At 36.0% G+C, this 144,179-nt stretch overlaps 1 protein-coding gene and 1 non-coding gene across 10 annotated transcripts; both read left to right on the top strand.

Moving 5' to 3' along the window:
* The first annotated feature begins 43,579 nt into the window (after positions 1-43,579).
* Positions 43,580-43,686, top strand: LOC131172318 (small nucleolar RNA R71). The gene has a single exon (XR_009142800.1). It is a non-coding gene; the product is annotated as a small nucleolar RNA R71 (small nucleolar RNA).
* Positions 43,687-48,756: 5,070 nt separating this feature from the next.
* On the top strand, positions 48,757-83,888 carry LOC110642247 (DNA repair protein XRCC3 homolog). 9 transcript variants are annotated; one of them, XR_009142515.1, is made up of 3 exons: positions 48,757-49,772; positions 82,224-83,326; positions 83,413-83,888. XR_009142515.1 is itself a non-coding variant. In XM_058131978.1 (2 exons), the coding sequence occupies exon 1, from the start codon at positions 48,832-48,834 to the stop codon at positions 49,735-49,737; it is 906 nt and encodes a 301-aa protein (XP_057987961.1). In that variant the 5' UTR covers positions 48,757-48,831; the 3' UTR covers positions 49,738-49,772; positions 82,224-83,888. The 9 variants fall into 9 exon arrangements, 6 of the variants coding, with proteins under 6 accessions (XP_057987961.1, XP_021649949.2, XP_021650019.2 ...); XR_009142516.1 differs by having other exon boundaries at positions 83,211-83,326; XR_009142517.1 differs by having other exon boundaries at positions 83,248-83,326.
* The last annotated feature ends 60,291 nt before the right edge of the window (positions 83,889-144,179 follow it).

Consider the following 144,179-nt stretch of genomic DNA (forward strand, 5'->3'; position numbering starts at 1 on the left):
ACTCAAACTTGGGCAAGCAATTTGACTTGGTTCTGGCCATTTCTGGGCTTTGGTGTCTTCATAAGAATTTTAGCTCTATGTCTAAGTTTTTCATGGTAAATATTTCAGGTCATTTGGGCCTGTTTTGAGTGAGTTATGGTCATCTTAGTGACTACTATTCATATGGTCAAAAATCTAGGCCTAGACTTACCAATTCCGGATTAGGTCATTTTTAAGGTCAGTTTCTAGGTAGAATTTTGTCAGTTTCTAGGTAGAATTTTGGCAACATTTCTATATTAAAGTTGGCCTATTTTGTATCTTGTTTCACCTCCCATTGACCTCATACCAATTGGGGTCACCAATTGTCACTTAAGGTTCAATTTACCTACTGCCTTCACAACATAAAATCTGCACACAAAGAACACTTCCAAATGACACTTCTCCTCCTCCCCAAAACTATCAATATACATTCATAACACTTCTATACCATTCATCAAATCTCAAACATGTCCATTTGGACAGAATATACAAGTCTTCAAAATACAATACACAACCTTAGTTTCAAAAGTCAAAATCAACATCTTACACATTAAATTGCTTAGCTAATACATATACTACAATTAGCAATATACAATACACTTTTACTAATCCAATCAATATCATAATTTACCAATTAATTTCATGAAATTATCAACCTTCTAAGCTTATCAAGGCTGCCAGAATTTTTCACTTGTCCAAGGTCTTCCACAATTACTCAAACCCTACCTCAAAAGATCAACATTACACATACTCATGAAATAATCTTTTTAACTCATGCAATACCTTAATTAACATCAAAAAACACTTCTTTTACCCATGAATAAATCAAATTCTAAACTCTTCCATGGCTGCCAAAAATTGTTCACATCAATAACCCATCAAAAACTTCCAATTTCTTTACCATTCAACTCATCTCAACCTTAGTATAAAGTTTAATCAAGCGAGGTAAGGAAAACTAGCACTAACCTTGTTTTGGAGCTTGCTAAAAACTCACTAAATCCCTTTCTTCTTGCTGCCAATGGCTTCCTCAAGTTGAATGCATAAGCTTCAATGAAGACACTAGTGAGAAAGGATGGCTAGAACATGATTGCATGGTGGTCCTTCCATGGTTGGCTATGGAGTTCTTCCATGGTGAGCTTTGGCTGGTTATTTGGGAGGATGAAGATGGACTAAAATTCTGTCCACTTTGCTTTATTTAGGTCCCATAATTCATGGTTAGTGGAGCACTAAGGTTTTTTTTATTGTTTAATTATTCAAAGTTTCATTATTTGCACATTTATCTCATTTCTTTCACTATTTATATAATGTATCACAATTTAATTTTTCATGACATTTTCAAGGTGTAATACCATTTATTTTTAATGGACATTGAGGTCAAAAGGCAACTGAAGGTGTCAAATGACTAAAATGCCCCGCTTCAGGTTATATTCCCGATTTTTCGGTAACACCGATTTTTGTCTATTTTTTGATTTTTCGTTTTTCTTTATACTAATTTATTAATTTTTCTTTGATATTTTTAGTGTCAATTACATTTCATTAAACCTTTAATTATGTCTCAAAATTTAATTCTGAGGGTTCCTCGCAGTCCTGGGGTCAGTAATTGCCTTCTCCATAACTTCCCAGTGCAGTCACCCATCGCTACGGTGCCGGCTCGTTTAACTTAGTTTCATTTTCTCTCTTTAATTTTTCTTTAATTTTTCTGTATTTTCTTTTTATTTATTTCATCATTATATGTCTGTTCACTATCACCGACATATAGTTCCAGACATCCTGACTTGCCCGGACTGACATTAGGTCACCGGAGCAACAGAACGTACAGAACACGTACAGGGAGGATGTTATAGTCTAGCAGCCCGTCGATCTCCTCTCGAAGGCCGATTTGCTCCAATAGCCTGAAGTCCATGTATTTGGAGGAGATAATCCTCCTGTTGTTGAGCCAGGCACACAAGTCTCGGTGAGTGCTATCTCTGAATGGCCAGGTGATAGAAAACTCGAGTTGTGGTGGTTGTAGTTCAGCGTGTGGCTGTGGTTCGGGTTCTTGTGGTTGTGGTTGGGGTGGCTGTGGTGCGGCTTGTAACACCCCTCACCCGACTACAGTGTAGCCGAGCAAGGCGTGCTACATTCGGTGCCGGAGCACCCTAACTTATCTTACTTTATTTCCTGTTAATCAACCTCTGGTTCCTTGATCTAAGTTGATTTTAATTTTCCTGCATTTTAAATTTCCTGTTAATCAACCTCTGGTTCCTTGATCTAAGTTGATTTTAATTTTCTTGCATTTTAAATTTCATGTCAATCAACCTCTGGTTCCTCGATCTAAGTTGATTTTAATTTTCCTGCATTTTAAATTTCCTGTTAATCAACCTCTGGTTCCTCGATCTAAGTTGATTTTAATTTTCCTGCATTTTAAATTTCCTGTTAATCAACCTCTAATTCCTTGATCTAAGTTGATTTTAATTTTCCTGCATTTTAAATTTCCTGTTAATCAACCTCTGGTTCCTTGATCTAAGTTGATTTTAATTTTCCTGCATTTTAAATTTCCTGTTAATCAACCTCTGGTTCCTCGATCTAAGTTGATTTTAATTTTTCTGCATTTTAAATTTCCTGTTACCAACCTCAGGGAGCCGACCCAAGTGGGTTTTAGTTTCCTGACTTTATTTTCGAATTTCAAATCGTCCAAAATATGGGTCTGAATCTTTACATAATCCCTACACGGAAATTTTTTTTTCCAGTAGGAATTATGTAAAGAGGGGCAGCTGTCGACACCATATTTTGGCCGATCCCCGAAATCAATAAACTTTGGAACCGATCCCCAGCACTGAGTCTCCCTTTGCCAACCAATCACATTTCCGATCTCTCCTCAAAAAGAATCGAATCAATACTAAGTCCCCATATCATTTAAAGCCTCGCCGATCTCTCAAACCAATTGTCAAGTCCCCTGACCAGTCAATTACATTTCTGATCTCTCTTGTCAACCGAGATTGAACCAACATTAGGCCTTCATGCCACCAGTCTTATTGCCGATCTCCCTTTTAAAAGTTTGGGAATAATCAAGTTAAGGTTCCAATCCGGTTTAATGATGATTCCGATCTTAAGTGTTCAAATCAAATTTCCAATTTTAATCAAGTCCCGTTTAGCATTTATTCTCAACCGATCTCATGCTTATAGTGTTTTCCGACCTCTTACACTTAGATTAATAATCACTTTTAGTTGTTGTTCTAATATGTTCAGACAATCAAGTGCTTATGCAACTTAGATACTTTCCGATCGCATCCAATCATTGAACAAAAAGGGGAACTTCATTTCATTTCAAATTAAAATTTATACAAGTCATTCGGCTGGAGGATCACCCCCAGCCTGTTCTACATTTTGGTCAACCCCTCTATCACCTTCGACCTCCTCCTCGCTATCCTCCTCGTCCTGGGGAGCCAGATCCACCATCCAGGAGAAGTCCTCCTCGGGATAACGCTTCCTGAGCTCAGCCAAGAGATCCCTATGAGCGTTCACATAAGCACCGGCCTCCCTTGTCACTGCCTCTTCTTCTTTTGCTTTAAGCTCCTTAGTGAGGCGAGCGACTTCAGCAGCTCGGAGCGCCCGAACGTCTTCAAGAATATGAGCCTGCTCGGCCAGCTTATCCTCGTAGAATTTCATTTGCCCCTTTATTTCAGATATGTAGTTTTGGACGGACAAAAGTTGAGATCGGAGGGAAGCAACTTTCTGACCCACCTTCTCGACATCCTGCCTCAAGCGATGAGCCTTCTCCCGGATAATATGTTGGTTCACCAGACTCCCCACACTCAGGCTCATAGTTTATGTCAGGATATCGTCGAGGCTGTTCGGGGTTAGCCTATCCCGATCCTCTCGAAGGCAGATGGAGGACCCCAAGACCTTAGCAAAACCCGGGTTCTCACAAACCGTGTGGTTCTTCTCCAGCGAGTGGATCAGGATTTGGGCGCCGCGGGAAAGGGTCCTGTAACACCCACCCGGTAGCAATTCCGTACATTCTACTGTTCCGGTGACCAGTGTCGGTCCGGACAGCTAGAATGTCCGGAAAAATATTTAACTTAAGTGAGGGACCATAATCAATTCAAATATTAATAAGAAAAATTTAATAAAAATTTTAGAAATAAAATACAACCAAATTAAACGAGCAGGTGCCCTAGCGAGGGGTAACCAGAGGGAAGTTGCGGTTCTCGCAACGAGGAGCCCTAGACCCGGGAGAAAAATTATAAAATAATTTTTGGGACTCCAGAGAAGGGTCATTGAGGTTCCCATGGCATTAGAATGCCAAGAAAATACCTAGAAAAATTTTTCAATCGGTACAGACAATTTTGACCCGTTCAGCCAAACGGAAGGCATTTTGGTCATTTCGCCTTCAGAGGTGATTTTTGGCCAACTTGTCCAGTTGAGTAAATAATTAATATGACATAAAATATGAATAAACATTACTAGAAATTAAATTGAAATTTGATAGAAAAGAAAAGAAAGAAAAAGGAGCTAAATTGGGAATTATGATGTCATGCTTAGGTAATTAAAAGTGTATTGGCCAATCAAATTTAAGCAAGTCCATTAAAATGAAATAAAAATGGGTAAATGAAGCAGAATTCTAGAAACCCAAAACCAGCTCCCTCTCTTCTTCTTCATGCCGTCCACTCACCCTTACCCATTCCACCATTAACAACCTTTCATCCTTCATCTTTCTTAGCTTTCTTCCACTAAAAACCCTAATTACCAACACAAAAATTCATTCTATCATCTTGGTGATTATTGTGGGAGCAAAAAGAAAAGGAAACCAAGACTTTGAGGAAGGGAAAAATCTGCCCTATTCAAGGTTAGTGCAACTATATACATAAAACTCTTTAATTTCATGATTTGTGACTTGAAACTTAGTAAGAATTGTAATTTAAATGAACAAAAACTCATGTGTATGAGTACATAAATTTCGGCTGCCCTAGCTATGGAATGGGAGGGAGTGTTTTTGATGAGCTTGAAGTGAACTAGAATCATGTTGGAAGTTTATAAACACAAGAATAATGAATTAAAAGCTAACTAAGGTAAATTGTATAAAACATGAATTTGAATTAGGGTTTTGTGAGCAAAATGTAAACTTGGTTTAGGAAATTATTAGAGAACATTTTAATGGTCAATTAGTGACCATTTTAGGTAAGTTGACCATAAAATGGACTGAAAAATAGGATTGCAAAGTGAAGTTGCAGGCTGCCCTAGGACAGCAGCAGAGGGACTGAAAATTCAGTCCACTTGCACTGCCATAACATGGGCTGTGTTGGTCCAATTGGTGTTTGGCCAATTGGACATGAAACTAGGCTTATAATGGCACATTTTTGCTGAAGAAACCATGCCCAAAAGACCAAAGCAAGAGGACCAAAATTTGGCCCCAATCCGGATACCCTGCAACTAATTCTGCAGAATGACCAAATGAACAGTAACTGTTCATTTGGCCATAACTCACTGTAGCTATGGTCAATTGACCTGAAATTTTTACAGCAACAAGTTAAGACATAGACAAACAACTTTCATGAAGGAACCTACCCCAAATTATGGCCAGAACCTAACCCAAATGGCAGTGGAAGTCACTGTTTATGTTACTGTAGATATGGTAATTTCTGCAGAATGGTACTCCGGCCAGCTGTGGTTTTTGGACCATATCTGGAGCTACAAAACTCCAAATGGAGTGATTCAAAAAAGGAAATTCAACTAGACAAAATAAGGAACAACTTTTATGTTTACCAATTCCTCAAATTTTCACTGTAACAGTTCCAAATGGAACAGTAAATTTATGGTACAAAATCTGAAAAATCTGCTCCTTTGGTTTAATGCTTAGAAATGATATTAACGCTTAATGCCAACAAGTTTTAAATACAAAATGTGGTATGTTGGGAGTGCCAAAGTCAATGTACATATTTTCTATCCAAAAGTCAACATTTTTGTTGACCAATGAGGTGAATAGTAACACCGAAACATGAAATTCACAAATTGAAGAATTTAAAAGTTTCCAATGCCCTAGTATACCTAACATGATTGGTTTGGATAGTTTGGCATGCCAATAGGGTTCAGTTAGCAGTACTGCACATGGCGATATGCCATTCTGTGATTTCATGGCTTTTAGCCATTCTGACTTTGTATTGAGACTTGGCCTTGTGCCTGATATTATTTACAGCTTGTTAGTCGCTCGCTGCACACCGGGAGATGCATATGTGACTAATGGTGTGACGGCCCGAGGTACTAGGTACCCAGTGCCAGTTTACCCGTTATCCAGTCCAGTCGTCTAGTGTAGGTTACTTGGGGCAACCAAATGAATAAAAGTGAACAAAGTTAAAGAAATAATGAATATACCAACACCAAACAAAGAAAGCATACACATTCTATACACATTTATTTTCTTGCTATTTTCCTTTATTATATTATTGCACCACTAAGCATTATTGCTTAGCGCGTTGCTTTTGCCACGCGTAGGTACTGGAGATCCCGATCGTGAGCCCAGTAGACCACAGACTGGATGAGTCCATCCTGCAGTTCTGCACAGTGTCCTTGTCACCTCAACTTCTGCAGTGCATTGGTAGGACACTAGGTGTCATTTTGATATTTTGTAGCAAATTTTTACTTTCTCATATGTATTTGAACTTATGTAATATATTTTGATGTTCATGTAAATAATGAAAGTTATGACTATGAATGCAAAATTTGAGCATTTCTTTATTGGTTGTATATGAGTATTATGAGAAATGGATGTTTGAGAAATGAAAAGGTTATTGAGAACTGAAATTGAGAAATATTGTTGAGATTTTGGATATTGGAGTTTGAGAAGATTGAATACAAATTTTGGAAGTGTTTTTAACAGGTTCCGAAGAACTGTTTTCTCCATTTTTAGCCGGTACACTGTCGGATTTTCTATAAAATTTTCGGAACCTCAAATAAATTATAATTTCAATAAATGAACTATATTTCACAAACTATATTCAAAACCTTGAAAAAAAAATTAATTAAGGTAAAATAGAGTGTGCCGGTACACCGTGGGGCATAGCTTGCTCGGCTACACTGTAGACGGGTAAGGGGTGTCACATTTAGTGGTATCAGAGCACGGTTTAGGCGTTTCTGGTCCTAGATTGAGTCCATACCATGCATTGCATTTGTAAGAGTTGAGGTGACACTAATGCAGATCTGTTTGTTTTTTTTAATTTGAATAGGATATGGACCCTTCATCTCAGAGAGCAGTCGAGGAGGAAGTGGAGAGTCATGCTCCACCTGCAGCAGCTGAGACTGGGGGTATGAGAGAATCTGCTCCGCCAGCTCAAGCAGAGCCTGCTCAGCCTCCACAGGCCATGTTTCAACAAATGGCCGACTTCTTTAGACAAATGGCTGGGGTAATGCCAGCACCACCACCACCACCACCACCAGCTCCACACCAGAAATCACACCTGGAAAGACTAAGAAAGTTTAGGGCAGTGGATTTCTATGGCAAGAGAGAAGATGACTCATTGCGGTAGAGAATTGTTGAATGAGCAGCAGAGTCCTAAAACAACTCCACTGCACTCCAGAGCAAAACCTGGAAGCTGCCATATCTTTGCTGCAAGACGATGCATATGAGTGGTGGGACACTGTGTCCAGTGAAGTGCAGCCAGAAACTATAACTTGGGACTTCTTTCTCTCCGAATTCAAGAAGAAATATGTGGGTACTGTATACCTGGAAGAGAGAAGAAGAGAGTTTATTAATTTGAGGAAGAGGCAGTTGTCAGTGGCCGAGTATGAGAAGGAATTCGTAAGATTGAGCCGCTATGGAAGGGAGATAGTCCCTAATGAAGCTGAAAGATGTAAGAGATTTGAAGAGGGACTAAATGACAACATCAAGATCCAGCTCACTGCCCTGGGAATCACAGAATTTACCAAGTTAGTGGAAGCTGCAATAAAGGTTTTAAAAGTAAGAATCAGTGAGCAGACCAGAAGGGAGAGACAGCAGAAGAGGGGACCGGGTCAGTCTAGTTCAGCCCCTGCATTTGGGAAGAAGTTCAAGGGTCCACCTGCACAGAGTTCAGCTCAGCCACAAGGTCAGGGTCAATCTCAGGGGCCCAGGCCACAGTATACCCCTAGGAGAGGTCATTCCACACCATCAGTGGGCAGCTCTCCAGGGATGGGGTTCAGGGGACCAGCCCCAGCAACTTCTGCGTGTCCACACTGTCTGAAATGGCACAAGGGGGAGTGTTGGAGAGTAATTGGTGCCTGCTTGAGGTGTGGGTCAACAGAGCATCAGTTAAGGAACTGTCCACGCAGCACTACTACAGCTGCTCCAACACAAGCGCATGCACTGCCTCCGCACTACGCAGAGGTAGAAAACTGTAAACTGAGGTCGTTGGACCATCTCAGAGGCCCGCATCTGAGCCAGCAGAGAGGCCAGATAAGAGACCACCGAAGGGCTTATGCTATTAGAGCTCAGGAGGAGCAAGATGCCCCGGATGTCATCAGGGGTACGTTCTTCCTCTACACTACACCTGTGCATGCATTGGTGGATCCAGGATCCACTCATTCATACATCTGCATCAACTTACCCGTAGAAAGGGGGATACTAGTAGGGGAGAGTGACCAAGGCATTCTGGTCACTAATCCATTGGGTCACAGTGTGGTAGTGAACAAAGTATATAAGGGTTGCCCGTTAAGGATTCAGGGGTATGAATTCTTGGCCGACCTGATTGAGTTACCCTTCCACGAGTTTGACGTGATTTTGGGAATGGACTGGTTGTCACGTCATCAGGTAATAGTTGATTACAAATTGAAGAGAATTTCTCTAAAAACTTCAGAGGGTAATGAGATCACAATTGTGGGGAAAAGGACAAATTTCTTGTCTAATGTCATCTCAGCCACCGTTGCAAGAAGAATAATGAGAAAAGGCTGTGAAGCCTACCTAGCACATGTGGTGGATACTAGGCAGGCTAAGCCAAACTTGAATGATATACCCACAGTAAGAGACTTCCCAGAGGTATTTCCTGAAGAGTTGCCTGGTTTACCACCAGAAAGGGAAGTCGAATTTGCTATTGAGACACTGCCGGGTACAGCACCCATTTCCATTGCTCCTTATAAGATGGCACCCACTGAATTGAGAGAGTTGAAAACTCAGTTGCAAGAGTTGTTAGATAAGGGGTTCATACGCCCCAGTGTGTCACCATGGGGAGCTCCAGTGCTGTTTGTGAAAAAGAAGGATGGGACTTTGAGGCTATGCATTGATTACCGGCAGTTGAATAAAGTGACTGTGAAGAACAAATATCCGTTGCCTAGAATTGATGATTTGTTTGATTAGTTGAAGGGAGCAGGAGTATTTTCTAAGATTGATCTCAGATCAGGGTATCATCAGTTGAGGGTGAAGGATGCAGATGTGCCAAAGACTGCATTCAGGACCCGATATGGGCATTATGAGTTCCTAGTGATGCCCTTTGGCCTAACAAATGCACCAGCAACATTCATGGACCTTATGAACCGTATCTTCCATCCATACTTAGATCGGTTCGTAGTGGTCTTTATTGATGATATTTTAGTGTATTCCAAGACCAGGGAAGAACATGATGAGCATTTGAGGATTGTTCTGCAAACCCGAGAGAAAAGAAGTCGTATGCTAAGTTGTCCAAGTGTGACTTTTGGTGAATGAAATTGCATTTCTTGGACACATAGTGTCACCGATGGGATTAGGTGGATCCCAAGAAAATAGAAGCGATGATGGAATGGAAGCCTCCCAGAATACAACCGAGGTCGAAGCTTCTTGGGGCTAGCTGGGTATTACGTAAGATTTGTGAAGGATTTTCCTAATAGCCGCTCCAATGACCAAGTTGTTACACAAGAATGTCGATTTGACCGGAATGACAAGTGTCGCACCGCTTTGAGAAGTTGAAGGCTATGTTGACAGAGGCACCGGTGTTAACACACAAGTGTCGAGAAAGGACTTCGTGGTCTACAGTGATGCCTCTCATAATGGGTTAGGTGTGTATTGATGCAAGAGGGGAAGGTGGTCGCTATGCTTCCGCAGCTAAGGCCACATGAACAAAATTACCCTACCCATGATTTAGAGCTTGCAGCAATTATCTTCGTGACCAAGATATGGAGGCATTACTTGTATGGTGAAAAGTGCTATATTTACACGACCACAAAAGCTTGAAATACTTGCCAACCCAGAAAGAGCTCAACCTTAGACAGAGGCGATGGATTGAGTTCTTGAAGGACTATGACTGTGTGATTGACTACCATCCTGGGAAGGCAAATGTAGTTGTTGATGCTTTGAGCGTAAAATCCATGACCTTGAGATCATTGAATGCCCGTCATCTTTGATTCGAGATGGAGCTATTTTGGCTGAGTTGCAAGTGAGGCCAAACTCTACAGCAGATTTTAGATGGGCAAAGGCGGATGAGAAGCTAATGGTCGTTATGAGCAAAATCTCGAAGGAAAAGCAATCGACTATGAGGTGAAAGCAGATGGGTGTCTCAGACATAAAGGAAGACTGTGTACGGATGATGGGGAATCAAAGCTAATATTCTAAAAGAGGCACACACCAAGATATATGCTATGCACCTGTGAAGTACAAAGATGTATCATGATCCAAGCTTCAATATTGGTGGCACAGTATGAAGAAGGACATAGTCGACTATGTGACTAAATGCTTGACATGTCAAGAAGTCAAGGCAGAACATCAAGTTCCATCAGTTTGCTACACCCTATACGCATACCGAATGGAAATGGGATCGGTCACCATGGATTTTGTAAGTGGTCTACCCTCACCCGTAAGAAACATGATGCAAGATGGGTGATAGTTGATAGATTGACAAAGTCAAGACACTTTCTACCGCTTAGGACCGACTACTCACTAGAGAGGTTAGCGAATTGTATATCGCTGAGATAGTTAGATTGCATGGAATTCCACTTTCCATCATATCCGATCGAGACCCAAGGTTTACATTGAGATTCGGAAGAAGTTGCATGAATCCTTGGGTACACAACTCCATTTCAAAGATGACTTTCCATCCTCGACGGATGGGCAACTGAAAGAGTAATCCGTAAATAATTGAAACCAATGAAATTGATACAAATATTGAATAGAAATGATAACAATAACGTGAAATACTTGTCAGGTCCTTGAGGATATGCTGAGGAGTTGTGTCATTGAGTTTGAGAGAAGTTGGGATAGATACCTCCCACTGGCAGAATTTGCATACAACAATAGCTACCAAGCTAGTATCCAAATGGCCCCGTATGAAGCTCAGTATGGGAGAAAATGTAGAACTCAGCAGTGTCTTTGGACTGAATTGGGCGAAGACAAATTGGTGGGGCTGCACTGTGAAACAGATCGAGGAAAAGGTAAAACTAATCAAAGCAAATCTCAAGGTTGCCTCGCATGTGCGTAAATCCTATGTCGACCAAGAGAAAAGAAATAGAATATGTGGTTGGCGACAAGGTGTTCCTCAAGGTGTCACCATGGAAGAAAGTATTGAGGTTTGGAAGGAAAGGTAAGTTAAGCCCTAGGTTCATTGGCCCATATGAAGTCATTGAACGTGTGGGTCCAGTGGCCTATAGGCTAGCTTTACCACCAGAGCTGGACAAGATCCACAATGTGTTCCACGTGTCCATGCTCAAAAGATACCGCTCAGATCCTTCATATGTCATCTCCAGAGAAGAAATTGAAATACAGCCGGATTTGACATATGAAGAAGAACCTCTACGGATCCTGGCTCGGGAAGTAAAAGAGTTGAGGAACAAGCAGATTCCACTGGTGAAAGTGCTTTGGAGGCACCACAACACCAAGGAGGCAACTTGGGAAAGTGAAGAGACGATGAGGCAATAGTTCCCTAAACTGTTTGCATCAGGTAAATTTCGAGGACGAAATTTAAATTAGAGGGGAAGAGTTGTAACACCCACCCGGTAGCAATTCCGTACATTCTACTGTTCCGGTGACGATGTCATCTGACAGCTAGAATGTCCGGAAAAATATTTAACTTAAGTGAGGGACCATAATCAATTCAAATATTAATAAGAAAAATTTAATAAAAATTTTAGAAATAAAATACAACCAAATTAAACGAGCAGGTGCCCTAGCGAGGGGTAACCAGAGGGAAGTTGCGGTTCTCGCAACGAGGAGCCCTAGACCCGGGGGAAAAATTATAAAATAATTTTTGGGACTCCAGAGAAGGGTCATTGAGGTTCCCATGGCATTAGAATGCCAAGAAAATACCTAGAAAAATTTTTCAATCCATGCATAATTTTGACCTGCTCACCAAATGGAGGGCATTTTGGTCATTTCGCCTTCAGAGGTGATTTTTGGCCAACTTTTCCAGTTGAGTAAATAATTAATATGACATAAAATATGAATAAACATTACTAGAAATTAAATTGAAATTTGATAGAAAAGAAAAGAAAGAAAAAGGAGCTAAATTGGGAATTATGATGTCATGCTTAGGTAATTAAAAGTGTATTGGCCAATCAAATTTAAGCAAGTCCATTAAAATGAAATAAAAATGGGTAAATGAAGCAGAATTCTAGAAACCCAAAACCAGCTCCCTCTCTTCTTCTTCATGCCGTCCACTCACCCTTACCCATTCCACCATTAATAACCTTTCATCCTTCATCTTTCTTAGCTTTCTTCCACTAAAAACCCTAATTACCAACACAAAAATTCATTCTATCATCTTGGTGATTATTGTGGGAGCAAAAAGAAAAGGAAACCAAGAATTTGAGGAAGGGAAAAATCTTCCCTATTCAAGGTTAGTGCAACTATATACATAAAACTCTTTAATTTCATGATTTGTGACTTGAAACTTAGTAAGAATTGTAATTTAAATGAACAAAAACTCATGTGTATGAGTACATAAATTTCAGCTGCCCTAGCTATGGAATGGAAGGGAGTGTTTTTGATGAGCTTGAAGTGAACTAGAATCATGTTGGAAGTTTATAAACACAAGAATAATGAATTAAAAGCTAACTAAGGTAAATTGTATAAAACATGAATTTGAAATAGGGTTTTGTGAGCAAAATGTAAACTTGGTTTAGGAAATTATTAGAGAACATTTTAATGGTCAATTAGTGACCATTTAGGTAAGTTGACCATAAAATGGACTGAAAAATAGGATTGCAAAGTGAAGTTGCAGGCTGCCCTAGGACAGCAGCAGAGGGACTGAAAATTCAGTCCACTTGTACTGCCATAACATGGGCTGTGTTGGTCCAATTGGTGTTTGGCCAATTGGACATGAAACTAGGCTTATAATGGCACATTTTTGCTGAAGAAACCATGCCCAAAAGACCAAAGCAAGAGGACCAAAACTTGGCCCCAATCCGGATACCCTGCAACTGATTCTGCAGAATGACCAAATGAACAGTAACTGTTCATTTGGCCATAACTCACTGTAGCTATGGTCAATTGACCTGAAATTTTTACAGCAACAAGTTAAGACATAGACAAACAACTTTCATGAAGGAACCTACCCCAAATTATGGCCAGAACCTAACCCAAATGGCAGTGGAAGTCACTGTTCATGTTACTGTAGATATGGTAATTTCTGCAGAATGGTACTCCGGCCAGCTGTGGTTTTTGGACCATATCTGGAGCTACAAAACTCCAAATGGAGTGATTCAAAAAAGGAAATTCAACTAGACAAAATAAGGAACAACTTTTATGTTTACCAATTCCTCAAATTTTCACTGTAACAGTTCCAAATGGAACAGTAAAGTTATGGTACAAAATCTGAAAAATCTGCTCCTTTGGTTTAATGCTTAGAAATGGTATTAACGCTTAATGCCAACAAGTTTTAAATACAAAATGTGGTATGTTGGGAGTGCCAAAGTTAATGTACATATTTTCTATCCAAAAGTCAACATTTTTGTTGACCAATGAGGTGAATAGTAACACCGAAACATGAAATTCACAAATTGAAGAATTTAAAAGTTTCCAATGCCCTAGTATACCTAACATGATTGGTTTGGATAGTATGGCATGCCAATAGGGTTCAGTTAGTAGTACTGCACATGGCGATATGCCATTCTGTGATTTCATGGCTTTTAGCCATTCTGACTTTGTATTGAGACTTGGCCTTGTGCCTGATATTATTTACAGCTTGTTAGCTGTTCTGTTGCACACCGGGAGATGCATATGTGACCGATGGTGTGACGGCCCGAGGTACTAGGTACCCAGTGCCAGTTTACCAGTTATCTAATCCAGTCGTCTAGTGTAGGTTACTTGGGGCAACCAAATGAATAACAGTGAACAAAGTTAAAGAAATAATGAATATACCAACACCAAACAAAGAAAGCATACACATTCTATAAACATTTATTTTCTTGCTATTTTCCTTTATTATATTATTGCACCACTAAGCATTATTGCTTAGCGCGTTGCTTTTACCACGCGTAGGTACTGGAGATCCCGATCGTGAGCCCAGTAGACCACGCATCGGGTGAGTCCATCTCGCAGCTTCCGCATGTCCTTGTCACCTCAACTTCTGCAGTGCATTGGTAGGACACTAGGTGTCATTTTGATATTTTGTAGCAAATTTTTACTTTCTCATATGTATTTGAACTTATGTAATATATTTTGATGTTCATGTAAATAATGAAAGTTATGACTATGAATGCAAAATTTGAGCATTTCTTTATTGGTTGTATATGAGTATTATGAGAAATGGATGTTTGAGAAATGAAAAGGTTATTGAGAACTGAAATTGAGAAATATTGTTGAGATTTTGGATATTGGAGTTTGAGATGATTGAATACAAATTTTGGAAGTGTTTTTAATAGGTTCCGAAGAACTGTTTTCTCCATTTTTAGCCGGTACTCTGCCGGATTTTCTATAAAATTTTCGGAACCTCAAATAAATTATAATTTCAATAAATGAACTATATTTCACAAACTATATTCAAAACCTTGAAAAAAAAAATTAATTAAGGTAAAATAGAGTGTGCCGGTACACCGTGTGGCATAGCTTGCTCGGCTACACTGTAGACGGGTAAGGGGTGTCACAGGTCCTCACAGGTGGTTGGGGAGGACCCCCTTCCGCACTCGAACTAACTGGAGGGGGTGGTGGGGCTCTTCTTGACGAGGAGGAGACCGGACCACTTCTATGTCGGGGATCGGCTGTCCCGAGGGTTGAGACGAGCCTCCTTGCATTTCCCCAGGATCATGCCTGGGCGTCTGAAGCAGCTCGGCCCGCTTCATCTCCCGCACTTTCCAGGAGACCTCTCTTTTCTGCTTCTGGCTCTCCTTGGAACCTCGCCTGTGACACCCCTTACCCGTGTACAGTATATCCGAGTAAGCAATGTCACACGGTGTATCGGCACCCTCTATTTTACCTTAATCAATTTTTGTCATAGTTTTGAATGTAGTTTATGAAATATAATTTATTTAAGCCATTTATCGAAATTATTATTTATTTGAGGTTCCGAAAATTTTAAAGAAAATCCGGCAGAGTACCGGCTAAAAATGGAGAAAACAGTTCTTCGGAACCTGTTAAAAACACTTTCAATATTCATATCTCATCACTCTCAAACTCCAATATCAAAATCTCAACATTTTTCAATTTCATTTCTCAATCATTCATCTCATGTGATAATCAAGTACAATTCACAGATAGATATTCACATTTTTCCATTCACCAACACAATTTTCATTATTTACATGAACATCAAAATACATTACATAAATCTAATTACATATGAGAAAATAAAAGTTAGTTACAAAATACCAAAATGAAACCTAGTGTCCTACCAATGCACTGTAGAAGGTGAGGTGACACGGACACTATGCGTAGTCACAGTAACGCCTCACCCAGTCTGCGGTCTACTGGGCTCTCGATCAGTATCTCCAAAACCTACGCGTGGCAAAAGCAACGCGCTAAGCAATAATGCTTAGTGGTGCAAATAATAAAATAGAAAGAAATAACAGAGATAAATATGCATTGAATGTATTGATGTTTTACTTCTTTTGTACTTGTTATAATCATTTCTATCGTTAACTTTATCCACTTTCATTCTTTTGGTTGCCCAAGTAACCTATACTGGACGACTGGACTGGATAAATGGGTAAACTAGCACTGGGTATCAAGTACCTCGGGCCGTCACACCATCGGTCACATATGTATCTCCCAGGCAAATGTAACAGCTAACAAGTCAGAATAATATTAGGCACGAGGCCAAGTCTCAACACAATATCAAAATGGCTAAAAGCCATAAAATCATAGAATGGAATAATGCCATGTGCAGTACTGCTAACTGAACCCTATTGGCATGCCAAACTATCAAAACCAATCTTGTTAGGTATACTAGGGCATTTAATACTTTAAAATTCTTCAATTTATGAATTTCAAGTTTTGGTGTCACTATTCACTTCATTAGTCAATAAAAATGTTGACTTTTGGATAGAAAATAGGTGTATTGGTTTTAACACTCCCAATGTACCACATTTTGCATTTAAAACTTGTTGGAATTAATCACCAAATCCATTTCTAAGCTTAAATCCAAGAGAGCAGAATTTGCAGTTTTTGAACCCTAACTTTACTGTTCCATTAAGCACTGTTGCAGTAGGAATTTGAGGAAATGGTAAACATGAAAGTTGTTCCTTATTTTGTCTAGTTGAATTTCATTTTTTGAATTACTCTATTTGGAGTTTTGTAGCTCCAGATATGGTCTAAAAACCACAGCTGGCCGGATTTCCAATCTGCAGAATTTACCAAATCTACAGTACAATGAACAATGACTGCCACTGCCTTGTTGAATAGGTTCTAGTCATAATTTGGGGTAGGTTTCTTCATGAAAGTTGTTTGTCTATATCTTATCTTGTTGCTGTAAAAATGTCAGGTCAATTGAGCCATTCTACAGTGAGTTATGGACAAATGAACAGTTACTGTTCATTTGGTCATTCTGCAGAACCTGTTTGCAGGGTATTCGGATTGGGGCCAACTTTTGGTCCTCTTGCTTTGGTCTTTTGGGCATGGTTTCTTCAGCAAAATTGTGCCATTTTATGTGTAGTTTCATGTCCAATTGGCCAAACACCAATTGAACCTACACAGCCAAAGATATTGCAGTCCAAACAGGCTGGACTCACAGCCTCCTTGCTGCTATCACTAGGCAGCCTACCAATTTGGTTTGTAACACTCTAATTCACTTCAAATTATGGTCAACTTACCTCAAATGGTCACTAATTGACCATTAGAATGTGGACTCACCATTTCATAAGCAAATCCAAGTTTCTCTCCTAAAACCCTAACCCTAATTGACCAAGCCTCCAATTCATGCATTCCACTCCTAATTTGTTATACTAATAATATAATTTATAAGAGGGGCAGCAATATGTCACTTTAAACCAAAGATTTCTCCTAACCCTAACTCATGTCTAGGCTGCCAAAACTTCATGGAATATAACCATGCTTCATTAATTCAATTTTTGTCAAATTTTTAACTTAACTTAGCTCAAATTCAAGATTAGAAAGATGTAAAAGCAAAAGTTATGGCACTAACCTCTTGTAGGGCAGAATTTTCCAAGCTTAAACTTCACTTTTTCTCTTTCTTTTTGCTCCCAAAAACTTCACCAAACCGAAATATCAAGGTTTTATGTTGAAACTTAGGGTTTTTGTTGAAAGAAAGCTAGGGAAAATGAAGATTTAGAAAGTTTGTTAATGGAGGAGTGAGGGAGGAGGTGTAAAACGTTTTGAAGAAGTAGAAAAGGGCTGCTGTTTTTTTCTAGAATTCTGCCTCCTTTTCTTTAGTTTAATGTATTTTAGTTGTCTTGCTTTAATTTGATTGGCCATAGCATTTTTAATTACCTAAGCATGACATCATAATTCCCAATTTAGCTCCTTTTTCTTTCTTTTATTTTCTACCAAATTTCAATTTAATTTTTAACAATATTTATTCATATTTTAGATCATAATAATTATTTACTTAACTGGACAAGTCGGCCAAAAATCGTCTCTGAAGGCGAAATGACCAAAATGCCCTCCGTTTGGCTTAACGGGTCAAAATTGTCTGTACCGATTGAAAAATTTTTCTAAATATTTTCTTGGCATTCTAATGCCATAGGAACCTCAATGACCCTTCTCTGGAGTCCCAAAAATTATTTTATAATTTTTCCCCCGGGTTTAGGGCTCCTAGTTGCGAGAACCGCAACTTCCTCCAGGTTACCCATCGCTTGGGCACCTAGCCATTTAACTTGGTTGTATTTTATTTCTAAAATTTTTACTAAATTTTTCTTATTAATATTTGAGTTAATTATGGTTCCTCACTTTTGTTTAAATATTTTTCCAGACGTTCTAGCTGTCCGGACCAACACTGGTCACGAATAAAGAGAATGTACTGAGTTGCTACCGGAGGGTGTTACAACTCTTCCTCTAATTTAAATTTCGTCCTCGAATTTACCCGATGCAAACAGCTGAGGGAATCGTTGCCTCATCGTCTCTTCACTTTCCCAAGTTGCCTCCTCGGTGTTGTGGTGCCTCCAAAGCACTTTCACCAGTGGAATCTACTTATTTCTCAACTCTTTCACTTCCCGAGCCAAGATCCGTAGAGGTTCTTCTTCATATGTCAAATCCGGCTGTATTTCAATTTCTTCCCTGGAGATGACATGTGAAGGATCTGAGCGGTATCTTCTTAACATAGATACGTGAAACACATTATGGATCTTGTCCAGCTCTGGAGGTATAGCTAGCCTGTAGGCCACTGGACCCACACGTTCAATTACTTCATATGGGCCAATGAACCTAGGGCTTAACTTACCTTTCCTTCCAAACCTCAATACCTTCTTCCACGGTGACACCTTGAGGAACACTTTGTCACCAACCGCATATACTATTTCTTTTCTCTTCAGGTTGGCATAAGATTTACATGTCTGCGAGGCAACCTTCGATTGGCTTTGATTAGTTTTACTTTCTCCTCGCTTGTTTCACCGTGTCCGCCCCACCAGTTTGTTCGCCAATTCACCCAAAGACACTGGAGTTCTACATTTCCTCCCATACAAGGCTTCATATGGGGCCATTTGGATACTAGCTTGGTAGCTATTGTTGTATGCAAGTGGGAGGTATCTATCCCAACTTCCTCAAACTCAATGACACAACTCCTCAAAGATATCCTCAAGGACCTGACATATATTTCATGTTATTGTTATCATTTTAGTTCAATAGTTGTATTAATTCAATTGATTCAATTGTTTACCTGGATTACTCTTTCTGATTGCCCATCCGTCTGAGGATGGAAAGCTGTGCTGAAGTGTAGTTATGTACCCAAGGACTCATGCAACTTCTTCCAAAATCTCGATGTAAACCTTGGGTCTCGATCAGATATGATGGAAAGTGGAATTCCATGCAGTCTAACTATCTCACTGATATACAATTCTGCTAACTTCTCCAAAGGAGTAGTCACCCTAATCGCGTAAAGTGTGCTGACTTAGTTAATCTATCAACTATCACCCATACTGCATCATGTTTCTTCCGAGTGAGAGGTAGACCACTTACAAAATCCATGGTGACCCGATCCCATTTCCATTCAGGTATGCGTATAGGCTGTAGCAAACCCGATGGAACTTGATGTTCGCTTGACTTGCCGACATGTCAAGCATTTAGTCACGTAGTCGCCTATGTCTTTCTTCATACTGTGCCACCAATATCAAGCTTCGATCATGATACATCTTTGTACTTCCTGGGTGCATAGCATATACACTGGTGTGTGCCTCTTTTAGAATACTGGCCTTCAATTCCCCATTATCTGGTACACACAGTCTTCCTTTGTAATACAGACACCCATCTGCTTTCATCTCATAGTCAGTTGCTTTTCCCTCTGAGATTTTGCTCATAATAGCCATTAGCTTCTCATCTACCTTCTGCCCATCTAAAATCTGCTGTAATAGGGTTGGCCTCACTTGCAACTCAGCCAAAATAGCTCCATCTCGAATCAAAGTTAGAAGGGCATTCAATGATCTCAAAGCTGTCATGGATTTTCTGCTCAAAGCATCAGCAACTACATTTGCCTTCCCAGGATGATAGTCAATTACACAATCATAATCTTTCAGTAACTCAATCCATCGCCTCTGTCTAAGGTTGAGCTCCTTCTGAGTTGGCAAGTATTTCAGACTCTTGTGGTCTGTGTAAATGTAGCACTTTTCACCATACAAGTAATGCCTCCATATCTTCAGTGCGAAGATAATTGCTGCAAGCTCTAGATCATGGGTAGGGTATTTTTGTTCATGTGGCCTTAGCTGCCTGGAAGCATAAGCGACCACCTTCCCTTCTTGCATCAATACACACCCTAACCCATTATGAGAGGCATCACTGTAGACCACGAAGTCCTTTCCTGACACTGGCTGTGTTAACACTGGTGCCTCTATCAACATAGCTTTTAACTTCTCAAAACTGATCTGACACTTGTCATTCCAGTCAAATCTGACATTCTTGTGTAACAACTTGGTCATTGGAGCAGCTATTAAGGAAAATCCCTTCACAAATCTCCTGTAATACCCAGCTAGCCCCAAGAAGCTTCTGATCTCAGTTGTATTTCTGGGAGGCTTCCATTCCATCACTGGTTCTATTTTCTTGGGATTCACCCTAATCCCATCAGCTGACACTATGTGTCCAAGGAATGCAATCTCATTCAACCAAAAGTCACACTTGGACAACTTAGCATACAGCTTCTTTTCTCTCAGGGTTTGCAGAACAATCCTCAAATGTTCATCATGTTCTTCCCTGGTCTTGGAATACACCAGAATATCATCAATAAAGACCACTACGAACCGATATAGGTATGGATGGAAGATACGGTTCATAAGGTCCATAAATGCCGCTGGTGCATTTGTTAGGCCAAAGGGCATCACCAGAAACTCATAATGCCCATACCGAGTCCTGAATGCAGTCTTGGGCACATCTACATCCTTCACCCTTAACTGATGATACCCTGATCTGAGATCAATCTTAGAAAATACTCCTGCTCCCTTCAACTGATCAAACAGATCATCAATTCTAGGCAACGGATATTTGTTCTTCACAGTCACTTTATTCAACTGCCGGTAATCAATGCATAGCCTCAAAGTCCCATCCTTTTTCTTTACAAACAAAGACCGAGCTCCCATGGTGACACATGGGCGTATGAACCCCTTATCAAGCAACTCTTGCAATCGAAGTTTTCAACTCCTTAATTCCGTGGGTGCCATCCTATAAGGAGCAATGGAAATGGGTGTCAGATCTGCAGTTGTCTCAATAGCAAATTCAACTTCCCTTTCTGGTGGCAAACCAGGCAACTCTTCAGGAAATACCTCTGGGAAGTCTCTTACTGTGGGTATATCACTCAGGTTTGGCTTAGCCTGCCTAGTATTCACCACATGTGCTAGGTAGGCTTCACAGCCTTTCTCATCATTCTTCTTGCAACTGTGGCTGAGATGACATTGAACAATAAATCTGTCCTTTCCCCCACAACTGTGATCTCATTACCTCAGAAGTTTTCAGAGAAATTCTCTTCAATTTGCAATCAACTATTGCCTGATGACGTGACAACTAGTCCATTCCCAAAATCACGTCAAACTCGTGGAAGGGCAACTCAATTAGGTCTGCCAAGAATTCATACCCCTGAATCCTTAACGGGCAACCCTTGTACACTTTGTTCACTACCACACTGTGGCCCAATGGATTAGTGACCAGAATGTCTTGGTCACTCTCCCCTACTAGTATCCCCCTTTCTACGGGTAAGTTGATGCAGATGTATGAATGAGTGGATCCTGGATCCACTAATGCATGCACAGATGTATTGTAGAGGGAGAACGCACCCCTGATGACGTCCGAGGCATCTTGCTCCTCCTGGGCTCTAATGGCATAGGCTCGCGGTTGGTGCATTATCCGCCTCTCTGGCGGCTTAGATGCAGACCTCGTGATGGTCCCTCTTGCCTCAGTTTGCATTTCCTACCCCTTTGTGGTGCGGGAGCAGTGCATGCGCTTGTGTTGGAGCAGCTGTAGTAGTTCTGCGTGGACAGTTCTTCAACTGATGCTCTGTTGACCTACACCTTAAGCAGGGACCAGTCACTCTCCAACACTCCCCCTTATGCCATTTCAAACAATGTGGACATGCAAAAGATGCTGGGGCTGGTCCCCTGAACCCCATCCCTAGAGAGCTACCCACTAATGGTGTGGACTGACCTCTCCTAGGGGTAAACTGTGGCCTGGGCCCCTGAGACTGACCCTGACCTTGTAGCTGGCCTGAACTCTGTGCAGGTGGACCCTTAAACTTCTTCCCAGATGCAGGAGCTGAACTAGACTAACCTGGGCCCCTCTTCTGCTATCTATCCCTTCTGGTCTGCTCACTGATTCTTACTTTTTCAACCTTTATTGCAGCTTCTACTAACTTGGTAAATTATGTGATTCCCAAGGCAGTGAGCTGGATCTTTATGTTATCATTTAGTCCTTCTTCAAATCTCTTACACCTTTCGGCCTCATTGGGGACTATCTCCCTTCCGTAGCGGCTTAATCTAACGAATTTCTTCTCATATTCGGCCACTGACAGCTGTCTCTGCCTCAGGTTAATGAATTCCCTTCTTCTCTCTTCTAGGTATACAGTACCCACATATTTCTTCTTGAATTCTGAGAGGAAGAAGTCCCAAGTTACTATTTCTGGCTGTACTTCACTAGATACCGTGTCCCACCATTCATATGCATCATCTTGTAACAGAGATATGGCAGCTTCTAGGTTTTGTTCTGGGGTGCAGTGGAGTTGTTTTAAGACTCTGCCTGTTCTGTTCAACCAATTTTCGGCTGCAATAGAATCATCTTCTCTCTTGCCAAAGAAGTCCACTGCTCCATACTTTCTCAATTTTTCCAGGTGTGATTTTGGTTGTGGAGGTGGTGGTGCTGCTGCTGCTACTGGCATTACCCCAGCCATTTGTCTGAAAAATTCGGCCATTAGTTGGAACATGGCCTGTGGAGGCTGAACAGGCTCTGCTTGAGCTGGCGGAGCAGGTTCTCCCACACCCCCAGTCTCAGCTGCTGCAGGTGGAGCATGACTCTCCACTTCCTCCTCAACTGCCCTCTGAGATGTAAGGTCCATATCCTATTCAAAATAAGAAAGACAAACAGATCTGCATTAGTGTCACCTCGACTCTTACAAATGCAATGCATGGTATGGACTCAATCTAGGCCCAGAAACGCCTAAACCGTGCTCTGATACCACTAAATGTGACACCCCTTACCCGTGTACAGTATATCCGAGTAAGCAATGTCACACGGTGTATCGGCACCCTCTATTTTACCTTAATCAATTTTTGTCATAGTTTTGAATGTAGTTTATGAAATATAATTTATTTAAGCCATTTATCGAAATTATTATTTATTTGAGGTTCCGAAAATTTTAAAGAAAATCCGGCAGAGTACCGGCTAAAAATGGAGAAAACAGTTCTTCGGAACCTGTTAAAAACACTTCCAATATTCATATCTCATCACTCTCAAACTCCAATATCAAAATCTCAACATTTTTCAATTTCATTTCTCAATCATTCATCTCATGTGATAATCAAGTACAATTCACAGACAGATATTCACATTTTTCCATTCACCAACACAATTTTCATTATTTACATGAACATCAAAATATATTACATAAATCCAATTACATATGAGAAAATAAAAGTTAGTTACAAAATACCAAAATGAAACCTAGTGTCCTACCAATGCACTGTAGAAGGTGAGGTGACACGGACACTATGCATAGCTGCAGAACAGTCTCACCCAGTCTGCGGTCTACTGGGCTCTCGATCAGTATCTCCAAAACCTACGCGTGGCAAAAGCAACGCGCTAAGCAATAATGCTTAGTGGTGCAAATAATAAAATAGAAAGAAATAACAGAGATAAATATGCATTGAATGTATTGATGTTTTACTTCTTTTGTACTTGTTATAATCATTTCTTTTGTTAACTTTATCCACTTTCATTCTTTTGGTTGCCCAAGTAACCTATACTGGATGACTGGACTTGATAAATGGGTAAACTAGCACTGGGTATCAAGTACCTCGGGCCGTCACACCATCGGTCACATATGTATCTCCCGGTGTGCAACAGAACAGCTAACAAGCTGTAAATAATATTAGGCAAGAGGCCAAGTCTCAACACAATATCAAAATGGCTAAAAGCCATAAAATCATAGAATGGAATAATGCCATGTGCAGTACTGCTAACTGAACCCTATTGGCATGCCAAACTATCCAAACCAATCTTGTTAGGTATACTAGGGCATTTAATACTTTAAAATTCTTCAATTTATGAATTTCAAGTTTTGGTGTCACTATTCACTTCATTAGTCAACAAAAATGTTGACTTTTGGATAGAAAATAGGTGTATTGGTTTTAACACTCCCAATGCACCACATTTTGCATTTAAAACTTGTTGGAATTAATCACCAAATCCATTTCTAAGCTTAAATCCAAGAGAGCAGAATTTGCAGTTTTTGAACCCTAACTTTACTGTTCCATTAAGCACTGTTGCAGTAGGAATTTGAGGAAATGGTAAACATGAAAGTTGTTCCTTATTTTGTCTAGTTGAATTTCATTTTTTGAATTACTCCATTTGGAGTTTTGTAGCTCCAGATATGGTCCAAAAACCACAGCTGGCCGGATTTTCAATCTGCAGAATTTACCAAATCTACAGTACAATGAACAGTGACTGCCACTGCCTTGTTGAATAGGTTCTGGTCATAATTTGGGGTAGGTTTCTTCATGAAAGTTGTTTGTCTATATCTTATCTTGTTGCTGTAAAAATGTCAGGTCAATTGAGCCATTCTATAGTGAGTTATGGCCAAATGAACTGTTCATTTGGTCATTCTGCAGAACCTGTTTGCAGGGTATTCGGATTGGGGCCAACTTTTGGTCCTCTTGCTTTGGTCTTTTGGGCATGGTTTCTTCAGCAAAATTGTGTCATTTTATGTCTAGTTTCATGTCCAATTGGCCAAACACCAATTGAACCTACACAGCCAAAGATATTGCAGTCCAAACAGGCTGGACTCACAGCCTCCTTGCTGCTGTCACTAGGCAGCCTACCAATTTGGTTTGTAACACTCTAATTCACTTCAAATTATGGTCAACTTACCTCAAATGGTCACTAATTGACCATTAGAATGTGGACTCACCATTTCATAAGCAAATCCAAGTTTCTCTCCTAAAACCCTAACCCTAATTGACCAAGCCTCCAATTCATGCATTCCACTCCTAATTTGCTATACTAATAATATAATTTATAAGAGGGGCAGCAATATGTCACTTTAAATCAAAGATTTCTCCTAACCCTAACTCATGTCCAGGCTGCAAAAACTTCATGGAATATAACCATGCTTCATTAATTCAATTTTTGTCAAATTTTTAACTTAACTTAGCTCAAATTCAAGATTAGAAAGATGTAAAAGCAAAAGTTATGGCACTAACCTCTTGTAGGGCAGAATTTTCCAAGCTTAAACTTCACTTTTTCTCTTTCTTTTTGCTCCCAAAAACTTCACCAAACTGAAATATCAAGGTTTTATGTTGACACTTAGGGTTTTTGTTGAAAGAAAGCTAGGGAAAATGAAGATTTAGAAAGTTTGTTAATGGAGGAGTGAGGGAGGAGGTGTAAAACGTTTTGAAGAAGAAGAAAAGGGCTGCTGTTTTTTTCTAGAATTCTGCCTCCTTTTCTTTAGTTTAATGTATTTTAGTTGTCTTGCTTTAATTTGATTGGCCATAGCATTTTTAATTACCTAAGCATGACATCATAATTCCCAATTTAGCTCCTTTTTCTTTCTTTTCTTTTCTACCAAATTTCAATTTAATTTTTAACAATATTTATTCATATTTTAGATCATAATAATTATTTACTTAACTGGACAAGTCGGCCAAAAATCGTCTCTGAAGGCGAAATGACCAAAATGCCCTCCGTTTGGCTTAACAGGTCAAAATTATGCATCTGGATTGAAAAATTTTTCTAAATATTTTCTTGGCATTCTAATGCCATAGGAACCTCAATGACCCTTCTCTGGAGTCCCAAAAATTATTTTATAATTTTTCCCCCGGGTTTAGGGCTCCTAGTTGCGAGAACCGCAACTTCCCTCTGGGTTACCCATCGCTTGGGCACCGGCTCATTTAACTTGGTTGTATTTTATTTCTAAAATTTTTACTAAATTTTTCTTATTAATATTTGAGTTAATTATGGTTCCTCACTTTTGTTTAAATATTTTTCCAGACGTTCTAGCTGTCCGGACCGACACTGGTCACCAGAACAGTAGAATGTACGGAGTTGCTACCGGGAGGGTGTTACATCGCCGCTCGCCATACCTGCACAAAGAAAAGGTCAGTGAGATCGCTAATGTCCAAAGATCAGAGATATAGAAAGTACCGAAGCCGAGGTCAGAGAGCTGAAGCCCGCGTTCTTGGCCGGTGTGGCACCGATAGTCCAATGATGCGATTCGGTATCACACGCATCTAAACAAGAGAATTTCTGTCTGGCCGCCTGATCTTTCATTTCTATCACCATTAGGCCCTCTTCCCTATTCAGGGTAACGCGCTTCGGAAGTAAGGGGCCCTGGTGTAGCCAGCTACGTGGGAAACACCCTCAAAGCCGTTCGGAATTTTACTCTTCAGAATAAAGAAGCGATTCTTCCAATTCTTCAGGGAGGAGGGCAGATCGGTAAAGAGCCCGCAATGTGGCTTCACCTGAAAGAACCAGTACTCATCGTCCTTTCGACGAGTTAGCCTATGTAGCTCGGCGAATACCTTCACCGTTGGACTGAGTCCTTTGGCTCGGCAAAGGCCTCTGAAGGCCACTAGGATCCGCCAGGAGTTCGGGTGAACTTGGGCTATGCACACTTGGTGAAATTTTAGAACTTCCTTGAAGAAGTCGTCAAGAGGGAACTGCAGCCCGGCTTTTAGTTCCTCTTCGTATACCATGATCATATCATTCTCTTCAAAGAAGTGATCGGCTCGAAGATCGCCGTGACACTTAATGAGTTCGTATGAATCGGGCTGAATGTTATACTCTTGGCTGAACGACTGCAGGTCGGTTTCCTGAAGGATTGATGGCAGCTCAACAATGGGAAGGTTTTCTCTCCCTGAAGAATGTGTTTGCCTCGAGGATGCTGCTTGACCGCGGGCTGGAATGGAGGTCCTAGGGGGTTCAGATCGCTTGCTTGTTCCTACTACCTCTACCTCATCTGACGACCACGAGACCTGAACGGAAGGGGGGCTTGCCACTCTCTGACCCTCGCCGCCGCTCATTTTCAAAGAAAAGAGGAAATTTAAGCTAAAAGAAAGATCAAAACCCTTACCGGAGTGTGATCGGTGTCGGAAGAACTTGAAAAAACGAGAGAATTTTGGAATCGCTCGCGAAAGGCTGAAAATGACATAAGGAAGCAACTGGCTAACCCGTCCCCTATTTATACCCATCTGAGCATTTAATGCTCACGGTGTCCTAAGCGGCGCATCGGTTAACGGAATTCGCCAGCTTTTTCTGACACATCTCACGAATGTTCCAAAAATTCCATAATAAGGAGAGATCGGCTAGCTAGAGATCGGTGAATTAAGGCGAATGTTTGGAAGTGTGGATCGGTTAAGGGCTGTTTAGTCAGGAACCGGATCAGATAAACACATCAGAGATCAGAAAATAGTCAATGCAATAACAATAAAAATGATAGTTGTCAAAATAAAATTTTATTTCCGAAAAGGTCGGATTACATCATTTGGGCGATCTCTAGAGATCGGATTACATTAAAAGTCAGATTACATTATTCGGGCGATCTCTAGAGATCGATTACATTAAAAGTCGGATTACACCATTTGGGCGATCTCTAAAGATCGGATTACATTAAAGGTCTGATTACATCATAGGGGCGATTTTTAGAGATCGGTGGAACATCCTATCTAATAAAGGCCTATGTCAAAGCTTAGTATCGTGGCTGAATCAAAAGATTTGTCCGGCCATAGACAACGGATAGACGTACAGCTCGGATGGGATGATTATGACTCTCATGAGGATGGAGAGTCATCTCCAGTCATCGACCAGAACCGAGCTGTAGTCGGGACGCCCAATGTGGTGAGGAGCCAAATGAACTTCAAGGGGCAGTCACCGATGTTAAGGGGAATATTAGTAGTCTTCTCGCCTGAAATCAGTTCGCCGACTATATCGATTGAACGATTCGAGATAAACATGATCGAGGTCCTCGATCCAGGTCGGCGAATTAGTCCGGTTCTCTCACTGTCATCAAATGAGGTTATCATAATTCTCCGATCACCAGGATCGTAAATTTTCAGTCGAGGAATAAAGAGGACAATTGGAAAAAGATCAAAAGCAACTATCATGACCGGGATTATTGCCGGAGCAGTTAGAACAGGAAAATGTGAGAAGGAAATAGGGGAAAATGAAATGCAGGAGGATTTCCTGTTGGGGGTATATATAGAGAAGGTCTGAGCATTTATTGCTAGCAGAAAACGAAGCGAACGTCTCAAAAATCGAAGGAATAAATGCTTTGAATGAACCAAACCAGATAAAGGAGAAGACTGGAGTGGGAGAGATCGGAAGAAGGGGGCTCGGCATGAGAGATCGGAAAAGGATCGTATTAGAAAGATCGGAAGGAAGAGGAGGTCGGAAAGTAAGGAGAATAAGACAACTTCTAATAACTGTCATCATAATCAGAGCCGAGGTAGTTAAAGCGTTGCAAACGAGATCTACACCGCACGCCTCATTTGCAGAATCGCCCACATTATTGACAGGTGCCAGAGTATGTCATGACAGTCCTGTACATCTCAATCTCCACTGTTGATCTTACTTGTAAGGACGAGCCTGGAGCCCTTGGATCAAAGAAGAAAACGACAAGACCGGCGCCTTTAATTCCCAGCCCTCGGATCTCCCTGGACAAGAAAATTTGGAACCGTCAGATTAGAAGAGAAAAAGGACAAAATTTCTGAAAAGGATCTCAGCCGTTCATTCTGATTCTCTTTAATTCCCAAGCGTCAGATCATGTCCTTCAAAATCCAAACCTTCCATCTCCCTCAAAATAAATCTTGACCCTTCATGGGGAGCACCCGGTCCCTATAAATACCTGCATGAAAACTGTTCAAAAAGAGGAAAAAAAAGGGGTGATTATAGTGGAGAGGCTCTGAAAATTGATTCAGTTTTTGCTACTCTGGTATTTTTAAGCTAGAAAGACTTTAGAAACCAGTTTTCTAAAGTATTTTCTTTGAAGAAGTGTTGGACACTGGAACTCTTGATTTTCAGTTTGTTCATTGCTCTGCGACACCCTTTCTTAAGTTTCATTTCTGTTTTCATCACCTTTATATCCACTTTTATTTTCTGAGCTCAATCTCATTCATTATCATTCCAGCTCGACTACATGCTAACTAGGCATTCGTCATTTCAAGGCAAGTATTAGTCCCTAGACTATTAGCCTGCAACTCTGCAACATTCGCGACTCCATAGTTGATTCAATAGGTTCAACTTCCTGCAGGTGAGTGTCTGAACCGTTGCCTTATCCAGTGTTCGTCTTTATTTTCTTTTTATTAATGCTCGTAATTTTCGTTAAAGTTTGTCTTATGTCAGAAGGTCCCACGTAGGAGGTTATTCTCACGAGTGTATCTTTTGATACAACAGTCCATGTTATTCATTTATTCTTGATCTTTATTTATCTCCCAACGCGGGTGTTCGGGTTACGGGTAACGTATTGGTAGTCTAATAAAGTGTTGGTTACAGTGTCTTAACATAAGAGTTTTTTTTAAAATAAACGTTCGGATAATAAATCAGAGAGTTATGAAGTTGAACCACTTGGGGGAGGTCGGAGTAAAATTGAGTTTCGGAATAGCAAATGAAATAGAGCAAATGTTGCCTGCCAAAAGGTATTGGTAAGGCGATCACATAGGAGGTCGGTAAAATTCAGTCTGGTATCCCCTATCTAGTCATGAGGTACCAATGAGTTAAAAGAAGCCTTATTCAGGTCCCCGGCATCTTTGAATGCCAGAACCCTTAGTCTTAGACTCTTATGATGTGTAGATGTAATCAGATTTCAAGAGGTCGGAAAAGTCCTTATCTGACTCCCATTCAAGTAAAAGAGATCGGAGGAGAGTTCTTATCCGATTCTCAATCTAAAAAACTTTAATAAATACTTAAAAGAGATCGGAGGAGAGTTCTTATCCGATTTTCAATCTAAAAAACTTTAATAAATACTTAAAAAAGATCGGAGGAGAGTTATTATCCGATTCTCAATCCAAAAAAACTTTAATAAATATTTAAAAGAGATCGGAGGAGAGTTTTTATCCGATTCTCAACCAAAATTTTAATAAATACTTAAAAGAGATCGGAGGAGAGTTCTTATCCGATTCTCAATCCAAAAAACTTTAATAAATATTTAAAAGAGATCGGAGGAGAGTCCTTATCCGATTCTCAATAAAAAATTCTCATAAATATCTAAAAGAGATCGGAGGAGAGTTCTTATCCGATTCTCAAATCGAATTTTAACCAATACGCAAAATAATCCCTTAAACAAAACTGATACGCAACAGTAACTCACTAAGGGTCATCTCATTTATTTATGTATCTGGGTAACCCGAATTAGTGAAAAATTGTCACACCCTACCCCTCTGTAAGGCATAACATGATCCCGTAGTATACCTAATGAATTACCAACTCCGTCTACTGATAACCCATTAAATACACTACAAGGGATTTTAAAAACTTTTCTTACTTCTTTTACAGTGGTGAGCACTATTTACAGGTGTTAAAGACTTTGGTGAACTGAAGTGAAACAACTAACTCATTTGGTTTATTTGGAATTTCTGTAAAAATTTTGGCAGAGTGCCATCTGTATTTTGAACAAAACAGTTCTTCAGAAAACCTGTAAAAAAGCACTTCAATAAATTTCCAAATCTCAACTTCAATACATTTCTCAACACAACAATTTATCAACTCAATTCCATAGAAATTTTTCAAAGTCTGAGATAAGGAAATATAATACAATTTTCACAAGTCAAATAACTCATAATTAATTTACAACTTCAAGGTACAATTTGAATTTACAACTGCTCAAAACCAAAAACAAAATGTACATACAAAGGTCATACATTACAAGACAAAATGCAAAATATTGGTATACTCATTATACCGTGTAATCCTCATTGGATGTATATGCGACCTAGTCTGCTTACATGCTGTCTCTCTACTGCGATAAAGAATAAAGCTATCATTTGAGACAATGTCTCAGTGGTGCACAACATTAACCAAATACAATTTAAATCACAATTCATAAGTCATGTAAATAGTGGATACTTAAAATCATAGTTAAATTCAAGACAGTAATTGTCAACAAGAATTTAAACTCCATTTGTCAATATCACAATAATTTTCATAAGTTAGATCATGTTTGAATTCAAAAGACAGTATATGTCAATGAGAGTTTAAATCCATTTCACAATCTCACAATACATATCAATAAATCACACACAGCTTAATCATGATCCATAGTTCAATTCGTCCCAAAAGCCAATGGCTAATGAGGTATTCAATTCATCCCAAAAGTCGATGACTAATGAGGAATAACATAGCTAGCTAGCAAAAATATGAGTACTCATCCAATTCGTCCTCAACAGGCACACGCCTCAACACTTCAAACCAGAGAGGGAATTCAATTCGTCCCACTAGACAAGCTAATGAGGAATACAATCAATATACATGATAGCTGTGGTTTCAAACCATTTCCAATGCTTTTCAATCAATAAGTATCCATCAATGTCATTCAAACAATTTTTCACAGTTTCAAACCATTCACAATATTTTTCAATCAATAAGTGTCCATCAAACACGTTTTCACAATTTAAAACAATGATATACAAATAGTCAATATTTATTTCAATTGAAAATAATTCAAAAGAAGCAGTTGTTGTGCACAAACCTCTGATGACTGTCCCCCTGGTCTGGACTCAGTGTTTCCTTCCCTTTTGCTGAGTCCTTGTTAACTGAGAAACACAATTTGAAGTGTTTCAGTGCTAAATTAAACTGTCTCTATTGATGGTGTTTGGTAAATAATGCACTGAACTCAATTATTCACTTAATCACCTAATATACCGACCCTCGTTGCGTTTTAGGTAAATTATGTTTTAGTGTCGTTAATATGTCACATTCGATAGGGTTTTAGGTTTGGTACATTTTGCCAAACTCGTTTCCTTGTTTAGTGCATTTTAATGCAACTTGCTGGATTTCGGGATACTGGTTTGACCTAGCCGGACGACCTAATTCCCTCAGTTTTCGGGTTTCAGTCAAAACTACAAACTTGTAGATCTAGGTCTTATTGCACGCGGGGCAAAATTTCAGGTCAATCCGAGTTAAGTAGACCAAGTTATGGTCATTATACTATTGCTGGTCAAATGGTACCAATTTAGGTCAATTTTAGGTCAATTTGGTCGACTCTGATTCGGCCAGTTTTTGGACCCGAACTTGTGCAAGCTTTTTGACTTGCTTCTGGTCATTTCTGGGTTTTGGTGTCTTCATAAGACTTGTAGGTATGGGTCTTAACTATTCATGGTTAAAATTTCAGGTCAATTGGACCTGTTTTGAGTGAGTTATGGCCTAAACACTCACTGCTGCCCAATTGGTCATTTTTCAGGTCCTAATTGCACCTAATCCGAATTGGTCATTTTCTTAGGTCACCTTGCAAGCAGAATTTTGGTATGTTTTCTCAATGAAAGTTGGCACATTTTGTGCCTAGTTTCACCTCCAATTGGTCTCATACCAATTGAGATTACACATTTAAACTTATTGGTCTATTTGCACACTGCCCTCTATATGCCTTTCAAACTCCAATTCAAACACATATTTAACTTGCAATTTGTTTACTTCCCTACCAATCTGTTTTGGTACATTACCAAAAGCATATTTTACTTTACACTAACATTACTTTGGGCAGATTACAATTACCCTCAACACACCAAATATAATTCACATTTACAAGTTCAAAATACCATTACATACACACCTAACCATTACAAATCTTACATACACTTTACAATATCAATCTCCATACATATCCATCAATCCTTTTAGGTCAATATTCTGCCTACACTTCCATGAATACATACAATTATTCAAGTGTCCCCAAGCTACCGCAAACCTTCTTCAACACCACATTGCCCTACAATTTATCAATTCTCATTCAAGTGCCAAAATCACCATATAAACATGAAGTAATTCACTAGGATATTAAATCACCATTATCAACATTATTTCTCATCAATTATATGCACAATTATCTCATCAAAAACGTGACTCCATGGCTGTCCAAAATGAAGACAACAATAACTCTTCAAACTCAAAATTTTCCATCACAAAACCAATACCCATAACATGCACACAAAACTTAACAAAGGAATTCTCAAAAATGTAAACTTACCTTTGATTGTATCTTGCTAAACCTTCACCAAACTTCTCAAATTTGGTATCAATATCTTCCTTGTGATGTGTAGACAAAGTTTTATGAAGGAACTCAAGTGATTAGAAGTGAAATGAGTGGTTAGATGAGCTTGCATGAAAAACGGCTATGGTGTTTCCTCTCACCTTCATTCACAGCAATGTTGAGATAACTTTGAGGAAGATGAAGTTCAGCTGGTTAGTGGACTTGCATCAGCACCTTTTTATGTTTAATTAAATCTTTAGTGGTCCACTAACAAAGTTTAAATCATATAATAAGGTAATTGTTCATTTATTCCACATTTAACCAATGATTTTAGCTATTTACTTTAGGTACCACTAAATTAATTTTTCCTTTTATTTTCTAAGTGTAACACTATTTATTTTTAATGGACATTTAGGTCAAAAGACAATTGGGATGTCAAATGACCATAATGCCTGTTCGGGTTGCATTCCGATTTTTGATAACTTGTATTTTATGCTTTTCGATTTCTCACTTTTCTTTGTACTAATTATTTAATTTTTCTTTGATCTTTCTAATGATATTTGTTCTTCAACAAGGTTCTATTTAAGTCCTAAAAATGTTTTCCGTGGTTCCCATGATCGAGGCAGACCAACGGTCCACGCCGAGACTTCCACATACTGTCACCCATCGTTAGGTTTCCCGGCTCGTTTAACTTGATCACATTTCTTTGCTATCATTTTTCCTTTGTTTTTCTTGTACTTTCTTTTCTTGTATTTCATTATTTTATGTCTCCTCACTCATATCGAAGTACAGTTCTTGGCATCCTAGCTGTCCGGACAACACTAGTCACCAGAGCGGCAGAACGCACTACCGAACTTTGGGGTGTTACAAAAATCAAATATTCCCTTTTACCAAAAGGATTAATATCTCCGTTCGAACCTCCTAACTATTGACTTTAATTTATAAAGAGCTTAAAGTTAAATCTGTTTACCCTCATTGAGGGACGAGGTGGGGTGCCTAACACCTTCCCTACCCGTTTACGGACCCCGAACCTAGAATCTCTGTTTTTGAAGTGGTTTCATTTTAATTTATTTTCACAAATGGTTTTCTTTAATTTCCCTCAAAATTAAAGTGGCGACTCCTCACTCTTTCCCACTTCGGTGAGTATTCGTCCAGGCGACTGCAAAACACCTTGCGACAATGTTGCTCTCTAGAATCTCTTTTATCATAAGTTTACAATAATCATTTATATAATGTACAAATAAATCTAAAATTTATACTTATACTTATATTCTTATGAAAGCCACATTTGTAATGTTATTTAAGTTATAATTCTTCTACTAGTCTTTTTATCACTTCCTTGATACTTTCTAAGTTGTTTATAATCATTTCGTAATATTTAAAATTTTTAATACTAATTTCATTTACTTTAGACCATTTTAAGAAACAAATTTTTTGAGCTAAACTAATTTATTTCAGAACTTCTTACTCATTTATTTACTTTCTACCATTTTTAATTGCTAATATTCGTAACTTATTTTAATAAATTAGACTGCTCAAGTAACCTACGACAGGCTGACTAAACTGGATAACAGGTCATTAGCACTGGACATCGCGGTGCCTCTGTCCGTCATACCATGGAACGCAGAACGTCAACCACGTATGCAGTCAGTATGGCTAAAAAGCCATGATAACACATAATCAGGCATTAAGCCATGAGTGCGGGCATAAAAGCCATAAATACGGGCATAAAGCCATGAGTACAGGCATAAAACCATGATTATAGGCATAAAGCCTTTCGCAGTACTGCTAAAACAATACCCTATTGGCATGCCAAACTATCCAATCTGACACACATGTATAGGCAATACAAGGGCACATAATATCATTAAATATTAATATATTGTGTTTTATGACTTCATTATTTCATGATAAATTTCAATTATAATTTATACATTCATTTGATCATTTATATGATCACAATTCACATCAATTATACTTTTATACTATTGTACTCAAAGTACTTTTCCTTTCTATAATAATGAGAACTAATGTCTCATTCATACATTAATATGGTTCATTTATTCATTCATTATGTTATTCATATTTATCACAATTCTAAACAATGGTTCACATGTACCATTATATTCAAAAAAAATTTTCTCTCTCTTGATGACAACTTAAATCCTAAATGGCACTTTTATCTCATTTATACATTCAACAATCCATTCATGTAAAGAACATTTCATACTTTAAGTTATTTTGCTAATATGTTATGAATTCCACTGGTGTTGGGAGTATAAATCTCAATTACCTATTCCAAGTAATCTATGAACATTTCATGGATTCAAAATTTCATGCCTTAATTTCCTCTACCAATTTATTTCTTACACTTTGTGTCTTTGTATTACTATTCACATTACAATTCACTCAAATTGTTAACTTTTTAATACATAATAAATTTGTTGAACGTAAGTTCACCAAGATACCACATTTTGCATTATAAAGTTGTTGGTATTGGTTGCCAATACCATTTCAAAGCTTATTGTTGGTTACTTTGCAATTTTCATATTTCAAGCACTAAGTTTACTGTTCCATCGGTCATTTGTACAGTAGGAATTTGATAAAATTTGTCTTCATGAAAGTTGTTCCTTATTGAGTCTAGTTACATTTCTTTTTTTGAATCACTCAATTTAGAGTTTTGTAGCTCAAGTTATGGTCTAAACACCATAACTGGCCGGATTGCAATTTTCCAGATTTTCTGGGCAGAACCAATTCTGCCCTTTTTTGTACAATGACTGCAGGTCAGTTTTTGGATATGTTATGATCAAAATTTGGGTTTGTTTTCTTCATGAAAGTTGTAGGTCTATGTCTCATCTTTCTGCTGGTAAAATTTCAAGTTAATTGGACCTTTCTACATTGAGTTATAACTAAATGATAAATACTGTTTATTTAGTTATTTTGCCCAGGCAGAATGTAAGTCACCCGGATTAGGATAATTTTTAGGTCAACTTAATTTGGTTTTCTAGACAGTGTTTCTTCACTAAAGTTGTGCCATTGTGTGTCTAGTTTCATGTCCAAATGGCCTTGTATCAATTAAACCTATACAACTCCATTTATGGCTGCCCAAACCTGCTGGACTCACAACCAGTCCTGCAGGTCACCAAGGGCAGCATGCCTAAACTCAACTCCATTATACTTACTCACTTCAATTCCTCCTCACACACATTCAAATGGTCACTAATTGACCATTACAAGGTTAATATACCATTTCATAAGCAAAACTCCAATTTTTTCACAAATCCTAATTCCCAAGTGTCCATTTCATGCTTTTCATGTCATCTAACACATCCAACACACATAGTTCAACATCTAACTCAAGTTATCACATCACAAACCACTTCTAAACAATTTAAGTCATACAAATCAACAAATCTCATCCTTCTCCCATGGCTGCAAATTTTCATACACACTTCAATATAATTGTTTCGTTCAATTTTACAACAAATTCTCATTTAATTTGTCTTCCTAACAAAGATTAAAAGATATGGAAGTGAGTATAAGCACTAACCTTAATTTAGCCAAGTCTCTTTCTTTCCAACTTCAAGATTATTGCTTCCTTTTACTTCCAAGCACTCTAGCTAGGGTAGATATTAAGTTTTTATGAAGATAATTATGGGAAATATGGTGAGATTTTAAGGAAATTTAAGCTTAAAGGTAGTAACAATGGTGGAAAGCTTTGGAAAAGGAAGAGCTTAGGCTGAAATGAGAAAGAAGCTGCTGAAATTGGTTTTATTTTTGTCCCATTTTTTTTTCATTTTTTTCCCTTTAATTTATTTGTCAAATGGTGATTGGGTGGAGCTTTTTAAATGACATCATGTGATGTCAAAATTTTAATTTTCTTTATTTTTCTTTTCTTTTCTTTTCTACTCATTTTCAATTTAATTTTTAGCAATATTTATTTATATTTTATGTCATAATAATTATTTACTTAACTGGAAAAGTCGGCCAAAAATTATCTTTGAAGATGAAATGACCAAAATGTCCTCCGTTTGGCTTAGCAGACTAAAATTATCTATACCGATCAAAAAAATTTTCTAAACCTTTTCTTGGCATTCTAATGCCATAGAAACTTCAATGACTCTTCTCTGGAGTCTCAAAAATTATTTCATGAATTTTCTCTCGGGTTTAAGGCTTCTAGCTGCGAAAATTGCAACTTCCCACTGGGTTACCCATCGCTAGCGCACCGGCTCATTTAACTTGATTGTATTTTATTTCTAAATTTTTTTCTAAATTTTTCTTATTAATATTTGAGTTATTTATGGCTCCTCACTTTATTTTAAATATTTTTCCGGACGTTCTAACTGTCTGAACGGACACCGGTCACCAGAACAGTAGAATGTACGGAATTACTACAGGGAGGGTGTTACACGGCTCGTAGCTGGGTTTGCCTAGTTCTCGAGCATTGGGGCGATAGCTAAGGAGGAGAAGGTGTGGAGTTGCCTCCTTGCCTTAAGAAAGAGCCCATTCGTTGGGCTGGTCTTTTTACAGGTGCCATTGATGGTTTTTTAAAGAATGAGAGGCTAGGGTTTGTGAGGGAAGAAGAAGATTTGAGGGGTTTTTATAGGGGAGGAGGCTTCGAGAGGAAGGGTTTTTTTATTGTGAGGGAGTTTAAGGGAGTGGGATGAATTTAAAGGGTCGTTGTGACCCTTCGTTTCGCACCCCAGGAGTCGCGTCTGCAACATGATACACGAGTCGTGTATCACTACATGGGTCTCGACCTGGAGACCCGTGTAACTTTCTGTTTGAGATTTTTCTTTTTCTGTCAAGTTACATGACCCGTGTAACTTTACCCAGGGACCCGTGTAACTTTCTGTCTGAGGATGGTAATGCTAGGTGAATTACACGGGTCGTGTACTTTTATTTTGGAACCCGTGTAACTTTCTGTCTCTTTCAAATTTAAAGTTTCTCTTTCTATTATCAAAGCATGACCCGTGTAATGTTACATGGGGTCAACCCGTGTAAGTTTCTGGGGCTTGTCCCTGATCCCATAAGGTTACACGGGACATGTAAAACTAATACACGACCCGTGTAATTTTCTGACTCTCCAATCCTTCTCGTATGAAAAATTAATGCTTACCATTATGCATAAAATGAATGAAAAGGTTAGCAACAGAGCTACTTCCCCGGTTTTGTATAGTCTCCTCTTGTGTAGTTTAGACTTGATGTCTCCTCTCCTTTATTGCTCTCAGTTCTTGCTTCTTACAGATTTGAGACTTGGGGTGCCTACAAAATAAAGCATAAACAAACACAAAACACAAATAAGAGTTGAAATAAAGGAAATTATAAAATAAAGTAAAAATAAAAATAAAAATAAAAATTTTGGGTTGCCTCCCAAAGAGCGCTTATTTATAGTCATTAGCTCGACTCTATCTTCGTTTTATCACAATTTGTCTGGAGGGATGCTGAAGGTGTAGTTGGTTCCCTCCTCTATGGGTTCTCCTTGAAAATATGGTTTCAGCCTTTGCCCGTTCACTTTGAATGCTCCTAAGGTTTCACTCTAGATTTCCACAGCTCCATGCGGGAAGATTTGCATAACCTTAAATGGACCTGACCATCTTGATTTCAGCTTCCCTAGAAACAGTTTTAGTCTGGAGTTGAAGAGTAGGACAAGGTCTCCTTCTCTTATTTCTTTTCTTGCTATGCGTCTATCATACCATCTTTTGATCTTGTCTTTGAAGATTTTGGCATTCTCATACGCATGTCGGCTTTCTTCCAACTCATTGAGTTGTAGCAGTCTTTTTTCACTAGCAGCCTTGAGGTTAAAATTCAGGGTCTGAATCACCCAATAGGCTTTGTGTTCAAGTTTGATAAGGAGGTGGCATGATTTCCCATAAATTAGCCAAAAGGGTGTCGTTCCAATTGGAATTTTATATGCAGTGCAGTATGCCCACAATGCATCATCTAACTTCACAGACCAATCCTTCCTTGAGCAGTTTACCATTTTCTCTAGGATTCGTTTCAGCTCCCTGTTTGAAATTTTTACTTGATCACTGGTTTGAGGATGATAAGGTGTGGCCACCTTGTGAGTCACTCTATACTTTTTCAATAGTGTTTTGAATTATTGGTTACAGAAGTGACTTCCTCCATCGTTGATTATCGCTCGTGGTGTACCAAATCTTGTGAAAATGTTCGTCTTAAGGAACTTTGTGATCACTCTAGCATTGTTGGTTGGCTTGGCTACTGCTTCTACCCATTTTGATGCATAATCAACACAACCAAAATATACTTATTTCCAAAAGAAGAGGGAAATGGGTCCATGAAGTCTATCCCTCACACATCAAATATTTCTACCTCGAGTATACCGTGCAGTGGCATTTCATTCCTCTTGGAGATGTTACCTGTTCTTTGGCATTGATCACAAGCCAGCACGAAGGATCTCACATCCTTAAACAGGTTAGGCCAGTAAAATCCTGCTTGCAAAATTTTAGCTGCTGTTTTTATGGTGCCAAAGTGTCCCCCATATGGTGATGAATAGCAGTGCTGCAGAATACTCTCTATATCCACTTCCGATATGCATCATTTTATCAGCCCGTCATTGCATCTCTTGTACAGCAGAGGTTCCTCCCATATATAGTATCGCACATCATGTAGAAATTTCTTTTTTTGCTGATAAGTCATGTTAGGTGGTAAGACCCTGAACACAAGAAAATTCACAAAATCAATATACCAAGGAACTAGGGATAAGGTTAATAATTGCTCATCAGGAAATGAAACATTAATTGGCAAATCCTTGATGTCTCCTGTATATTCCAGTTTCAGCCTAGAGAGATGGTCAGCTACTACATTTTTGGATCTCTTTTTATCCTTGATTTCAAGGTCAAATTCTTACAGGAGTAAAATCCATCGAATCAGCCTTGGTTTTGCCTCCTTCTTGTTCAGAAGGTACTGGATGGCAGCATGATCTGTGAATATAATGACTTTTAACCTGATTAAGTAGGATCTAAATTTGTCAATTGTAAACACTACTACTAGGAATTCCTTTTCTGTGGTAGCATAATTGATTTATGCGTCATCGAGTGCCTTGCTAGCATAATAGATGGCATGGAGCTTTTTATCTTTCCTTTGTCCAAGTACTGTTCCCACAGCATAATCACTAGCATCACACATGATTTCAAATGGTACCTCCCAATCAGGTGGTTTCATAATGGGTGCTGAAATCAAGGCTTCTTTTATCCTGTTGAAAGAAACAAGGCAATTTTCATCAAAATCAAAGGAAACATCTTGACTTTATAAATTTTCAATGGTTTAGCTATTTTGGAAAAATGTTTGATAAATCTTCTATAGAAGCCTGCATGTCCCAAAAAGCTTCGTACTCCTTTGACTGATATTGGTGGTGGCGTCTTTTCAATGATTTCAACCTTTGCCTTGTCAACTTCAATCCCTATTTCTGATATCAGATGACCAAGAACTATGCCTTCTCTTACCATGAAGTGGTGTTTTTCCTATTTTAGGACTAGGTTTGATTCTTCACATCTTTGCAACACTTTGGATAGGTTAGCTAAGCAATCATCAAAAGTGGTGCCATAAACAGAAAAATCATCCATAAAAACTTCCATGATATTTTCAATATAATCAGAAAAAATAGCCATCATGCATCTTTGGAAAGTAGTGGGGGCATTACAAAGACCAAAGGGCATTCTTCTATATGCAAATATTCTATAAGGGCATGTGAATGTGGTCTTTTCTTGATCTTCTTAGTGAATAGGAATTTGAAAAAATCCCGAATACCCATCTAGATAGCAGAAGTAGGAATGTTTTACTAATCTTTCTAGCATTTAGTCTATGAAAGGAAGAGCAAAATGGTCCTTTCTGGGGGCACTATTTAATTTCCTATAGTCTATGCACATGCGCTACCTAGTAACTACCCTAGTAGGGATTAGTTCATCATTTGCATTTTGAATGACAGTTGTCCCACCTTTCTTAGGCACTATATGCACTGGACTAATCCATTTGTTATCAGAGATCGGGTATATAATACCTGCATCTAATAGTTTCAAAATTTCCTTTTTCTCTACTTTTTTCATGTTTGGATTAAGTTTTCTTTGATGTTCAATAGTGGGTTTACTATTTTCTTCCATAGGTATCCTATGCATATAAATAAAAGGATGAATCCCTTTCAGGTCTTCTATTTTATACCCTATGCTCTTGCTATGTGTCCCAAGCACTCTTAGCAATTTTTCCTCTTCTATTTCAGATAGACTGGCATTAATAATAACAGGATATTTAGAATTTGAGTCCAGGAATGCATACCTTAGCGTAAAGGGAAGAGGTTTGAGTTTTACTTGTTCAGAATTTTTCTCCAGATTGCTTTTGGTTTGTTCCTCTTTTAGCTCTTCTACCTTGAAAGCTTGAGCCAAGGGTAGGAGTGGATGAGCTGCTAAATGTTTTGCACAGGCTACTATTTCTGTGTTCTCATCATTTGCTGTGAGGCTGTGCACAATGCATGCTTCAAGAGGATCTTTAGGATGGGTCTTATAAAATTCTTCCTCAACTTGCTTCTCAACTCATCAGGTTCAAATTTGTGCTTCATTGTGTCAAACAAGTTGAATTCCACTTCTTCATCCCCTACCTTGAGAGTCAGTCACCGATTTTTTACGTCTATGATTGCTCTGGTGGTTGCCAAGAAAGGTCTTTCCAAGATGATGGGGATTTGAACATCCACTTCCATCTCAAGGACAATAAAATCAACTGGAATGAAGAATTTATCCACCTTGATAGGAATGTTCTCAAGTATTCCCATAGGATATTTAACGGACCGGTCAGCCAATTGCAATGAAATTGCTGTGGGTTTCAGTTCTTCGACTTCCATCTTTTGGCATATTAATAGAGGCATTAAACTCACATTTGCCCTAAGATCACAGAGGGCCTTGTCTATTTTCTTATCGCCAATGAGACAAGGTATGGAGAAGCTTCCTGGATTTTTCAGCTTTGGAGGTAGTTTATTTTGCAGTATGGCGTTGCATTCCTCTGTTAGAGCAATAGTCTCATAGTCTTCCAGTTTTCTTTTCTTTGACAGGATTTCCTTAAGGAATTTGGTGTAGGATGATATCTGAGAGAGTGCTTCAGTGAAGGGGATGTTCATATAAAGTTTCTATAAAACTTCTAAAAAACTTCCCAAATTGCTTGTCCAATTTGGCTTTTTGGAATCTCTGAGGAAAAGGTAGAAGAGGATGATATGGCTCTGGTAGCTTCTTTTTCTTCCTTGCTTCCTCCTCCTGATCCTTCTTGGCTTCTTCCTCTTTCTTCTCTGCTTGGCTTTCAGATTTTTCAGAGGTTTCCTTTGTTGGCACTTCCTCTTACTGTTCTAAAATTCTTCCACTTCTCAATGTAACTGCCTTACAATGCTCCTTTGGGTTCATCTCTGGTTGACTATGCAGTTTACCAGTAGCTTTGCTTGAAGAGGTTACTAACTGAGCAATTTGATTTTTAAGCATCTTGTTATGGGTGGCGAGTTGGTCCATTCTGGAAGCTAGCTATTTGATTATTTCATTTTGCTGTTGCTGGGTTGCTAGGAAGCTTTCCATCATGGATTCCATAGTTGACCTCGATTCAGGCTGTTGGTTCTGAAGGAGTGGCGGTGGCTGTGTAGGCTTTTATCTCTTATTCTGAAATCCATGGGGTGTGGGTGGTCTGTACCCTTGCTATTTGTTTATTGGCTGATTCTAAGAATTTGACTATGAGAAATTTGGGTGATTCTTCCATCTAGGGTTGTATGTATTTGAATATGGGTTATGGGGCTGTCTTTGGTTGAAGTTTCCTCCATTATTCATATAGTTCATCTATTTTGTGGGGAGTTCATTGAAGCTGTTGTACTCCGAACTCATGTATTCTCCTCCACAGCTGTCATCATGTTGACTGTTCATCCCTATAGCATTAGCCTGCATTTTATCAAGCCTCTTTGTGAGCGAGTCAAATTGACCATTTATCATGCTTAGGGCATCCATTCTAGGATTCCTGCTGTTCTCCATGTATTTTCCTTTTCATTCCACCACTCACAGTTGTGATATGCGACCCTCTCTAGAAGTTCAAGTGCTTGATCTACTGTTTTCTCCATCAAGTCACCTTCTACTGCTGAATCTACTGTGCTCCTTGTAGAGGGCAGTAGTCCATTATAGAAGTTCTGAACCAGGAGCCAATCCTCTATGCCATGGTGTGGGCATTCTCTCTGCAGGTCCTTATATCTCTCCCATGCATCATAGAGTGATTCACCTTCCCTTTGCCTAAAAGTGTTGAGTTCAACTCTCAACTTTGCAGTTTTTACAGGTGGGAAGTACCTTGATAGAAAAGCTTGTGAGAGGTCCTCCTATGTGGTGAATGTTTCAGCTAGTTGAGAAAGTAACCACTTCCTTGCTCTATCTCGAAGGGAAAATGGAAATGCTCTGAGTCTTATGGCTTGATCAGAGACCCCATTCATCTTGAATGTGTCACAAAGGGCAAGAAATTACTGGAGGTGGTAGTGCGGATCTTCTATTGATGAACCCCCAAGCTGGGTCTGTTGGATCATCTGGAGCCATGCTAGTTTTAGTTCAAAATTATTGGCATCCACTGTGGGTCTTGTAACACTAGGTTGGAATCCTTGTATGGAGGGAGCTCCGTAGTCCTTCAATAGTCTCGGCTTGTTGTTGTTATTGTTGGCCATATTTGGGATTTCTGGATTCCCTTGATCTTGTCCTTCATGTTTCCTCTCCCTTTTGATAGTTCTTAGAGTTCTGTCTATCTCTGGATCCAAATCAAAGACTTCTTCCTCTGGTCTTGTTCTGGTCATTTACCAAACCAATCATCTGAGAAAGAATAAGAGAATAAAACAATTTAAACAAAATTGAACCATAAATGAAATTGCCTAAATCAGCTAAATTACTTATCACCTAATATTATTAAAATTAAAATTCCCCGACAACGGTGCCAAAAACTTGTTTGTTGATTTTTCAACCACCACAAGTGCACGGATCGCTAACAAGTAATAAAGTGATAAGTAAAGTATCGTTCCCACGAGAAATTTAATTAGCAAGTACCAAGCTACGCGGTAATTTTGACTATTTAGGCTACCGAATATAGATGGAGAATGAGTTAAACTATTTTAGATATTGAAAGTAAATTTTGAATTAAACTATTTATAAAAGCAATTCCATAATTAAGATTTCACACTGCAAGCTTACTATAGATTTTAATCTTGTCTATTTATCGGATTGAGAGTAATTGCTTTGATGGAAATTAATCCTAGGATATCCTAAGTCCTCTCTCAAGGCACTCAAGGTGTATTTTAATTAACCTAAACCCTACTTTCATGGTGATTAAATTAATTAAAACCCTTTAAGATCTATGATTAATTTTGAAACTCCACAAAGGTATCTGCCTATCTTTAGGTCAGATTTCCTAGGTTCAAGATCTCGATTTTCTAATATTAATCTTCACCTTTCAGTCCTTCAATTAATATCTGCAATCAATACTAAGTGGGTACTAATGCATAGCATGCATTAAGACCACAAAAAATTGAATCAAAGAACCAAACTCAAATCCAATAAATAAAACTCAATATTTATCCATAATAACAATTACAAATGCGACTCTCCTAACTCCAGAATAAAGGAATTACTCACTCATGATGAGTTCAACAAACATAGAGAAAATAAAATAAAAGAACATAAAGAGTCCGTTTAGAGAAATAAAACAAAAGAACTGAAGAGGAATGATTGCAGTCTTGATCCTTGTAGAACTTCGGCTGAGGATTTCCCTTCTGTGCTGGTGTTTTACTCTTCAAGATGGTTGAGGAGGATGCAAGTATGAAAAATGAAAGCCCTTCTGAAAAACTCCAAAAAGCTCTGCAAAAAGGTTGAACTGAATAGAAGAGCTCTCTCTGTTGTTGTTTTCTGCTTCTATTTATAATAGTTGGTCTAAGGTTAGGTCTTTTAGAATCTCAAAAGCTTTAGGAGTTTGTTTGGAGTGTGTAAACAAGAGCTGGAATTCGGATTAGGAAATTGTCTGCCGCATGGTACACGGCCCGTGTGTCACTACACGGCCCAGGGCCGTGTAACTTACTGGAGCTGAATGGTTGTGTCTTGCATTGACACAAGAGTTTACATAGGTCCATGCTGGGTACACAGGTCTGGTTACACAGCTCGTGTTCTTCTGTTTTTGGAGAATTCTTCAAGTTTGTGCCCCGTGGAGACTTACATGGGTCTGATTACACAACCCGTGTACTTTTCCTTCTTCTTTAGCTCTTTGACTTTCTTTTGGCAGTAGGTTACATGGGTATATGACTTTGCTTACACGACCCGTGTACTTTGTATCAGTAGCTTTTCTCAATCCTTTGGCCTTTCTAAGTTTTCTTCCACACTTCTATGCCCTGGAACTTCACCGAAATACCTGAAATGATGCAGAAAACATGGAATTTAGAGCTTGGTAATGGAATTTATAGAAGTTAATGAAATTAATGATTATGCATGAGATTATTATTCTAAATGCTATGAAATATTATACAAATATACTTAAAAACATCTATATATTACAAGTGTATCACCTTTCGCTGTGCAAATCTAGCCAACGATGTATAAATGGTTTGAGTTTCATACCGCTTACATATTTGTACTAGGTATGGGTATATGGGCGTCTGTTGGCTTCAACTAGTTATATACAAAGATAAATGTTTAGGCTCCAACTAGTTATATACAAAGATAAATGTTTAGCCAAGTTAGGATTTGTTATCCTAAGTAAATAGGGATAAAATCCTATGATATCTAAATTATTCTTGATAAAGAAAGTTCCTAGGGATAGACTTATTTAGAAAACTATTTTCTGATGGAAAGTATTACTAATCAAGAATTAGAATTTAGATGAGGATATATGATCCAAAGCACTTAGGGTTTGGCTTATACCGTGACCGTAGTTAGGTTTAAGGTTTGAGTCGAGATTATAAGGTTCATGTGGACAGACTAGAGGGCCAACATTTGGTGATCTAGATTCCTGGAGGACGGAATTTCATTCCGTGCCCCATTGAGTAAGAAATCTCTAAACCTATGTTTAGGTATTTATGATTGTTATTAACCTTAATTTTCTTAATGGCAAAATAGGCTTAAAGGCCAATTAGTGTTACAAGAGTTGTAAAAATGTGTTAAGCATGTTAAATGTTAACATAAAAATGAAATTTAATTGTATGTGATGCATGAAACTTAAGTTAATTAAAATTAAAAATTGCCTAATTGCTCAACCCCACCACTTCCGTTCCTTCAATCTTTTCAATGCAAAAATAGGTGAGCAACATAGTTGGGATGTATTTACTATTGTTAGATTTAAAATTTAGAAAAAGGTTAATAATGGAAAAAAGGAGGGTTATAATCCTTTAATATTGATAACATTTGTAGTCTTGTAGTAAAATATTATCCTCTTGATTTTACCGAGTAGGAGAAGATTAATTTGAGATTTCAGTTGAAACATTTTGGAGTTAATTTACCTTAACATCTGAAATTACAAAATTTATCTTCCATTTTAGAATTGTGCAAAGGATTAGTTAAGATAGAAAAGAAAAAAAAATGTTATCTTGCTGATAGATTGATTTGTCTTGTTTTAACTCTTCCAATGTCTACAGTAACTGGTGAGTGAGCACTCTTAGCTATGAAATTTATGAAAACAAGACTTCGCAACAAAATGGAAGATGGATTTAGTGTAGATAATTTGGTTCTTTATATCACACGGGAGATTGCTTAAACATTCAGGTCACGTTCCATTTTTTATGATTGGGTTTGCCTTAAAGAACATTGTTTACAATTTAAAATAACATGTATATTTTCATATATTTGCTATGGATCACCTTAAGACTAGACAATCTGAATGGAGACCCTAAAAATAGTGTGTGGTCCATTTAATTCATAATATAATAAGGTGAATTAACTGTATGCATCTAGATTATTGAGAAACCGAATAGGGATCTTTAGTTTAGATGAATGTTCAACCTAAAGGACAATTGGTTCATTTGAGTCCTACTATCTTATGATATAAAACTTGCATTAGATTGATTTTCAGATATAGGTGAAGATAAAGTTTGTATCCTAACATTTTTCATCATGAGGAGTTTCTTCAATTTATTTAGCTACTTTCTTTTTAGTTTATTATCAATTATAATTTCAATTAATTCAACTATCAATTTCTCAAATGGCATTAGGGTAGTATTAATTTAATTACAAATAAAGAATTTAATTCTCGTGGAATTATTTTCTTTCTCATCACTATATTACTTAAAAATAATTAGTGTACTTCCTAATATTAATTGGATTGTTTTAATCTTAAAAGTAGATATACAAACTAAATAATTAGTGTACTTCCTAGCATTAATTAAACTGTGTTAATCTTAAAAACAAATAGATATATGAGATAATGTACGCAAATCTTAAGAACTAAATTATAATTTATCAAAAAAACTTTAATTTAGCTGCTTTCCCCCTTAGACATGGCCTATTCAGGTTCAGACCAAAACCATATGAGTCTAATTTGAATCAGAATTAGTCAAGTGTGGATTTGAATGTAATCATCTCGGCACGAATTGAAATCGAAACAAATTATTTTTATCACTAATTTATGGTCAAGATCAAAAATTATATATATATATATATATTAAATTTGACCATTAGATTTGATGAAATCCGATCAAAGCCGAATAAAATCAAAATAACATTAAATTGAAATTAAAACCAAAAACATAGGATACCCTTGAATCTGATCCTAGATCCCAACCTTTCAAACAAAAACCGTTTGTTCACTTTCGGCCGGACGGTGCTTAGGCTTATTCCTGTTCATAAATTCAAACTACATCTAAAGTCTCAAAGCATACTTATTAAATTCGAATCAAACTGGTTGGTTGAATCAGGTACTGGTGAATTGGTCCTCAAACCAGTCTAAGTTTGTAATTGATAAGATAAGGAAGTGATTCGGTTGATCCAATAGTTAAACCGATGAGCTAATGTGACTCGATTGACCTAGTCGATTCAATTAGTCAATAGAATTTCTTTTTAAGTGTTGATATAGAGAATTTAACAAAAAAATTTTATAAAAAATCTTTGAAATTAAAATTAATTAATTTAGTTTGGTACTTATATATTTTTTATTTCAATATATTTTTAATATATATTTGATATTTCACAAATATTAAAAAAATTATATATTTATTGAAATTTTTTTATATATTACATTACTTGAATATTTTTATACAAAATTTAAAACAATATTAAAATTTATGTAAATTTAATTTAATAAATATTAAAGTTTTATTTTAAAAAATTAAAGTTTTATGATTTAATTATTTTTATTTATTTATATCAATAGGTGTAACCGAACCACCGACCCATTCGACCGTCCTCACCGCCGGGTTTAACAACACTGTCTCAAAGCCCAGGACTTTCCATTAATGACGCCTGAAAATCTCCTCCACCATCCATTCCCCTCCCAAAAATGCACCCTTGGTTGCCCCATCCTGGACCGCTGTCTCAGCGGCGGTGTCCCATGCAATTCAATCACAGAAATTGTTGCCGAAAGCGGCTCCGGCAAGACGCAACTCTGCCTGCAACTCTCCCTCTGCGCTCAACTCCCAGTCTCCCTAGGCGGCCTCTCTGCTTCCGCTCTCTACTTCCACACCGAATTTTCTTTTCCGTTTCGCCGCCTCAACCAACTGTCCCATTGTTTCCAATCTTTATACCCTCAAGTTTTTATTAGTGATGCCGTTAATAGTAGTAAGAATGGTAATTGTAATCCATGTGACAATATATATGTACAAAGTGTACACTCTGCAGATCAACTGCTCGATATGATGCCCAAGATAGAATCGTTTCTTGCAAATTCTAAAACCCATTTTCCTGTTAGGCTAATTGTGATTGATTCAGTTGCAGCGCTTTTTAGGTCTGAGTTTGGTAATACAACAAGCGATCTATGGAGGAGGTCATCGCTGTTCTTCAAGATATCTGGGAAATTGAAGGTGCTGGCGAAGAGATATAATTTGGCAGTGGTGGTGACTAATCAGGTGGTGGATTTTGTGGGTTCAGGCGAGGGAGTAAATGGAGTGAGGATTGGAAATTTGGGTAGCTTGTGTTCTTCTGGGAGGAGGGTTTGTCCGGCATTGGGGTTGGCCTGGGCTAGTTGTGTGAATTCCAGGCTTTTCTTGGCGAGGGATGAGAATGGCTTGGTGGATGGGGATGAGAGTAGTTTTCCGTATTGGCAAACAACTAGGCGGCTTCATATTATCTTTGCGCCGCACTTGCCCTATTCGTCGTGTGAACTAGTCATCAGGAGAGAAGGGGTTTTTGGAATTGACAGATAATGGCCAGTTTTTGTACAAGATTACTTCTTTTGAAGGTAATAGCATTTTGCAATCTTTTTCTTTTTGATTTCTTATCTTATTTATTTCATTATTTTGTGACTTCTGATGTAGTGGGAGAGTTAGGGCAATTAGATCTCAACAATTAGGGTTGGAATAAGGTGATTGTGGTTGGAACAATAGAAGGTTGGAACAATAGAGGGGAATTAGGTTTAAAGAAAACATGTGAATTAAAATTCTGAATTAAAAAGTATGATAGAATACAAAATTAACTATTTTTGTACTATTTATACTAGTTAGGACAAATCCTAATCGTAGACGGAAAAGTATTGCTAATTAATGAAGTAGAATAAATAGGAATCTTAAATAAAGATAGGAAAACTAGATAGGAATCCTGCATAAAGAAGTAAAATTGAAAAAACAAAAAACACTGAAATCCTAATTTAATTTGGATGCTCCTCCATCATTCTTCCCGGGTTAGAGAAGAAGTCAGCTTCAATGAGTAAACCTTGACATATTCCTCATATATGGTTGGATCAACTCGTTTCAGCTCTTCTTCAGAAATTCACCTGCTTTCATTTGCTGGTTTACCAAACCACTTTACCAAAAATCTTCTATATGGGTTCCTTTGTCTAGATCGAACTTCCTTTGACATCCAAGACTTCTTCAATATCATCAGCTTTTGCAGCTGGTAGGTGTTGAATTTGAGTCTTAATGGAAGATGCAACACCATCAAATCCATAAAAAGGATGCAAAGTATGAAACATTAAAGATCGGACTAATTTGCAACTTTGGCAGAAGCTCAATTAACTAGGCATGTGAACTGATTTTCTTCAACACCTTACAAGTTCCAAACTTCCTAGATTTCAACTTATGGTAAGTTCCTTTAGGAAATCCTTCTCATCTCAGATGCATGTGTACTTGATCACCCCTTCAAATTCCTGCGTATGATGATGCTGATTGGCAATAAAAGAATATGCTGCATTTTTGTCTTTCAGGGCAGCTTTTACCTCTTCATGAATCTTCCGAATGTGATCAGAAATGCTTCCCCTTCATCACTTACTCTAGCTTGTGACAAGGGTACCAAATTAAGCACATGTTGAGGTTTCAACCGATAAGCAACTTCAAAAGATGTCTTCTTTGTGCTTTGTTTGATAGAATTGTTGTAAGCAAATTCAGCTTGGGGTATGACTAAATCCCATGTGTTGTTCCCCACAAGATATCTTAAAAGATTCTCCAAACTAGGATTAACAACTTCTGTTTGGCCATTAGTTTGTTGATGGCAGGTACTAGAATATTTCAATTCTGTTCCAAATTTTCTCCATGAAGTCCTCCAAAAGTGCCCTAGATAAAGTGTGCCATGTTTGAGAAACGATCTACCACAACAAAGATAGAATCAAATCCCTTCGCTGTCTTTGGAAGTCCCAAGACAAAATCTATACTCAAATGAATACATGATGCTTTTGGTTCAGGTAAAGGAGTATAAAAGCCTTTGTTTTGAGAAACTTCTTTGCCAAATAAACAAGCTAGACATCTCTTCACCAATTTCTCCACATCCCTTTGCAACTTCGGCCAATAGTAACGGCCAGCGACCATTGTGAAAGTTTTGTCCCTGCCGAAATATCCTCCCAAACCATTTCCATCAAGTTCTCTAATAATTTGCTCCCTTAAATACCTTCTGGAATGCATAACTGATTTCCACTAACAAATAATCTTCATGCAAATTGCAATCTATAGGGCGAATTTTCAGCTTGTGAGGAATGTTGCAAATTAGCAATTATGTTGCTGAAATAAGGATCAGAACCATATTGATTCATTAATTCCTCAAAACTATGACTTGAGTGCTCATAACTGACAAAAGTAAAGATTGCCTACTTAAGGCATCAATTATAATATTCGATTGTCCAGACTTATGTTTCAATGAGCAGTTAAATTCATCAAGGAAAGAACTCCACTTAGCATGTTTATCATTAAGCTTTTCTATATCTCAAAGCTTGATCGTCAAAATAAACCACAAACTCATGGTAAGCTAAGTAGTGTTGCCAATGATGAATGGCTCTTACAAAGGGGTAGAACTCTAAGTCATAAGTCGAATAACGTCACTTGGAATCAGACAACTTCTCACTGAAAAACTTTAGAGGCTTTCCATCTTGGCTTGGAGCTGCTCCAATTCCTACATGTGAAGCATCACACTTTACGACAAATAATCTCAAAATCTGGTAGTGCAAGAACTGGTACTTCAGTCATCAAAACTTTCACTTGTTCAAAAGCTTTTTATGCAGATTTTGACCACTCAAATCCACCCCTTTTCATAGATTCTGTTATAGGACTCATAATAGAACTGAAATTTAAAATAAATCTCCTATAAAAAGATGCCAAACCATGAAAGATCCAAGCTTCCTTGGTGGATTGAGGTGCTGGCCACTTAGTGATTGCACGAACTTTTTCTGGATCTAGTTTTAAACCTTTTGCCGACACAATGAACCCAAGAAACACCACTTTTGATTGCAGGAAATTGCAAGTTTAGATATAGCTGTTCCCTTTGAAGTAATTCTATCACTTGTCTCTAATGTTCTAAATGCTTTTCCTTGGTGCATCTATAGATCAAAATGTCATCAAAATACACTACAACAAAATAATTCAAGAAATGCTTGAGTACATCTGTCATGACCCTCATGAATGTACTTGGCGCATTGGAAAGTGCAAATGGCGTCACTAACCTTTCCAATAACCCATTCGGTGTCTTAAAAGTTGTCTTCCATTCATCTCTGCACCTCATTCTAATTTTGTGATATCCACTCTTCAAATCAATCTTGGAAAACATTTTGAAACCCGCTAATTGATCAAGCACTTCTTCCAATCGAGGAATAAGAAAGGGATAAATGATTGTAATCTTGTTTATGGTTCAGCTGTCCACACCCATTCTCCATGAACCATCTTTCTTTGGAGCTAATAAAGTTGGACAAGCACAAGAACTCTTACTTTCATGCACCAAACCCTTCTCCAATAACTCCTTGACTTGCCTTTCTATTTCAGCTCGTTGCATAGGAGGCATTCTACCTGTAGGCAGATTTGGTAAAGTTGCTTCCAATACCAAATCAATAGCATGTTGAATGCTTCTTAAAGTGGTAAGCTTTTTGGCATATCCTCACTAACTCTTCATATTCCTTATACAATTGTTGGACTTTAATGGGAAATTGAGGTGATTTGGAACCTGGTAACTTTTTGCTACTTTGTTTACTAAAGCATACATGACCCCTATCTCACTACTTTCAACTTCAAACTTTTTAGCACTCAAATACCCATTCATGGTGCTGGTTGTAGAACTCTTAGTTGCCAATTGCTTTGCCTTCTTCTTAAGAGTATACAAAGTGTCCCTTTTGTTGTCTTTGTAGGAGTAAGTATTAGGCTTTGTCTTATGAATCATATGATGATCAAACAACCAAGGTCTCCCAACAAGAATGTGCCCAACATCCATTGGTACAACATCACATAAAGCTTCATCTTTCATGTTACCTCCCATAGTGAATTTCACCAAACATTGAGAAGTTACTGGTATCTCATGCCCCTTGTTTAACCAGCCAACCTTGTATGGGTGAGGATGTTTTATTGTAGGAAGCTTCAATTTGTCCACAGGCTCCTTATACATGATATTTTCCATGCTTCTTCCATCAATGACAAGATCACAGACCTTACCTCCAAAAACAACACATGCATGGAAAATACTATGCCTCTTATAATCTTCCTCTTCATCTTTGATTGTCATCGTCATCACCATTTGTACCACCAAGTTTTAACCTTGGGCTGGATGAACATCAATTTCCTCTATCTCCTCATCATATTCGTAAAAAATTGGATCTAACTTTTCCTCAAACTCAACTAAATTTACCCTCCTTTGTGGACAAGTGAATAAAGTATGTCCCTTCTCTCCACAAGTAAAACATCGAACCTGACTATCACTACCTCCTTTAGTTGTAGATGAACTAGAATTAGTTTGTCCACCATAAGGTACTATATTTTTCCCTTTATCGCTCCTCTCAACATTGGTTGCACCTTTGTTGGTTTTATTATTATTACGTATAGCAGCCTCCTTCCAGTTCCATTGGCTTGTTTGATACCCATGTCCAGCCCCCAAATTGTTTTGCCAATTTGTTTTGTATATGGGTTTTCTAGCACCATAACATAAAACTCACTTTTCAGTTGCTAAAGCATGAGCATCCTCAATATTGTGTAAATGAACTACTCCCATCTCATCTTTAATAGAGTGAATCAAACCAACAAGGTAGCAAAAGCAAGTGGTTCATTACTTTTCAGACAAACCAACTCAAATTGATAGGTTATTTAATTTTGCAGTGTACTCTTGAACGGACATATTGTTTTGCTTCAAACAACAGAACTTCTCATACAATTCCATCATATAATCGGTAGGCAAAAATTACTTCTGCAAATTAGTTTTCATCTGCTCCCAATTGTCGATTTTAGTGTTACCTTGTCGTGCACGTTGCTTTTCAACTATCTTCCACTAGTGAAGTGCAGTTCCCTTGAATTTAAGCTTTACAAATAGCACCTTTTGATTTTTAGCTATGGTTTCCATTCAAAGTAATTCTCTAAACTAGCTTCCTAGTCCAAATAATCCTTCGCATGTAACTGTCCATGAAAATCAGCTGCTTCAATCCTTCACTCCACCATTCAATTTAAGAGCGTGCAGTAACCGATGCTCTAATGCACTTCATATCGCTTGATTTTCGGGTCCAACTTTATGAAAAGGGTTCACGTTCTCAATTTCCTCTTCAATCCTAAGATCTTCTTCAATCCTGAGAATTTTTGGGATTGGAAAAGGAAAATTGGAATTGTAATTGGTAGTCCTTCTAACAAAGTTTGAGGTATAAGTTTTGGTAAATGTTTTAGGCTTCTTGATATCTAACAGCTGCTCTTGCAATTTAGTCACATCTACTGCCTCTGTCAAAGTTGCAGGCTTCAACATCCTCACCATCAACCTTATTTCATCCTTAAGGCCTCCCATAAATCCAGAAAGAAAGTATGCTTCTCCCTAATCAGGCATCACCCTCTCCATTCTAATCCTCAAATCCTCAAAGTTATCCAAACATTCCTATAAACAATTTTCTTGTCTCAATTTCATAAATTTCTCTACAATATCTTCCAATCCAAGATCCCTAAATCTCCCACAAAGTCCTTTCTCAAACTCCTCTCAAGTATGATTTCCCCATTGTTCCAATTGTGGAACCTAGCATCGGCCTTATCAATAAAAAATAAACTTGCAATCCCAATTCTTTGATCTATGGGAACCTTGTACACTTCAAAGTATTTCACACATTTTCTAAGCCAAACCTTAGGTTCTTTCCCATCGAAAGCAATTAATTCAATCTTAGGCAAGAATGGATTCATACTGATGAAAGAAACTAATATTTGAGGGAATTTTTTGTATATTTCTTAATGATGAAAAATGATATACAAGGCTCCTATTTATATACAAAGAATCATACTTAAATAGGAAATTAAAAAATAAGAAGCTAATTACAATAGGAAATTACAATTAATACTTAATCATTTGTATTCCTAGAATCAAGGAATTCCAACACTCCCCCTCAAGTTGGTTCATGGATATTACATATGCCTAACTTGCAAACTAAAGTGTGGAATACTTTGATGCTTAGACCTTTTGTAAATATATCAGCCAACTCCTCCTTTGAAGTTGCATAAATCACAGTCAATGAACCATCTACAATCTTCTCCCTTATGAAGTGGACCAATCTCTATGTGCTTGATTCTATTACATTGAACTGGATTATAGACAATATTAATTGCAGCTTTGTTATTATAAAATAAAAATAAACTATTGGTCTCTGACAATGTCAGCTCTTCCATCAATTTCTGCAACCACAATAGCTCACAGATGCTTTGTGCTGCACTTGATCTAGTTGTCATATTTTGTTTCTTGCTTCTCCAAGTAACTAGGTTACCACTAACAAAGGTGCAATAACTTGATGTAGACCTATCATCAAGAGATCCAGCCTAATCTACATATGTAAAGGCTTTTTTCTGGAGTGACTATGCTTTGAAAAAAGAAGTCATTTTCCAAGTGCTTCATTCATCTCATCTTTCTCATTTGTTGCCTTTTTCGTAGAGGAATTTTTTTCATCATAGGCATGTTCATTGCATTTGCCCTCTATATCCAATGGCCTTTTGGTTCCTGTCTTCTTCTGCTTGTTGCATCCCAAGTGTCTTGAGAATTTTCTCTATCATCTCTTTCATCTTCTGATTCATAACTTCTTTCACTGCTTGTCGTTATTCTTCACTAGCCATTGAAAGAAAAAAAAAAAAAAATCAAGGGTGCAAAATTAGCAATTTTAAAATTTTAAAACATAATGTTTTATGCAACATGCAAGTTTTTTGTGCTATTGCAAAAACACATATTTTAGGTTACAACACTTTTAACTCAACTGCTAAAAAGTCTATTTGTCATTGGGAAACTTAAACTTTAAAATTATTAAGATAAAATTAAGGACTTTACCCATATAGGCGCAGAATCACATTCAACACCAAGTCCGGGAAGATTAGATCGCCAAAAGTCGATTATCGAGTCTATCCACACAAACAAGATGACCAAAGCACCAATTTTCAACTAAAACTCCTTTTGTGCTTCCTTTTCTTGTCTTGACCAAGCTTGCACAAAGATGAAGTTTAGGGTTTTCTTGATTTTTAAACTTATGGAAGTATAGAGAAAATTTTTCTGCCTTTAATTCAAGAGTGATAACTTCAAATTTCTCTTAAATTAATCATAAGAAAGAAGAGATGAGAGAATTGGCTTGAGAGAAAAAGTGAAGAAGAAGAAAAGATTAACAAAACTTAATCTTCCATTCTCTAACTATTAGAGATATTTAATTCCTTTTAAGGTCAATTAGTGGTTGATAACTAATGATTACCTCATTTATAAGTGTCCACGTCTAATTCTCCAATAAGATGTGTTTTCTAATTTTGATTTGGCCACTTGTCAAGTTAACTTAAATTAGGGAATTAAAACACTAATTAATTAGTATTATAGAAAATACTAATTAACCACTAATATTTTTCTCTCTCATGACTTCCCAAGTCATTTTAACCAAATTAAAATTTCTTACCTTATAATTAATTAATCAAGTTTATATTTAAACACTTTAAACATTAACTTAAATACTTCCATTAATGCATTTAGTTTCAAGTCATGCTAGAGATTTTGTAATCTAATTGTAAACTAAAAACATTAATTTAATTAATTAATCAAATTAATTATGCTTTGATCATATTATTCTTATTGTGTGTGACTTTCTAGGTTCATTACTAATTAACAATGAGAATAATATTAACTATTTAATATTGTTGGAACTATTCTACACTTAAGAGTGAAATTCCCTTAACACTCATAGTTTTCATAAATCATGGTTAACAATTAGTATAGTATACCATGACTACCCAACTAGTGATAAATTAATTTATACTTAACTCATGAACCTTGATCATACATATCATGCACCAAAATCTCTCCATTACATAATCTCAATTCTAGCTAGGGTCATGTTTATGTCAAACCCTAATTGCTTAGAATCATATATTCTTATCTTAATTCCAATTCTTGATTAACAAGACTCTTCAATCAGAAACTCTTTTTTGAATAAGTGTATTTGTCTTGGCCAAGAACTTTATTTATCAAGAACGATTGAGATAGACATATGATTTTATCTCTATTTACTTAGGGCAACGGATTTCATTTTGACTTAACACCTATCTTCATATATAACTAGTCGGAGCCAATACACGCCTGTATACTCATACCTAGTACAAGTATGTAAGCGGTATCAAACTCAAACCACCTATATACAAGATAATCGTGTTATCTTAAGTCAAGATATTATATGTACTATTATGATCTAGATGATAATATATTGACAAGAGTAAATTCCATGTACATATCATTTTAATGTCGTTGGTTCAGTCTACTTATAAGTGCTCACTATGTTTGTTATATGGTATGAGACTTACCATTCCATCTTATTAATATCTCATACTAATATATGAAAACAAACAGAGGTGATAGTATATACGGATAAGTCATACCCAATGAGGTATCCTTGATTGTGAACCAAAATTTGTAACACTTGTACTGGATTGTTTCGTCACTCATATTCTTAATATCTTAAGAATGAAACATTTAACAAGCTATTAAACGATATTTTCAATTAAATTTAAACAATTTAAATTAAAAGAAAAGATATATGCCATTAAATAGGAATTAATATTTACAAGATACAAATTATAAGTTGTGCTCTGGGGCATACTACTAAAAATCTCCCACTTTGTAATTTTATCTTCTGCAATATGACCTAATCTTAAGTATCAAAGTTGTCTTGAACTTGATTTGGTTTCATGGATTTAGGCCTTATGACTAATGCTGCAACATTTGCTCTATTGCCAATTGAAGTCTAACATCTTATGCCTCTACGCTTTTAATGCTTTTCTAGTTCTTGCATATCAAAACATATGTGAGAACTTGCACCAGTATCTAAAACCCTAGCTGGAGATAAATTATAAGTATTATCAGCATCCAAATAACAAGATATGGACATACCTTCAGAAGACTTGTCCTTCTTGCTCTTCAGAGACGCCAAATACTTTAGGCAATTTCTTTTCCAATGCCCTTCCTTCTGACAATGGAAGCATTTTCCCTTCTTTACAACAGTTTCCATCTTTTTCTTCTTCTTTGATTGGTTTTTGGCTATTCTTCCAGAAGGACTTGGGGTGGAAGCTTTCTTCTTTTTGTTGCTTTTCTTCTTCTTGGACTTTCCAGAAGAAGAAGAAGTAACTAAAGCAGCTTCCTTTCCCTTATTGCCAAACATATTATTTTGTACAATTACCAGCAAATTTAGTAACCTAGCAAATGTGCATTCAATCTTAGTCATATGGAAGTTTGTAATAAATGATCCAAATGACTCAGAAAGGGATTGTAAAACCAAATTTGTTTGAAGTGTGAAGTCCATTGAAAACTTCAGTGCCTTAAGTTGCTCAATAAGCCTGATCATCTTGTATACATCTCACATCTCTTTTGTCATCTTCATCCTAAATATCTGCTTAGATATCTCATATCTAGCATTTTTGCTATGTTCACCATACAACTCTTGTAAGTGATTTAGGATTTCAGATGATGTATGTATCTTTTCATATGGCTTTTGTAACTCATTAGTCATTAAGCATGTAACACTTTGCTACATTTTCATCCTCCTTCAACGTGGTCAAAGTATTATGTTCCTCTTTTGAAGCCCCTTTCAGTAAGGGATCAGAAATTTTTGAGTCCAGAACGTATCCAATACGTTCTAAATTCAAGGCAATCTTGAGATTTCTCAACTAATTTGAGAAGTTAGGCCCAGTTTATCTATTGTTATCAAGTAATTAACCAAGATGATCATGGTCTTTTAATCAAATTGGTTCTTCCACTAATTTAACGAATCCTACACTTGCAAAGTAGAAAACGAAAATCCTAGTTGGAATAGATTTCTATTGGGTGATTGAATTCTTATAAATCGTTAATCATCCTCAAGTACATCTATTCTTGGATTTGTGACAATTTATAAGTAACATTTTACTCTTCACATTTCATGTGAGGTTCAATCAATTATTTAGCTCCTAATGCTAAAAATCTCAGGTACATCCATTCTTGGTTTATCTTGCATCAGTTAAGTTAAGTCCCCTAAGTCAGTAAGCATGCAAACTTGTTTTAATGATCTCAGGTACATCCATTCTTGATCATTAAAGTATTTACATATTCACAATATCTCATGTTTTAATAATTGCTTTAAGAAGATCTCTTAAATCAAATGCATCATTCTTATGTTAACATAGTCAACAATGTAAATGTTTAAAATTTCTTAAATAATCGCCTTAGTGGAGAGTTATGATGTAATTTTTAAAATTACACCAGTACTAATTTAATCATTTGATTAGAAGATTTCTTGACCAACTTAGTTATTATTTGGTCTTACTTTGTACATTATCCGTTTTTCATATCTATCTCATATACATTCATGAACATACATATCTCATACATACATTTATCAACAGTAATGTAAAAAGCATGATCATGGACTATTCTATGGGAATCTAATCCTAGCTACAAGGATTAGATTTTAGGGTATCCTAGATTGACATTCATCTATTAGAAATGAAGCTTGTCGATCTTCAACTCTTGAAGTCTTGTGCTCTCACTGATCTCCATCAATGATGTGAACTCTTTTCTTCTTGTAATTTTCATTGAAGCCAATTACATTAAGTACCCTTGACATACCAAGGTGAAAATACAAAAAAAGTGAGCGTGTAAGCCCAAATAAATGAATTTATAACCTAGGACTAATTATAACAATTTTATAATACGTTCTCTTTGTAAATAATAAAAATAATTATTACATTCTCATAAAATAAAAATAAATAAACCAATCACATAGGTCAATCTAAGTCCATGATCATCCTTTATGCATTTTCATATTCAACTCTTGAATAAACATAAATTTTAAATATCTAATATTAAAAAAATAATTATTTTCCTTTTTGAATCTCATTTAAAAACATGTTATTTTGGTTCGGATTATGATTAAACACTTTAACCATAAAGAAAAATTAAGAAAAATTAAAAAAATTTAAAAAATAGCACTTTTGAGCAGAACATTGCATAACACGCCCCATATTATGCGACACGGCTTAGGCCGTGTTCTACAACATGGCCCCTGTTTTATAACACGCCCCATATTGTGGAACATGCCTACCGCGTGTTTTCTCCAGAATTTCAAAATTCAGCAAAATGTTACACGGCTCGTGTTTTAGAACACGTCCCAGGCCATGTAACAGGTTTGGAGCTCAAAAATTTTTTAATTTTAACATTCCAAAATGAGTTGATTCCCAACCAACATATAACATGAAATAAATTTCCTAATAGCAAAATATGGTGGCTTTGATACCAATTGAAAGAAAAAAAAAATACCATGGGTGCAAATTTAGCAATTTTAAAAATTTAAAACCCTAAAATTTCATGCAACATGCAAGTTTCTTTATGCTATTGTAAAAACACATATTTTAGGTTACAACATTTATAACTCAATTTTTAAAAAGCCTATTTGCCATTGGGAAACTTAAAAATTTAAAATTATTAAAATAAAATTAAGGACTTTACCCATATGGATGTAGAATCACATTCAATACTTAATCCGGGAAGCTTAGATCGTAAAAAGTTGATCCTCTAGTCCGTCCACACAAACAAGATGACATAGCACCAATTTCCAACCAAAACTCCTATTGTGCTTCCTCTTCTTGTCTTGACCAAGTTTGCACAAAGATGAAGTTTAAGGTTTTCTAGGTTTTTTAACTTATGGAAGTATAGAGAAACAATTTCTCTACCTTTAATTTAAGAGTGACAAATTTAAATTTCTCTTGAATTAATCACAAGAAAGAAGAGATGAGATAATTGGCTTGAGAGAAAAAGTGGAGAAGAAGAAGAGATTAACAAAACTTAATCTTTCATTCTCTGACTATTAGATATATTTAATTCCTTCTAAGGTCAATTAGTGGTTGACCACTAATGATTACCTCCTTTACAATTATTCATAATTAGATGCATTTTCTAATTTTGATTTGATTACTTGTCAAGTTAAATTAGAGAATTAAAACGCTAATTAATTAGTATTATGGAAAATACTAATTAACCACTAATTTTTCTCTCTCATGACTTCCTAAGTCATTTTAACAAAATTAAAAGCTCTTGCCTTATAATTAATTAATCAAGTTTATGTTTAAACATTTTAAACATTAACTTGAATACTTCCATTGATGCATTTAGTTTCAAGTCATGCTAGAGATTTTATAATCTAATTGCAAGCTAAAAAATTACTTTAATTAATTAATCAAATTAATTATGCTTTGATCATATTATTCTTATTGTGTATGACTTTCTAGGTTTATTACTAATTAGTAATGAGAATGATATTAACTATTTAATATTATTGGAACTATTCCATACTTAAAGTGAAATTCCCTTACCACTCTTAGTTCTCATAAAACATGATTGACACTTAGCATAGTGTACAATGACTACCCAACTAGTGATGAATTAATTTATACTTAACTCATGAATCTTGATCATATATACTATGCACTAAAATCTCTCCGTTGCATAATCCCAATTCTAGCTAGGGTTATGGTTTATGTCAAACCCTAATTGCTTAGAATCATATGTCTTCATCTTAATTTCAATTCTTGATTAACAAGGCTCTTCAATAAGAAATTCTTTTCTGCATAAGCCTATCTGTCCTGGCCAGGAACTTTATTTATCAAGAACAATTAAGATAGACATAGAATTTTATTCCTATTTACTTAGGGCAATAGATTCCATCTTGACTTAAAACCTATCTCCATATATAATTAGTTGGAGACAACACACGCCCTTATGCTCATACCCAGTACAAGTATGTAAGCTGTATCAAACTTAAACTACCTATATACAAGATAACCGTGTTATCTCAGGTCAAGAGATTATACGTACTATTATGATCTAGATGATAATGTATTGACAAGAGTAAACTCCATGTACATATTATCTTAATGTTACTAGTTCAGCCTACTTATCTTATAAATACCAATGGTCAACCTACTTATCTTGTAAGTGTCCATCATGTTTGTTATGTAGCATGAGACTTACTATTCCATCTTATTAATATCTCATACTAATTTATGGAAACAAACAGAAGTGACAGTCTATACGGATAAATCATACGTAATGAGGTATCCTTGACCGTGAACCAAAATTTATAACTCTTGTACTAGATTGTTCCGTCACTCATATTCTTAATATTTTAAGAATGAAACATCTAATAAGCTGTTAAAGGATATTTTCAATTAAAATTAAACAATTTAAATTAAAAGAAAAGATATATGCCATTAAATAGGAATTATTAATATTTACAATATACAAATTACAAATTATGCTCTAGGGCATATTACTAATATCCATCACTTTTCAGCTTATAAAGATAGGATTATTCTTAGGATGCCTAAGTAACTGCAAAACAAAATGTTAGTATGCTATGTACATGTTATGCTTATGTTATGGATCTTTACTCATTTGATTGCACATCAATTAAGGAGCTTTGTCATACTGATTCAACTTTGTAAATAAGAACTAAAGAAAAGTACATACAAATATAAAATAGAAATTCAAACTCTTTATGAGCTTTGATCTAAACTTTTCTAGAGTTCCTATCCACTTGATTAAATATCCTCCAAGGGAATGTCAACATGTAAATATTTAGTGCAAAAAACTTTGCAGCTAAAGTTGTCAAATGGCTCTTCTTTCACTTGGAGTCCTTGAATCTCTTTCTTGCATGGTTTTGTCTTAGAGCATTCTTGGTGTCTTTTATCCATGTCCTTTTTGCATCGAAATCCTATAGATATTTCTTTATCTCTTCAATCATTTGACTTTCCCATCTTATTGACATGATGCTCGATCTTTGTGCAAGCAAATGACTAAAGTTTAATGCAATATGATGTAGATGCATGACTATGCATATACATGATATCTACGCTTTTGGACTTTAAACTTGTGAATTTACATGTAAAACTTGAAAAGATCCTAAAAAAAAAAGTGATGATCAATAAATTCTAAAAGATTTTGGAACATAGACTTTGACTCTTGAAAATTGCATGTAAAAATTGAGAAAAGAAAAAAAAAAAAAGAATGTACTTTAAACATGAATACATTTTAGACCATGAATTTGGAACTAAAAGAAATAATGTATGAAAAAAAAAAAAAAAACAAATACTTATGTAGCTTCACCTCTTTATACTTCCAAGACACTCACAACTCAACTCAACTCAACTCAACTCAACTCAACTCAATTAAGCCTTTATCCCAAAAATTTGGGGTCGGCTATATGGATTCGCTTTCTCCACTCTAAACGATTTTGGGTTAAATTCTCAGAAATGTGTAATGCTTCTAGGTCATGTTGTACTAGTCTCCTCCAAGTCAATTTAGGTCTACCCTTTTTTTCTTTCTATCCTCTAACCTAATGTGCTTTACTTGTCTAATTGGAGCCTCCGTATGTCTACGCTTCACATGACCGAACCACCTTAATCTCCCTTCTCTCAACTTATCCTCAATTGGCACCACTCCTACCTTTTCTCTAATACTCTCATTACGGACTTTATCTAGTCTAGTATGGCCACTCATCCACCTTAACATTCTCATCTCCGCAACTCTTATCTTAGATGCATACGACTCCTTCAGTGCCCAACACTTACTACCATATAACATAGCCGTTTGTATGGCTGTACGGTAAAATTTTCCTTTCAACTTATTGGGAATCTTGCGATCACATAAAACTCCCATGGCACGTCTCTACTTCAACCATCCGGCTTTAATCCTATGACTAACATCCTCCTCACATTTCCCATCTACTTGAAGGACTGAAGCCGAGATATTTAAAGTGATTACTTTGGGACAGTACCACTCCATCCAAACCAACTTCTTTCTTATTATCAGTTTGGCCTTCACTGAACTTGCAATGCATGTATTCTGTCTTTGTTCTACTTAACTTAAAGCCCTTTGACTCTAGAGTACTTCTCCAAAGCTCTAGCTTTCTATTGACTCATTCTCGCGTCTCATCTATCAGAACAATATTATCCGCAAACATCATGCACCAATGAATATTCTCTTGTATATGTTTCGTCAATTTATCTAAAACTAATGTAAAAAGGTAAGGGCTTATAGCTGATCCTTGGTGTAATTCAATTGAGATCGGAAAATCTCTTGTCCCCTCCCACTGTGCGCACGATAGTAGTTGCTCCTTCATACATTTCTTTTAACACTTGTATGTACCTAATAGATACCCTATTTTGTTCTAAAACATTCTATAAGACATTTCTTGGAACACTATCATAAGCCTTCTTCAAATTAATAAAAACCATGTGTAAATTTTTTTTCATATCTCTATATTTCTCTATCAAGCTTCTAATGAGAAAGATCGCTTTCATAGTTGAACGACCGGGCATGAAGCCAAATTGATTGAGAGAGATAGAAGTATAATGATGTAGTCGATGCTCCACAACTCTCTCACAACTTCATAGTATGGCTCATGAGTTTAATTCCCCTATAGTTTGAGCAACTCTGTCTGTCTCCCTTATTTTTAAAAATAGGTACTAAAATACTCCTCCTCCATTCATCAGGCATTTTCTTTGAGTTTAGAATCTTATTAAATAATTTAGTTAACCATGCCACTCCCATATCTCCTAAACACTTCCACACTTCAATTGGTATTCCATCGGGTCCACAGGCTTTACTCACTTTTTTCTCTTAAGTGCTTTCTTTACTTCTAAAGATTTAATGCTTTTAGTATAATTCACATTCTTTTCTATTGTTCTATAGTCTATATTATCGCTATTACCATTTTGACAATTATTAAAGAGATCATTAAAATAATTTCTCTATCTTTTTTTAATGTCCTTATCTTTCACCAACACTTTTCCTTCTTTATCCTTAATGCACCTAACTTGATTGAGATCTTGACATTTCCTTTCTCTCCTCCTTGCTAATCTATAAATATCTTTCTCCCTTCTTTAGTTCCAAGTTCTCATATAACTTTTCAAAGGCCTGTGCTCTTGCTTAACTAACTGCCTTTTTTTGCCTCTTTCTTTGCTATCTTGTACTGTTCATATGCCTCATTATTATCACATTTAGGTAATTTCTTATACCATTCCCTTTTTCTCTTCACTGCCTTTTTGTACTTCTTCATTCTACCACCATCTCTCTTTTAAGGGTGGTCCATGTCCTTTAGACTCTCCGAGTATTTTTCTTGCTACTTCTCTAATCTTTGATGCCATCTGTATTCACATTTCATTGGCCTCCATATCCAGCTTCCATGCTTCGGACTCAAACTCATTTTTGAACTTCACTTGCTTTACTCCTTTGAACTCCCACCACTTTGTTCGAGCTATACTATTTCTTCTGACCTTACTTGAATTATTCCTGAACTTGACATCCAAGACCACCAACAAATGTTAATTTGTTAAAGCCTCTCCTGGAATGACCTTGCAATCCTTGCATAGAGCTCTATTTGTCTTCCTGGTTAAGAGAAAGTCGATTTGGCTTCTATGTTGCCCACTTTTAAAAGTCACTAAATGTGATTCTCTTTTTATAAAGTAGGTATTTGCTAGTATTAGGTTGTATGCCATAGCAAAATCTAGGATACTTTTTCCCTCCTCATTTCGACTGCCAAAACCAAAACTTCCATGAACATTCTCATAACCTTGCCTATCACTTCCTACATGTTCATTCAAATCTCCACCAATGAAAACATTTTTTTCATTCGGTATGCTTTGCATTAAATCATCCATATCTTCCCAAAATCTTTGTTTACTCTCACTATCTAGTCTTATTTGTGGGGCATAAGCACTAACTACATTTATTGTTTCTCCTTCTAGTACTATTTTTACTAGTATAATTCTATCTCCTACTCTTTTCACAGCTATTACAGCGTCTTTCAATGTCCTGTCTATGATTATGCCCACTCCGTTCTTGTTTTTCTCCTTTCCGGTAAACCACAGTTTGTATCCTGAATTACCCACTTTCTTACTTTTCTCCCCTATCCATTTAGTCTCCTAACTCAACTCAACTCAACTCAACTCAACTAAGCCTTTATCCCAAATATATGGGGTCGGCTATATGGATTCGCTTTCTCCACTCTAAACGATTTTGGGTTAAATCCTCAGAAATGTGTAACGCTTCTAAGTCATGTTGTACTACTCTCCTCCAAGTCAATTTAGGTCTAGCCCTTTTTTTCTTTCTATCCTCTAACCTAATGTGCTCTACTTGTCTAACTGGAGCCTCCGTATGTTTACGCTTCACATGACCAAACCATCTCAATCTCCCTTCTCTCAACTTATCTTCAATTGACACCACTCCTACCTTTTCTTTAATACTCTCATTACGGACTTTATCTAGTCTAGTATGGCCACTCATCCACCTTAACATTCTCATCTCTACAACTCTTATCTTAGACGCATACGACTCTTTCAGTGCCCAACACTCGCTACCATATAACATAGTTGGTCGTATGGCTGTATGGCTGTATGGTAAAATTTTCCTTTCAACTTATTGGGAATTTTATGATCACATAAAACACTCGTGGCACGTCTCCACTTCAACCATCCGGCTTTAATCCTATGACTAACATCCTCCTCACATCCCCCATCTACTTGAAGGACTGAGCCTAGATATTTAAAGTGATTACTTTGGGACAGTACCACTCCATTCAAACTAACTACTTCCCTATCACCAGTTTGGCCTTCACTGAACTTGCAATGCATGTATTCTGTCTTCGTTCTACTTAATTTAAAACCCTTGGACTCTAGAGTACTTCTCCAAAGCTTTAGCTTTCTATTGACTCCTTCTCGTGTCTCATCTATCAGAACAATATCATCCGCAAACAACATGCACCAAGGAATACTCTCTTGTATATGTTTCGTCAATTCATCTAAAACTAATGTAAAAAGGTAAGGGCTTATGGCTGATCCTTGGTGTAATCCAATTGAGATCGGAAAATCTCTTGTGTCCCCTCCCACTGTGCGCACAATAGTAGTTGCTCTTTCATACATATCTTTCAATACTTGTATGTACTTAATAGATACTCTCTTTTGTTCTAACACATTCTATAAGACATCTCTTGGAACACTATCATAAGCCTTCTCCAAATCAATAAAAACCATGTGTAGATCTTTCTTCACATCTCTATATTTCTCCATCAAGCTTCTAATAAGAAAGATCGCTTTCATAGTTGAAAGACCGGGCATGAAACCAAATTGATTGAGAGAGATAGAAGTATCATGACGTAATCGATGCTCCACAACTCTCTCCCACAACTTCATAGTATGGCTCATGAGTTTAATTTCCCTATAGTTTGAGCAACTCTGTATATCTCCCTTATTTTTAAAAATAGGTACTAAAATACTCCTCCATTCATCAGGCATTTTCTTTGAGTTTAGAATCTTATTAAATAATTTAGTTAACCATGCCACTCCCATATCTTCCAAACCCTTCCACACTTCAATTGGTATTTCATCAGGTCCACAGGCTTTACCCACTTTCATTCTCTTAAGTGCTTCCTTTACTTCTAAAGATCTAATCCTTCTAGTATAATTCACATTCTTTTCTATTGTTCTATAGTCTATATTCACGTTATTACCATTTTGACTATTATTAAAGAGATCATTAAAATAATTTCTCCATCTTTCTTTAATGTCCTTATCTTTCACCAACACTTTTCCTTCTTTATCCTTAATGCACCTAACTTAATTCAGATCTTGACATTTCCTTTCTCTTCTCCTTCCTAATCTATAAATATCTCTTCCCTTCTTTAGTTTCAAGTTTCTCATATAACTTTTCAAAGGCCTGTGCTCTTGCTTGACTAACTGCCTTTTTTGCCTCTTTCTTTGCTATCTTGTACTACTCATATGCCTCATTATTATCACATTTAGGTAATTTCTTATACCATTCCCTTTTTCTCTTCACTGCCTTTTGTACTTCCTCATTCCACCACCATCTCTCTTTTGAGGGTGGTCCTTGTCCTTTAGACTCTCCAAGTACTTTTCTAGCTACTTCTCTAATCTTTGATGCCATCTGTATCCACATATCATTGACCTCCATATCCAGCTTCCATACTTCGGATTCGAGAAGCTCATTTTTGAACTTCACTTGCTTTACTCCTTTGAACTTCCACCACTTTGTTCGAGCTACACTATTTCTTCTGACCTTACTTGAATTATTCCTAAACTTGACATCCAAGACCACCAATCGATGTTGACTTGTTAAAGCCTCTCCTGAAATGACCTTGCAATCCTTGCATAGAGCTCTATTTGTCTTCCTGATTAAGAGGAAGTCGATTTGGCTTCTATGTTGCCCACTTTTGAAAGTCACTAAATGTGACTCTCTTTTTATAAAGTAGGTATTTGCTAGTATTAGGTCGTATGCCATAGCAAAATCCAAGATAATTTTTCCCTCCTCATTTCGACTGTCAAAACCAAAACCTCTATGAACATTCTCATAACCTTGTCTATCACTTCATACGTGTCCATTCAAATCTCCATCAATGAAAACATTCTCTTCATTCGGTATGCTTTGCATTAAATTATCCATATCTTCCCAAAACCTTTGTTTACTCTCACTGTCTAGTCCTATTTGTGGGGCATAAGCACTAAATATATTTATTGTTTCTCCTTCTAGTTCTAGCTTTACTAGTATAATTCTATCTCCTACTCTTTTCACGGCTATTACTGCGTCTTTCAATGTCCTGTCTATGATTATGCCTACTCCGTTCTTGTTTCTCTCCTTTCCGGTAAACTACAGTTTGTACCCTGAATTACTCACTTCCTTACTTTTCTCTCCTACCTATTTAGTCTCCTGAATGCAAGCAATATTCACCCTTCTCCTTTCCAAGGTATCCACAAGCTCCATTAATTTTCCTGTAAGTGATCCAACATTCCAGGTACCAACCTTGATTCTCCTCTTATCTTGCTCCTTCCTAATTGGTCTCCTTTTATGATATCTTTTATTGTTTTCTATGTCTATCTTGTGTTTTGTTCCACTATCTGTTCTACTATCTGTCCTATGGACTAACTGCATTACCCACACCCGTCCATGATGTGGGAACCCTTGCTCACTTAACACCACACCCGGGTGTCGGCATGGCGCGTCGCTTTCGGTGAACGCCCCACCCTTGCATATTTCTTACTACACCTGGGCTCCGATGTAGCGCGTCGTGAGTAAAGGATGCCCCAACGTTTATATCATTTGAATCCATATCATAAGGTGTGACGAAATTTTTATGCTGGTTGTCACCTACCGCAACCCTTCTCCTTTATTCGGGCTTGGGACCGGCTAAGGGCAAGCTACTTAGGCGGAGTTCCATTTAGTCTCCTGAATGCAAGCAATATTCACCCTTTTCCTTTCCAAGGTATTTACAAGCTCCATTAATTTTCCTGTAAGTGATCCAACATTCCAAGTACCAACTCTGATCCTCCTCCTATCCTGTTCCTTCCTAATTGGTCTCCTTCTATGATATCTTCTATTATTTTTTATGTCTATTTTGTGTTCTGTTCCACTATCTATTCTACTATTGGTAATATTTGTCCTGCGAACTAACTTCTTTACCCACACCCGTCCATGATGTGGGAACTCTTGCTCACTTAACACCACACCCGGGCGCTGGCATGGCGTGTTGCTTTCGATGAACACCCTACACCCTTGCATACTTCTCACTACACCCGGGCTCTTATGTAGCGCGTCATAAGTAGAGGACGCCCCAACATTTATATCATTTGAATCCATATCATAAGGTGTGACGAAATTTTTACACTGGTTGTCACCTACCGCAACCCTCCGCCTTTATCCGGGCTTGGGACCGGCTACTTCCAAGACACTCACGTGTGAAATAAATAGTTAAGTCCATAGAATCTGTCCTTGGGTATTGATACATTAGGCCCAATCAATAAGGGTCCTAAGACGGAACCTTTCCTCACAAATAAATGGCATATTTACCCTTTGTTGTCTTTGCTTTTCCAAAAGACAACAAAGGGGCTTAAGTTTTAGCCCAAATCAATCCTATATTCCTTTCAAACTTGCATATCTAGAACATAGGTTCATAAACCAACATATCACATGCAATAAGGGTCCTAGGGCCACATGTTTCTAAAGCTAGCATGACTGAATCCATTCTTATATCTTCGTCTCGAGTCAAAAAGTTCTCCCATTGATCTTAAGAAAGTAAAAAAAGGTGCAAACGAGCGGATTCAAGCTCTTTTTATATCCTAAGGTACGTGCCATGGGTAGCAGAGATAAGTTGGCTTGCCAAAGATCGAATGGAATAGAGGCCTCTTCAATCTTATCCCCACGAGGATACATCACATTATGGTTGATTACGCTTTTATTGTGTGTGCAAGTGGTGTGGAATGCAAAGGAATTTAATAAAAGAAATAATAATAGACTAAAGGAATCAAGTTGGAGTAACTATCATCAATCCCTAGTGGAGTCGCCAAGCTGTGGGACCTTCGAACTTGGTTTAGAATCATATTCCCATGATACTACCACAATGCGTGGATATTAACGCCACAAAGGCAGAGGAAAGGAGTCGCTACCTAGGTAATAACAGGGACAAATTGATAAAAAGCGATGTGGGTGGCAACTTACCCCTTGCAGAGGTCTAATATCCTTCTTTTACCATTATTCTAGTGGCCTAAGTTCCGAATAGTGGATACAAGAAAGGGAAAGTGTTAGACACCCTTTCTGCTTGGACTTATCTTATAACTAGGGTTATCCTCTACTAATGATTCATAAAGTTTGTCTTATTATTTCCTTTATTTAATTCCTTATTCATATATTTATGCAAGTCTAAAGTTACGCACAATTAATTTAAGCAAATCAACAATGTTCATGCACAAATAACTCCTAACATTCTAAGTTGTTAATTTAGCGACGTTATCCTTTTACCACTTTGCCCTACTTGTATATTTAACTAAGTTAATTATGTACAAATCTATTTTCACAAATATTACAATTAAAAATAATTATAACCTAATTTTAACATGCATGTTATCTTTTATTAAGTTTACATTATTTAAGTCAATTATGTTTGTAGTGAATCTAAATATGTATTATTTCTAAGTTAAGTATACCTAAAGATTTCTATCATGTTAAATCATATTTTAAGTTACGAAGCTAACCTAAATTTATATGATTTTAATTTGTAAATAATTTACATGCAATGGTGATATTAAAATAAAACAAAGAAAAAAAAGAATGAAAATAAACCTAAAACTAAAAGAAATGGGAGGAGAATTAAAATTAATCATTAAACCAAATTAAAAAAAAGGCTCTTTTGATTAGGGGTGAGCAGATTTCGGTTCAAATCGAAAAATCGAACCGAACCGAATTAATTCGGTTTAGTCTGTTCGGTTTGAAATTTTAATCAGTTCGGTTCGATTTTATATTATAAAAAATTCGGTTATTTCGGTTTGGTTCGATTTTGAAGAGAAAAAAATCGGTTAAACCGAACTGAATGGTAATTTTATATATTCAAATCGAACCAAATCAAACCGAATTGATTTTTGAATTGATTTATTTTTATGAGGAATTTATGAATTATATTTAATTATATATATATAAATTATTTAATTTTATTAATTAATGGTTATTAGGCTCAAACCAAAGTCAAAATTAGACCAAACAACTTGAAAATCAAGTCTAAGTTAAAAAATCAATAAAAAATCAAAATCGATATGTTTGAACCAAAATGAATTGAACCAAAATAGAGCGGCTTGGTTCGATTTGGTTTTTCATCAATTTCGGTTCGGTTCGGTTCGAACTGAATGGTCACCCCTACTTTTGATAGAAATAAATTTATACTATTACATGGTTTTTAGCCTTTTACCCCATGCAAGGGTCTTGAACTCTTATGTAACCCATTTTATTCTAATTTTCAGCTTATGTCTTCAAGCTTTACTTTATTTTTTTTTCTTTTGGCCATGTTTGAGCTCTTTTTGCTTGCTTTGATTCCTTTTGAAATTTCTTTGGATCCATTCATGGCTTGTTTTATATTTTCCTGCTCAAAAGAATAAAATATTAAAGCAAAAAGAATAATATCAAAATTCTAAGACCCAAAATTAATAAAAGTCATTTGACATTTCGGATATCAAGTTTGGGACTTCAATCCCAATATCTCCCATTCGATTTTTTAATGTTATCAAAAGATAAACATCAAACTTATGTACAACAAAATAATTAAAGTTAGTATGCAATAAGATATTAAGAAACTAAAAAATAAGAATCACAATGTATAGGCTACTACTTGTGTTCACATCTAAAAATACCTGAAACTTTTTGAAAAGTTTAAAATTTTACCATAGTCTAGTTAACACTTCATATTACAAAATAGAAAAATAAATCATTCACAAATATGAATGGGTATATCTTTCGATCAATAAGCTAAATGAAATTAACATGCCATATGTGTACACATGCGAAAACATAACCCATCAACCAATTAAATTTATATGCATAAAATAAAATAAAGCTAAAGACTTTGAATTGAGGCTGACATCCTAACAAACAATTTAAATGCATAGGTATATCTTCAGATCAATAAGCCAAATGAAATTAATATGCCATATATAGTACAAATCTTAACAAACAATTTTAAAGGGTAAATTTTAATAACTGTCCTTGAACTTATATAGTTGTAACACTATAGTCCTTCAATTTAAAATTGTAACATACAACCCCCTTAACTTTCAAATTTTGCACAATAAAATCCCTTTAACTTCTAATCACCGGTTTTTCAGTTAGACATTGACCTGGATAGTTCCAGCGTAATGCTTAATCATCATTTCTCTTTTCTTCTTCAAGTCATGTGTAAATTGAATCCTTCTATTCTCTGTAGAGAAAATAATTTTCCATGTGCAGAGTGAATAATTTTATACTTTGCATAAGAAAGAAAAGAAAAATGCTAACTAAGTACCACGCTAGATCTGTTCACGTCAGCATCTAACTGAAAAATCAATAATTGAAAGTCAGAGGGATTTTACTGTGCAAAATTTGAAAGTTGAGGGGGTTTTATGTTACATTTTAAAATTGAAGGACTATAATGTTATAACCATATAAGTTCAGAGATAGTTGTTAAAATTTATTCAATTTTAAAGAAATAAACACTAAAAAAATAAAAACCATTTACTTAAAGTTATAGAATTGACTCACATGCTTGAATACATAAAGAAAACAATATTTACCCAATTAGATTTACCGTGTAATTGATTTTCAATTCTTAGATTAGAAGATCTTATAGCACTCGAGAATAACTCAAAATGATGGGAATATGTCAAAAATCAATGAAGATATGATTTTGGTCAATTGAGCACCTAAAATGAATCTAAATCTAAAATCATCTAAGATAATTTTGTGAAAGGATAGGCAATTGTGGCTCTAATGACACAAAAGAGTCTTCTAATTAATTTAGAATCTCCCTGGACTGCTCAAGCAGATTGTGGTAATTTCCTCTTCTTTAGGTGATTTTGGATAAGGGTATTTATAATAAAAGAAAATCATCTTAAATCTTATAAAAAAAAAAATCTAATTTAACCGACTAGTTATGGGGATAATTATCCCTCAAATATATTTCAAAATAATAATAGCTAAATGGAGGATATTTATCCCTCTAACCAACTGGTTATGAGGGTAATTATTCCTCAAATATATTTTCTTATTTTTCCATTTTTATCGTAAAAAATAATTTTTAAAAGGCTTTAAAATATAATTAAGCCAAAAAGTCCATTAAAAGCCAACTTTTACGTTAGAAAAATTTAATAAATTTAATGGGTTTAAATATTTAATTAAACTTATTTAATTATTTGCTAGGCCCACATGAAATCCTGAAAATATTAAATTAAGTATAATTAAATAATTTGGGCTTTTAGGCTCTTCCAGTAAAAAAATCTTTTTTTTGCTCCCAATTAGCAAACCAAAATCAAATCGATCAAATTGATTAATTAATATTTCTGTCATTCTAAAGTCTCCTGAGTATTTTAAGATTTCTCATTATCTAATGGTATTTCATCACAAGACTACTCACTGCTTTTACAAATCTTGTGTTACTGGAGTCAAAAAATAGATGTCTACAACATAACCTTTCTGGAGCAGAAAAAAATGGATATCCCAATCTCCTGTCATTGAATAATCTTTTCATTAGCCCTCTTTCCTAACAAAGCCAGATTTGCTCTAGGATTTGAGGGACCACATACGTCATCGAACAGATACAAACCATCTCGCAATCTATCGTTGCCAATCATTTTCACTGTTCTCAAATCCTAAAATATGCAATGAGTAGGAAAATTAAATTTTGCAATTAAGGGCTTAGGCAATGGAACTGGCAGATAAAAAATTAATAGGAAAGGCAGGAACATGAAGAGCTGAATTGAAATTTATATTGAGAGTGCACCTATACTAGAAATTATGGTAAAAGAATCCCACTATACGGACATTTTCTTTTCCTGACCATAGGAAATAGGTAGAGAATTTATTTGAAGAATCTGTCATATGTTTTGTCACGACCCAACTTATGGGCCGGACCGGCACTAGGACCTGGGCCTAAAGCCCCTGAGGCCCGTAGTAAGCCTAACTGTTCATTTACCCAATTCTAAGGCCCATTTGGGCCCAATTTCAAGAAAACAAACGGACAGAGTCCGGCCATAAAATGGACTTTCCAACGGGGAGTTTTTGACTCACCCGACCTGTAAACACAATATATAGTCATTTGGGGAGCTCAGCTCACCCTCCACATACTCATCAACATGAAAATAAATGGGAGCTCAGCTCCCTCATCCAATCCATCAAACATGCATAGCATATTAAGTTTACAGGTCTCAAAATAATAATTTAGTTTACAGACCCAAATCAAATAAACATTTCTAACACATGCGGAAATTCTAAGATTTAACAAGTTTATACAAACAGTAATAATTGATCTGCGAGGGAGAAAGCAGGTTAACCTCAAAAAATATCCTCCTGTGGCCTGTAAAAATTTTTGAACAGGAGTGAGCGTTCGACTCAGAGAGTAAAATATCAATTTTAACCATAATCCCTATAACTATCTAAAACTAATGCACCCTGTAGAGTGAAATGCAACATCAACATTCACATCATAACATCAAAAAGGTAATTTGGAGCACTCACACACCCTGTAGTATTAATCATAACATATGGGAGCTGATCCCCTATACAGCTCTCTTAAATCCAACCTGGTGCCAGCGAATTACTCAGCTCGGACTTCCACTTAATAACCAAATCGAGGGTCCCAGTGAATTACTCAAGCCGTGACTACCCCTCGAAGGATCGGGTCCCAGCGAATTACTCAAGCCGTGACTATCACGTCCTATCCATAGTCCACACCACATCACACGCACGCCAACGCACGCACACTGCTCCAAATTACCACCACAACATCCATGGCTCATCAACAGTTATGAATGCAACATAAATCGTGCCTAGAGTTTAACTACATAAATATATGCATATAAGTGATGCATGGGCATGCTTGAACATATAATAATATCGAAATTACAATTAAAATTAATATTCTACTCACAGACTTGACGATGGTCACTGAGGCGGCTGGGCGGAAGAAGAAGGCTGTCCCGGCTCACCTGACAATTTTATTACAATCATTTAATAAATTTGACTCAATACAAATAAAGAAAAGACCAATACGTCCTAAGTCGTGCCGAAAATCCGGCAGAGTCTCCCCTATACCTAGGACCTACCCAACCTGCAAAATGGCTCAAAACACACTTCTATATTCACAATCCATATATCCACAGCTCAATCATATCACACAGCCCCTCCTGGGCCCATCAAATCAATCATCCATCACAATACGCAAAATTTCAATTTAGTCCTTATTATTGATTATTTTTGCAAAAACTGCCCAAACAAGCTCTAAAAATTATAAAACTTTGCCCCGCGGTTCTTAGCAATATTACTAAGCTATTGCAAAAAGAATCGTAATTTTCTAAGCTACCACGAATATTTTATGGATTTTTAATCCTATTTAAGCACTAGAAAATTACAAAAAAGCAAGGTTCGGGTTTACCTTTGCCGATTCCGACTTCGGGGACGCACTCGGGACGTCTGACAATGGGGGGGTAGCCAAAACCTCGGTCCAATTCGGAGACTTTTCCGGTAACGGGTTCATGGCCGAAATTCACGGCCAATCGCCGAATTTCCGCGAATTGATGATACCTACACGAAGCCCATAACACGGGGGTTAGTACATAAATTTTTCAGAATTTTCTAAGCTCATTTAATGCTCGGAAAAACACTGCGAAGTTCCGTGGGACCCACCGAAAAACGGTGTCGGAAAAATTCGAAATTTATGTCGTTGCGAAGCTCTCGACGAGTGGAGCGTGCTGGTAGCCTCGGTTTTCTCGTGGGATTCACGGTTTTCGAGAAATCTAGCCCAAAAGTCGAAATGGGCTAAAAACTTCCCGAGCAAAAATTGGACAAACCGCTCGATGGATTTCGGCGTTCTTGGTGTTTGGAAAGCTCTCGCCGAGTAGATGATTTTAGACACAAGACCCGGTCCAATTGGTGGCCGGATTTTGGCCGGAGAAGCCGAAACGCCGCGCGCGCAGGGGAGGGGCGTTCGCGCGCGTTTCCGGTCGTTTGGGGCGGCGGCCGGTCGGCTGGGACAGCTGGGAGGCGGCGCCGGCGAGGTGGGGACGCAGGGGAGGCGGCTGGCCGGCGGCAGGGGAGGAGAGAGAAAAGAGAGAGAAAAGGGAGAGGGAACGTCGCGCGCGGGAGGAAGAAAAAGGGAAGAAGACCGGTCCGATTCGACCGGTCCGATCCGGTCCGGTTCGATTCGGCCGGTTCGATTCGAAATACAAAATTTTGAATTTTTACTCTGCCTCGGGACCGAAAACGAGGTCCAAAAATTCCGAAAAATTTTCAGAAAACTCAGAAAAATACGTAGACTCCAAATATATTTTTAGTTTTGCCACGTGGTCTTTAAATAAATTTTTAAAATTCATCAAAGTTTATATTTTCGGAAAATCGAACCCGATTTTTAAAATCTGAAAAATCTCAAAAAAATTCCTAAAATTTAAATAAAATTAAAATACCAAAATGCTCATAAAAATTAAAATTTTGGGGTGTTACATGTTTGTTTGCAATAGAATCTATTATCCAACAAGATTTATCAAGATTGGCATAAAAAAATGACCTAATTTGATAAAATTGGAAGAGACAACTATGAAAAATTGAGATTCAAGCTAAGACAATAAACATCTTAGGGATTGAACTTCTTCATTGGAAAAAAATCCTAATATCATTTATTCCTTCAGATTAATATATTGTTTTAGACATATTCGCTTGTAGTCAAGTCAAGGACGAGGGCTGAGCAGAGGCGTGACAAACGATGAACAGTTGAAAAAAAAAGGGGGAAAAGGGTCTGTGTTATGAACAGTATAAGTAAACAGTACCCATGAATAGTGTGAACAGTGCTAAAGACCGCTTTAATAAATCGAATGCTCTGATACCGTGATGAAAAAAACTGATTTAAGGGAATTTTCTGTGTATTTCTTAATGGTAAAAATGATATCCAAGGCTGCTATTTATATGCAAAGAATCAGACCTAAATAGGAAGCTAATTATAATAGGAAAATACAATTAATGCCTATTAATTTGGATTCGTAAAATCAAGGGATTCCAACACATATCTTCAACAGAGACAACATTGCCAGTACTGCATTGATCCTTGACTAGTGGATTAGGCAAGTTTTTTGGAACTGGCAGCAAGCCTCTGCTCTTGGCACCTCTGATTCCACTATCTTCAACTGTAACCTCTTTTCGCTTTTCCTTTGCCATTGCACTCATAAAATTCCTCAGATCTTGTCTCACTGCATAATTATCAGTAGAAGCCCTATCCAATTTCCCCTCAATCACATTGAATCTTTCATCAATTGAATTAAATTTCTCATTCACATTCCTCATCCTTTCTTCGAATTCCACAACCCTAACCGTCCCAGGACTGACCACCACAGACTCCAATCATCTTGTCATGACTGCGACAGCAATGCAGTGAAACGCTACCCAAATCAGAACACCCTAAGTTCTAGGATGTCTAGAATCAATATGAGTGAGGAGACATAAAATAATGAAATACAAGAAAAGAAAAACAAAGGAAAAATCATAGCAAAGAAATGTAACCGAGTAAGTGGAAACCTAGCGATGGGTGACCATGGGAAGTCACGAAAACATTTTTAGGACTTAAATAGACCCTTATTGAAGAATAAATATCATTAGAAAGATCAAAGAAAAATTAAATAATTAGTACAAAGAAAAGTGAGAAATCGAAAAAGACAAAATACAAAATCGGAAAGCCAGGCATTATGGTCATTTGACATCCCGAATTGTCTTTTGACCTAAATGTCCATTAAAAATAAATAGTATTACACTTAGAAAATGAAATGAAAAATTAATTTGGTGGTACCTAAAATAAATAGTGGAAATAATGGGTTAAATGTGGATTAATTGAAAAATTAACTTATAAAATGTTTTAATTTTAGTTAGTGGACCACTATAGGATTTATTAAACATGAAATATGGCTGAAGTGGTCCACTAACCACCTGAAATCCCATCTTCCTCAAAACCTCCCAACATTGCCGAATTGATGAACCCTTGAAAACCTCCATTAACGTTTTCTTTGAGCTTGATCCATCCTCCATTTTCAACTCCAAGCTCTTAGGTCCTTTCATGAAAAATGGTCTACACACCACAAGGAAGATATTGATACCAATTTTGAGAAGTTTGGTGAAGGTTTAGCAAGTTACAAATAAAGGTAAGTTTGTATTTTTGAGAAATCCTTTGTTAAAGTTTATGTTCATGTTATGGGTGTTAGTTTGGTGAAGGAAAATTTTGAGTTTGAAGGGTTATTGTTGTTGTCATTTTGGACAGCCATGGTCACGTTTTTGATGAGGAAATTGTGCATATAATTGTTGAGAAATAATGTTGTTCATGGTGAGTTAGTAACCTAGTGATTTAATGCATGTATATATGGTGAATTATGCACTTTGATGGGAATTAGCATATGGTATGGCAATGTGATGTTGATGAGTGATTTGTGGCAGCTTGTGGACACTTGAGAAATGGTGTATATTGAAGGAAGTGGGGACAGCATATTGACCTAGAAGGATGGATGTTATGTATGTAAATTAATGTTGTAAAGTGTATGTAAAGTTTGTAATGTTTAGGTGTATTTGTAATGGTACTTAGAATTATAATTGTGAATGATATTTGGTGTGTTAAGGGTGATTGGAATCTGCCCAAAATAATGCAAATGTAATGTAGAAAATGTTGTTGGTAATGTGCCAAAACAGTTTGGTAGGGTATGGAAGTGAACCTTGCAAAGGTAAGTGTGTGTTTGAAGTTTGGGTGTGTAATGCATAGTGAGGGCAGTGTATATTTTGGCCTATAACCTTGAATGTGTAACCTCAATTAGTATGAGACCAATTTGAGGTGAAACTAGGCACAAAATGTGCCAACTTTCATTGAGAAACCATGCCAAAATTCTGCTTGCAAGGTGACCTAAAAATTTGACCAATTCGGATTAGATGCAATTAGGACCTGAAAAATGACCAATTGGGCAGCAGTGAGTGTTTAGGCCATAACTCACTCAAACCAGGTCCAATTGACCTGAAATTTTGACCAAGAATAGTTAAGACCCATACCTACAAGTCTTATGAAGACACCAAAGCCCAGAAATGACCATAAGCAAGTCAAACAACTTGCACAAGTTCGGGTCCAAAACTGGCGAACCAGAATTGACCACTTTGACCTAAAATTGACCTAAAATGGTACCATTTGACCAGCAATAGTGTAATGACCATAACTTGGTCTACTTAACTCGGATTGACCTGAAATTTTGGCAATAAGACCTAGATCTACAAGTTTGTAGTTTCGATCGAGACGAACTAGATCGTTTAGGTCAAACAATTTGCATTAAAATGCACTAAGCGAGGAAATGACTTTGGTAAAACATACCAAACCTAAAACCCTATCGAGTGTGACATATTAACGACACTAAAACCTAATTTACCTAAAACTATATTAGGTGATTAAGCGAATAATTGAGTTCCATTATTTACCAAACCCTATCGATAGAGATAGTTTAATTTGAACACTTCAAATTGTGTTTCTGACTCGAAAGAAATAGTCAAGACCAGAGACAAATATCGGAGGTTTGTGCACAACAATTTTGAATTATTTTCAATAGAAATAAATATTGATTATTTGTATATCATTATTTTAAATTGTGGAAATGTGTTTGAGGAATATTATTGATTGAAAAATATTGTGAATAGTTTGAAAAAATGGTTTGAATGACATTGATGGATACTTATTGATTAAAAGCATTAGAAATGGTTTGAAACCACACTATCATGTATATTGATTGTATTCCTCTCTAGCTTGTTTAGTGGGATGAATTGAATTCCCTCTCAGTGTTGAGGTGTGTGTGAGGATGAATAGAATGAGTACTCATATTTTTGCTAGCTAGCCATGTTATTCCTCATTAGTCATCGACTTTTGGGATGAATTGAATACCTCATTAGCCATCGGCTTTTGGGATGAATTGAATTATGGATCATGATTAAGCTGTGTGTGATTTATTGATGTACACTATGAGATTGTGAAATGGATTTAAACTCTCATTGACATATATTGTCTTTTGAATTCAAAGACTTATGGAAAATTATTGTGATATTGAGAAATGGAGTTTAAATTCTTGTTGACAATTATTGTCTTGAATTTAATTATGATTTTAAGTATCCACTATTTACATGACTTATGAATTGTGATTTAAATTGGATTTGGTTAATGTTGTAGACATTGTCTCAAATATAGCTTTTATTTATATATCAATGAGGATTTTATTATGAGTATACTTTTGCATTTTGTAATGCATGACACCGTATGTACATATTGTATTTGGTTTTGAGCAGTTGTAAATTAAATTAAATTGTACTTGAAGTTGTAAATTAATTATGAGTGTTTTGGATTGTAAAAGTTGTATTATATTTCCTTATCTCAGACTTTTGAGTTGATGAATTGTTGTGTTGAGAAATGTATTGAAGTTGAGATTTGGAAAATTATAGAAGTGCTTTTAAGAACTGCTTTATCCAAAATACGATGGCACCTTGCCAAAATTTTTCTGAAATTCCAAATAAATCAAATGAGTTAGTTGTTTCACCTCCACCAAAGTTTTTAACACTGTAAATAGTGCAAAGAAGTAAGAAAAGTTTTAAAATCCCTTGTAGTGTATTTAATGGGTTATCAGTTGGTAATTCATTAGGTATTGTGACAAAATCCCTTATTGCAAACTGTGCTACCAAATGTTAGGATAGTGAATCCTAAGAGAGGAAATCACAGAAGAATTAAGAACAGCGAAAGAGATCAGAAGAATAGAAATAGAAATAGAGAGCATGGAAAGATAGGAGAGAAGAAGAATTGTATTTCTTGATTATTGTTCCAGAATGGAATACAAGAAATAGCTACTGAGCTTTATATAACAACTCAATAACCTCCCTAACTACTGAAGTAGTTACAGCAGAGTAATTGCAACAGCTTAGCAACTCCTGTAACCAACTTTCTCCTATTCCTGCCAATCCTAACCACCAAACCCACTCTAAAACTAACTCACAACATCCCTAGCTACCTCTTTCTATATCTCCTCTGATATGTAACATTCTGTTAATTTGGATAACTTTGTTTAGCATTCCAGTGTAGGCCTGTAAATTGAAGTTCTACATTTTATTTTATGGCCATTCCTTTGAATCACTTTGTTCAGTTTGCTTTTCAATGATTTAGGTTGGACAAACCAGAATTTTTACATGAAATTCACATGTAAAAAAAGAGGAAGAAGAAAAAAAACCTTGGTCCTGGAATAAAATTTGCAGCACTACTAATGTGGTGGTGAGTGAAGACAGATTGCCAACACATTGAGGTCTCTAATACATAAAATATAAGTGGCTATTTCCCCATGCCTTAGATTCTAATAACTAATTCTCTCAAGTTATACGCAAACTCAACAGCAAGTTTGTTATGCAGAGTTTGTGCAAACACATGTATGCTCTGTTCTGGGAAAAATAAAGTTCACTCAGTTTGTGCTCTGAAGGGCATACATTCAAGTGTTTTCTTGCAAGACCAAAGGTGTTCCTATCCTAAATAATTAGTCCTCTTGTTAATCTTGTTTTACGAGAATTTTTTTCTTCTGGTCAACTTTAATATTCCATTTATTCGATGATATTTAGAAAATGTGCTTCAAAAAAAGTAGTCATTTTACTTTTTTCATTTGTAAATATGTATGGTGCAATTCAACTTCTTGATTCATCATGTGTGCTGAAAAGTTAGAAAACAATGAAAGGAAAAAAAAAAAAAAAAAATCTTCAGAGGCTGGTTTTGTACAAATGGAATTTGGACAGACTGTCCTAAGGAATAACTGGGGGAATATATCTACACTCTATTGTCTCGTTGGGCTGTTGGCATAAGGGAACTAACAAGCAGATTTGCTTGCTATTAAAAAAGCCTTGAATTAATGGCTTCAATAACAATCTCAGATCCTTGTATGTTATTGTGGAATATGATTCAAAAAACAGGTACAACAGATGTCTAATAATTGTGATGACAGGAACTGGATGGAAGTTTTGGGAATGCTACCCTCTATTTCATATTTTCATACTTACAGAGAAACAAATGGTGTTGCAGATGGTTTGACTAAGATTGGAGTATCATAATTTCGTATCTGGTTGAAATGCACAAGTATGACTGGAATTAACTACCTTGATCTTGACACAGGTTAATTGAGGATTTTCCATATTTGGTGTTTTCACAGCATCAGTTGCGTTTCCAGAAGCTGTTTCATCCTATTGTGCAGAATGAGAAAAACTGAACATGAGATTAATATTGTTGAGGTTGTGTATGAATAGATTCCAAGTTATGTTAGTGCTGTAATCAAGCAACTTTGCTGGATGTGACAGTCTTTTTCTTTTTATTTCAGGTACTATTTATTTTGAGAATCAACAGCAAATAGAAATTGATTTCTCAACGGTGAGTCTTGCTAAGCAGGCATCAAATTGAAAAACTTATCATCTTACACTGTTTACAGAGACTCCATTTTGTGGTTCCTGCTTGCTTCTGCTTCAAATATCCTATCTTAAGCTTGAAAGACAAGCAGACTTCTCATCGTAATGTTCCTTCTGAGTGCCAGTTACTCTACCCTATAATGCATTTCAGCTGCTGAATTTTATCTGCTTTTAATTTCCTGTAACTGGCATCCTGGTCTTACATTGATGCGATTATCAGCTTATGAGCAAGTAGCAACACTCCACTTTGTGCAGTTTTAGGCCTAATTTTTGTGGTCTCATTTGTATATATATTCTTTCTTGATGCTGATACATGATAGGCATCTAATGCCTTTCAATATTCCTTGCACCAGATTAATAATTTTAATGCAGTTACGCATAAGGTGGTAAATGATCCGAGCTGAGCCGAGCTTTGAACTGTTCAGACTTTGCTTGTTTATAATTTGTTCAGGCTCGAGTTAAGCTAAAGCTCAGGTCGAGCTTTAATATTATAGCTGGGGCTTGGCATGTTTAAAACGTATTAAACTTAAGCTTGATTTGAGCTTGACTTGTCATCAGCTTGTTTAAATTATAAACGAGCTAGGCTTAAACAAACCAAGATTGAGCTCGACTTATTTATAAGTTAAACTCAAGCTTGGTTTGTTTAAATTATAAAGATTAAGCCAAATTTTAAAACTCTAAAATACTAAAGAAGTCATTAAAAAGACTTAATAAGATTTTAATTTAATTAAAATCTTATTAAAACTAATTATTTTATTTTAATTCATATATAAAAGGTATGGAGAGGATTCCCTAACCCTTCCCCACTTACCAAAATTTCTTATGAATGCTTATTAGAACCTTTAATTATTATAAATAAACAATAATGAAGAAAATTTTAATTTTATTATGTAATACGCATCTAATTTTTTTAATCATTCAAATTTAATATATAAACAATATAATTTTTATGGGATAAATGGACAATATCAAGTAGGGAAATAATCATGAAAGCACATATATAAGTTTATGATGTACATTAAAGAGTTACAACCAACAAAAAAATATAAAAAATTAGAACAGTAATAAATATGCAATTCAACCAATAATGAATCAAGTCAAATTTGCAATACAAAATTGTAACAATAGGTACCCTCCCAAGGATCTAAGGCTCGCCAACAACTCCAGTGCCTCAAAACAATTCCCAAACTACTTAAACAAAGTAAAAGCAACATAATTGAAATAATGAAACTTTTAAGATATGCACCATAAATAGTTAGGATATGTGTATTTGTAGTGATTGTGTGAATATATTTAGGTGCTAGAATCGTGGCTATAATTACATATTTAATTAGGATTGTATTTTCTATTTAGTTATCCTGTATAGATTATAAAAATATTATAGATATAGTTTTAACAAATAGAGCTAATTGGACTAAGATTGATGCTCAATTATATAGTCCCTTGTGGCATTCTCTAGACCCAAAATTACTTAATATTTTTCAGTCTTGTAAAACCTGTTGCAAAGTCTGGACTAAGGTGAAAATCTTATATAAAAATGATGTGCAGCGTATTTATAAGGTATTATCAGATATGGTTCATCTGCAGCAAAATCAACAAGATATGTTTAGTTATTTGGGACAGGTAGAATCACTGAAAGATGAATTTAATTCTATCATGCCATGTACTGATAATATTTCTGAGCAACAGCGGGAAAGGTTCTTTATGGTTTTGGCATTGATTGGGCTAAGACCTAACCTTGATTCTGTTAGAGACCAGATATTAACTAATTCGGTTATTCCCACTCTAGAGGATGTGTCTGCCAGCCTTCTACGCATCTAATAATTTCTTCGGAATTGAATCTTCAGTTTTAGCTACACCAAGTGGAAACCAACCGAGACAAAGGTACTTATCAGAGAGGCAAAGGTAAAAGACTCCATTGCACTTATTGTGATAAGAGTAAGCACACTCGAGACACTTGTTGGGCCCTTCATGCTCGACCACCACACCCCATTCAATCAAATAATGTGGGCTGATCAACTGCTCATATGGCTCAATCTGGTAAAAATGGTATTCTTCCATTACCTGATGGAAAGGATCAGGTGTCAGATTCTATCCTATTAACTGGAGCTGATTACAAGGAGTATTTGCAATATCAAAGCCAAACAACAATCTTCTAGCAGTGCTCATTCTGGTAATTCCTTTGCTTGTTTAACACAATCTTCGCTCACTGGTCCATGGATCTTAGACTCTGGTGCTTCTGATCATATATCTGGTAACAAAAGTCTTTTCTCATCTCTAGTTTCTCCTCCGGTTTTGTTTAAAGTTACTTTGGCTAATGGTTCACAAACTATAGTTAAGGGCATAGGAGAAGTAAAAATCTTTCCATCTATTCCTTTAACTACAGTTTTGTTCACTCCAGAATGCTTATATAATTTAATCTCCATTAATAAATTGATTAAAAATCTCAATTGTTCTCTCACCTTTACAACTGACTCTCTTGTTGTGCAGGACCGGAGTACGGGGAAGATGATTGGAGTAGGATGTGAGTCACAAGGGTTGTGCCATCTTTCTACTTCAAATTCTCCAGTTGCTCTTGCCTCTACCACTTTTGCTGATCTTCTTCACAATCATCTGGGTCATCCGTGTCTTGCCAAATTGCAAAAATTAGTTCATAGTCTTTCTAGTTTATCTTCTTTTGAATGTGAGTCCTGTCAACTTGGAAAATAAAGTCGTGTTTCCTTTTCCAAGCGAGTCAATAATAGGGCTAAGTCCATGTTTGAAATTGTCCATTCAGACATTTGGGGTCCAAGTTGTGTCAGTACAACTTTGGGATTTTATCATTTTGTTACTTTTGTTGATGATTATTCTCGTTGCACTTGGTTATTTTTAATGAAGACTCGTTCTGAATTATTCTCTATATTTCAAAAATTCTCTACTGAAATACGTAATCAATTTGGTGTTTCTATTAAAATACTTCGTAGTGACAATGCAAAAGAATATTTGTTTACTCCCTTTACTCATTTCTTATCTTCTCAGGTTATTACTCACCAAACTTCATGTGCTTATACCCCTCAACAAAATGGGATTGCCAAACGAAAGAATCGCTATCTAGTTGAGACTGCCCACAATTTACTCATTCATCATAATGTTCCTCTTCGTTTTTGGGGAGATGCTATTCTTACTACTTGTTACTTAATTAACCGAATGCCTTCTTCTGTTTTGCAGAATCAGAGTCCTCATTCCATTTTGTTTCCCGACCAAGATGCCCATCAGTTGTCCCTACGTGTATTTGGTTGTATTTGTTTTGTTCATGATCACACTCCTGGCAAAGACAAACTTCAACCCAAATCAATAAAATGCGTCTTTTTGGGATATTCTAGACTTCAAAAAGGTTACAAATGCTACAATCCACTTATAAATAAATACTTTGTGTTAGCTGATGTAACCTTTTTTGAAACATCTCCCTATTTTTCCTCCAATACCGCATCCAAGGTTTTTTTCCCCACTGCCTTGCTAGTTCCTACTCTTCTTCCACCACCAATTAGTCCACCATCTCTACACGTCTACTCACATCGTCCTCATCCTCCCACTAACACCATTGATGCTCCTTTGCTTGATATAGGTACAATACCGGCTCCTGGTGACTCTCGCCCTCCTTCATCTTCACCTATTCTGGTCTCGCCTTTAACAGATGATGCTACTCCTCCCATTGCTATTCGAAAAGGTATTCGCTCATCTCAAAATCCTCATCCTATTTATAATTTTGTGAGTTATCATCGTTTGTCTCCTTCATACTATGCTTTTGTCACCACTTTGTCTAATGTATTCGTACCTAAGACTGTTAGAGAAGCTTTGGAACATCCAGGATGGCGTAATGCAATGGTTGAAGAGATGACTGCTCTCCATAATAATGGCACTTGGGATTTGGTGCCACTACCAAAGGGAAAATCTACTGTTGGCTGTCGATGGGTTTATACAGTCAAGGTGGGCCCTGATAACCAGATTGATAGACTTAAAGCTCGCCTTGTGTAGGGAGGGGGCGTGAGGTGAAATATCATCCATTAAAATTATATAAAATGCACCAGGTAATGCCCAGGAAAGATGGTGGAGTTACAATGGTCTCACTTAAGTACCACCTCCTTAGATAGCATTTCCTAGACATGAACTTCATACAATCCTAATAGAATCAAACCACTGGTAAGTACCGTCTTCCCATAGCACTACCACGGTACTAAGGATTTATGCCACGAAGGCATAGATAGACAGGAGTCGCCACCCGAGTAATAACCGGGACATATTCAGTGTTTCTTCCGAGGGTCATGGATGGCAACTTACTCCTTGCAGAGTTTCCACAACCGTCATTACTATAGCCCAATGTCTAGGTTCGGGATAGTGGGTACGTAAGGGGAAGGTGTTAGGCACCCCTTACGCCTGGTCTAACCTCGTTAATTCGAGTGCCAGTCCTCTACTAATGTTTCTAGAAGTCTTGTTTATTATTCCTTTATTAAACTTTATCCTAAAAATGCAATTCTAATCCTACACACGCAAGTAATTCACAAAAGGATTGTTGTTTACACACAATTTTCATGCACAAGTAATTCCTATCTATGGGGTTGCTAATTATTTAAATGATATTTACCAGATGACTAAAATTAATTTATTATTGAGAATTTAATTTACAAACAAATTCAATTTCAAATAACCCTACGTTTTTATTTAACATAATTAATTAATTTTCACCAAGTTACCCTAAGAATAATTAAACTAAGTTAATTATATACATGTGTAATTTATTCTAATATCACATAAGGCCCAAACAATCACAACCTAATAAAGATTTCTAACATGCAAATTTATTTTATAATTACAAAGTATTAAATTAAATTTATTTACATGCCAATGTTAGTTTAATTTACAAACAAGATTAATTTTAATTTACAAAGTATTTATTTAAATTAATTACATGCAAAAGTTAGTTAAATTAAAAATAAAGTTAATTTTAATTTACTAAAGAAAAGTTCTATTATTACTACAATTTCATGCCAATGGTTATTCGAGAAGTTTAGAGCTACTTACCTGTTGGTAAATGCAGTTGCCATTGGGGCAAGCTACCCTTAAAAAAGGGTCTTCTCTTCTAGTATGGCAATGATATCTCTGGCTTACTCCCGTTTAGCTCCATATAAGCTCCACGCAAATGCCCTCTTTGGTACTTACCTTAGGGCTACTTACCAATTTTGTTTGTAATAAAAAATAAAGAAACTAAAGAAAATAAAAGAAATAAAGAAAATATTAATAACAATTTACATTGGATTCTAACTCTAGTCTCCTAAAGGGTTAAGACTCCTAATTAGTTACAACTATCTAATAGTCTAAGTCTTCTAACGTGATCCAAACGCTTCATAACACTTCTTGAATTAAAAGAACACAGAAAAATAGATCAAATATCAATTAAAACCTAAGAAAATACAAGAACATGCATAAATATACAATTTCTAAATTCTGGCAGATTAACGGTAGTAAGAAATCCGATTTTTTAAAAATAGTTATACATGCCTAAAAATCATAAAAAAATTACAGAAGACAGCCTACATATCATAAAAGATCATAAAATTTATAAATCAAACAAAACCCTAGCCGAATGGTCTACATAAATCGTAAATTTTCTAAGTGACAGAATCGTACTATTTTTTTGTAAAATTCATAACTCATTAACCACAACAGATATGAATGCAAAGCCAATTGGAAAAGATTCATAAGATTCTGAAGTTAATTTTAGACACTAGATTTGCACCAAAATATTAAGGAACAAGGAGATATGGGCTCCACAAGTCAGATATCCTGCAAATCAGATTTTACAGGAACCCTAACTTCAAACATCCATAACTTACAAAATATTAAAGCTTTTTTAGTGATTCTTGAGCCTAAAATTAATGGAATTTCGTGTAGAATATGAACATAATTATTAAAAATATTTTACAGATTCAGAAAATAAAGAAAATAATAAAAATACGAGAGACAGAAACTAAATATATGCAGAGTTGTGTATCCCCTCAAATTAAACATGATTACATGATCAATATGAACATATAAAATAAATTGAAGACAAGGAGCATAGAATTAAAATATTGTGTGGCATAGATCTTGAAAAGAAAATAAAAACTGACCTTCCTGAAATCTTGTATGAGAATCTTCTTGAAAAAAAGAAAAAAATAAGAACTCAAAGAGTATTGAATATCTCTAAATTTCTTATAGCTCTGAATTTTCTCTTCCTCTTTCCTCCCATCCTCCTTTTTTTATTTTTTTTTATTTTTTTTTATTTTATCAGTGGGGTATTTATAGGGTTTTGGGTGAGAGGTGTGATAGGGTTTGGAGTCCTAGCGTGATAAAGTTCAGATAACTTAAACAACTAAGATTGCAGAATTTGGGTGAGACTGAAATATGGATGAGGTGTTTCAACCAATGGGAAGACAAGGAAAAGGAAAGGCACCAATAGGGAGTGAGGGAGAGGTGTAGTAGGGTTTGAAGTCTTAGTGTGATAAGGTTCAGAAAACTTAAATGACTAGGATTGATGAATTTGGATGAGACTGGAATATGGGTGAGGTGTTCCAACCAATAGAAAGAGAGGGAAAGGGGGTGACACAAATAGGGAGTGAGGAAGAGAGTGGGGCCAAGGAGGAGAGAGATATTTTGTTATTTTAATTTTTAGAAAATAATTAAATGGGTCCCATTTAAAATTCCTAAGTAGGCTTTCTTAGGCCCATAGAGCCAAATTAAACTTAATTAGATCCATTTAAGAACTACCCATATTAAATTTAAACAAAACAAAATTTTATTTAAATTTAATTAAATTAATTTCCCCAAAACTTTATTATTATTTTTATTTTTTCAAGATCATGCCACGGAATTAATAATTCAGCTCCATGCCTCCAATTATATCTTACAGTCATATAATTTTTCATCATCGGGTTTCCCACGGCCTCAATGCACATACTCATCACAAAATAAGGGTCTACAGTTTGCCCCCCACTTTGGCGAAAATTGAAATCAATGCGAAAGCATTGCTCAAGTTTCGTCAAAGTGAAACTCAAATTTCTAATAACTATGAAACATTGGCTATGAGGATCAAGTATATCTTACTCGGTCGACATACTCTATGTTGTGAGACTAGCTACGGTCTCATAACAGTAATAATTGTGTCATGTGAAAAATGAGTGTATCTTGCTCTGTCGATACACTCTGCGTCATGAGACTAGCTACGGTATCATAACAGTGATAACTGTGTCATGTGAAAATTGAGTGCATCTTGCTCTGTCGATATACTCTGTGTCATGAGACTAGCTACGGTCTCATGACAATGGCAACTATGTGATTTGAAATGTTGTGGATTCGTATTTAGGACCGCAGTCCTAAACTACCTACGTATCCCCCTCATTATCCTGAGGAAGAATCAGACCCACTCGTAGTTCGACACTTGAAACTGTGGTGATGCATGTTCTTCTACACCTTATACACCTACAGATGACATGTTGATGCGTAAGAAAAGAAAAGAAAAGAAAATGAAAGAAAAGTGAAATTATGACATCACATGATGTCATTAATGAGCTCTCCACCAATCACAACTTAACAAAATTACTTAAGGGTTAAAATGGACACAAAATAAGATAAAAACAAAAAAGAAAAGTTCAACAGCCATTTCTTCTTCAACCAGTCGAATTGCTTGAGAGAGTGAGGAGAGAAAAACCTCCATGAAAGCTTGATCAAGCTTGAATCCCCACCCTTTCTCACCATAAAAGCCCTAGTTGTCTTCACAAAAAATTCACCCCACACCTTGAGGAAGCTTTGGGCAGCAACCTTTAGAAGAAAAACTAAAGTTTTGCAAGACCCAAACTTAGTTCCAAAGAGGTTAGTGACCAATCCTTGCTTTCTTTTTGAAATGCATGTTTAGAGACAAAAATTGAGCTAGAAAATGAGAGAAACTTAAATGAAATTGAAGATTATGTAAACCCCCATTTTCGGCAGCTATGTGAAGGGTACGATTTTGATTGTTTTCCTTGAATAAATTTGGTATTTAGGCTGCCCATGATATGAATTCCATGGTTAGAACTTGATTTGTTGGTAGAAATGTAAAACTTAAAAAGTTGGGAAGTTAGGGTTTTGAGCAAATTTGGATTTTACTCATGTGTTGGTGAATGTAAGTTCTAATGGTCAATTAGTGACCATTTGGCTGAGTATAATGAGGAAATGAAGTGGTTTGTTTAGTGGGAATTGAAGTTAGTATTGCCGCCCTTGGTGACCTGCAGGACTGGGTGTGAGTCCAGCAGGTTTGGGTAGCAATAACTGGAGTTGTGTGGGTTCAATTGGTGCAAGGCCAATTGGACATGAAACTAGACACATAATGACACAACTTTGGCGAAGAAATCCTACCCAGAAAACTAAGCCAAGTTGACCTAAAAATTGTCCTAATCCGGGTGACCTGCATTCTGCCTGGGTAAATGACCAAATAAATAGTGTTTAGTCATTTGGTCATAACTCAGTGTAGAAAGGCCCAATTGACCTAAAATTTTACCAGCAGAAAGCTGAGATATAGGCCTACAACTTTAATGAAGAAACCTAACCCAAATTTTGACCATAACATGTTCAAAAAGTGACCTGCAGACACTGCACAAAACACTATAGATTTGGTCAGTCCAGAAAATCTGAAAAGTTTGCAATCCGGCCAGTTATGGTGTTTAGGCCATAACTTGAGCTACAAAACTCCAAATGGAGTGATTCAAAAAAAAAGAAATGTAACTAGACACAATAAGGAACAACTTTCATGTTGACAACTTTGCCAAATTGCCACTGTAAAAATGACCAATGGAACAGTAAACACAATGCTTGAAATCTGAAAATTTTGAATAACTAACACTAAGCTTAGAAAAGGTGTTGGCAACCAATACCAACAACTTTAGAATGCAAAATGTGGTATGTTGGGAGTATTCGAACCAATGTACCTATTGTCTATGCAAAAGTCAACGTTTTAGTTTACTAATGAAATGAATAGTAACACTTAAACTTAAATTTCAAGAATTGTACAATTTAAAAGTGTAACATGCCCTAGTATACCTAGCAAGATTGGTTTGGATAGGTTGTCATGCCAATAGGGTTCTGTTAGCAGTACTGCATATGGCTTCATGCCATTCTGTGTTGTATGGCCTCCCGTGCCATTCTGTGATAAAATAGCCTTTCGCTATGTTGATTAAGTTGTTATACTTGGGTTTATCCCTAAAAATTATTACAGCTTATTAGCTGTTCTGTTGCATACCGGGAGACACAATGTGACCGATGGTGTGATGGTCTGAGGTACTTGTTACCCAGTGCCAGTTTACCCATTTATCCAGTCCAGTTGACTAGTATGGGTTACTCGGGCAATTAAAATAAATCTGACCAAAATTTTAATCGAATAATACTGAAATAAATGTCAGAAAGTAAGTCTACATAAAATATAAATATACATTCTGCATATTTATTTTATTTTAGTTATTTTATTTTATATTGTCACCACTAAGCAGAATTGTTTAGCGCGTCGCTTTTGCCATGCACAGGTATTGGAGACACAACTGGGGAGTCCAGCAGACCTCAGACCGGGTGAACTTTCAGATCTGCACACAGAGTCCAGAGTCACCTCACATTTGCAGTGCATTGGTAGGACATTAGGTTGCTTTTGGTATTTTGTACTTTGTAAACTTTTATAATTAGACTTTGATTTTGTCATTTATATTATAAACTCATGTAATTATGTTTTGATGTAAACATCTATAAATCATGTTCAGTAATAAAATTGAGTATTTCTTATTGAGTTGAGTATGATATGAAACAAATTGAATTTTGAGATATTGAAGTCATTTGAGAAATTGGGGAAATATGTTGGTGGTTGACTGAGATTGATATTATGATTATATTGGAAGTGTTTTTAACAGATTCAAAAGAACTGTTTTTCCAATTTACAGCCGGCACTCTGCCGGATTTTCTATAAAATTTGCAAAAAATTCAGATTAATCAAAATTGTAAATAAATGAGTTAAAAAGGGTAAATTGTAATGGAAATATGATTTGGTGCTCCGGCAAACTGTGTGGCATATCTTGCTCGGCTACACTGTAGACGGGTAAGGGGTGTCACATTTAGTGATATTAAAGCATCGGTTTAGGCGTTTCTGGACCTAGATAGAGTGCATACCATTGCATTGCACTTATAAGTGTTGAGGTGACACTGATGTAGATATGTTTGTTTTCTTATTTTGATTAGGATATGGGTCCTGCTTCTCAAAGAGCAGTTGATGAAAAGGTGGAGAGTCGTGCTCCACCAAGGGCTGAATCTGGAGGCAGGGGAGAATCTGCTCCACCAGCAGCTGAGGCACCTACCCAACTTCAGTTTGCATTATTCTAGCAAATGACCAAATTTTACCGATAAATGATGTGGGTAATTCCACCACTACAACCACAGCTACAACATCCACCAGCACAACAGAAGTCCCATTTAGAAAAACTGCGAAAACATGGGGCTGTGGATTTCTTTGGGAAGAAGGAGGATGACCCTATGACAGGGAAAAACTAGTTGGATAGAACAGTCAGAGTGTTGAAACAACTTCATTGTACCCCCGAGTAGAACCTAGAGGGTGCTGTGTCGCTACTTCAAGATGATGCATACTAGTGGTGGGACATAGTAACCAGTGAGGTGCAACTGGATCAAATCACCTGGGATTTCTTTCTCACAGAGTTCAGGAAGAAGTATGTCAGTAAAGTGTATTTAGAAGAGAGAAGAAGAGAATTTATCAGTCTGAGACAGAGGCAACTATCAGTGGTAGAATATGAGCGTGAATTCATCAGATTGAGCCGGTATGGGAGGGAGATAGTCCCTTCAGAGGTAGAGAGGTGCAGAAGCTTTGAAGAAGGGCTCAATGAAAATATCAAAGTCATGATAACAGCATTGGAGATCATGAATTTTGCTAAATTAGTAGATGCTGCATCGAAAGTAGAAAGAGTCCGCATAAATGAGCAAAATAGAAGAGAAATACAGCAGAAGAGGGGTCCAGGTCAGTCCAGTTCATTTTCTGCTCTCAGTAAGAAGTCTAAGGGTCCTCCTGCTCAGGGTTTAGGACAACCACAAGGTCAGGGTCAGTCCCAGGGGCCTAGACCACAGTTTACACCTAGGAGAGGCCAGTTCACACCATCAGTGGGCAGCTCTCCAGGGACAGTGTTCAGGGGACTAGCCCCAGCATCTTCTACCTGTCCATACTGCCAGAAGTGGCATAAGGGGGATTGTTGGCTAGTGACTAGTGCATGCTTACGGTGTGGATCTACAGAACATCAAATCAAAATTTGCCCGAAGAGGACTACTACAGTTGCCCTAACACAAGCAGATAGGCCTGCCCCTGCACCTCAAAGGGGTAGGAAGCCCTGTAAATCTGAGGTAGCTGGTCCATCACTGAGGCCTGCATCTGAGTCCGTTGAAAGACCAGAGGCCAGAGTACCTGCCAGAGCCTATTCCATAAGAGGTCAGGAGGAGCAAGATGCCCCGGACGTCATCAGGGGTACGTTCTCCCTCTACAACACATCTGTGCATGCATTGGTGGATACAGGATCCATTCATTCATACATCTGCATCAAACTAGCCGTAGAGAGGGGAGTTTCAGTAGAGGAGAGTGATCAAGACATCCTGGTCACAAATCCACTAGGCCATAGTGTGGTAGTGAATAAGGTGTATAAAGGTTGCCCGTTGAGGATTCAGGGGTATGAATTCTCGGCAGACCTAATTGAATTGCCCTTCCACGAGTTTGACGTGATTTTGGGAATGGACTGGTTAACACGTCATCAGGCAATAGTTGATTGCAAACTGAAGAGGCTTTCTCTGAAAACTCCTGAGGGAAATGAGATTTCAGTTGTGGGTGAAACGACAGATTTTTTGTCCAATGTTATCTCAGCCACAGTTGCAAGAAGATTGATGAGAAAAGGCTGTGAAGCTTACCTAGCACACGTTGTTGATACTAGGCAGGCTAAGCTGAACCTGTGTAATATACCCACAGTAAGAGACTTCCCAGATGTGTTTCCTGAAGAATTGCCTGGTTTACCACCAGAAAGGGAAGTCGAATTTGCTATTGAAGTAATACCAGGTACATCACCAATTTCTGTTGCTCCTTATAGGATGGCACCCACTGAATTGAGGGAGTTGAAAATTCAGTTATAGTAGTTACTCGATAAGGGGTTCATATGCCCCAGTGTGTCACCATGGAGAGCTCTAGTGCTGTTTGTGAAGAAAAAGGATGGAACCTTAAGATTATGCATTGATTACCGGTAGTTGAATAAAGTAACTGTGAGGAATAAATATCCGTTGCCCAGAATTGGCGATCTATTTGATCAGTTAAAGGGAGCCGGTGTATTTTTAAAAATTGATCTCAGATTAGGGTATCATCAGTTGAGGGTAAACGATGCAGATGTGTCAAAAACTGCATTCAAAACTCGGTATGGGCATTATGAATTTCTAGTGATGCCGTTTGGGTTAACAAATGCACCAGTAGCATTTATGGACCTTACGAACCGTATCTTCCATCCATATTTAGATTAGTTTATAGTGGTCTTTATTGATGATATTCTGGTGTATTCCAAGACCAAGGAAGAACATGAACATTTGAGGATTGTTATGCAAACCCTGCGAGAAAAGAAGCTGTATGCTAAGTTGTCCAAGTGTGACTTCTGGATGAGTGAAATCTCCTTCCTTGGACACATAGGATCAGCTGAGGGGATTAGAGTGGATCCCAAAAAAATAGAAGCAGTGATGGAATGGAAGCCTCCCAGAGATACAACTGAGGTCAGAAGTTTCTTGGGGCTAACTGGGTATTACAGAAGATTTGTGAAGGGGTTCTGTCTTATAGGTGCTCCAATGACCAAGTTGTTACACAAGAATGTGAAATTTGGCTGGAACGATAAGTGCCAAGCCAGTTTAGAGAGGCTAAAGGCTATGTTGATAGAAGCACCAGTGTTAACACAGCCAGTGTTGGGAAAGGACTTTGTGGTCTACAGTTATGCCTCGCATAATGGGTTAGGGCGTGTATTGATGCAAGAGGGGAAAGTGGTCGCTTATGCTTCCAGGTAGTTAAGACCACATGAATAGAACTACCCTACTCATGATCTGGAGTTAGCAGTAATTATCTTCGCACTGAAGATATGGAGGCATTATTTGTATGGTGAAAAATGCCACATATATACAGACCACAAAAGTCTGAAATACTTGCCAACCCAGAAGGAGCTCAATCTTAGACAGAGGCGATGGATTGAATTCCTAAAGGACTATGATTGTGTGATAGATTAGCATCCTAGGAAGGTAAATTTAGTTGCTGATGCTCTAAGCAGAAAGTCCATCACAGCTTTAAGATCACTAAATGCCCGTTTGTCTTTAGCTCAAGATAGAGCTATTTTGGCTGAGTTACAAGTGAGGCCAAACCTACTACAACAGATACAAGATGGGCAGAAGCTAGATGAAAAATTAATGGCTATTGTGGGTAAAATTCTTGAAGGGAAGGAAACCGATTATGAGGTGAAAGCAGATGGGTGTTTGTACTACAGAGGAAGAGTGTATGTACCAGATGATGGGGAACTAAAGACTATTATTCTGAAAGAAGCACACACTAGTGTTTATGCTATGCACCCGGGAAGCACAAAAAGGTATAATGATTTGAAGCCTCATTATTGGTGGCCTAGTATGAAGAAGGATATAGCTGACTGTGTGACTAAGTACTTGATATGTTAGGAAGTTAAAGCAGAACATAAGTTCCATCAGCACTGCTACAGCCTATAAGCATACCTGAATGGAAATGGGACCGGGTCACGATGGATTTTGTTAGTGGTCTACCTCTCACCCAAAGGAAGCATGATGCAGTGTGGGTGATAGTGGATAGATTGACGAAGTTAGCACATTTTCTGCCAGTTAGGACTGATTACTCACTGGAGAAGCTAGTAGAATTGTATATCAGTGAGATAGTTAGACTGCATGGAATCCCACTCTCCATCATATCTGATCGAGACCCAAGGTTTACATCGAGATTTTGGAAGAAGTTGCAAGAAGCCTTGGGTACACAACTCCGCTTTAGCACGGCTTTTCATCCTCAGACGGATAGACAGTTAGAATGAGTAATCCAGGTAAACCTAAAAACTAATTGAATTTTCACAATTAATAAATTGAAATGATAGTAACAATGTGAATTATGTGATAGATCCTGGAGGATATGCTGAGGAGTTGTGTCATTGAGTTTGAGGGGAGTTGGGATAGATATCTCCCACTGGCAGAATTTGCATATAACAATAGCTACTAAGCTAGTATTCAAATGGCCCCGTATGAAGCACTGTATGGGAGGAAGTGTAGAACCCCCATATGTTGGACTGAATTGGGAGAAGATAAGCTGGTAGGACTAGACCTGGTGAAACAGACTGAGGAGAATGTAAAAATAATCAAAGCTAATTTGAAGATTGGCTCAGATAGACAGAAATCTTATGCCTACTTGAAGAGAAAAGAGATAGAGTATGCAGTTGGTGACAAAGTGTTTCTCAAAGTCTCACCGTGGAAGAAAGTATTGAGGTTTGGAAGAAAGGGTAAGTTAAGCCCTAGGTTCATTGGCCCATATGAAGTTATTGAACGTGTGGGACCAGTGGCCTATCGGCTAGCTTTACCACCAGAACTGGATAAGATCCATAATGTATTCCATGTGTCTATGCTAAGAAGATACCGCTCAGACCCTTCACATGTAATCTCCATGGAAGAGATTGAAATCCAACCAGATTTGACATATACAGAAGAACCTATACGCATCTTGGCTCAGGAAGTGAAGGATCTGAGAAATAAACAAATTCCACTGGTGAAAGTACTTTGGAGGCATCATAATACCGAGGAGGCAACTTGGGAAAGTGAAGAGACGATGAGGCAATAGTTCCCTCAACTGTTTGCATCAGATAAATTTCGAGGACGAAATTTTTATTAGGGGGAAAAGTTGTAACATCCTCACTATAGCTAGTCCGTACAGTCTACTGTTCCGGTGACCAATGTCAGTCTGGGCAGCTAGAATATTTGAAATTATAATTAGACTAGAGTGAGGAGTTATAAATAAACCAAATAATGCTCATAAAAATCAAGAGAAATTTTTAGGAATGAAATGCACTAAGGTTAAATGAGCCGTAACCAAAGTGATGAGTCGTAACCCCAGCGATGAGTGACACAAAGGGGAAGTGACGGTGAAGGCCGTTGGCAACCCTAGACCCGGGGAAAACTTCATGAAATAATTTTTGGGACCTCAGGGAAGGATTATTGGGATTCCAATGATAATAAAATGTTAAGAAAACACAAGAAAAATTTAATCAATCGGTACATACAATTTTAACTCGTTAAGCCAAACAGAGGGCATTTTGGTCATTTCGTCTTCAGAGATGATTTTTGGCCAACTTGTCCAGTTAAATAAATAATTTATATGACATAAAATGTGAATAAATATTGTTAAAAATTTAATTGAAAATGAGTAGAAAAGAAAAGAAAAGAAAATGAAAGAAAAGTGGAATTATAACATCACATGGTGTCATTAATGAGCTCTCCACCAATCACAACTTAACAAAATTACTTAAGGGATAAAATGGACACAAAATAAGATAAAAAAAAAAAGAAAAGTCCAGCAGCCATTTCTTCTTCAACCAGCCGAATTGCTTGAGAGAGAGAGGAGAGAAAAACCTCAATGAAAGCTTGATCAAGCTTGAATCCCCACCCTTTCTCACCATAAAAGCCCTAGTTGTCTTCACAAAAAATTCACCCCACACCTTGAGGAAGCTTTGGGCAGCAAGCTTTTGAAGGAAAACTGAAGTTTTACAAGACCCAAACTTAGTTCCAAAGAGCTTAGTGACCAATCCTTGCTTTCTTTTTGAAATGCATGTTTAGGGACAAAAATAGATAGAAAATGAGAGAAACTTAAATGAAATTGATGATTATGTAAAACCCCATTTCTGGCAGCTATGTGAAGGGTACAGTTTTGATTATTTTCCTTGAATAAATTTGGTATTTAGGCTGCCCATGATATGAATTCCATGGTTAGAACTTGATCTGTTGGTAGAAATATAAAACTTAAAAAGTTGGGAAGCTAGGGCTTTGAGCAAATTTGGGTTTTACTCATGTGTTGGTGAATGTAAGTTATAATGGTCAATTAGTGACCATTTGGCTGAGTATAATGAGGAAATGAAGTGGTTTGTTTAGTGGGAATTGATGTTAGTGTTGCTGCCCTTGGTGACCTACAGGACTAGGTGTGAGTCCAGCAGGTTTGGGGAGCAATAACTGGAGTTGTGTGGGTTCAATTGGTGCAAGGCCAATTGGACAAGAAACTAGACACATAATGGCACAACTTTGGTGAAGAAACCCTACCCAGAAAACCAAACCAAGTTGACCTAAAAATTGCCCTAATCCGGGTGACCTGCATTCTGCCTGGGCAAAATGACTAAATGAACAGTGTTTAGTCATTTGGTCATAACTCAGTGTAGAAAGGTTCAATTGACCTAAAATTTTACCAACAGAAAGCTGAGATATAGACCTACAACTTTCATGAAGAAACCTAACCCAAATTTTGACCATAACATGTTCAAAAAGTGACCTGCAGTCACTGCACAAAATACTGTAGATTTGGTCAGTCCAGAAAATCTAGAAAGTTTGCAATCCAGCCAGTTATGGTGTTTAGGCCATAACTTGAGCTACAAAACTCTAAATGGAGTGATTCGAACAAAGGAAATGTAACTAGACACAATAAGGAACAACTTTCATGTTAACAACTTTGCCAAATTCCCACTGTAAAAATGACCAATGGAACAGTAAACACAAGGCTTGAAATTTGAAAATTTTGAATAACTAACACTAAGCTTAGAAAAGGTGTTGGCAACCAATACCAACAACTTTAGAATACAAAATGTGGTATGTTGTAGAACCAATGTACCTATTGTCTATGCAAAAGTCAACATTTTAGTTGACTAATAAAATAAATAGTAACACCTAAACTTAAATTTCAAGAATTGTACAATTTAAAAGTGTAACATGCCCTAGTACACCTAGCAAGATTGGTTTGGATAGGTTAGTATGCCAATAGGTTTTTGTTAGCAGTATTGCATATAGCTTCATGCCATTCTGTGTTGTATGGCCTCCCGTGCCATTCTGTTATAAAATAGCCTTTGGCTATGTTGATTGAGTTGTTATACTTAGGTTTATCCCTAAAAATTATTACAGCTTATTAGCTGTTCTGTTGCACACTGGGAGACACAATGTGACCGATGGTGTGATGGTCTGAGGTACTTGGTACCCAGTGCCAATTTACCCGTTTATCCAGTCCAATCGACTAGCATGAGTTATTTGGGCAATTAAAATAAATCTGACCAAAATTTTAATCGAATAATACTGAAATAAATGTCAGAAAGTAAGTCTACATAAAATATAAATATACATTCTGCATATTTATTTTATTTTAGTTATTTTATTTTATATTGTCACCGCTAAGTAGAATTGTTTAGCGCGTCGCTTTTGCCACGCGCAAGTACTGGAGACATAGCTGGGGAGTCCAGCAGACCTCAGACCGGGTGAACTTTTAGATCTACACACAGAGCACAGAGTCACCTCACATTTGCAGTGCATTGGTAGGACATTAGGTTACTTTTGGTATTTTTTATTTTGTAAACTTTTGTAATTAGACTTTGATTTTGTCATGTATATTATAAACTCATGTAATTATGTTTTAGTGTAAACATCTATAAATCATGTTCAGTAATAAAATTGAGTATTTCTTATTGAGTTGAGTATGATATGAAACAAATTGAATTTTGAGATATTAAAGTCATTTGAGAAATTGTGGAAATATGTTGGTGGCTGACTGAGATTGATATTATGATTATATTGGAAGTGTTTTTAACAGATTCAGAAGAACTGTTTTTCCAATTTTCAGCTGGCATTCTGTCGGATTTTCTATAAAATTTGCGAAAAATTCAGATTAATCAAAATTGTAAATAAATGAGTTAAAAAGGATAAATTGTAATGGAAATCTGATTTGGTGCTCCGGCACACTGTTTGGCATATCTTACTCGGCTACACTGTAGACGGGTAAGGGGTGTCACAGTGTCTCTAACTAGGCTCATCACGAAGTGGCAATGAGATATGATATTAACTCTTAATATCATCAGAACTCTTTCTTACCATAAATAATTTCTCTAAATCATTTTATGCATCTCATAAACCATAGTTAACACCTAGCATAGCATGCCATGGCCACCCAATCAGTAATAAGGAATACCTTAAATGAACCTTTAATCATATGTTACCATGCACTAGAATCTCTCTATTACAAAATCCCAATTCGACCTGGAGACATGATTTATGTCAAACTTTATTTGCTATGAATATTATGTTTTCTTTTAATTCCAGTTCTTGATTAATTAGATTTTCTTGTCAGAAACTCTTTTCTGACTAAATCTGCCTGTCCTGACCAGGAACTTGAAATCTCGAGAACAATTAAATGAACATAAGATTTTATCCCTATTTACTTAGGGTAACAGATTCTATCTTGATCAACACCTACCTCCATATATAACTAGTAGGAGCCAACACATGTCCATATACCCATACACAGTACAAGTATGAAAGTAGTATCAAACTCAAACCACCTATATACAAGATAACTATGTTATCTCAGGTCTAAAGATTATATGCACTGATATGATATATGACAATGCATTGACAAGAGTAAACACTATGTGCTTGTCATATGCGTCACTGGTTCGGCCTACTTATCATGTATAAGTGCCTATCAGGTTTGTTATATGGCATGAGACTCACCATTCCTTCTTATTTGTATCTCATATAAATACCTTGGGAACAAAAATGATTACAATTGTCACACCTTACCCCTCTGTAAGGTATAACATGATCTCATAGTATACCTAATGAATTACCGACTCCGTCTATTGATAACCCATTAAATACACTACAAGGGATTTTTAAAACAATTTTCTTACTTCTTGAAAGTGGTGAGCATTTTTGGTAGGAACTAAAAAAATTTAATTGAAGTTGAAAAGCTATGTAAAATTTTTGACCAATTTTATTTTTCCGCAAATTTTGAAAAAATTTCTGCAGAGTGCCGGCAGTATTTGCAAAAACCGAAAATTTACCTGTGGAAAAACACTTCCAATAGTAGCACTTCATCAAATCTCAACTACCAAATTACTCAATCAACACAAATCCATCCAATCTCCACAATTCAAAATAAGATTGTCATCCCAAATTTTTCCAAAATAAGTTATACACCATGCATTTAAAATATTTGATTACATTCACAATTTAGTTTACAGACATAAAAAGCCAAAAGATAATATGATTACATAAGACTGTACAATTGCTCAGTTCCCAAAAGTACATATGACTACAAAATTATTTACATCAAGAAATTATAAAGGTATAATCTAATACCCGTTCAAAAGTCTCAGGGTAGTCCCCACAATCAGCAGCTCACTCTACTGCTTTTTCCTTGCCTCTATCTACGACAGCAAAAGAAGCTATCGGTGAGTATAAAAATACTCAGTGGTGCACAATAAAATGTAAAGGCATAATATAAAACATTTATGAACAATTCAAAGTTCAAAAAATTCACAATCATATTCCATAATTTTTTTAAAGTGTCTCTTAGCACAATTTTGGTTAAACAATTTAATAAACACAATGTTGCCAATCCATACACAACTTAAGGCATGACACAAAATTTTTGATCAATGCCGTGTTGTACACCATGACAAAGCAATCTATAACCTCACTAATCGAAATCAATGTGGGAGGTGGCTAGCTAATGAGTACTCATCCGATCTCAACCTCAGCTGGTAAGCCAGGAGGGAGGAAAATAAACAATCTCAACCCCATAAATGGAGGAGGAATAATGTGATACTGTCATGCAAAGTGTGAATCCAAAATCAATTTAAAACAATTATTTCCAATAATTTATGAGAGATCCCAAACAATTTCTAAAGTCATTTTTTGCAGTCGCAAAGTGGCAACACAATTTATAAATAACACAGTGATTTCATAAAGCATAGCAATTCAACTTTTCAATTGGAAAACAATTACATAAATTTATTGTGCACAAACTTGATGTGAGTCGGCTCTAAGCTTTGACTCAGTCCCTTAGCCCTTCTGAGTCTTTTTCAGCTGAAACACATAATTGACAGTGTTTCAGTATCTTATCTCACAATAAATCAAATAATAAATTCATATATACTCAATTCTAGTCCCAATATACTTAAACTAAAGCTCTAGAAAATTTTCATTTTGGGGTTACTATTTATATCAATATGTTGACTTTCTTATGGTTTATAGGTATGGAAAATCCAATTATACCTAGATACCACATTTTGGGTGCCAAATTTGTTAGTTTTGATTGTTTTTTCAAATTTTTGGTCTCTTAGGTATAATTTCAAAATTTTCAGATTTGATGTCCTGTATTGTACTATTCCATTGGTCATGTTACTGTGAGAATTTGGCAAAGTGTTCTTCATAAAACTTGTTACTTATTGTCTTAACTTTAATTCCTTTTTTTGAATCACTCCATTTGGAGTTTTGTAGCCCAAGTTATGGCCATTTGAACATGGCTAGCCAGATTGGTTTAACCAAAATTTCTAGGCACTTAATTTGGTTCTGGCAGTTTTAGATCACTAAATTTGGATGGCAAAATAACTGGGTTATGGGAAGAATTTGGGTTAATGTTCTTCATAAAAGTTGTAGTGCTATGTCATACCTTTCCAATGCCACAAAAATTAGGTCATTTGGATCTGTATAGCCCAAGTTATGGCCAAATGAACAAACACTATTCAATTGGTCATTTTGGTACAGTGGCGGTGCACTACACCCGAGTTTGACCTAATTGTTCACTATGTTAATGTCATTTTCTGGGCATGGTTTCTACATGAAAATTGTAATTTTGGATCTTAGGTTTCATCTCCATTTGGCCTCACACCAATTGGAGCAACCAATTTCTAGTTATGGCCATTTGAGATGACCAAGGTCCAACTGCCAGAATTGGCTATTTCATTTGCACGATTTCAATTCCATTTCTTGCATTCCCATAGACTCCCAAACATCCCAATTGGTCACTTAAAACCTCAATTAGGTCTAAATAAATCAAATTACCAATTTCCCCCAAAGTTCTAAAGCTCAAGAACCCTAATTCATTAATTTACTCAATTCATGAAATCAAAATACATAATCTTCATCCACACATTCAATCCAACTTACGCACATATTCAAGTATGAATCTAAAGAGACAAATGAAAGAATTTCACTAACCTTTTTGGATAGCTTTTCCCCCTTCACTTTTCCCACTTCTTCTTAAATTTTTCCTTTACCAATCTTCTTACCAAAGCTTGATTATAAGTTTTAGTTAAGGAATTTAGGGGATTTATGATTTAATTTGGGGTTTATGCAAGCTTAGAAGGAGCTTCAATGGAGGGAGTTAGAGTTAAGAGAGAGAAAAAATGGAAAGAAAATGACGATAATGAGGAGAGGAAAAGAGAAAATGAGCTTTTAAAAAAGTCACTTTCAACTGCCGAAGTGCCCAGTTTCAGCTGTTGGAATCGTCTCTGGATGAAATGGCTTTTAACACTTAAAAACCAAAATTCAAGAATGCATTTCAGCAGCTGAACTTCCCACTTTCGGCTGCCTAAATGCTCTCTGGATCGAAAGTGTCAAAAGGGCACTTAAGCTTCGGAATTGCATAACTTTTTGACCGGAACTCGGATTTTCGATCCGTTTGAACCCTTGGAAAGCTAATTTGATAAACTTTTCAATGAAGACACTTTCAAAAACAAATTTGCATTTCTCAAATGCAAAAATTTCATTTTAGTCCCCCTTGGTCAAGGAAAAGTTATAAGTAGAGACACTATTCAGAGCCCGAAAGTTCGGGTGTTACAATTCTACTCCCCTTAAAAGAAATTTTGTCCTAAAATTTTACTTGATCTTAGTCTCCAAATAGTTATGGGTGTTGCCTCCTCATTTCTTCTTCTCGTTCCCAAGTAGCTTCTTAGCCTGAGTGATGATTCCACAACACTTTAACCAATAGTATCTGCTTATTCCTCAGCTGCTTCACCTCATATGCCAGAATTTCTATGGGTTCTTCCTCGTATGTGAGGTCTGGATTCACCTTAATTTCTTCTACTGGTAGTACATGAGATGGGTCTGATCTATACCTCCTCAGCATGGACACATGGAAGACATTTTGTATATTCTTTAACTCTGGAGGTAGTGCCAAATGGTATGCCAAAGGACCCACTCTTTCTAGAACCTCATATGGCCCGATGAAAGGAGGGCTCAGTTTCCCCTTTCTACCAAATCTCATAATTTTCTTCCAAGGGAAAACCTTGAGGAATACTTTCTCACCCACTGTATACTCAATGTCTCGACTCTTCAGATCAATGTAGGACTTCTGAAGATCTGATGCAGCCTTGAGTTGATCTCTGATCAATCTAATTTTCTCTTCTGTCTGCTGAACAATTTCGAGCCCAATCATCTTTCTTTCACCCACGTCATCCTAACACAATGGGGTTCTATATCTTTTGCCATATAGAGCTTCATATGGAGGCATTCCAATGCTTGATTGGTAGCTGTTGTTATAAGCAAACTCAATTAGAGGCAAGTGTGTCCCAACTGCCCTCAAACTCAATCACACAAGCTGTTAGTAGTATGCCCTAGAGCATATCATTTAGTATGTATCTTGTACATATTTTTATTAGTAAAAGGCATTTCCACTTTTTCGTTTACATAATATATTTATGTGTAATAGAAAAGGTCCATTGATATTTTGTTAGAAATATTATTCTTAAGTTGTTAAGAATATGAGTGACAATATTTTTAGCACAAAGTATCATAAATAGGTTCACAATCGAGGATACTTCATAATAAGGACATGACTTATCCAGAAAGATTGTATTCATGTTTGTTACCAAGTTATTTATATGAGATATAAATAAGATGGAATGGTGAGTCTCATGCCATATGACAAACATGATAGGCACTTATAAATGATAAGTAGGCCGAACCAGTGACACTTATGACAAGCACATGGAGTTTACTCTTGTCAATGTTTTATCATAAATCATATCAGTGCATATAATCTTTAGACCTGAGATAGCATAGTTATCTTGTATATAGGTGGTTTGAGTTTGATACTGCTTTCATACTTGTACTATGTATGGGTATATGGGCACGTGTTGGCTCCTACTAGTTATATATAGAGGTAGGTGTTGATCAAGATGGAATCTGTTCCTCTAAGTAAATAGAGATAAAATCCTATGTTCATTTAATTGTTCTTGATGTTTCAAGTTCCTGGCCAGGACAGATAGATTTATTCAGAAAAGAGTTTCTGATGAGAAAAATCTTTTTAATCAAGAACTGGAATTAAAAGAGAACATAATATTCATAGCAAATGGAGTTTGACATAAACCATGACTCCAGCTTGAGTTGGGATTTTGTAACAGAGAGATTCTAGTGCATGGTAACATATGATTATAGGTTCATTTAAGGTAAACCTTATTACTAATTGGGTGGCCATGGCATGCTATGCTAGGTGTTAACCATGGTCTATGAGGTATATAAAATGATTTAGAGAAATCATTTATGGTAAGAAAGAGTTCTGATGATATTAAGAGTTGATATCATGTCTCATTGCCAATTAGTGATGAGCCTAGTAAGTCACAAACATACACAAGTTATCACCTAATTAAATATGATTTAATTAATTAATTAAAGAGTTTAATTGATTAATTAAATAGGTTTGGTTTGCAATTAGATTGCAAAGTCCCTAGCATGACTTGAAACCAAATCTAGATTATTGGATGTGTAGTATAAGTTAAATTTATATTTAAAGTGTTTAAATATGAATTTAATTAATGAGAAATTAATTAATAAAGATTAATTAATTAATTAATTTATATTTGATATAAATTGATTAGAAGAAGAGAAATAATTATTTTGGGTTGAGAACTCAAAATTAAGACACAGGGGCATTTTGGTCATTTCACAGTGACACGTGGCACCATGAGATGGTGACACATGGGATTATACATAAGCTTGCCAAATGTTTTTAATCATGTAAGATGATTAATATTAAGATTAAATATAGGTTTGACACTTGGCACAATGTGATTGGGTCACTTAAACCTAGAGCTAATCAAAGGGTGACATGTGGCAAGGGTTTAATGTGTTAACCTAGCTATATAAGTGTTGTTATGAAAAAAGAAAAGCAACCAGCAGCCACTCCTCTCCTTTGTCACGCCATTTTGAGGTTCTTCATCTATTCTTCTTCATCTCTCATTAATTCAAAGAGATTAGCCATCAATCTCTTGAATTAAGAACACTAGAAATTGTTTCTAGTGTCCTGTTTACATCTCTAATTTCTTAAAAGGCAGAACTTGAATTTCTAATTAATAGAAAAAGCTTTAGAAGCTTTTCAAGGGCTGCCATAGGTGTTCTTGGTGTGGACAAACTAGAGGGACAACATCTGGTGTCCTGAAGACAAATCTCAAAGGCGCAGACACGCTGCAGTGTATAAAGAAGTTAGTGTAATCGTTCTTAATTTAATCTAGGGTTCTAAAATTAATCTGATTAATTTTAAAATCTTAAATGGCAAATACAGATCCAAAAACATATTAAAAGAGTTTTAATATGTTGTTTATCATTGAAATCAAATAGATAAAAATAAATCTTGCATGATGCATGTGACCCTAGGTGAAAATTTTTGAATTCAATGGTATAAACTTGTGTTTTTCACGTATCCGTTCCTTCAATTGGTATTAGAGCCACTATATTTGCCATTTAGATTGATGTTTATATGATTTAATTGTGTGCTTGATCATGAGATCAAAAGTTCATTGCTGGTTGCAAAGCCAAGGTGGCAGCACAAATGATGAACACCATGGTGCGCATGGTTGATGCACCACAATGGCGTGCAAAGGTAAATGGATGGTGAATGTGCAATTGTTGTATGATCTAAGATCCATTTTATGTCTAATTAAATTGTTTAATTAGAATTTTTATCACACAATTAAATTATGATTCAAATCAGAATTTTAAAAATTGTTTGAATGTGATTCAAATCTGAATTTTAAAAGTTTTTTGAATGTGATTCAAATCTGAATTTTTAAAGCTGTTTGAATCATATTTAAATCTGATTTTTTAAAATTGATTGAATAAAATTCAGATCTGATTTTTAAAAAATGGTTGAATGTGATTCAATTCTGATTTTTTAAAAAATATTTGAATGTGATTCAAATCTGAATTTTAAATTTGTTTGAATGAGATTCAAATCTGAATTTTTAAATTTATTTGAATCATATTCAAATCTGGATTTTTAAGTTGAATATGAGATATTCAATTTAATCTAAGTATGTATGTTTTATTTAATTGTTAAATAGTGATATGCATGATGGATGATCATGGACTATAAAAGACCAATGTGATTGGATTTATTTCTTTTATGTTTCTTTGGGATTGTAAATTTATTTATTTATTTTAACTTATTTTGGGCATGTATTATTAAGTTTGTAATAATTTTTGGGTTGTAATTTCATTTATTTAAGTTCTTGTAAATTCGCCTTGGTATGCCAAGGATTACTATGTAATATTGGATTGCAAGAAGTTCAAGGTGGTCAAGAGCATTGGTGGGACCAGTGGGAGGAATTGAAGATCAAGTGTTGATTATGTACTCCTTCAGCAACTCTTGTAAAATGAATGAATGAAATGCACCTAGGAATGCCCTGATTCAATTCTTGGTGGCTTAGAATTGAATCCCTTAGAAAGTCCATGATCATACCATATTTATTGCTTATCCATGAATGCATGAGATGTATGGGAATGTATGCTATTATATGATATATGCATGCTAATTGAATAATGTGCAAAGTGAGACCTTAATAGTAATTAGAATGACCATAAAATCTTCCAAACAAATGATTAAGTTGGAAATGCTATAATTAAAGTAATTATAACATAGGCCCTCCATTGGGGCAATTATTTTAAGAAATTTTAAATAGTTGCATAAGATGCAATTAATTTAAGAGATTTTCTTAAGAATAATTGTTAAGCATGAGATGTTGTAAATATGTGAATGGTTTGGTGGCTAATATTGGATGTACCTGAGGACATTAAAATTATTTGCATAATTACTGGCTCAATGGGATCAACTTAACTAATGCAAGATAAGTCAATAATGGATGTACCTGAGATTTTGAGCATTAGGGGCTAGGTAAAGGATTGAACCTCACATGAGATGTGATGGGCAAGGAGTTGCTCACTTATAGTTTATTGTAATTCCAATAATGGATGTACCTGAGGATGATCAATAGAATTATAAGAATTCAATTACCCACTAGAAATCCATCCAACTAGGATTTTCGTTTTCTACTTTGGAAGTGTAGGATTCGCTAAGTTAGTAGGAGGACCAATTTGATTAAAAGACTATAATCATTTTGGTTAATTACATGATACATTTACTAATTAATCTGGTTATTTTCTACAGTTAATTTTCTGATAAAAATGAGCATAGAACAAACACCACCATCCAATATCCTTGCAAGCATACTTGATCGCAATAGGTTGACAGGACCTAATCTCTCTGATTGGCTAAGAAATTTGAAACTTGTCCTGAACCTTGAACATATAGGATATGTTATAGATTCAAATGTTGCTGGTCCCTTACCTCCAGAGGCCACTCAAGAGGAACATGAAACTTTGGACAAGTGGAAGGAGCATGATATGAGAGCTAAGTGTTACATGCTTGCTTCCATGAGTAATGAGTTATAGAAGCAGCATGAAAATATGCAGGGTGCAAGTGAGATCCTCCTTCACCTACAAGAGTTGTATGGTGAGTACAGTAGGAATGCTAGGTATGAGATATCTAGGCAGCTGTTCTGCATGAGGATATCTGAGGGACAGAATGTTGGGGGATCATGTCCACAAGATGATTCGGCTGATTGAGCAGTTGGAACATTTTGACTTTAACATGGATTTCCAACTACAGACGGATTTGATCCTTCAGTCCCTTCCTGAGTCTTTTGGGAATTTTGTGACAAATTTCCATATGACTAAACAGGAATGCACCTTAGCTGGTTTACTCAACATGCTGGTTATTACCCAAAAGAATATGCCGGGCAATAAAGGAAAAGAGGTAGCTTTGATTGCGTCTTCTTCTGCTGGAAAGTCCAACAAGAAGAAGGGCAATAAGAAAAAGAAACCTCAGATTCCTGGTCCTTCCAAGAAAATAACTAAAAAGAAAAAGGAAGACTAAAGCTGATGTAGGCAAAGGAAAGTGTTTCCACTGCCAAAAGGATGGGCACTGGAAAAGGAACTGCTCAGAGTATCTTGCTTCTCTGAAGGACAAGAAGGATACACCTTCGGAAGGTATGTCCATATCTTGTTATTTAGATTCTGATGATACTCATAGTTCATCTGACTTGGGTTTTAGATATCAAATGCGGTTCTCACATTTCTAATGATATGCAGGAACTAGCAAATAGTAGCAGCTTGCGTTCTCAAGATGTTAGAGTCCGTATTGGCAATGGCTCAACTGTTGAAACTTTAGCCATAGGATCTAAATCTTTTTACATGTTTGGACATGTTTTGTGTTTGGATAATATTTTATATGTACCTGATGCTTTTAAGAACATCATTTCTATATCTAGTTTGACTAGAAATGGCTATGAATTTCAGTTCACAGATGATGTTTGCAATATTTATTTTGGAAATAAATATGTTGGTTCGGGTTATATGAATGATGGTCTTTATTATTTGGATAATAATGACAAACACAAATTGAATGCAAGTGATCTAAAAGAATGCAATGCCATGGTGAAAACCAACTCAAGTTCAAAATATATTTGGCACTTAAGGTTATGTCATGTTGCGTAAGATAGGATTGCAAAGCGGAGAAATTGGGGATTATATCCTCATTGGTCTCTGAGCCTACTCAAACTTGTGAATCTTGCCTTTTGTTTATAATGACTAGATCACACTTTGTTGGACAAGGGCTAAGAGCTGAAAATATTTTGGAGCTAATACATAGTGATGTATGTGGTCCATTTAAAGAAATGGCTAGAGGGGGCTTTCATTATTTTATTACCTTTACTGATGATAAATCAAGATTTGGGTATTTGTATTTGATGAAATACAAACATGAATCCTTTGAAAAGTTCAAAGAATTTAAATCTGAAGTAGAAAATTAAACAGGAAAGAGTATTAAAGCTCTTCGATCAGATCGTGGAGGTGAATATTTGAGTACTGAATTTGATGAATACTTGATAGAGCATGGCATTGTTTCCCAACTGACTCCTCTAGGAACGCCACAGCTGAATGGTGTATCTGAAAGGAGAAATCGTACCCTATTGGATATGGTATGTAGTATGATGAGCTATACTGATATGCCAATCTCCTTTTGGGGATTTGCATTAGAATCAGCTTTGTATATTCTGAATAGGATTCCATCAAAATCAGTTTCTTCCATACCTTATGAGATATGGCATGGAAGAAAACCAAGTCTTAAGCATGTTATGATTTGGGGTTGTCTAGCTTATATCAAAAAGCTGAACACTGATAAATTGGAGACCAGATCAGAAAAAGGTCGATTTGTTGGATATTCAAAAGATAGTTTTGGATATTATTTTTATTTGCCTACTTCACAAAAGGTTGTGATAAGTAGAGATGCCACATTTCTTGAACAACAGTTTGTTCAAGAAGGAGGCAAAGGAAGACAAATAGAGTTAGAATTGGAGAATTCTGACCAACCAACAGATCAGATGGATATAGATCCATCTAGTCAACCTATACCCATTGATGAAACATCTACAGTTGTTCCTCGTAGAACAACCAGGGTATCTCACCCACCAGTGAGATATGGTTTTCTTCATGAAGAAGAACAAGAGTTGTCTACTCATGAAGAAGTAGATCATGGGGATGATCCACTTACCTATGAAGAAGCTATATCAGATATAAACTCTTCAAAATGGATTGATGCTATGAAATCCGAGATTGATTCCATGTATAAGAATCAAGTTTAGGATCTTGTTGACCAACCTGAAGGTATTGTACCTATAGGGAACAAATGGGTTTTCAAGAAGAAAATTGGTTCTGATGGAAAGGTAGAGACTTATAAGGTAAGGCTAGTAGCGAAAGGGTTTCGCCAAAGGCAAGGAGTCGACTATGAGGAGACTTTCTCGCCTGTTGCCGTGCTTAAATTAATTAGGATCTTATTAGCAATAGCTGCATACTATGATTATGAGATTTGGCAGATGGTTGTCAAAACAGCTTTTCTCAATGGATACATTGAAGAAAACATTTTCATTGAACAACCTAGGGGTTTTGAATCCCAAGATGGTTCCAAGGTATGCAAGCTAAAGCGATCCATTTATGGGTTGAAACAAGCTTCAAGGAGTTGGAACATCCGTTTTGATGAAGCCATTAAATCCTTTGGTTTTATTAAAAATGAGGATGAGCCATGTGTGTATAAGAAGGTTAGTGACAGTGCTATCACTTTCCTTGTCTTATATGTGGATGACATACTGTTGATGGGTAATGACACAGGTATGTTGACAACTATAAAGGTATGGTTGTCAAATACATTCTCCATGAAAGAATTAGGGGAGGCAACCTATATTCTTGGGATTCGCATATATAGAGATAGAACGAAAAGAATAATTGATTTATCCCAAAGTCTATACTTGGAAAAGGTATTAAAGAGGTTTAACGTGCTTGATTCCAAGAGAGGATTATTGCCAGTGAGACATGGTATCCACCTTTCTAAAGAGATGTCTCCAAAGACACCTGAAGAAAGAGATAAAATGGCCAGGATTCCATATGCCTCGGCTATTAGAAGTTTAATGAATGCAATGTTGTGTACTAGGCCGGATATCGCATATGCTGTTAGTTTGACTAGCAGGTATCAATCCAATCCAGGTTTGGAACACTGGATAGCTGCCAAGAATATCCTTAAGTACTTGAGAAGAACTAAGGATTTATTCTTGATTTATGGAGGTGGAGACTTGTAATTGGATGGTTATACTGATTCTGATTTCCAATCAGATATCGATGATAGAAAGTCTACCTCTGGATATGTGTTTATTTGTAATGGAGGTGCAGTCAGTTGGAAGAGTTCCAAACAGAGCACAACTGCAGATTCCACTACAGAGGCTAAGTATATTACTGCATCAGATGCTGCAAAGGAAGCTGTTTGGATAAAGAAGTTCGTGACAGAACTTACAGTAGTTCCTTCCATTGAGTCAGCAGTTCCACTACACTGTGACAACAATGGAGCAGTCATACATCCTAAGGAACCAAGGTCTCACCAGAAATCCAAACACATAGAAAGGCACAACCACATTATCAGAGAAATAGTTGGGCGAGGCGATGTAGCCATGCAGAAAATAGCATCAGCTGAAAATCCAGCTGATTCATTCACTAAGCCTTTGTCACAAGCTCAGCTAGACCGATATCTTGAGAAGATAGGTCTAAGATATTGTAATGAATGGCTCTAGTGCTAGTGGGAGATTGTTAGTAGTATGCCCTAGAGCATATCATTTAGTTTGTATCTTGTACATATTTTTATTAGTAAAAGGCATTTCCACTTTTCCGTTTACATAATATATTTATGTGTAATAGAAAAGATCCATTGATATTTTGTTAGAAATATTATTCTTAAGTTGTTAAGAATATGAGTGAATATTTCTAGCACAAAGTATCATAAATAGGTTCACAATCGAGGATACTTCATAATAAGGACATGACTTATCCAGAAAGATTGTGTTCATGTTTGTTACCAAGTTATTTATATGAGATATAAATAAGATGGAATGGTGAGTCTCATGCCATATGACAAACATGATAGGCACTTATAAATGATAAGTAGGCCGAACCAGTGACACTTATGACAAGCACATGGAGTTTACTCTTGTAAATGTTTTGTCATAAATCATATCAGTGCATATAATCTTTAGACCTGAGATAGCACAGTTATCTTGTATATAGGTGGTTTGAGTTTGATACTGCTTTCATACTTGTACTATGTATGGGTATATGGGCATGTGTTGGCTCCTACTAGTTATATATGGAGGTAGGTGTTGATCAAGATGGAATCTGTTCCTCTAAGTAAATAGAGATAAAATCCTATGTTCATTTAATTGTTCTTGATGTTTCAAGTTCCTGGCCAGGACACATAGATTTATTCTAAAAGAGTTTCGATGAGAAAATCTTTTAATCAAGAACTGGAATTAAAAGAGAACATAATATTCATAGCAAATGGAGTTTGACATAAACCATGACTCCAGCTTGAGTTGGGATTTTGTAACAGAGAGATTCTAGTGCATGGTAACATATGATTATAGGTTCATTTAAGGTAAACCTTATTACTAATTGGGTGGCCATGGCATGCTATGCTAGGTGTTAATCAAGGTCTATGAGGTGCATAAAATGATTTAGAGAAATCATTTATGGTAAGAAAGAGTTCTGATGATATTAAGAGTTGATATCATGTCTCATTGCCAATTAGTGATGAGCCTAGTAAGTCACACACATACACAAGTTATCACCTAATTAAATATGATTTAATTAATTAATTAAAGAGTTTAATTGATTAATTAAATAGGTTTGGTTTGCAATTAGATTGCAAAGTCCCTAGCATGACTTGAAATCAAATCTAGATTTTTGGATGTGTAGTATAAGTTAAATTTATATTTAAAGTGTTGAAATATGAATTTAATTAATGAGAAATTAATTAATAGAGATTAATTAATTAATTAATTTATATTTGATATAAATTGATTAGAAGAAGAGAAATAATTATTTTGGGTTGAGAACTCAAAATTAAGACACAGGGGCATTTTGGCCATTTCACAGTATGACATGTGGCACCATGAGATGGTGACACATGGGATTACACATAAGCTTGCCAAATATTTTTAATCATGTAAGATGATTAATATTAAGATTAAATATAGGTTTAACACTTGGCACAATGTGATTGGGTCACTTAAACCTAGAGCTAATCAAAGGGTGACATGTGGCAAGGGTTTAATGTGTTAACCTAGCTATATAAGTGTTGTTATGAAAAAAGAAAAGAAACCAGCAGCCACTCCTCTCCTTTGTCACGCTATTTTGAGGTTCTTCATCTATTCCTCTTCATCTCTCATCAATTCAAAGAGATTAGCCATCAATCGCTTGAATTAAGAATACTAGAAATTGTTTCTAGTATCCTGTTTACATCTCTAATATCTTAAAAGGCAGAACTTGAATTTCTAATTAATAGAAAAAGATTTAGAAGCTGTTCAAGGGCTTCCATAGGTGTTCTTGGTGTGGACAAACTAGAGGGACAATATCTGGTGTCCTGAAGACAAATCTCAAAGGCGCAGATACGCTGCAGTGCATCAAGAGGTTAGTGTAATCGTTCTTGATTTAATCTAGGGTTCTAAAATTAATCTGATTAATTTTAAAATCTTAAATGGCAAATACAGATCCAAAAACATATTAAAAGAGTTTTAATATGTTGTTTATCATTGAAATCAAATAGATAGAAATAAATCTTGCATGATGCATTTGACCCTAGGTGAAAATTTTTGAATTCAATGGTATAAACTTGTGTTTTTCACGCTTTCATTCCTTCACAAGCTCATAGCATGTCCTCCAAAATCTAAATTACTCTCTCAAACTGGCCATCTGTCTGTGGGTGGAATGCCGTGCTGAAGTTCAATCTAGTTCCTAGGGCTCTCTGAAGACTACCCTAGAATCTAGAAGTGAACCTAAGATCTCTGTCAGATACAATGGATACTAACACTCCATGTAGTCTTACTATCTCATCAATGTACAATTTGGCCAATCTTTCTAAACTGTAGTCTATCTGGACAGGCAGAAAGTGAGCAGACTTGGTCAGTCTGTCAACTATAACCCATACTGCATCATGACTCTTCTATGTCCTTGGAAGTCCCATCACAAAATCCATAGTTATTCTCTCCCATTTTTATTCCGGTACTAGTAGTGGATGTAACAAACCAACTGGAACTTGAAGTTCTGCCTTTGCTTGCTGACAAGTTAGGCATTTAGATACAAATTCAACTACATCTCTTTTCATACCCATCCACCAGTAGTGCTCATTCAGTCCTCTGTACATTTTAGTGCCACCAGGGTGTGTAGTAAAAAAAGACTCCTGTGCTTCCTTCATAATGATTTGTCTCAATTCAACACCATTAGGAACACACATTCTACCCTGGTGTAGCAATAAGCCATCATCCCTCACAGAAAATTCAGGTTTCTTGCCATCCCGAGCTTTCTTCATCAATTTCTGATATTTCTCATCATTGTTTGTGCCCTTCTAATCTGATCAATCAACACTGGCTGTACATGCCATGCAACTGCTGTCTGCCCTCGTCATTAATCTTTAAGCTGGTATGTAATGCTCTCAACTCATGTACCATAGACAAAGGAAAAACCTATAGACTTGCCATAGCCTTACGACTTAAGGCGTCAGCCACAACATTTGCCTTCCCTGGCTGATAGTCTATCAGACAATCATAGTCCTTAATCAATTCTAACAATCTCCTCTGTCTCAAATTTAACTCCTTCTGAGTACCCAAATACTTCAAACTCTTATAATCTGTGCAGATGTAACACTTCTCCCCATATAAGTAGTGTCTCTAGATCTTAAGAGCAAAAACAATAGCTGCTAGCTCCAAGTCGTGTGTCGGATAGTTAATCTGCATGACTACTCTATTGTTGTCACTGTGTAGTGGAACTGCTGACTCAATGGAAGGAACTACTGTAAGTTCTGTCACGAACTACTGCTGCATACTCAGCCTCGGTAGTGGAATCTGTAGTCGTGCTCTATTTGGAACTCTTCCAACTGACTGCACCTCCATTACAAATGAACACATATCCAGAGGTAGACTTTCTATCATTGATATCTGATTGGAAATCAGAATCAATATAACCATCCAATTGCAAGTCTCCACCTCCATAGATCAAGAATAAATCCTTAGTTCTTCTCAAGTACTTAAAGATATTCTTGACAGCTATCCAGTGTTCCAAACCTAGATTGGATTGATACCTGCTAGTCAAACTAACAGCGTATGTGATATCCGGCCTAGTACACAACATTGCATACATTAAACTTCCAATAGCCGAAGCATATGGAATCCTGGCCATCTTATCTCTTTCTTTAGGTGTCTTTGGAGACATCTCTTTAGAAAGATGGATACCATGTCTCACTGGCAACAATCCTCTCTTGGAATCAAGCATGTTAAACCTCTTTAACACCTTTTCCAAGTATAGACTTTGGGATAAACCAATTATTCTTTTCGCTCTATCTCTATAGATGTGAATCCCAAGAATATAGGTTGCCTCCCCTAAGTCTTTCATGGAGAATGTATTTGACAATCATACCTTTACAGTTGTCAACATACCTGTGTCATTACCCATCAACAGTATGTCATCCACATATAAGACAAGGAAAGTGATAGCACTGTCACTAACCTTTTTATATACACATGGCTCATCCTCATTTTTGGTAAAACTAAAGGATTTAATGGCTTCATCAAAATGGATGTTCCAACTCCTCGAAGCTTGCTTCAACCCATAAATGGATCGCTTTAGCTAGCATACCTTGGAACCATCTTGGGATTCAAAACCCCTAGGTTGTTCCATGAAAATGTTTTCTTCAATGTATCCATTGAGAAAAGCTGTTTTGACATCCATCTGCCAAATCTCATAATCATAGTATGCAGCTATTGCTAATAGAATCCTAATTGATTTAAGCATGGCAACAGGCGATAAAGTCTCCTCATAGTTGATTCCTTGCCTTTGGCGAAACCCTTTCGCTACTTGCCTTGCCTTATAGGTCTCTACCTTTCCATCAGATCCAATTTTCTTCTTGAAAACCCATTTGTTCCCTATAGGTACAATACCTTCAGGTGGGTCAACAAGATCCCAAACTTGATTCTTATACATGGAATCAATTTCAGATTTCATAGCATCAATCCATTTTGAAGAATCTTTATCTGATATAGCTTCTTCATAGGTAAGTGGATCATCTCCATGATCTACTTCTTCATGAGTAGACAACTCTTGTTCTTCTTCATGAAGGAAACCATATCTCACTGGTGGGTGAGATACCCTGGTTGTTCTACGAGGAACAGCTGTAGATGTTTCATCAACGGGTATAGGTTGGCTAGATGGATCTATATCCATCTAATCTGTTGATTGGTCAGAATTCTCTAATTCCAACTCTACTTGCCTTCCTTTGCCTCCTTCTTGGACAAACTGTTGTTCAAGAAATGTGGTATCTCTACTCACCATAACCTTTTGTGATGTAGGGAAATAAAAATAATATCCAAAACTATCTTTTGGATATCCAACCAATCGACCCTTTTCTGATCTGGTCTCCAATTTATCAGTGTTCAGCTTTTTGATATAAGCTGGACAACCCTAAATCTTAACATGCTTAAGAGTTGGTTTTCTTTCATGCTATATCTCATAAGGTGAGGAAGAAACTGATTTCGATGGAATCCTATTCAGAATATACAAAGCTGATTCTAATGCAAATCACCAAAAAAGAGATTGGCATATCTGTATAGCTCATCATACTACGTACCATATCCAATAGGGTATGATTTCTCCTTTCATATACACCATTCAGCTGTGGCGTTCCTAGAGGAGTCAGTTCGGAAACAATGCCATGCTCTCTAAAGTATTCATCAAATTCAGTACTTAAGTATTCACCTCCACGATCTGATCGAAGAGTTTTAATACTTTTCCTGTTTGATTTTCTACTTCAGATTTAAATTCTTTGAACTTTTCAAAGGATTCATGTTTGTATTTCATCAAATACAAATACCCAAACCTTGATTTATCATTAGTAAAGGTAATAAAGTAATGAAAACTACCTTTAGCCATTTCTTTAAATGGACCACATACATCACTATGTATTAGCTCCAAAATATTTTCAGCTCTTAGCCCTTGTCCAACAAAGGGTGATCTAGTCATTTTGCCCTGAAGGCAAGATTCACAAGTTGGAGTAGGCTCAGAGCCCAATGAGGATAGAATCCCCATTTTCTCCAGTTTTGTAATCCTATCTTCTGCAGTATGACATAACCTTAAGTGCCAAATATGTTTTGAACTTGAGTTGGTCTTCACCATGGCATTGCATTCATTTAGATCACTTGCATTCATTTTGTGTTTGTCATTATTATCTAAATAATAAACACCTTCATTCAAATAACCCGAACCAACATATTTATTTCCAAAATAAATATTGCAAACATCATATGTGAATTGAAATTCATAGCCATTTCTAGTCAAACTAGATATAGAAATGATGTTCTTAAAAGCATCAGGTACATATAAAATATTATCCAAACACAAAACATGTCCAAACATGTAAAAAGATTTAGATCCTATGGCTAAAGCTTCAACAGTTGAACCATTACCAATTCGAACTCTAACATCTTAAGAACGCAAGGTGCTACTATTTGCTAGTTCCTGCATATCATTAGAAATGTGAGAATTGGCACCAGTATCTAAAATCCAAGCTGTAGATGAACTATGAGCATCATCAGAATCTAAATAACAAGATATAGACATACCTTCTGAAGGTTTATCCTTCTTGTCCTTCAGAGAAGCAAGATACCATGGGCAGTTCCTTTTCCAGTGCCCATCCTTCTGGCAGTGGAAACACTTTCCTTTGCTTCCATCGGCTTTAGTCTTCCCTTTCTGTTTAGCTATTTTCTTGGAAGGACTAGGAATCTGAGGTTTCTTTTTCTTATTGCCCTTCTTCTTGTTGGACTTTCCAGCTGAAGAAGATGCAATCAAAGCTACCTCTTTTCCTTTATTGCCCAGCATATTCTTTTGGGCAATAACCAGCATGTTGAGTAAACCAGCTAAGGTGCATTCCTATTTAGTCATATGGAAATTTGTCACAAAATTCCCAAAAGACTCAGGAAAGGACTGAAGGATCAAATTCGTCTGCAGTTGGAAATCCATGATGAAGTTAAGATGTTCCAACTGCTCAATCAGCCGAATCATCTTGTGGACATGATCGCTAACATTTTGTCCCTCAGACATCCTCATGCGGAACAGCTGCCTAGATATCTCATACCTAGCATTCCTACTGTGCTCACCATACAACTCTTGTAGGTGAAGGAGGATCTCACTTGCACTCACATGTTTTCATGCTGCTTCTGTAACTCATTACTCATGGAAGCAAGCATGTAACACTTAGCTCTCATATCATGCTCCTTCCACTTATCCAAAGTTTCATGTTCCTCTTAAGTGGCCTCTGGAGGTAAGGGACCGGGAACATTTGAATCTAGAACATATCCTATATGCTCAAGGTTCAGGACAAGTTTCAAATTTCTTATCCAATCAGAGAGATTAGGTCCTGTCAACTTATTGCGATCAAGTATGCTTGTAAGGATATTGGATGGTGGTGGTTGTTCTGTGCTCATTATTATCAGAAAATTAACTGCAGAAAATAACCAGATCAATTAGTAAATGTATCAAGTAATTAACCAAAATGATTATGGCCTTTTAATCAAATTGGTCCTCCCACTAACTTAGCGAATCCTACACTTCCAAAGTAGAAAACGAAAATCCTAGTTGGATGGATTTCTAGTGGGTGATTCAATTCTTATAATTCTATTGATCATCCTCAGGTACATCTGTTATTGGAATTACAATAAACTATAAGTGAGCAACTCCTTGCCCATCACATCTCATGGGAGGTTCAATCCTTTACCTAGCCCCTAATGCTCAAAATCTCAGTTACATCCATTATTGACTTATCTTGCATTAGTTAAGTTGATCTCATTGAGTCAGTAATTATGCAAATAATTTTAATGTCCTCAGGTACATCCAATATTGGCCACCAAACCATTTATATATTTACAACATCTCATGCTTAACAATTATTCTTAAGAAAATCTCTTAAATTAATTGCATCTTATGCAACTATTTAAAATTTCTTAAAATAATTGCCCCAATGGAGGGCCCATGTTATAATTACTTTAATTATAGCATTTCCAACTTAATCATTTGTTTGGAAGATTTTATAGTCATCCTAATTACTATTAAGGTCTCACTTTGCATATTATCCATTTAGCATATATATATCATATAATTGCATACATTCCCATACATCTCATGCATTCATAGATAAGTAGTAAATATGGTATGATCATGGACTTTCTAAGGGATTCAATTCTGAGCCACCAAGAATTGAATCAGGGCATTCCTAGGTGCATTTCATTCATTCATTTTACAAGAGTTGCTGAAGGAGTACATAATCAACACTTGATCTTGAATTCCTCCATTTGGTCCCACCAATACTCTTGACCTCCTTGAACTTCTTGCAATCCATTATTACATAGTAATTCTTAGCATACCAAGGCAAATTTACAAGAAATTAAATAAATGAAATTACAATCCAAAAAGTATTACAAACTTAATAATACATGTCCAAAATAAATTAAAATAAATAAATTAATTTATAATCCCAAAGAAACATAAAAGAAATAAATCCAATCACATTGGTCTTTTATAGTCTATGATCATCCATCATGCATATCACTATTTAACAATTAAATAAAACATACATACTTAAATTAAATTGAATATCTCATATTCAACTTAAAAATCTAGATTTGAATATGATTCAAATAAATTTAAAAATTCAGATTTGAATCTCATTCAAACAAATTTAAAAAAATTCAGATTTGAATCACATTCAAACAACCTTAAAAATTCAGATTTGAATCACATTCAAACAATTTTTAAAAAATCAGATTTGAATCACATTTAAACAATTTTTAAAAAGTCAGATCTGAATATTATTCAAACAACTTTAAAAAATCAGATTTAAATATGATTCAAACAACTTTAAAAATTCAGATCTGAATCACATTCAAACAACTTTTAAAATTCAGATTTGAATCACATTCAAACAAATTTTAAAATTCTGATTTGAATCAAAATTTAATTGTGTGATTAAAATTCTAATTAAACAATTTAATTAGACATAGGATGAGCTTTTAGATCATACAACAATTGCAAATTAAAAAGCCAAAACTTTGCACCACCCATGAAGCCAAACCATGCGCACCATTGATGGTGATCTCTTGCATGCTGCCACACATCCATTGCAACCAGCAATGGATAAATCATCTCATGATCAAAACACACAATTAAATCATATAATCAACAATCTAAATGGCAAATATAGTGGCTCTAATACAAATTGAAGGAACGAAAGCATGAAAAACACAAGTTTATACCATTGAATTTAAAAATTTTCACCTAGAGTCACATGCATCATGCAAGATTTATTTTTATCTATTTGATTTTAAAACTATTTTAATATGTTTTTGGATCTGTATTTGCCATTTAAGATTTTAAAATTAATCAGATTAATTTTAGAACCCTAGATGAAATCAATAACAAACACACTAACCTCTTGATGCACTGCAGTGTATTTGCGCCTTTGAGATTCGTCTTCAGGACACCAAATGTTGTTCCTCTAGCTTGTCCACACCAAGAATACCTATAGCAGCCCTTGAACAGCTTCTAAAGCTTTTACTATTATTTAGAAAATCAAGTTTTGCCTTTTAAGAGATTAAAGATGTAAACAGGACACTAGAAACGATTTCTAGTATTTTTAATTCAAGAGATTGATGGCCAATCTCTTTGAATTGATGAGAGATGAAGAAGAAGAGAGGGAGAGCTTCAAAATGGCATGACAAAGGAGGAGTGGCTGCTGGTTGTATTTTTTCTCTTCATAACAACACTTATATAGCTAGGTTAACACATTAAACCCTTGTCACATGTCACCCTTTGATTGGTTCTAGGTTTAATTGACCCAATCACATTGTGGCAAGTGTCAAACCTATATTTAATCTTGATTTTAATCATCTTACATGATTAAAAGACATTTGGCAAGCTTATGTGTAATGCCATGTGTCACCATCTCATGGTGCCACATGTCACCCTGCGAAATAACCAAAATGCCCCTGTGTCTTAATTTTGAGTTCTCAACCCAAAATTATTATTTCTTTTCTTCTAATCAATTTATATCAAATATAAATCAATTAATTAATCTTTATTAATTAATTTCTCATTAATTAAATTCATATTTAAACACTTTAAATATAAATTTAACTTATATTATACATCCAGTAATCTTGATTTGGTTTTAAGTCATGCTAGGGACTTTGCAATCTAATTGCAAACCAAACCTACTTAATTAATCAATTAAACTCTTTAATTAATTAATTAAATCATATTTAATTAGGTAATTACTTGTGTATGTGTGTGACTTGCTAGGCTCATCACTAATTGGCAATGAGACATGATATCAACTCTTAATATCATCAGAACTCTTTCTTGAAGGAACGGAAGCGTGAAAAACACAAGATTATACCATTGAATTCAAAAAAATTTCGCCTAGGGTCACATGCACCATGCAAGATTTATTTTTATCTATTTAATTTCAATGATAAACAACATATTAAAACTCTTTTAATATGTTTTTGGATCTGTATTTGCCATTTAAGATTTTAAAATTAATCAGATTAATTTTAGAACCCTAGATTAAATCAAGAACGATTACACTAACCTCTTGATGCACTGCAGCGTGTCTGCACCTTTGAGATTCATCTTCAGGACACCAAATGTTGTCCCTCTAGCTTGTCCACACCAAGAACACCTATGGCAGCCCTTGAACAGCCTCTAAAGCTTTTTCTATTAATTAGAAATTCAAGTTCTGCCTTTTAAGAGATTAGAGATGTAAACAGGACACTAGAAACAATTTCTAGTGTTCTTAATTCAAGAGATTGATGGCTAATCTCTTTGAATTGATGAGAGATGAAGAGAAATAGCTGGAGAGGCTCAAAGTGGCGTGACAAATGAGAGGAGAGGCTGCTGGTTATTTTTTCTTTTCATAACCACACTTAAATAGCTAGGTTAACACATTAAACCCTTGCCACATGTCACCCTTTGATTAGCTCTAGGTTTAAGTGACCCAATCACATTGTGCCAAGTGTCAAACCTATATTTAATCTTGATTTTAATCATCTTACATGAATAAAAAAAACATTTGGCAAGCTTATGTGTAATCCCATGTGTCACCATCTCATGGTGCCACGTGTCACACTGTGAAATGACCAAGATGCCCCTGTGTCTTAATTTTGAGTTCTTAACCCAAAATAATTATTTTCTTCTTCTAATTAATTTATATCAAATATAAATTAATTAATTAATCTCTATTAATTAATTTCTCATCAATTAAATTCATATTTAAACACTTTAAATATAAATTTAATTTATACTACACATCCAATAATCTAGATTTGGTTTCAAGTCATGCTAGGGACTTTGCAATTTAATTGCAAACCAAACCTATTTAATTAATCAATTAAACTCTTTAATTAATTAATTAAATCATGTTTAAATAGGTGATAACTTCTGTATGTGTGTGACTTACTAGGCTCATCACTAATTGGCAATGAGACATGATATCAACTCTTAATATCATCAGAACTCTTTCTTACCATAAATGATTTCTCTAAATCATTTTATGAACCTCATAGACCATGGTTAACACCTAGCATAGCATGCCATGGCCACCCAATTAGTAATAAGATTTACCTTAAATGAACCTATAATCATATGTTACCATGCACTAGAATCTCTCTGTTACAAAATCCCAACTCAAGCCGAGTCATGGTTTATGTCAAACTCCATTTGCTATGAATATTATGTTCTCTTTTAATTCCAGTTCTTGATTAAAAGATTTTCTCATCGTAAACTCTTTTACGAATAAATCTATCACCCTGCCAGAACTTGAAACATCAAGAACAATTAAATGAACATAGGATTTTATCTCTATTTACTTAGAGGAACAGATTCCATCTTGATCAACACCTACCTCCATATATAACTAGCAGGAGCCAACACATGCCCATATACCCATACAGTACAAGTATGAAAGCGATCAAACTCAAACTACCTATATACAAGATAAGCTGTGCTATCTCGGGTTTAAAGATTATATGCACCGATATGATTTATGACAAAACATTGACAAGAGTAAACTCCATGTGCTTGTCATAAGTGTCACCGGTTCGCCTACTTATCATTTATAAGTGCCTATCATGTTTGTTATATGACATGAGACTCACCATTCCATCTTATTTATATCTCATATAAATAACTTGGGAACAAATATGAATACAATCTTTCTGGATAAGTCATTTCCTTATTATGAAGTACCCTCGATTGTAAACCTATTTATGATACTTTGTGCTAGAAATATTGTCACTCATATTCTTAACAACCTAAGAATAATATTTCTAACAAAATATCAATGGACCTTTCTATTACACATAAATATATTATGTAAACGGAAAAGTGGAAATGCCTTTTATTAATAAAATTATGTACAAGATACATACTAAATGATATGCTCTAGGCATACTACTAACAATCTCCCACTAGCACTAGAGCCATTCATTATAATATCTTAGACCTATCTTCTCAAGATGTCGGTCTAATCGAATCTGTGACATAGCTTAGTGAATGGATCACCGGATTTTCACCGATGCTATTTTCTGCATGGCTACATCGCCGCCCAACTATTTCTCCGATAATGTGGTAGCGCCTTTCTATGTGTTTGGATTTCTCGTGAGACCTTGGTTCCTTAGTCAGATGATCGCTCCATTATTGTCACAGGTAGTGGAACACGACTCAATGGAAGCAACTATCGTAAGTTCTCACGAACTTTTTATCCAAATTTTCTTTTGCAAGATTCGATGCGAGAATATACTCTGCCTCAAGAGTGGAATCTGCAATGCGTGCTCTATTTGGAACTCTTCCAACCGATCGCACCTCCATTACAAATGAACACATATCCAGAGGTAGACTTTCTATCATCGATATCCGATTGAAAATCGAATCGAGATAACCATCCAATTGCAAGTCTCCACCTCCATAAATCAAGAATAAATCCTTAGTTCTTCTCAAGTACTTAAGAATATTCTTGTGATTATCCAGATGTTCCAAACTGGATTGGATTGATACCGCTAGTCAAACTAACAAGATATGCGATATCCGGCCTAGTACACAACATTGCATACATTAAACTTCCAATAGCCGAAGCATATGGAATCCTAGCCATCTTATCTCTTTCTTCAGGTGTCTTTGGAGACATCTCTTTAGAAAGATGGATACCATGTCTCACTGGTAACAATCCTCTCTTGGAATCAAGCATGTTAAACCTCTTTAACACCTTTTCCAAGTATAGACTTTGGGATAAACCTATTATTCTTTTCGCTCTATCTCTATAGATGCGAATCCCAAGAATATAGGTTGCCTCCCCTAAGTCTTTCATGGAGAATGTATTTGACAACCATACCTTTATAGTTGTCAACATACCTGTGTCATTACCTATCAACAGTATGTCATCCACATATAAGACAAGGAAAGTGATAGCACCGTCACTAACCTTCTTATATACACATGGCTCATCCTTATTTTTGATAAAACCAAAGGATTTAATGGCTTCATCAAAACGGATGTTCCAACTCCTCGAAGCTTGTTTCAACCCATAAATGGATCGCTTTAGCTTGCATACCTTGGAACCATCTTGGGATTCAAATCCCCTAGGTTGTTCCATGAGAATGTTTTCTTCAATGTATCCATTGAGAAAAGCTGTTTTAACATCCATCTACCAAATCTCATAATCATAGTATGCAGCTATTGCTAATAAAATCCTAATTGATTTAAGCATGGCAACAGGCGAGAAAGTCTCCTCATAGTCTATTCCTTGCCTTTGGCGAAACCCTTTCGCTACTAGCCTTGCCTTATAGGTCTCTACCTTTCCATCAGAACCAATTTTCTTCTTGAAAACCCATTTGTTCCCTATAGGTACAATACCTTCAGGTGGGTCAACAAGATCCCAAACTTGATTCTTATACATGGAATCAATCTCGAATTTCATAGCATCAATCCATTTTGAAGAGTCTATATCTGATATAGCTTCTTCATAGGTAAGTGGATCATCTCCATGATCTACTTCTTCATGAGTAGACAACTCTTGTTCTTCTTCATGAAGAAAACCATATCTCACTAGTGGGTGAGATACCCTGGTTGTTCTACGAGGAACAGCTGTAGATGTTTCATCAATGGGTATAGGTTGACTAGATGGATTTATATCCATCTGATCTGTTGGTTGGTCAGAATTCTCCAATTCTAACTTTATTTGCCTTCCTTTGCCTCATTCTTGAACAAACTATTGTTCAAGAAATGTGGCATCTCTACTTATCACAACCTTTTGTGAAGTAGGCAAATAAAAATAATATCCAAAACTATCTTTTGGATATCCAACAAATCGACCTTTTACGATCCGGTCTCCAATTTATCGGTGTTCACTTTTGATATAAGTGGACAACCCCAAATCTTAACATGCTTTAGACTTGGTTTTCTTCCATGCCATATCTCGTAAGGTGTGGAAGAAACGATTTTGATGGAATCCTATTCGGAATATACAAAGTCGATTCTAATGCAAATCCCAAAAGAAGATTGGCATATCAAGATAGCTCATCATACTACGTACCATATCCAATAGGGTACGATTTCTCCTTTCGGATACACCATTCACCGTATGCGTTCTGGAGGAGTCACTAAGAAACAATGCCATGCTCTCTCAAGTATTCATCAAATTCAAGACTCAAATATTCACCTCCACGATCCGATCAAGAGCTTTAATACTCTTTCTGCTTGATTTTCTACTTGATTTAAATTCTTTGAACTTTTCAAAGATTCATGTTTGTATTTCATCAAATACAAATACCCAAACCTTGATTTATCATCAAGAAAGGTAATAAAATAATGAAAGCCCTCTAGCCATTTCTTTAAATGGACCACATACATCACTATGTATTAGCTCCAAAATATTTTCACTCTTAGCCCCGTCCAACAAAGGGTGATCTAGTCGTTTGCCTCAAGGCAAGATTCACAAGTTGGAGTAGGCTCAGAGTCCAATAAGGATAGAATCCCCATTTTCTCCAATTTTGTAATCCTATCTTCTGCAACATGACATAACCTTAAGTGCCAAATATATTTTGAACTTGAGTTGGTTTTCACCACGGCATTGCATTCATTTAGATTGCTATACTCTGGCCAGTGGAAACACTTTCTTACTGGCAATGGAAACACTTTCCTGCTGGTAGTGGAAACACTTTCCTTTACCTTTGTCAACTTTGATCTTTGTTTTTTCTGTTTGGCTATCTTCTTGGAAGGACCAGGAATCTGAGGTTTCTTTTTCTTATTGCCCTTCTTCTTGTTGGACTTTCCAGCAGAAGAAGATGCAATCAAAGCTACCTCTTTTCCTTTATTGCCCGGCATATTCTTTTGGGCAATAACCAGCATGTTGAGTAAACCAGCTAAGGTGCATTCCTGTTTAGTCATATGGAAATTTGTCACAAAATTCCCAAAAGACTCAGGAAGGGACTGAAGGATCAAATCCGTTTGTAGTTGGAAATCCATGTTGAAGTCAAGATGTTCCAACTGCTCAATCAGCCGAATCATCTTGTGGACATGATCCCCAACATTCTGTCCCTCAGACATCCTCATACGGAATAGCTGTCTATATATCTCATACCTAGCATTCCTGCTGTGCTCACCATGCAACTCTTGTAGGTGAAGGAGGATCTCACTCGCACTCTGCATGTTCTCATGTTGCTTCTGTAACTCATTACTCATGGAAGCAAGCATGTAACACTTAGCTCTCATATCATGCTCCTTCCACTTGTCCAAAGTTTCATGTTCCTCTTGTGTGGCCTCTGGAGGTAAGGGACCAGGAACATTTGAATCTAGAACATATCCTATATGTTCAAGGTACAAGACAAGTTTCAAATTTCTTAGCCAATCAGAGAGATTAGGTCCTGTCAACCTATTGCGATCAAGTATGCTTGCAAGGATATTGGATGGTGGTGGTTGTTCTGTGCTCATTATTATCAGAAAATTAATTGCAGAAATAACCAGATTAATTAGTAAATGTATCATGTAATTAACCAAAATGATTATGGTCTTTTAATCAAATTGGTCCTCCCACTAACTTAGCGAATCCTACACTTCCAAAGTAGAAAACGGAAATCCTAGTTGGATGGATTTTTAGTGGGTGATTGAATTCTTATAATTCTATTGATCATCCTCAGGTACATCCATTATTGGAATTACAATAAACTATAAGTGAGCAACTCCTTGCCCATCACATCTCATGTGAGGTTCAATCCTTTACCTAGCCCCTAATGACCAAAATCTCAGGTACATCCATTATTGACTTATCTTGCATTAGTTAAGTTGATCCCATTGAGTCAGTAATTATGCAAATAATTTTAATGTCCTCAGGTACATCCAATATTGGCCACCAAACCATTTACATATTTACAACATCTCATGCTTAACAATTATTCTTAAGAAAATCTCTTAAATTAATTGCATCTCATGCAACTATTTAAAATTTCTTAAAATAATTGCCCCAATGGAGGGCTTATGTTATAATTACTTTAATTATAGCATTTCCAACTTAATCATTTGTTTGGAAGATTTTATAGCCATCCTTATTACTATTAAGGTCTCACTTTGCACATTATCCATTTAGCATGCATATATCATATAATTGCATACATTCCCATACATCTCATGCATTCATGGATAAGCAGTAAATATGGTATGATCATGGACTTTCTAAGGGATTCAATTCTGAGCCACCAAGAATTGAATCATGGCATTCCTAGGTGCATTTCATTCATTCATTTTACAAGAATTGCTGAAGGAGTACATAATCAACACTTGATATTGAATTCCTCCCACTGGTCCCACCAATGCTCTTGACCTCCTTGAACTTCTTGCAATCCAATATTACATAGTAATCCTTGGCATACCAAGGCGAATTTACAAGAACTTAAATAAATGAAATTACAACCCAAAAATATTACAAACTTAATAATACATGCCCAAAATAAATTAAAATAAATTAATTAATTTACAATCCCAAAGAAACATAAAAGAAATAAATCCAATCACATTGGTCTTTTATAGTCCATGATCATCCATCATGCATATCACTATTTAACAATTAAATAAAACATACATACTTAAATTAAATTGAATATCTCATATTCAACTTAAAATCCAGATTTGAATATGATTCAAATAAATTTAAAAATTCAGATTTGAATCTCATTCAAACAAATTTAAAAATTCAGATTTGAATCACATTCAAACAACTTCAAAAATTCATATTTGAATCACATTCAAACATTTTTTAAAAAATCAGATTTGAATCACATTCAAATATTTTTAAAAAAATCAGATCTGAATTTTATTGAATCAATTTTAAAAAATCAGATTTAAATATGATTCAAACAACTTTAAAAATTCAGATTTGAATCACATTCAAACAACTTTTAAAATTCAGATTTGAATCACATTCAAACAATTTTTAAAATTATGATTTGAATCATAATTTAATTGTGTGATTAAAACTACTAATTAAACACTTTAATTAGTCAAAGAATAGGCCTTAGATCATACAACAATTGCAGAATTAAAAACCAAACCTTGAACCACCCATGGAACCAATGTTGCCGCCACCAATGGTGGCTTCACCATGTGTGCTGCCACACCTCTTGATCCAACCAGCAATGAATCAATCATCTCATAATCAAATCACACAATTAAATCATATAATCAACAATCTAAATGGCAAATATAGTGGCTCTGATACCAATTGAAGGAACGGAAGCGTGAAAAACACAAGATTTATCTATTTGATTTCAATGATAAACAACATATTAAAACTCTTTTAATATGTTTTTGGATCTGTATTTTGTTAGTAGTATGCCCTAGAGCATATCATTTAGTATGTATCTTGTACATATTTTTAATAATAAAAGGCATTTCCACTTTTCCGTTTACATAATATATTTATGTGTAATAGAAAAGGTCCATTGATATTTTGTTAGAAATATTATTCTTAAGTTGTTAAGAATATGAGTGACAATATTTCTAGCACAAAGTATCATAAATAGGTTCACAATCGAGGATACTTCATAATAAGGACATGACTTATCCAGAAAGATTGTATTCTTGTTTGTTCCCAAGTTATTTGTATGAGATATAAATAAGATGGAATGGTGAGTCTCATGCCATATAACAAACATGATAGGCACTTATAAATGATAAGTAGGCCGAACTAGTGACACTTATGACAAGCACATGGAGTTTACTCTTGTCAATGTTTTGTCATAAATCATATCAGTGCATATAATCTTTAGACCTGAGATAGCACAGTTATCTTGTATATAGGTAGTTTGAGTTTGATACTGCTTTCATACTTGTACTATGTATGGGTATATGGGCATGTGTTGGCTCCTACTAGTTATATATGGAGGTAGGTGTTGATCAAGATGGAATCTGTTCCTCTAAGTAAATAGAGATAAAATCCTATGTTCATTTAATTATTCTTGATGTTTCAAGTTCCTGGCCAGGACAGATAGATTTATTCAGAAAAGAGTTTCTGATGAGAAAATCTTTTTAATCAAGAACTGGAATTAAAAGAGAACATAATATTCATAGCAAATGGAGTTTGACATAAACCATGACTCCAGCTTGAGTTGGGATTTTGTAACAGAGAGATTCTAGTGCATGGTAACATATGATTATAGGTTCATTTAAGGTAAACCTTATTACTAATTGGGTGGCCATGGCATGCTATGCTAGGTGTTAACCATGGTCTATGAGGTTCATAAAATGATTTAGAGAAATCATTTATGGTAAGAAAGAGTTCTGATGATATTAAGAGTTGATATCATGTCTCATTGCCAATTAGTGATGAGCCTAGTAAGTCACACACATACACAAGTTATCACCTATTTAAATATGATTTAATTAATTAATTAAAGAGTTTAATTGATTAATTAAATAGATTTGGTTTGCAATTAAATTGCAAAGTCCCTAGCATGACTTGAAACCAAATCTAGATTATTGGATGTATAGTATAAATTAAATTTATATTTAAAGTGTTTAAATATGAATTTAATTGATGAGAAATTAATTAATAGAGATTAATTAATTAATTTATATTTGATATAAATTAATTAGAAGAAGAAAATAATTATTTTGGGTTAAGAACTCAAAATTAAGACACATGGGCATTTTGGTCATTTCATTACAGGACACGTGGCACCATGAGATGGTGACACATGGCATAACACATAAGCTTGCCAAATGTTTTTTTAATCATGTAAGATGATTAAAATCAAGATTAAATATAGGTTTGACACTTGGCACAATGTGATTGGGTCACTTAAACCTAGAGCTAATCAAAAGGTGACATGTGGCTAGGGTTTAATGTGTTAACCTAGCTATTTAAGTGTGGTTATGAAAAGAAAACATAACCAGCAGCCTCTCCTCTCAATTGTCACGCCACTTTGAGCCTCTCCAGCTATTTCTCTTCATCTCTCATCAATTCAAAGAGATTAGCCATCAATCTCTTGAATTAAGAACGCTAGAAATTGTTTCTAGTGTCCTGTTAACATCTTTAATCTCTTAAAAGGCAGAACTTGAATTTCTAATTAATAGAAAAAGCTTTAGAAGCTATTCAAGGGCTGCCATAGGTGTTCTTGGTGTGGACAAGCTAGAGGGACAACATTTGGTGTCCTGAAGACGAATCTCAAAGGCGCAGACACGCTGCAGTGCATCAAGAGGTTAGTGTAATCGTTCTTGATTTAATCTAGGGTTCTAAAATTAATCTGATTAATTTTAAAATCTTAAATGGCAAATACAGATCCAAAAACATATTAAAAGAGTTTTAATATGTTGTTTATCATTGAAATCAAATAGATAAAAATAAATCTTGCATGGTGCATGTGACCCTAGGTGAAAATTTTTGAATTCAATGGTATAATCTTGTGTTTTTCACGCCTGCCTTCAATTGGTATCAGAGCCACTATATTTGCCATTTAGATTGTTGATTATATAATTTAATTGTGTGTTTGATCATGAGATCAAGAGATTCATTGCTGGTTGGATCATGAGATGTGGCGTCACACATGGTGAAGCCACCATTGGTGGCGGCATCAATGGTTCCTTGGGTGGTTCAAGGTTTGGCTTTTAATTCTGCAATTGTTGTATGATCTAAGGCCTATTCTTTGACTAATTAAAGTGTTTAATTAGTTGTTTTAATCACACAATTAAATTATGATTCAAATCAGAATTTTAAAAATTGTTTGAATGTGATTCAAATCTGAATTTTAAAAGTTGTTTGAATGTGATTCAAATCTGAATTTTTAAAGTTGTTTGAATCATATTTAAATCTGATTTTTTAAAATTGATTCAATAAAATTCAGATCTGATTTTTTAAAAAATATTTGAATGTGATTCAAATCTGATTTTTAAAAAAATGTTTGAATGTGATTCAAATATGAATTTTTGAAGTTGTTTGAATGTGATTCAAATCTGAATTTTTAAATTTGTTTGAATGAGATTCAAATCTGAATTTTTAAATTTATTTGAATCATATTCAAATCTGGATTTTAAGTTGAATATGAGATATTCAATTTAATTTAAGTATGTATGTTTTATTTAATTGTTAAATAGTGATATGCATGATGGATGATCATGGACTATAAAAGACCAATGTGATTGGATTTATTTCTTTTATGTTTCTTTGGGATTGTAAATTAATTAATTTATTTTAATTTATTTTGGGCATGTATTATTAAGTTTGTAATAATTTTTGGGTTGTAATTTCATTTATTTAAGTTCTTGTAAATTCGCCTTGGTATGCCAAGGATTACTATGTAATATTGGATTGCAAGAAGTTCAAGGAGGTCAAGAGCATTGGTGGGACCAGTGGGAGGAATTCAAGATCAAGTGTTGATTATGTACTCCTTCAGCAACTCTTGTAAAATGAATGAAAGAAATGCACCTAGGAATGCCCTGATTCAATTCTTGGTGGCTCAGAATTGAATCCCTTAGAAAGTCCATGATCATACCATATTTACTGCTTATCCATGAATGCATGAGATGTATGGGAATGTATGCAATTATATGATATATGCATGCTAAATGGATAATGTGCAAAGTGAGACCTTAATAGTAAATAGAATGACCATAAAATCTTCCAAATAAATGATTAAGTTGGAAATGCTATAATTAAAGTAATTATAACATAGGCCCTCCATTGGGGTAATTATTTTAAGAAATTTTAAATAGTTGCATAAGATGCAATTTATTTAAGAGATTTTCTTAAGAATAATTGTTAAGCATGAGATGTTGTAAATATGTAAATGGTTTAGTGGCCAATATTGGATGTACCTGAGGACATTAAAATTATTTGCATAATTACTGGCTCAATGGGATCAACTTAACTAATGCAAGATAAGTCAATAATGGATGTACCTGAGATTTTGAGCATTAGGGGCTAGGTAAATGATTGAACCTCACATGAGATGTGATGGGCAAAGAGTTGCTCACTTATAGTTTATTGTAATTCCAATAATGGATGTACCTGAGGATGATCAATAGAATTATAAGAATTCAATCACCCACTAGAAATCCATCCAACTAGGATTTTCGTTTTCTACTTTGGAAGTGTAGGATTCGCTAAGTTAGTGGGAGGACCAATTTGATTAAAAGACCATAATCATTTTGGTTAATTACATGATACATTTACTAATTAATCTGGTTATTTTCTGCAATTAATTTTCTGATAATAATGAGCACAGAATAACCACCACCATCCAATATCCTTGCAAGCATACTTGATCACAACAGGTTGACAGGACCTAATCTGTCTGATTGGCTAAGAAATTTGAAACTTGTCCTGAATCTTGAACATATAGGATATGTTCTAGATTCAAATGTTCCTGGTCCCTTACCTCTAGAGGCCACACAAGAGGAACATGAAACTTTGGACAAGTGGAAGGAGTATGATATGAGAGCTAAGTGTTACATGCTTGCTTCCATGAGTAATGAGTTACAGAAGCAACATGAGAACATGCAGAGTGCGAGTGAGATCCTCCTTCACCTACAAGAGTTGTATGGTGAGTACAGCAGGAATGCTAGGTATGAAATATCTAGACAGCTATTCCGTATGAGGATGTCTGAGGGACAGAATGTTGGGGATCATGTCCACAAGATGATTCGGCTGATTGAGCAGTTGGAACATCTTGACTTCAACATGGATTTCCAACTACAAACGGATTTGATTCTTCAGTCCCTTCCTGAGTCTTTTGGGAATTTTGTGACAAATTTCCATATGACTAAACAAGAATGCACCTTAGCTGGTTTACTCAACATGCTGGTTATTGCCCAAAAGAATATGCCGGGCAATAAAGGAAAAGAGGTAGCTTTGGTTGCATCTTCTTCTGCTGGAAAGTCCAACAAGAAGAAGGGCAATAAGAAAAAGAAACCTCAGATTCCTGGTCCTTCCAAGAAAATAGCTAAACAGAAAGGGAAGACCAAAGCTGACAAAGGCAAAGGAAAGTGTTTCCACTGCCAACAGGAAAGTGTTTCCATTGCCAGTAAGAAAGTGTTTCCACTGGCCAGAGTATAGCAATCTAAATGAATGCAATGCCGTGGTGAAAACCAACTCAAGTTCAAAATATATTTGGCACTTAAGGTTATGTCATGTTGCAGAAGATAGGATTACGAAATTGGAGAAAATGGGATTCTATCCTCATTGGGCTCTGAGCATACTCCAACTTGTTAATCTTGCCTTCAGGGCAAAATGACTAGATCACCCTTTATTGGACAAGGGCTAAGAGCTGAAAATATTTTGGAGCTAATACATAGTGATGTATGTGGTCCATTTAAAGAAATGGCTAGAGGGGGCTTTCATTATTTTATTACCTTTACTGATGATAAATCAAGGTTTCGGTATTTGTATTTGATGAAATACAAACATGAATCCTTTGAAAAGTTCAAAGAATTTAAATCTGAAGTAGAAAATCAAACAGGAAAGAGTATTAAAGCTCTTCGATCAGATCGTGGAGGTGAATATTTGAGTACTGAATTTGATGAATACTTGAGAGAGCATGGCATTGTTTCTCAGCTGACTCCTCCAGAACGCATACGGTGAATGGTGTATCTGAAAGGAGAAATCGTACCCTATTGGATATGGTACGTAGTATGATGAGCTATACTGATATGCCAATCTCCTTTTGGGGATTTGCATTAGAATCAGCTTTATATATTCTAAATAGGATTCCATCAAAATCAGTTTCTTCCACAACTTATGAGATATGGCATGGAAGAAAACCAAGTCTTAAGCATGTTAAGATTTGGGGTTGTCCAGCTTATATCAAAAAGCTGAACACTGATAAATTGGAGACCAGATCAGAAAGAGGTCGATTTGTTGGATATCTAAAAGATAGTTTTGGATATTATTTTTATTTGCCTACTTCACAAAAGGTTGTGATAAGTAGAGATGCCACATTTCTTGAACAACAGTTTGTTCAAGAAGGAGGCAAAGGAAGGCAAATAGAGTTAGAATTGGAGAATTCTGACCAACCAACAGATCAGATGGATATAGATCCATCTAGTCAACCTATACCCATTGATAAAACATCTAGATCTGTTCCTCGTAGAACAACCAGGGTATCTCACCCACAAGTGAGATATGGTTTTCTTCATGAAGAAGAGCAAGAGTTGTCTACTCATGAAGAAGTAGATCATGGAGATGATCCACTTACCTATGAAGAAGCTATATCAGATATAGACTCTTCAAAATGGATTGATGCTATGAAATCCGAGATTGATTCCATGTATAAGAATCAAGTTTGGGATCTTGTTGACCCACCTGAAGGTATTGTACCTATAGGGAACAAATGGGTTTTCAAGAAGAAAATTGGTTCTAATGGAAAGGTAGAGACCTATAAGGCAAGGCTAGCAGCGAAAGGGTTTCGCCAAAGGCAAGGAATAGACTATGAGGAGACTTTCTCGCCTGTTACCATGCTTAAATCAATTAGGATTTGTTAGTAGTATGCCCTAGAGCATATCATTTAGTATGTATCTTATACATATTTTAATAATAAAAGGCATTTCCACTTTTCCGTTTACATAATATATTTATGTGTAATAGAAAAGGTCCACTGATATTTTGTTAGAAATATTATTCTTAAGTTGTTAAGAATATGAGTGACAATATTTCTAGCACAAAGTATCATAAATAGGTTCACAATCGAGGATACTTCATAATAAGGACATGACTTATCCAGAAAGATTGTATTCATGTTTGTTCCCAAGTTATTTATATGAGATATAAATAAGATGGAATGGTGAGTCTCATGCCATATAACAAATATGATAGGCACTTATAAATGATAAGTAGGCCGAACCAGTGACACTTATGACAAGCACATGGAGTTTACTCTTGTCAATGTTTTGTCATAAATCATATCGATGCATATAATCTTTAGACTGAGATAGCACAGTTATCTTGTATATAGGTAGTTTGAGTTTGATCTGCTTTCATACTTGTACTATGTATGGGTATATGGGCATGTGTTGGCTCCTGCTAGTTATATATGGAGGTAGGTGTTGATCAAGATGGAATCTGTTCCTCTAAGTAAATAGAGATAAAATCCTATGTTCATTTAATTGTTCTTGATGTTTCAAGTTCTGGCCAGACAGATAGATTTATTGTAAAAGAGTTTACGATGAGAAAAATCTTTTAATCAAGAACTGGAATTAAAAGAGAACATAATATTCATAGCAAATGGAGTTTGACATAAACCATGACTCGGCAGTTGGGATTTTGTAGCAGAGAGATTCTAGTGCATGGTAACATATGATTATAGGTTCATTTAAGGTAAACCTTATTACTAATTGGGTGGCCATGGCATGCTATGCTAGGTGTTAACCATGGTCTATGAGGTTCATAAAATGATTTAGAGAAATCATTTATGGTAAGAAAGAGTTCGATGATATTAAGAGTTGATATCTTGTCTCATTGCCAATTAGTGATGAGCCTAGTAAGTCACACACATACACAAGTTATCACCTATTTAAATATGATTTAATTAATTAATTAAAGAGTTTAATTGATTAATTAAATAGATTTGGTTTGCAATTAAATTGCAAAGTCCTAGCATGACTTGAAACCAAATCTAGATTATTGGATGTATAGTATAAATTAAATTTATATTTAAAGTGTTTAAATATGAATTTAATTGATGAGAAATTAATTAATAGAGATTAATTAATTAATTTATATTTGATATAAATTAATTAGAAGAAGAAAATAATTATTTTGGGTTAAGAACTCAAAATTAAGACACGAGGGCATTTTGGTCATTTTGCGATTGTGACACGTGGCACCATGAGATAGTGACACATGGCATAACACATAAGTTTGCCAAATGTTTTTAATCATGTAAGATGATTAAAATCAAGATTAAATATAGGTTTGACACTTGGCACAAGGTGCTTGGGTCACTTAATCCTAGAGCTCATCAAATGGTGACAGGTGGCTAGGGTTTAATGTGTTAACCTAGCTATGTAAGTGGGGTTATGAGAAGAAAACATAACCAGCAGCCTCTCCTCTCATATGTCACGCCACTTTGAGCCTCTCCAGCTATTTCTCTTCATCTCTCATCAATTCAAAGAGATTAGCCATCAATCTCTTGAATTAAGAACACTAGAAATTATTTCTAGTGTCCTGTTTACATCTCTAATCTCTTAAAAGGCAGAACTTGAATTTCTAATTAATAGAAAAGGCTTTAGAAGCTGTTCAAGGGCTGCCATAGGTGTTCTTGGTGTGGACAAGCTAGAGGGACAACATCTGGTGTCCTGAAGACGAATCTCAAAGGCGCAGACACGCTGCAGCACATCAAGAGGTTAGTGTAATCGTTCTTGATTTAATCTAGGGTTCTAAAATTAATCTGATTAATTTTAAAATCTTAAATGGCAAATACAGATCCAAAAACATATTAAAAGAGTTTTAATATGTTGTTTATCATTGAAATTAAATAGATAAAAATAAATCTTGCATGGTGCATGTGACCCTAGGTGAAAATTTTTGAATTCAATGGTATAATCTTGTGTTTTTCACGCTTCCGTTCCTTCAATTGGTATCAGAGCCACTATATTTGCCATTTAGATTGTTGATTATATAATTTAATTGTGTGTATGATCATGAGATCAAGAGATTATTGCTGGTTGCAAAGCAAGGTGTGGCGTCACACATGGTGAAGCCACCATTGGTGGCGGCAACAATGGTTCCATGGGTGATTCAAGGTTTGGCTTTTAATTCTGCAATTGTTGTATGATCTAAGGCCTATTCTTTGACTAATTAAAGTGTTTAATTAGTTGTTTTAATCACACAATTAAATTATGATTCAAATCAGAATTTTAAACAATATTTGAATGTGATTCAAATCTGAATTTTAAAAGTTGTTTGAATGTGATTCAAATCTGAATTTTTAAAGTTGTTTGAATCATATTTAAATCTGATTTTTTAAAATTGATTCAATAAAATTCAGATCTGATTTTTTAAAAAATATTTGAATGTGATTCAAATATGATTTTTTAAAAAATGTTTGAATGTGATTCAAATCTGAATTTTTGAAGTTGTTTGAATGTGATTCAAATCTGAATTTTTAAATTTGTTTGAATGAGATTCAAATCTGAATTTTAAATTTATTTGAATCATATTCAAATCTGGATTTTTAAGTTGAATATGAGATATTCAATTTAATTTAAGTATGTATGTTTTATTTAATTGTTAAATAGTGATATGCATGATGGATGATCATGGACTATAAAAGACCAATGTGATTGGATTTATTTCTTTTATGTTTCTTTGGGATTGTAAATTAATTAATTTATTTTAATTTATTTTGGGCATGTATTATTAAGTTTGTAATATTTTTGGGTTGTAATTTCATTTATTTAAGTTCTTGTAAATTCGCCTTGGTATGCCAAGGATTACTATGTAATATTGGATTGCAAGAAGTTCAAGGAGGTCAAGAGCATTGGTGGGACGGTGGGAGGAATTCAATATCAAGTGTTGATTATGTACTCCTTCAGCAACTCTTGTAAAATGAATGAATGAAATGCACCTAGGAATGCCCTGATTCAATTCTTGGTGGCTCGAATTGAATCCCTTAGAAAGTCCATGATCATACCATATTTACTGCTTATCCATGAATGCATGAGATGTATGGGAATGTATGCAATTATATGATATATGCATGCTAAATGGATAATATGCAAAGTGAGACCTTAATAGTAATTAGGATGGCTATAAAATCTTCCAAACAAATGATTAAGTTGGAAATGCTATAATTAAAGTAATTATAACATAAGCCCTCCATTGGGGCAATTATTTTAAGAAATTTTAAATAGTTGCATGAGATGCAATTAATTTAAGAGATTTTCTTAAGAATAATTGTTAAGCATGAGATGTTGTAAATATGTAAATGGTTTGGTGGCCAATATTGGATGTACTGAGGACATTAAAATTATTTGCATAATTCTTGGCTCAATGGGATCAACTTAACTAATGCAAGATAAGTCAATATTGGATGTACGAGATTTTGAGCATTAGGGGCTAGTAAAAGTTGAACCTCACATGAGATGTGATGGGCAAGGAGTTGCTCACTTATAGTTTATTGTAATTCCAATAATGGATGTACCTGAGGATGATCAATAGAATTATAAGAATTCAATCACCCACTAGAAATCCATCCAACTAGGATTTCCGTTTGCTACTTTGGAAGTGTAGGATTCACTAAGTTAGTGGGAGGACCAATTTGATTAAAAGACCATAATCATATTTGGTTAATTACATGATACATTTGCTAATTAATCTGTTTATTTACGCAATTAATTTTACGATAATAATGAGCACGAACAACCACCACCATCCAATATCCTTGCAAGCATACTTGATCACAACAGTTGACGGGACCTAATGCATGCGATTGGCTAAGAAATTGAAACTTGTCTGAACCTTGAACATATAGGATATGTTCTATATTCAAATGTTCTGGTCCCTTACCTCCGGAGGCCACACAAGAGGAACATGATACTTTGGACAAGTGGAAGGAGCATGATATGAGAGCTAAGTGTTACATGTTTGCTTCCATGAGTAATGAGTTCTGAAGCAACATGAGAACATGCAGTGCTAGTGAGATCCTCCTTCACCTACAAGAGTTGTATGGTGAGCACAAAGGAATGCTAGGTATTAGTTATCTAAAAAGTTATTCCGTATGAGGATGTCGAGGGACAGAATGTTGGGGATCATGTCCACAAGATGATTGGTGATTGAGCAGTTGGAACATCTTGACTTCAACATGGATTTCCAACTACAAGCGGATTTGATCCTTGATCCCTTCCTGAGTCTTTTGGGAATTTTGTGACAAATTTCCATATGACTAAACAGAATGCACCTTAGTGAATTACTCAACATGCTAGTTATTGCCCAAAAGAATATGCCGGGCAATAAAGGAAAAGAGGTAGCTTTGGTTGCATTTTCATCTGTGGAAAGTCCAACAAGAAGAAGGGCAATAAGAAAAAGAAACCTCGATTCTGGTCCTTCTAAGAAACTAGCTAAGCAGAAAAGGAAGACTAAAGGCGATGAAGGCAAAGGAAAGTGTTTCCATTGCCAACAGGAAAGTGTTTCCACACTTGCAGGAAAGTGTTTCCATTGCCAATAGGAAAGTGTTTCCATTGCCGATGAAAGTGTTTCCAGCGGCGGTATATCAATCTTAAAGAATACAATGCCATGGTGAATACCAACTAAAGTTAAAAATATATTTGGCACTTAAGGTTATGTCATGTTGCGGAAGATAGGATTGCAAAATTGGAGAAAATGGGATTTTATCCTCATTGGGCTCTGAGCCTACTCCAACTTGTGAATCTTGCCTTCAAGGCAAAATGACTAGATCACCCTTTGTTGGACAAGGGCTAAGAGTGAAAATATTTTGGAGCTAATACATAGTGATGTATGTGGTCCATTTAAAGAAATGGCTAGAGGGCTTTCATTATTTTATTACCTTTCTTGATGATAAATCAAGGTTTGAGTATTTGTATTTGATGAAATACAAACATGAATCCTTTGAAAAGTTCAAAGAATTTAAATCAAGTAGAAAATCAAGCAGAAAAAATATTAAAGCTCTTCGATCGGATCGTGGAGGTGAATATTTGAATTTGATGAATACTTGAGAGAGCATGGCATTGTTTCTCAACCGACTTCTCCGAGGCACGCCACGGTGAATGGTGTATCTGAAGGAGAAATCGTACCCTATTGGATATGATGCGTAGTATGATGAGCTATCTTGATATGCCAATCTCCTTTTGAGGATTTGCATTAGAATCGACTTTATATATTACGAATAGGATTCCATCAAAATCGGTTTCTTCCACCTTATGAGATATGGCATGGAAGAAAACCAAGTCTTAAGCATGTTAAGATTTGGGGTTGTCGACTTATATCAAAAGTGAACAACGATAAATTGGAGACCGGATCGAGAAAAGGTCGATTTGTTGGATATCCAAAAGATAGTTTTGGATATTATTTTTATTGCCTACTTCACAAAAGGTTTTTATAAATAGAGAAGCCAAATTTATTGAAAAAAATTTTCTTCAAGAAGTAGGCAAATGAATGCAAATATAGTTAGAATTGGAGAATTCGACCAACCAACGGTCGGATGGATATAGATCCATCTAGTCAACCTATACCCATTGATGAAACATCTACAATTTGTTCCTCGTAGAACAACCGGGTATCTCACCCACGGTGAGATATGGTTTTCTTCATGAAGAAGAAAAAGTGTTGTCTACTCATGAAGAAGTAGATCATGGAGATGATCCACTTACCTATGAAGAAGCTATATCAGATATAGACTATTAAAAATGGATTGATGCTAAGAAATCAGAGATTGATTCAATGTATAATAATCAAGTTTTGGATCTTGTTGACCCACCTGAAGGTATTGTACCTATAGGGAACAAATGGGTTTTCAAGAAGAAAATTGGTTACGATGGAAAGGTAGAGACCTATAAGGCAAGGCTAGTAGCGAAAGGGTTTCGCCAAAGGCATGGAATAGACTATGAGGAGACTTTCTGCTTTGTTGCCATGCTTAAATCAATTAGGATTTTATTAGCAATAGTGCATACTATGATTATGAGATTTGGCGGATGGATGTCAAAGCGACCTTTCTCAATGGATACATTGAAGAAAACATTTTCATGGAACAACCTAAGGGATTTGAATCCCAAGATGGTTCCAAGGTATGCAAGCTAAAGCGATCCATTTATGGGTTGAAACAAGCTTAGGAGTTGGAACATCCGTTTGATGAAGCCATTAAATCTTTTGGTTTTATCAAAAATGAGGATGAGCCATGTGTATATAAGAAGGTTAGTGACAGTGCTATCACTTTCCTTGTCTTATATGTGGATGACATCGTTGATGGGTAATGATACAGTATGTTGGCATTATAAAGGTATGGTTGTCAAATACATTCTCCATGAAAGACTTAGGGAGGCAACCTATATTCTTGGGATTCGCATTTATAGAGATAGAGCGAAAGAATAATTG

The sequence above is a fragment of the Hevea brasiliensis genome, chromosome 13 (genome assembly GCF_030052815.1).
Source record: "Hevea brasiliensis isolate MT/VB/25A 57/8 chromosome 13, ASM3005281v1, whole genome shotgun sequence".
Lineage (NCBI taxonomy): Eukaryota > Viridiplantae > Streptophyta > Magnoliopsida > Malpighiales > Euphorbiaceae > Hevea > Hevea brasiliensis.

Excerpts from the sequence above, each read along its gene's own strand:
- LOC110642247 (XM_058131978.1), top strand. The coding sequence starts at position 48,832 with ATGACGCCTGAAAATCTCCTCCACCATCCATTCCCCTCCCAAAAATGC.